Source organism: Papaver somniferum, chromosome 3, assembly GCF_003573695.1.
Source record: "Papaver somniferum cultivar HN1 chromosome 3, ASM357369v1, whole genome shotgun sequence".
NCBI classification, from domain to species: Eukaryota; Viridiplantae; Streptophyta; class Magnoliopsida; order Ranunculales; family Papaveraceae; genus Papaver; species Papaver somniferum.
The window spans coordinates 3430521-3574699 of record NC_039360.1 but is presented as its reverse complement, the minus strand read 5'-3'; the positions used below and the strand labels follow the sequence as shown (position 1 = coordinate 3574699).

Below are 144179 nucleotides of genomic sequence, written 5' to 3'. Positions count from 1 at the left end.
AGGTTATTGTCAAAAACATGAACAACAAATAGCAAATTAGGACTTCATCTCAACCCTAGCAAGAGGAATTAGAACATTAAAACAGAAATTGAAAATCAAACAGAGAATTAAAATGACATTGAAATTGAAGTTCAAACAGAAATTAAACTACATAGAACCACTAATTGGTGGTAACTCGGCTAACCCAGGCATACCCTCACACACACAAACCTAATATCTATTTATAGTACAAGAAATCCCCAAATTTTACAAACCCTAAATGAAAATCCCCAAATCAGAAAAATTAGGTTTTCGAAAATAACCACTAAAAAATCAATACTTTCCTGAAATCTGCTCGACCCATACTTGTACTTCTCTTCCTCTTCTGTTATTGTCTTCTCGATCAACTCCTCTTCAACTGTGATGAAACCCTAGTTTCATCTCTCTCTTGATTGTAGCACCTAGTGTGTGTGGGTGCTAATAACGAGAAAGAAAGGCAACTACGGAATGGGTTTATGGGGTTTTGGTTATGGAGGGGGTTTGGAGATGGTGGCGCAGCGGGTGAAGGGATGGAGTTGCAGAATGTTGTCGGGGGAAGAAGAAAGAAATTTGGGGAAGAGAAGATCAATGGGAAGAAGGGAAGGGAGTGTTTGGGTGAAGGGTATAGGTTCCGATGCTAGGGTGTGAAGCGGGGATAGCGAACTTTGATGCACAGCGAGTAAAGAGCGTTGGATGATCCCATATAGATTGAATCGAACGGCTACGATGGAGAGGTATGTAGCGACCGTTGGATTATGAGAAACAACAAAAATGACGGCTTCAGATGGAGTTAGGTACTATGATGTTTGACAGGAGCTTCGAATTTTGATGCACAATGATGAGGCGGTCGTTGGATGATGAGATGGATCCAATCTGACGGCTCTCATGGAAATGGGTATGGATAATGGAAATGGATTTGGGTAAGGGTTTTGGGCCTTGGGTATGCCAAGCCCATATCTTCTTTAAGAACAATTCTTCCTCTTCAAGCCCACTTCTAATTGATCCGGCTCTTGCAAACATCATTCTTCGCTGCCTTTCTGCGGGAGTCTTTGCCGTTTCTTTGCTCTTTTCGCTCCGTGAGTTAACCAGGCTTTATTTAGTACCTAAAAATGCAAAATTAATTATGAAAAATATTTATTCTTGAAAACAACGAAAACACAGAATATGGGATAAAATGGAGCGTTAGTGCACAAATGATGAGTTAAATGACAATAAAAAGGTGCAAATATATACAATATTTGGCACTCATCAAATACTACTCAAGCAAATAGAAATATGCGAGTCTAATTGAATACAAGAGAAACTACTTGAACAGTACCAAAGACCAATGTTCAAGGATCAATCAATTACAATCAACAACCAAAGGTTGGATTTCCCAATTGATCGATTCAACGCACAACTTGTGATATTTCAATTACATAACAAAACATAATGTGGAAAAGAAATAACACAGTCACCAGAAGTTTTGTTAACGAGGAAACCGCAAATGCAGAAAAACGTCGGGACCTAGTCCAGATTGAACACGCACTGTATTAAGCTGCTACAGACACTAGCCTACTACAAACTAACTGTGGTCTGGACTGTAGTTGAACCCAAATCAATCTCACACTGATCCAAGGTACAGTTGTGCTCCTTCAATCTCTGATCCCACCAGGATACTACGCACTTGATTCCCTTAGTTGATCTCACCCACAACTAAGAGTTGCTACGACCCAAAGTCGAAGACTTTAATAAACAAATCAGTATCACACGGAAAAGTCTACGGTAATAGATAAATCTGTCTCCTACAGAAATACCTACGAGTTTTTGTTCTGTCTTTTGATAAATCAAGGTGAACATGAACCAATTCATAACCCGAACTTATATTCCCGAAGAACAACCTAGAATTATCAATCACCTCACAATAATATTAATCGACTAGCAAAAGAAGATATCGCGGAATCAAAAACGATGAGACAAAGGTGTTTGTGACTTCTTTTATATCTTGCTTATCATAGAAATCAATCTCAATCCAATATTACGATTGTACTCAAATACGATAGAAACAGCAAGATCAGATCACACAACTACAGAGAAAATAGTTGGGTCTGGCTTCACAATCCCAATGAAGTCTTTAAGTCGTTAACCTACAGGGTCTCGAGAAGAAACCTAAGGTTAAAGGAGAATCGACTCTAGCTAATACAACTAGTATCACACAGAAGGTGTGGGGATTAGGTTTCCCAGTTGTTAGAGTTCTCCTTTATATAGACTTTCAAATCAGGGTTTGCAATCAATGTTAGCTTAGTAACAAAGAATTCAATAATCACCGTTAGATGAAAACCTGATTAGATTCAAGCTAATATCTTTCAACCGTTAGATCGAACGTAGCTTGTTACACACAAACGAAATGCACGTATATTTAGGTTTGTGTAACCGTACCCAAACATGTATACTTAGTTGGTTCAACAGTAGTTAACCAAATGGTTAGTCATATGAGCACTTCCATATCAACCATATTCTTCTTTACCACAACTAGTTCAAATGACTCAAATGAACTAGTTAAAGAGTTGTTCAATTGCTTATATCTTATAGAAGTATACAAGACACAATCGAAGCAAAAACGATTTGATTCACTCGAATCTATTCATGAACTTTATAGCCACGGTTTGCAATTATGCATTCCTTAGTTTATATATAAGTTTAAGTTCACGAATAATAGTTTTTAGAAATAACCAACCTAAGTACGCGGACTTAAGTACCCGGAATGAGTTTTTTCTCAGTTCACAAACTCTGGCAGATTTTCACGGGACGTGAACTTCCGATGGTGCACACACTGGCAGGCGGACTTTAGTTCTGGTTTTCCTGAGCAGCAAAGTACGCATACTTTGGTTCAAGGAATAATGACTTACACACATATGTGTTACCACATAATTTTTATATCCTTCGAAGGTTATATATTCTAAACTCTCATTTCAATCATTGAAACATTCTTAGAGGACGTTAATGCTATATGATTCTAATTCACAAACCATTTTTTGTCAAAGCCATTTTAAAGTGATTGAAACTTAATATGACTTTCGTCATTAGTAAAGATGAACTTGGCCAAAGCGAAAGCTTACCAACACATATTTCGAGAAATAGATACGCGAGATAAACTCGGCTTGAAATAGCAAATGTGTATAATCAAGGTCTATATAGCAATACGACTTTTGTATCAAGATACGAGATAGAATAGATATACTTTTGAGTGATAGATAAGTTCAAGTCTCCACATACCTTTTAGTCGATGAAGTTCCTCAAGTTCCTTCAGTAGTCTTTCGTCTTTGTATGATGATCACCATGGAGTCTTGAGCACAACTACACTTTTTATCCTAGTCCGAGACTTAGCTATAAGTAGACTAGAAATCAAGACTTATAGTTTTGATCACTAACATTGACAAACATGCTTGAGATAGCAACGCATGCGAGTTCGACCGAGCAGTGGTCTAACAATTTTACGTAGGAGGGAGAAAAAGTATACCTTTACCAAATATGGGAAAGCTTTTGTAATACGATCTATTAACTCTCCTATGGGAGCAAGCTTGATTACAGTCACTCAGGTTAAGGAGTTGGTGAATGCTAGTACAAAATTCATTCTCCTTGTGATCCGTTGTCTTGACGATAAGCCGAGTATAGTTAGTTTGGAATACATTACCAAACAACAAGAAGAAGATCTAAGAATGTTAAATATGTTTGAACCACCATTACTATATGATGATGGAGATGGCAAGATACATGTGGAATACTTATGGTTTGATAGAGAAGAATCACTCGAAGAAGATTGCATTATGGAACGAAGAGTGACAAAGACACGCCAGGAAAGGAATGAGACTTTCCTAAGTAGATGTCAACGTAAAGTTCTCAGCAAGGAGAGATGATTCAGCAGGGTGAAAGGAACTCACGAGTTCCCTAACCTACAAATATAACTTTCACAGGAGTTCAAGTTCTTGGGGGGGGGGGGTCGCATGATACATGTGTATCTTCCTTTCCATGGGAACCAGTGATCCTCAAGACGAATTGAGGATAAAATCCTATATTAGGAAGGATTCCTTGTTTAGGATAATTCCTAGTTTAGGAAGGGGTATTTTTTTGAGCAGTATTCTTAGTTTAGGTAATATACCTAGAAAAGGAATTAGTCTTACAAAAGGAAATAGATTCCTAAAAGGTTTCGGAAACCAAACCAAGCCTATAAATAGGGATGCTTAGCTCATAACTAAACACATCCAGTTAGTGTTTCTTGATATTGACACACCTAGACACAAAATACTAGGCACAGAAAAACCTAGAGAAAGCTTGGAGCAATACTTGTGCAAGCTTAGCAAACAGTTTAAGGTTAATCCACTGTTTAGAGAAGATTGTGAGCGTAACAAAGAGAGAATTTTAATCATTTTCTTGTTAAAAATCTAGAGAATATATTTTCTTCGATTACTTGTGTTATGTTTACTAAGTTTCTCGTCTATTATTATTCTGAATTCCGTCTTTATAGTAATAGCTACCAAGGTACATAGATCAATACGTCTCAATAATAGAGTAAGTTGCCTAATTGCTCTTAAAATGCCTTCCTGAACCATTTGAGAAATCTTTCTGCTGAGTAAATCTTCAATTAACACAAATAGCAGAGGAGATAATGGATCTCCCTACCTAAGCCCTCTCCCCATTGAGAAATACCCTACATGTCATCCATTCACCAAAACTGACAATTTTGCAGATTTTAAAAGAGTATGTATCCAGTGAATTTCTGTGTCTGAAAATCCAAATTTATGCATTACTTGAAATAAGAATCTCCATCTCAGTGAATCATAAGCTTGTGCTATGTCTAGTGTTAGGCAAAATTACCTGCCCTCCTCTAAGTTTCCATTTCATTTATCATCTAAGAAGCTAGTACAATTTGTTCTTGTATTGTTCTGCCTTTAATAAAAGCTCCTTATTGGGTTGATACCACTTTGTGAATAACTCTTCCCAGTTTTGTTGCCATAATTTTTGTGAAGACCTTGAAACTAAAATTCATCAATCCAATAGGTCTGAACTTCTTTGCTAGTTTAGCATTTTTAACTTTAGGAATCAGTTTCAAAAATTTTGCATTCAACCCATTTGGAATAAAACATATCTCTCAACATTACTTCACTGCATCAATAAAGTCTTTCCCTATTATCTCCCATGAGTATCTATAGAACCACCCATCCATGCCATCTGATCTTGGAGCACTATCAGAATTTAGATCATAGACTTCTTATTTTATTTCTTCATATGATGGGACCTCTTCAAACATTTTATTATCTTCATCGCTTACAACTCTAGGAATATCATCAAAGAAATCATCTTCATAATTCACTTCCTTAAATTTAAATTTGTTCACAAAGTGTGAGTCTAAGACATCAGAGATACGTTGTTGGTCAACAACTAATTCACCCTGTGAATTTTCAATTTCTACCATCAGGTTCTGAGATTCTCTTATCTTCATATTAACATGGAAAAATTTAGAACTTGAGGATCCTTCTTTAATCCACATTACTCTTGATTTTTGTTGAGTAATTTCCTTCTTTTGTTGAACAAGTATTTCTTGTTTTCCTCTTGCAGTAATCAGATTGTTAAGGAGAACAGTATTACTTGGACTAATATCATAAGCTAAAGAACGTTTACGGACCTTCTTTTCAGCTAGCTTAAGTTTATTGTTCACATCCCCAAAGATTGATCAATTCCATTCTTTTATTGCTATTTTAAGTCTTTTAAGCTTACTCATAAAAACATAGATATGATTACCTTCCAAGTTGGTGTTCCAAGAATCAACAATTAGTTGAATGGATTCTGGATGAGTCCTCCAAACTTTTAAAGCTCTAAATGACACATTGCTGGGTTTAGTAAAGATTGCATTTGCTACATATAAAGTACCATGATCTGGAATACCTCTAACACCCACTTTGTATCCCCAACTTGGAAATTTTTCTACCCATTTATCATTATATATGACTCTATACAGATTACAAACAATTCTTTTCGCTCCTGCTCTACTGTTACACCAAGAGATTCCAATCCTGTCTTGGGAGCTTGTATCAAACCACAACTATGAATACAATCATTAAATTACAGCATTGAAAATCCTCAGAGGTCTAATTCCACCCACCTTCTCATCTTCAGTAAGAATAGTATTAAAATCACCCATCACTAGCCATGGCATATTTAATGTACTCAATTCAACTAATTCATTCCTCAATTCTCTTCTGTGTACAGTCAATGATGCAGCCAGTTACAAGAGATCCCCAAGCTTCCACTGAAATAGATTGTTCTGTTGCAGATATTACTCTTGGATGATTTATAGAAGAGCTCCAGAGTATCCATATATTTCCTTTTTTTTTGTGGAAGTATGAATAGCTTCAAAATGAATTCCAGGATGTCTTAGTTTCTTACAAAAATCAGTAGAAAATCTTACTTTAGGTTCAGATAGAATAATGACGCATTTATACCTCTTCCATTGCAGTCTTACTCAATGGTTGTCCTGGTAGTTATTTTAAACCTACTAGAGGTCTAAGGAAAGGGGATCCCTGATCCCCTTACCTGTTTATAATTTGCATGGGGATCTTTTCCAGATTACTTCTATCTGGTGAAACAGTGAAGTTGATTAATGGAATCAAAATATCTCCTAAAAACAACCCTATCTCTCATCTTCTTTTTTTTTTGCTGATGATTGCCTAATCTTTATTAGAGCTGACCTTAAAGAATGTCATAACATTCTGGCTTTAATTGACTCTTTCAGCAAAGCCTCGGGTCAACTAATAAATTTTAAAAAATCAGGTGTTTTCTTTAGCAAAAAATTTCAACCGAAACACCAAAGAATGATAAGTAAGTTATTGAAAAAAAAAAAATTTAAATACTCTTATTTAGGTACCCCTCTTTTCATAAATAAAGCAAAAATAAAACTTTTTGAAGGAATTATTGAAAAAATGGAACATAAAGTTAAAGGTTGGATAGGAAAACTTCTTGCTCAAGCTAGTAAAATGGTTCTTAATAAAGCAACTTTGGCTAGTATGGCTATCAAATGAGATGCTTTATCTTACCTAAGAAAATAAAAAAAAAGTAGATGCATCACAAAGAGATTTCTGGCGGGGAAAGGAAACTAACTACAGAGGTTGTTGCCCAAAATCTTACTCTTGTCTTTGTAAACCCATGAGTAAGGGAGGATTAGGATTTAGAAATGCACATAAGTTCAACCTAGCAATGATTAACAAAATTAGCTTGGAGATTGCTAACTAAACCAGAGGCCCTATGGGTAAAACACCTTAAACCTAGATATTTCAGAAAAACTTCAGTTTTCTTAGCTAAAACCCCTTCAACAAGTTCCTGGATATGGAAGTGTATAAGTAAGGGTATTCAACTTGTAGTGCAAAACAGTTTTTGGTAATTAGGAATGGTAATAGTATCAATATTTGGGAGGATAGATGGATACCAAATATGGAAGTTAAGCTCAGTACCTTTAGAATTACAAATAACTCTCACTTAACACTTGTGAAGGACCTTATTGATCCAATCACTAAGAAGTGGAACTCTACCCTAATTGGTGAAATGTTCCCAAAACATATTGCCAGGAAAATTAACAATATCAGAATGGCTGTAAACAAAAAAGATACCCGCAGATGGCTTCTTACCAACTCAGGCATCTTCACTTTCAAATCTATATATAACAAGATTAATAAAAGCGCAATAAACCATTTCAACTTAGGACAACCTGATTCTTTTTGGAAAAACTTATGGAGCCTTAATATGTCTCAAAGAATCAAATATTTGCTTGGAAGTGTTTACAAAATGCTATTTTCCACAAATCTGAAATTATCTAAATTCATGACAGACATCCATCCTAACTGTTCCTTTGGTTGTCAAGAGTATGAATCTATAGAACATTTAATGTTTTTTTGTCCTTATGCCAAGACTGTTTGGGCAGCTGAACCATACCCAGTTAAGCTAAACTTTGACAGTAATACTACCTTCTTAAATATTTTCAAGTAATGGTTAGGAAAAACTTATAATTTATGGTTTTCTTTTGTGAATGAAAAACTTATTAGTCCCATACCGTGGAGTTTATACTTTTTGTTGTTTTAAGAAACTGTATAAGCTTTTAGTCCCACATCGAGGAGTCCATCTTTTTAAGTTGTAATATTCCATTATATAAAGACATTCACTAATTTTGTAAAATCTATGGGAAATGGGATTCTCTATTTTCTAGAGAGACCCCCAAGGGAAAATATTTTATAGTGATTTCTTTGAAGTTCGCGATTTTCCTTAAGGGTTCTTTCGGAGTTGCCAAGCTCAAGTTGAGCATCTACTACATATGCTAGTAGTAGGTGTAGTAGGGTGTTTTATCCTGGAGATATCTGTCCTGTGAGGGATATAGCATCACTCTTGAGTGTAGCAGGACGCTAATGTCTTATGGGAAGCGTGTTGAACATGTGGCTCACTCTGTTTTTCCAAAGTTTTTCCTTGTTGATGTTACGGAGATTTGGGGAGCTCGCCCGTTTTATCGAATTGATCACTTCCATTATAAAGGATCTAAGTATCAATAACTTTTGCTTATTTGATTTTTCCTTATTTCGATTATTGCATCCAACATTCTTAAGACATTAGAATTTGTAATAATCATGGATGTTAATTGTGAAGTGAAAAACAAAAAAACGAATTTTTGGTCAGCTGTAGAGTTTCGAATTTATCTCTTAACCTAGAAGGAATTTCGATGAACCCTTTTGACTAATGTAGTAGACATCCTGATAGTTACCCACAACAAATTTCAGAATTTTTGGAGTTATAAAAGTATTTTCTTTGACATTTTACAAAACATAGAAATGTTCCTGAAAAATTCTGACGAGCAGAAATTTGTTGTTGACTAAATTAGTTTTTATGGGGTAAGCATGAGTTTTTTGAAATGGTGATTCAAACGAAGTTTGTAGATATATATGTTATCTTCAAAACTCATATTTTATTTTCCGATTCGGAACTAAGGTTTGTGAGATGTGGTGTATCAGGTGATTGGGAAATTACCGTGTCTGTGGTCAGAGTATAAACGAAGTTTGTGGCATGAAATTGAAAAGGGACGTGGCTACCAGGCGCATATGGATGAAGACAAGTCTTCCAAATATGACAAAGGAAATAACATCGAACGCAACTCTAAGCGTAGTTTTCATAAGAAAGCTATGTTTCGTAAAAATGAATCCGACATTACTTTAATTAAGGGTGATTGTTATGTTTGTAAAATTTTCTGGCCACATGGAAGTAAAGTGTAGACAACATAAAAACCTTAATAAATGGGAAGTTAATGTTAATTTAGTTGAAACAAACTAGAACGAGTTCAGTGGAATAATGTTGGAAGTTATTTTAATAACCAATGTGAGAGACTGGGGTGGAATCTGGAGCCACTAAGTATGTTTGTTGAAACAGAGACTTGTTCACCTCTTATCAGAGGATAAGGGATGTCGAGAAACTCTTTATGAGTAACTCATCTGCGACAGAGGTTGCATAAAAGGAAAAGGTCGAGCAGAAGCTCATATATGTAATATTCTCACATTGAATGAATTTTTCATGTTCCGAGCATATGCAAGAATCTTGAATCTGGCAAGTATATTTACAAGTAACTTGTTATGGATGCATGTGTGGTTGTATGTTGATGATATGCTTATACTTGATACAAACATAGATATGATTAATTCCACTAAAAACATGCACTGAATGAGGACGCTGACTTGAAAGACTTAGGCCCTTTTGATGTAATCTTAGGGATGGGGATTAAAAGATAATCAAACAATTATAGTGTTAGTCATTCTCATTATGTTGAATTTGTGCTTATGAGATACAATCAGCTTGATTGTAAGCATGCGTGTACTCCATACGATTCTTCTTGTAGACTCGAGAAAAAATAAGGGTAATGGAGTATCTGAATACTCAAGAGTTATAGGATGTTTGATGAATTTAATGAATTGTAAGAGTCCATACATTGCCTATATTGTGAGTAAGTTAAGTAGATATACTTGTAGTCCAGAGCAAGAGCATTTGTGTGCACTTAGTAGAGTATTATGGTACCTAGAATACTCTATTACCTTTTGTTTGATTTATGAAAGGTATCTTGTTGTCCTTGAGGGACTTTGTGATGGAAAAACTCTAGGGTTTCACGAGAGGAAGCTCCAGTTTTTTCTCCCTCTCTTTTCTCTTTTGCGTTCTTTAGGTTTTCTTTTGATTTTGCGCTCTAATGGCGCAAAATCAAGATAATAATCCGCCTGTTTTAAGCAATCATCAAGATAATCAACCTAAAAGGATATGGAATCAATCTCGAACAAAAAGTATTTATATCCCAAGGACTAACGCTGCAAACCCTAATGCTATGAACCCTAATTCGACCGAGTTTGGGAAGCAGCATGAAGATGGCAATCCTAACGCGTTTAGGAATCTACATGAAGACGGCAATCCTAACGCGTTTAGGAATCTGCATGAAGATGGAAATCAAGGCGTGCATAAGGAAGGCTCTTATGCGGCTATATTAAAGAAGATAACACATGTTTTGTCAAGGATTGATGCTGAAACGCTCTCTCATCCTCCAATTCGTTCTACAACAAACAATGATGTTTTGATTAAAATTCCACGAGAGACTCACACAAGAATTAAGGATGTGTGGAGATTTAGTTTGGTTGGGCGTTTGATATTTTTCAAAACCCTAAAATTCGAAGATGTTAAAAAAGATTTATTGAATCAATGGAAGCTTTCAGGTTCGGTTCAATTTATTCCATGGAAAAAGGGATATTTTGTTATTAAGCTAGACAATGAAGATGATCGAAAACGTGTAAGCTATGATGGTCCGTGGAAGATTAAATCTGAAACAGGGTTCCAACAGCTTAAAATTCATCCATGGACGGCTATGTTTGATCCTGGGAAGGATAAGATTACTAGAGCTGCAGTTTGGGTTTGTTTCACGGCTTTGCCAATGGAGTTTTGGGATGAAGAGACGATTTTTCAAATGGCAAGAGGGATTGGTAAGCCGGTTTCTGTTGATCCGCGTACTTTGCGTCATGAATATGGTTACTTTGCTGCTACTTTGATCGACATAGATTTCTCTCAACCTTTAGGAAGGATTTTGATTGATGGTGAAGAGAATGAAGAAATCTTTGTTCAAGATTATGAAATTTTAAACAAGCCAAGTTTTTGTGATTATTGCAAATCTATTGGTCATAAAAAATCTGATTGTAGAACAAAAAAGTTTGATGATTTGAAGGACAAGGCTGATGAAGAAACTGATCCTGAGATCAAAAAATCAATTGAAGTTGATATGGATGATCTTAAGAATTTCTGGCAAAAAGAACGAATTCCTAAAGGTAAGAAGAACGTGCCAGAAGATCCTCCAATCTTGGAGAAAGATCAAATAACAAGCCTGGAGATGATCCCAAAACTATGAAGAATTCAATTCTTGAGATGACTATTGGAAAACACACAATTGTCCCCGAGCATAGTGCTAGTTCTGGTGGAAAACTGGGTGAAGATGGTACTGAATCAGAGATGCATAATGATGGTGCATCATCGTCAGTGCCGCAAAATGATGGTACGTCATTATCTGGGGTTCGAAATGAAAGTGTTGTCCAATCTGTGCAGCACAATGATGGTGTTGTTCATTCCATATAACGCAAAGATGATGCCAACGACGGTGGTGGGGCTTAGCCTGGGATGCACAATGATGATGCAGAATTTGTTTTACACAATGATGATGCTGAATCAGTTTTGCGCAGTGATGGCGCAGAACTTGCGGAAACTGTGCACGATAATTTGTGCAAGGAGGATGATACCAATCTGGAGATGCAAGAGATGGAAGCTTATAATACTTATGAGGCCATGAAAGAGACAGCCCGACAATGTGAGGTTGATGCTGAAGTTGCTAGAATTCAACAAGAGATTGCTAAGACAAGGCTAGAGAATTTGAGGAAGAAGGTTTTGGATTTGCAGCATTCCCCAGTTACTAGTCCGACTCCTTTGGATGATCATGATGAAGATAGTTTTAGTGAAGCCACTAAAACTTCAATAAGATCTACTCCGGCTAAATCTTTAGAGAACTTAACGCTTTCTAATAGATTTGAAACTGGGACCGAAGAAATTGATAAGGTAGTTATTGAAACTGATGACGAAGTTGCAGATGCGGTGGACACAGTAGTAACAAATACTTCCAAGGTAGTTGAAGAGGATGCAAGAAATTTGGAGTTACTTGCTAACAAAGATCTGAATGAGCGTGAGAAGAAGGAATTGGTTGACAAAAAGAAAAAACCAAAATTTACTAAAAAGAAGATTATTACTGTGGCAAATGTTAGTCAAGTTCAAACACGAGGTGGTAAATCTTTCAGACAGGGTTCGGCAAGCCCTTCGAAGAAGGGAGTTAATTAATGCGTGTCTTTTATTGGAATGCTCAAGGCTTGGCTAAAGATGGTGCAAGGGCCAAGTTGAGTGAGATTTATCGCTTGCACAATCCTGATGTAATTTGTATTGCGGAGCCGCAGGTTCGTTGCACTACACGTTTTGTTAGGAATTTAAATTTGCTTGATTTTTGTGAAGATGTTATCACTAATGAGGTGAATGGTCAGAGAGGTAACATTTGGGTCTTTTGGAGGAATTTTCTGGCAAGGACAAATGTTCTATCTTCTTCAAAACAGGTTATGACTTTGGATTTTTCTGGTAATTATATCACGGCTGTGCATGCTTCTTCTGATGCGGTGGCAAGTAGGTCTCTTTGGCGTCAACTGGGGTTGGGATTTATTTCTATTCCGTGGTTGGTGTTTGGTGATTTTAATTGTGTTTTGCATTTAGATGAAAAGAAGGGTGGAAGGCCGATCAAATAAATATTTATGAATGAATTTCGAAGTTGGATCTCTGACAATGGTTTGGTGGAAGCAGATGCTATTGGGAAGAAATTTACTTGGTCTAATTGTCGGAGTGGCATTCATAGAATCGTTTCTAAACATGATAGGGTTTTTATTAACGATGCTTGGCATGATAAGTATGCTAAATGGAGGTGCAAAGATATGCCAAGAATTTGCTCTGATCATTCCCCTCTTTTTGGTTTTGCTTTTGATAGTCCAAGGCCAAATAGGGCTCCTTTCAGAATTCAGAAAATGTGGCTTTCTCACCCATCTTTTTTGGATTTTGTAAAGGAAAATTGGAGTGCCAGGATGGATGGTGCGCCTCTTTTTGTTTTCACGTCTAAGTTGAAGAGACTGAAGGATGCATTGAAGATTTGGAATAGAACTGTGTTTGGGGATGTTCAGTTTCGCTTAAAACAAGCATAATTGAATCTTGATAAGGAGAATGATATTCTGGATCAAAATGTTAGGTGTGAGATGCAATTTTTGAAGGTTGTCGATGCTAGGAAAGCTGTTGATGAGGTGCGGACTGAATTGGCAGTTATGCTTAAGCAAAAATCGAGAACTAGTTGGTTGGAAGATGGTGATCAAAATACTCGGTTTTTCCACAACACCGTTCGTATGAGGAGAAGCCAAAACACAATCTATGAATTGAAGATTTCTACTAACTCTACTTTATTTTTGTAGGATGGAATAAAAGATTAGATTGTTGATCACTACAGTGCAAAATTCAATGGTGGAGCTGTGCATATTATGGATGCTATTCCGTCTTTGGATGAAGTTAAGGAAGCTGTTTTTGATCTGGGCGCTGATTCTGCTCCTGGCCCTGATGGTTTTACAGGTTCTTTCTTTAGAGTCTATTGGAACATTATTTCTAGAGATCTTTTTAATGCTATTGCAAACTGTTGGGCGATGCGGAAAATTCCTAATGGCATTAACTCTAGTTTTATTGTTCTAATCCCCAAAAATAATAAATATGATGCTATTAAGGACTATAGGCCAATTGGTTTAAGCAACTTCTTCTTCAAAATCATTACAAAGATTATGTCTACCAGACTTGGTACAGTGCTGAATAAATTGATTTCTGAGGAGCAAGTGGCATTTATGAAGGGAAGAAACATTCATGAAAACATAGCTTTTGCGTCGGAACTGATCAATGAGATTAGTGTGGAAAGGAAGCATGGTAATGTAGGCCTCAAACTGGATATAGCCCAAGCTTTTGATACGGTTAGTTGGGAATTTTTTGTTGAGGTTTTTCGTCAATATGGTTTTTATGATGCATGGTGTTCGTGGCTTCTTAATATTCTTAACTCTGCTCGGATTTCTATTATGATTAATGGTAGTCCTGAAGGTTTTTTCAGTATCACTAGAGGTCTGCGTCAAGGTGATCCTCTTTCACCTTTGATTTTTGTTCTTATTGAAGATGTCTTGAGCCGCAATCTCTCTAAGTTGTTTGCAGCGAAATGTATGCACCATATGGTGAGCAAGAAAGGTGTGGCGCCAATTCACCTACTCTTAGCAGATGATATTCTTATTTTCTGTAAAGGTAATCTTCACAGTTTGCAGCATTTGAAGGAGATGCTTGGTATGTATCAACTTTCTTCTGGTCAATACGTTAGTTATGCCAAAAGCAAATTCTATTATGGTGGCGACAGACATTCTCGTGTTGTTGCTATTTCAAATTTTATGGGCATGGAAAGGGCGTTATTACCAGATAAATATTTGGGAATCCAATTAAAACCTGGTATTGTGCGTCATATTCATGTTCGACAAGTAATGGAGAAGATTATGGATAAACTGGTAGGTTGGAAGGGTAAGCTCTTGTCTTTTCAGGCTCGGCTAGTTTTGATTAAATCAATGATTTCTAGTTATTTGCTTCATTCCATGGATGTGTATAAATGGCCATGCACGGCTATCAAATCAGTTGAGAGGGTCATTCGAAATTTCTTGTGGTCTGGAGATGCTGAGAAGCGTAAATACTTTACGGTTCTTTATGATGATTTATGCCGTTCTAGGAATAAAGGTGGGCTTGGACTTAAGAAATTGATTGATTTTAATAGGGCCATGTTTATGAAGTTGTGGGTTTCGATTCGTGACTCTGATAAGACTTGGGACAGATTCTTGCGAAGTATTTCAAGATAAATGGCAACTTGATCGATTATAAGTTGGGTTCTTCGGTTTTTCCAGGAATCAGATTGGTGCATAATTTTGTGCAAAGGCATACACGCTCAATTATAGGTAATGGTGCTAATACTTCCTTATTTTTTGATAATTGGTGTGCTGATTTTCAATTGCGCAAAGACTTGGCATCACTAAAAAGGGTCCTAATGATTTTAAGGACAAAGTTAGTGATATTATTGTTGATGGCTCTTGGGTTATTCCTACAAAGACTAAGGAATTGATGTTACGATGCAATATTGATGTTGATAATTTGCCTCTTATTGGTGGGGGTGATGACTACAAAATTTGGGACTTGGACAGCAAGGGTGTGTTCTCTGTCAAGTTGGCTAAGGCTGCCATCAGGGCACCTGTAGAAATTTCTCCATCTGCAGCTCTATTCTCGAGAAGTGTTGTGCATCCTACTTTAAGTGTTCAATACTGGAAGTTATTTAATAAGCAATGTTGCGCTACTGATGATAATATCATGAAGAAGACAGGTAGCGAGATGCCTTCTATGTGCCGCTTGTGCAGGGAGGATTGTGAACATGTCAGTCATATTACTTGGCATTGCAAAATTTCTAAGAAGATTTGGAATTGAGTAGCTGATATTTTTATTCTGAAACTGAATGAAGATCTTGTGGCCTCTTACAAGGTTGCAAAAGGTCGGAGTAGGATGATAAAGGATCTGTGGATTGTTGCAAATCTTGCAATAGTTACGGAATTATGGAAGTTGCGTAATAAGGCTTATTATGAGAACATGCGAGTTCGATGTCTTGAATTTAAGGGACGGGTTCATCAGGTAATTCGTGATAACTCAATTAGAATGAAGGGCCACATGTATAATGCCTTAGATGATTTGCGAATTTTGAATTTCTTTAGAGTGAAGCATAGATCTTGCAAGCACTCTGTTCCAATTGAAGTTACTTGGACGCCGCCTAATCCAGGTGAGCTTATGATCTGTTGTGATGGTGCATCACTTGGAAACCCGGGCCAAGATGGTTCTGGTGTAGTTTTTCGTGATTCTAACTCGGCAGTTTTGGGAGTTTTGTGCGTTGGACTGGGATGGCAGACCAACTTCTATGCTGAAGTTTGTGCGGTTATTTATGGTGCAGTTGTTGCTCAAAGATGGAATGTCAAAAATCTATGTGTCGGATCGGATTCGATGAGTTGCATTTTTGCTCTCCAAAAAGGAGAGTTGCCGTGGCAGCTAATGTAGAAGTGGAGAATGGCGAAGAGTTTTTACAATAATATTAGTTATGTTCATAGCTACAGAGAGGCTAATTTTTCAGCTGATGCATCGGCCAAACAAGCTTGTTTGTTGGCTGAGGAAAATTATGAATTTTATGAGGGTAGGCCAGGTTTTATTCATTCTGTTGAATGGCCTGGAGAGGTTTATTTTCGTTTTAAATAGGTTTTATTGGCGTGCATCCTTTTGGCTTAGCGCTAATTTAGCCTAGTCCCTGTAATGTTTCGCTTTTTTATTCTATTTTTGTTGACCGAGTAAAAAAAAGAGGGACTTTGTGATGCAAACAAGATAGTTGACTCAGAGGAGTCTAAGTCTACGAGTGGATATGTTTTAACTCTAGCAGGAGGGTTTATTTTTGGAAGATTTCCAAACATACTTATATTGCTCAATTCATTATGGAATCTGAGAGTATTGCGTTAGATAAAGCACGAGAGGGGACCAAGTTCCTAAGATGATTTTTAGAAGACATTCCTTTCTGGCATAGGCATGTGCCACCTATATCTATACATTTTTTTATCCAAGATATAATAGCCAAAGCTAAAAATAACTAATCTCAATTGGCGTTATTTCCATTGATTGGATAAAGTCCCAGGAGAATATCGCACAACCTTTGATGAAAGGTTTGTACAAAGAGATAGTTAAAAATGCATCAAGGGGGATGGGGCTTAAGCTCATAAATTAAACTTTCCATGAAGGATACTCAACCTTGCTGACTAGAGATCCCAAAATCAAGGTTTCGAATGAGACAACTAATTTGTGGTGGGTAAAGGTAAACACTATCAGAGAATTTCATTCTCTATCCTTCCCTATGGTGTAGACGTGATAATGGGACTGCATGTGAAGGGTGACTTTTAAGAAGTCTTAATGAGTTCTATATTTTCAATCTAAGATTGAAGTGGGGTGTAGCAGTACACTCTTTATGGAAACTCACATATCTGAATGAGGAAGTGGGGCCGCTTCCTATGAGAATATGAGCTTTGATTCTCTAGAGAATTCTGAGAAACAGGATCTGTCCAGGGCCAAATTGGACAAAACGTCACGAGCTTGGCAGCAACCTTGGAGATATCATCGGTGGTCGTTATCGCGAATTACATCAAACGCTAGCAGTTCAAGACATAGTTCACTGTCTCTAGCAAGTAATTTCGGTAATATCTCACTAAGCAAAGGTTCAAGACCTCATGGACACCTCTGCCTAAAATGGTATTTCTTGCATTTTTTATGTGATTTTCGTTTTGATGGTTTTGGTATTACTGGAACTTAGGACTTAAGGGTCACTAAGGGTTCACTAGTTCATGCTTTTTCACTTTGGTGAAAGGAACCTTTAGTCTCACTTGTGTGGAAATAAAGATGAAAGCTCTCTATACTATATGATTTTTGCAATCCATAGTATGATCCTGGGGTCAATATATTGTTGTGTGAGAGAGATGACGTTGGAATGGCTAGTATGACTTCAACATGCACGATTTTTCTGTCTGTTCAGTCAGTTCGGGTCGTGAGATTGGGTTGTTGACTTACCAAGATCTATCTGTGTTTTCGTTTTTTACTGAGTTTTCATTCATGTGGAGGATTGTCGGAAAATGATTAATAAAATACGATTTTTAAAGTTTTAATAAAATTTAAAATTTATTGTTTTCTTTTGTGAATGAAAAACTTATTAGTCCTACACCGTGGAGTTTCCACTTTTTAGTTGTTTTAAGAGACTATATAAGCTTTTAGTCCCACATCGGGGAGTTCATCTTTTTAAGTTGTATTATTCCATTATATAAAGAAATTCACTACTTTTGATCGGCAAGGGGATTCTCTATTTTTTAGAGAGACCCCCAAGGGAAAATATTTTATAATTCGCGATTTTCCTTAAGGGTTTTTTCGGAGTTGCCAAGCTCAAGTTGAGCATCTACTACGTATGCTAGTAGTAGGTGTAGTAAGGTGTTTTACCCTGGAGATATCCGTCCTGTGAGGGTTATAGCATCACTTTTGAGTGTATCCGGGCTCTAATGTCTTAAGGGAAGCGTGTTGAACACATGACTCACTCTGTTTTTCCAAAGTTTTTCCTTGTTGCTGTTACAGATATTTGGGGAGCTTGTCCGTTTTATCGAATCGATCACTTCCATTATAAAGGAGCTAAATATCAATAACTTTTGCTTATTTGATTTTTCCTTATTTTGATTATTGCACCCAACACAATAAACCATTTCAACTTATGACAACCTGATTCTTATTGGAAAAACTTATGGAGCCTTAATGTGTCTCAAAGAATCAAAATATTTGCTCGGAAGTGTTTACAAAATGCTATCTCCACCATGACAGATATCCATCCTAATTGTTCCTTTGGTTGTCAAGAGCATGCATCTATAAAACATTTAATGCTTTTTTGTCCTTATGCCAAGACTGTTTGGGCAGCTGAACCATACCCAGTTGAGCTGAACTTTGACAGTAATACTACCTTCTTAGATATTTGCAAGGACTTGTTAGGAAAAAAGAACCCTATTATACCCATAGAAATCATATTAACCAAAGCTTGGTTCATCTTGAAAGAACGATGCAATAAAGCATTTGAATCACAACAACAAACTAGTTCTCACTTAGCCTTAGAAATACAAAGATTTCTAGACTTCTGGTACAAGGATAACTCTTCTCTCAGAATACTTTCATCTGATAAAATTGAAGTTCCAAAGTGGATGCCTCCTAAAAAGATACAAAAGAAACTTAACATTGATGCTGCTTGGATTTCTAAAGATTCGCCTGCGGGTTTTTCACTAATCTTTAGGAACGATGCAGGCAAGTTTGAACAAGGAAGAGCAGGTCCAATCACAGCTTCTTCCCCGGAAGAAGCGGAAGCTCTAAGAATGCTACAAGGAACTAATTGGGCGTCAGAAAGAAGTCTTGCAAATTTCAGCATGGAATGTGATTGCAAGAATTTATTTGGTTACTTAAATGGAAGGCCATCCTAAATTTCCTGGCAGAATCAAGTTGTTATGGACGAAGCTTAAAAGAATTTTTTCAAGTTGTCAAAATTTTTTGGGTTTTTTTTAACATTCCTATAACGGCTAACAATGTGTTAGACACTCTTGCAAAAGAGGCTAAAACTTTTCTTAACTCTGTTGATTGGGTCATTGATCCACCTATTTGTATTTTGCAAAATTTAAAAGTAGATATATCTAATGCAAGGGATAGACAGTTTAATCCAGCATTAGAAAGCTCTACTAACAGTGATGTAAGAGTTACTAGCTCCCTAAGTTAGTCTTTTCAATGAATTTGAACTTACGGGAAAGAAAAAAACAAAATAAAAAAGAAATAACAATAGTGATGTAAGAGTTACTAGCTCCCTAAGTCTTTTGAATGAATTTGAACTTACGGGAAAAAAAACAAAAAAAAGAATAACAATAGTAGGACTATAAGAATTCAACACCTTGGGTATTTTTTTTTTATCATTTTATCGTGATCAGAAAAATTTACTACTCCCTCCATTTTAAAATAATAGTCTGGTCCATGTCATCCTTCATTAGTACCAAAAGAAGAAGAGCAAATTTAGACTTGAACCTAACAGTGTGTGCCTTCAGTCTTCTCTTCTGTCTATGATTTCAGTCATTGCTCTGCTTAGGCGGTTTCTTTTCTGTAAGCTTGTAACCTCTCCAACTTTTTACCCTCTTCAAAATTTGCTTTCGCTTCACAGCTTTCTATGTAATAAAAGAGAATACATATGTGAGCTTCTCAATTAAGAACCTGGTAATGGACAATGGAAAGCAAAAATTGAAAGCAAAAACTCACTTCTTGACGGAAACAACGGTCGAGTTTAATCTTCAGATCTGTACACTCACCAAAGAATTTTGCATAAGGATGTTCTATGTGACATTTTTGGAATTCTTTGATTATCTGCACAAAAGCATGCCAGTATTATCATGATCATCGTCTTTTCACCATTTTTTTTTCCTTTTGGAGCAAAACAACTAACTCAGATTTCCAGGACCATAATGGATTACAAAAATTCAGGAACTGTTTTTGCTTTCAGATAGAATGCTAAAGGAGGAAAACATAAATTATTGCGGGAAAAATCAAGCATAGAATTGAAGGTAAGATGCACAAGTGAAGTTAAATACCTTCGCGCACATGGGGTGCCTATGCAAGCTCAAAGGAGGATGCATACTTTTTCCTAAAAACAAATAAAAAACATGAAAACATGAAAACAAATAAAAATTGTTATTTACCCATCTTAATTACTTCCCTAGTAAAACTGCAAAACATACTGTAAATCCTAGATATTAGAAACTGAATACCCTTAAAGAGAAGATAGGTGTAACCAATGTGTCATGATTCAGAAGCAGTTGAAACGAAAAATAAGAGCAGTTTTGACGGGCAAGAGGAATTAGTGATTCACAAGTAAAATAGAACTGGGAAGCAGTTGGTCAAAGGAGGATGCATACTTTTTCTTGAAAACAATTAAAACTTGTTACACTTGTTAACCCAGAAAGCATAATCTAAGTTTTTGCCAAGTGATAGTGTAAAACTTGTTAACCCAGAAAGCATGATATGTGACTTGTATGCATGAAAGAATAAGGGGAACGAACCTTAGCTTCACCTCTGGCAACGGATCAGAGTTATAATCTGAATGTAGTAGATCAGCCATCTCATCCCACGCAACCCGCCAACGAAGAAGTTAGAAAATGCTTACATTCTCAAGCCTTTCGGCACAGAGCGTGAATATGTTGTTCATAGATGTCATTGCAAGGAAACATAGGTCGCCAGGGTGTATTAGAATACCATGCTTGTACAAATAAATGTGGGATACAAAATCTCCAACCCGACCTTCTAAATTAAGCCAGTGAATGAGCTATAACCAATAAGCTTAAGGCTCAGAAAATATGTTAACTTATGGTACATCAAACACTCAACACTCAATTCAGTTATGCTGTTATCAGAGATGTTCTGCAGCAAAATTTGGCCCTACAATATGTTAGATGTTTTGCGGTAATTTCGTTCCCACCACATACCGTGTATTATTAATAAGGTATGTATAAGTATGAAAACAACCTCACATAAAAGAAGCACCCCTTCCCCAGAAGACGGAGAGCATAATTGCACTGTTTGAGAACATATCAGCAAATTAAACCCCTTTACATTAACCTGATGACGGGCCTTCTGGAAGAACAATGCATAATCCTGTTTAAAGGCAGAAGAAAGAATCTGGAATAGTTTTTTATTATACATTTTAGGACGGCCTTATCATTTGACCCATTAATGGTTAGTCAACATGGTTTAGCTAAGATATTGCAACAAAAGACCATTTTCTTTCTCTATTAATTTATTTTGGAACCAAAATAATATCAGTTGAAATCTGAACAGGAAAACCGTAAGAATTACTTAGTGATAGAATTCCAGCCCAGCAAGTAAACAGAAAGTTATGTTTGGCATAAGTTCGAAGAATTGCAAACTTGGAATTTGTGGACAACAAGTGCGGTTCGCATTTACAAAGAAGAAAACGGTTACCTATATCCAAACATCACGTTTGGTTCCCATCATGCTCAGTTTAGGTACCATGTTATGAACTTGTGATACCAATGCTCAAGATGCGGTCAGGTCAGGATCAGTTTAACGAGGGATTGTTGGATCCCATGTCTAAGACCAAAAATGAACATCCACGGGTAGACTAACATTGCAGTTTTACACTCCCTCCATCCAAAGAAAATGGAAACTTTCACCTTTCCAATTTGGCCTATTTTTAGGCAAAAATTTAAAAGTTGAAGTATCATTTTTCCGAGGATCGAGGTATTATCAAACATGCAGTTGTACTGCTATCACTCAGCAGTCTATATTACAGTCTTATCATTGTGTGCTAGTTCTACTTATCAATGCTCATATAACAAAGATGAGTTTAGGCTAGTTCAATTCATAGATAAGAAAAGTAGACAACTACCTCTTGTAAACAGTTAAAAGGGTGTAAATTTTATGCGGGAAGTGCAGAACTCATCTTCCAGCGAACCAACCAAAATCATCAAAACCCTATATCCAACCCCAAAACATGACAGAATCATTAAAACAAAGAAAAAGGAACAATCGAGATTTGACACAATTTCAAATGGAAAGATCCCTGCTAAAGACTGTCAATCTCTAAAAAAGAAATGAGGAAGAAGAGAAAACCGGAGAGAAGTAGTGGAATTAGTTTTGATCAGAGATTTCTTATTTGTATGGGACAGAAATGGGGGATTAGTTTTGATTATCATCTCCGTAAAGTGGGAAGTGGATCGAGTAAGTGGGGGTTAATTTTGTTGGAAGCCAGATAAGTTGAAGGTGTAACTGTTGCGTGGGGCGAGAATCAATGAGAGAGCTCTATTTTCCAATACTCTCACCAGAATTGTCCACATCAGCCTTTTATGAGGCCAGAATGAAGGAGATCGTACTTGGTTTCAATTATCATATTTGAAACCAAATACTCAATCCTCCATCATTCAAGCCCCACCAAAATCTGATGTGGACAACTAGGGCGAGAGTATTGAAAAATAGAGTTCTCTCATTGGTTGTCGTCCCACACCAGTAAATAATAATTAGAAGTTTACACTTTATTTACACCTCCATACCTGCCGAAAACCCACTAGACAACTACCCCAACCCACATACTGCCTTTTGATTCCACTATGTTAGCAAAAAACCTACCCCCACTTCTTCTCTATTCTACAAAGACCAAAAGAGATACAGGGGAGATAGTTCAAAGTATCTAGGACCGAGGTAGTATCAAACATGCAGTGCTACTGCTTATCACGCTACCAAAACTACCAAGTGGAGATATATTTACTCCCAAGAATTAAGAACGAGATACCACATACGAATTTGATCCACATTGTAGACTAGACACTCTTGTGCAGCAGCTACCTGTATATTGTAATAAAATAAAGATGAACAGAGGTTATTCAATTTTTGTTTTATGCACCAATACATATCAAGTTTTCGTATTATTTCACCAACTTATTGGGAATTAATATTAACAAAATCAAAATGCTTAAAATGGACCATGGTACCTTTCCGTCTCGGTGCTTCTTCGACTTCCCAAGTGGCACTACAACATCATCATCAAGTGCCTGAAACTCTGATGGATCTGGCGCTGTTGAACCAACCCCTTTTTGTGCTGCAACATATATTTCAGATAAAATTATTAGTAAGTCACGGTACCAGCTTGAACCTTAACAGGCCAAGATCACTGTATCCGCAATTATTCATTGTTTATTCCAAATCGCAATTGTAAACACATTATATTTTATAATGAAAGGATTGAATTCCGCAGGTTTCAACTTCCAACATTCACACAGATCAACAAGATACAACTATTAAAAAAACATCAAACACAAAAAACTCCGAAGTTGGAACTTCTCAAACTTAATCTCATGAAAAACACTTCTAAGCTGAGACGAAAAGTGCGAGAAAGGTGCCTTTTGGCACGTAAGCACAATCTTATAATATCAGTGATAGTAGTTAATAATATGCTAAGTGCTTGATAACAATAAAAGAGCACAAAAACTTTTAACTATAACTATCTCATACTGCAACTGTGGCATTATCACATAGCTTGCTTAGCTGTTAGTTGTTAAGATCGCATAAAAATGGTGTTCCCAATAAACCAACTGTGGCACCAGTGTTGTACCACGATGGTGACATTTGAAGTTGTCAGATCCAACACATCTAACATCGCAACTGGTTCTATGGTGTAGTGGTTTGCACTCAGGACTTTGAATCCTGCGACCTGGGTTCTACTCCTGGTAGGAACTTTTCCTTATTTAGTTAATTTTATCCTGTTTTGCCTTCTATCTATAGTTCTTATAGCCTAGCCAAAGTGAGAGATTACTTCCTCTTCTAGCTTCCCATTTGTTGTTATTCTGACAAGAAAACACAAAACCAATCAACAAGCACAGCAGCTGCTTTTCTCCATTCTAGTTCTTCTCTACACACGAAAAATCCCCGCTCCCTCATCGTTCAACCAATCTCACCCATTCCATTTACTACAGTTGTATCGCTCAAAGCTCCATTACTACCATCACCTGATCCTGCTTCTACTACTCGTCTAAGTTCTTACACAAACTTCCACTAAGATCCTCCAAATACGATTCTACAGCTCCAGATCCAACACTGGCAGTCACATATCATTCCATTCCTCATACAACTCGGGATCTGATGACAGGGCGAAGAAGTTTCAAACAAGAAGAACATAACAAGACATTGACAAGACCCATTCCGCTAAAAACATGACATCATCACATGGGTTACTGGACTACGCCATTTAAATGCTCAGATATCATGCTATAAGAATGGTTTCCCTTCAAATGCAACTGTGACAAACATGTACATGTCATACATTTTCTGTTAACCACACCAAGTAAGTCGTCTATTCGTTCTTTTTAAGGTTACTAATTGTGTTAACTATATGTTCTCGTTGGAACTATTTACTACTAAGTACTAGCACACATCACCAATTTACAAAAAAAACATTACTGGCCCATAAACAAGAATAGGATTTCGCACGTTTCAGCTTCCCACATTTAAACACATCAGCAGGATACAATTACTAAAAAGACATCAAACAAGAAAAACTTCACAGTTGGAAGTTCTCAAACTTTTGGCACGTAAGCATAATCTATTAGTTAAGTTCTATTAGTTATTAACATGCTGAATGTTGATAACAATAAAAGAGCACAAACTATTTCATCCATAACAGCGACATCGTAACATAGCTTGCTTGAAGCTGTTAGTTGTTAAGATTAATATCAAGGTGTCGTGAAAATGGTGTTCCCAATAAATCAACTGTGGTACCACAATGGTTGAAATTCTCAGAATCTAAAACACCTAAAGTCACAACTGGTTCTATGGTGTAGTGGTGCACTCAGGACTTTGAATCCTGCGACGGTAGGACCTCTTTCTTGTTTTTGATTATGTTTCTGCTTTTAACCTTTGTGTCCTATCTATAGTTCTACACTCGTCTTCTTCCTAGTTTCCATTTTGTTGTTATTTTTGTAATAGGACACAAACAATCAACAATGGCAGCAGCTGCTGTTCTTTTTTCCCGTTCTTCACTACACACCATAATTCCTCTCTCCCTCATTCTCCAATCCATCTCTCCCATTTCCTCCACTCAATTAAAGCTCCCATTACAACAATTACCTGGTGCTGCTACTACTCGTCTAATTTCTTACACAAACCTCTGCTCACACCCTCTCCAAACATTACATCTCCAAATCCAACACTAACACAGTCCTATATCGTTCCCTTCCTAAGAATCCAATGATGACGCGGATGTTTCAAACAAGAACAACAACAAGAAGAAGACACTGGCAAGCAAACTTCCACCACCTTATGACCCATTCAGCAAAAAACATAACATCAACACACGGGTTGTTCGATGCTGTTAATTGTTCAGATTGATTCACCATTCTATAAAAAAGGGTTTTCCCTCAAAAGTGTTCATATCATATATTTCCTATTAACCGCACTAATCATAATTCCAAGTCATCTATTCGTTCTTTGTAAGGTTAATAATTGGGTTATCTCTATGTTCTCCTTAAACTAATTACCAACACGCATACAAGGATTCATCTTCTGAAGTTTCAACCTCCTACTTTCAAGCAAATTAACAGGATATAACTATTAAAAGCATCAAACACAAAAAACTCCCCAACTTAGAAGTTCTGTCACTTATTCTCAGGGAACACCCTTTTAATCTGAGATAATAAGTGCGACAAAGGTGCCTTTTGACACGTATTAATGACATGCCAAGTGCTGACAACATTAAAAGCGCACAACATACTGCAATAGTGACATCATTATGTAGCTTGTGGGGAGTAGTTAGTTGTTAAGATAGATATAAAGATCCCATAGAAATGGTTTTCCAATTAAACCATATATTTCCATTAGTCTTAAAGTTTCTATTTCAGTTACTTCTAAACGTGTTGTAGTCGTACATTCCCATGCGGGATAAGACATATACTTCAGTTCTAATGACATGAATATTGAATACTATGATAAAACCACAGATATACTTCCCACCATAACTATCTAATACTCCAAATAATGACACCATCACGTAGTTTATTCAAGGCTGTTAGTTGTTAATATGAACACTAATATCACCACACCATGTAAATATCTTTCCCTAAAAAATCAACTATACCATAAATTTCTCACTAACATCATCAGAACTTCCATCTTAATCACCTTTTGATTCTTGTTCAACCTAATTACTACTACTAACTCACACCACATAACTAGCAGAATTTACGAAACAAACCTGCTTGTAACTTCAATTTAAGTTTCTGCTTCGTTCTTATCAAGGTTACTAACAGTAATGGTATTGACCCTATGTTCTCATACAACCCCTAATTGCTACTAACACGTGTCATCAATCTCCTAAAATTTATCCCCTCACTGTAAACAATGATTGAAACTACTCAGGTTTCAACTTCCAGGTATAATTACCAACCAAAGACGCCATTAAAACACCACGAATTTCAGCTACAATCTATCTAATACTACATGTTCATAGTTCAAACACAAAATAACTCCCAAAAAAATAAATAAATTCATCCAAAAAACCTTAAAAAATCAGATCATGTAACACGTATAGAGATGAAATCATCATAAAAGTAAACAAAATCTCATCAGATATAACCTAAACCCTAAATTACCAAAAAAAAAAAAAAAAGAAAAAAAATTATTGCTAAAACTAAAAAGACTGTATAAGAAAAACATACCGATCGGAAGAGGATAGAGATCCACGAAAAAACAGTTTTGGTGGGGAATGAGGGAAGAGCTTTCTTCTTCGAGACAGAAAGAAAAGGATAAGAGAAAATAGAAAAGAAGAATAGTTTAGTTTAGTGTATTTTGTTTTGTTTTTATATTAATTTAACTTTCCCGGTTGAAACTTGAAAGAAGAAAATAGAAAAAGAAGAATGTTTGGCCGGAGTTCAGGTGGAGTGGATGTCTGGTAAGGACATTTTAGTCCACACTTTTTTTTTTTTTGAGATATTCAAAATTTACCATTTTCTTAAACAAAACTAGTCATAAAAACCCAAGGTGACCAAACTTGTGGTACAAAAACACTACTCAAATGTTGGGATCCATTAAAACTCCATCGTAAACAAAATTGATACAAAAATCCCAAATTTTTAAAAATTGATACAAAAACCCCAAATTTAAATGTTGGTTTCATCAAATTTTATTTTGGTTTCATCATAAAATTTGATGAAACCAAAATAAAATTTGATGAAACCAACATTTAAATTTGGGGTTTTTGTGTTAATTTTGTTTTGATGGGGTTTTTGTGTTACTTTTGTTTCGATGGGTTTTTTGTGGAAGGATGGTGACACCTATGGGATTATAACTCGCGGACCGTTTCTTAAATGTAATTATCCGGCACTCAAAACTCACCATTACCACGGCCTAGGCCGCCACCACCATGTCCTCCAGATGAACTTGCGTTTCGTGAAAAATTCAAACAAACCTAACAGTCTTCTCTTCTGTCTATGATTTCAGTCATTCCTCTGCTTAGGCGGTTTCTTTTCTGTAAGCTTGCAACCTCTCCTTCAACTTTTTATTCTCTTCAATATCTGCTTGTGAAGCTTTCTATGTATAAGAAAGGAGATTACAGATGTATAAGAAGATAAGGTTCCAACGGCCCTCAGGAATGGGTCCCACACTCCAACCCTATAAATACCCCCTCTCCACCAAGAGTGAGGGGATCGAAAGAACCAGGGAGATAAGGAGAGAGAGAAGGATTGTGAGTGTAAGTTTGTCCTTTACAATACACAGACCTATGTAAACTCCAAAGTCACTCGACTATCTCTGTAATCATCAAGTACATAGTGAAACAACAACCCCGTGGATGTAAGCCTTAGTGCTGAACCACGTAAATCCCAGTCTCATTTACATTTCAGCACTTTATATTCGTCTAACGCTCCATGAGTTTTACTTTTATACTTTATTTTCTTTATCTTCCCCTGCGTAAATGCCTCTCACGATATTATTAGATGAGGCTATGATAAACCCGAAGGTTTTGAGCCAAGGAATCAATGTAATTGTATCATCAGTGCGAGTATGTACCTAAGTGCGAACATTGTTTGTGAACATATAAATGCCTTCGTGATTTACGTGTTCACACAGCTTTCTATGCATAAGAAAGGAGATTACAGATGTGAGCTTCTCTTTTGAGAACCTGGTAATGGACAATGGAAAACAAAAATTGAAAGCAGAAACTCACTTCTTGATGGAAACAACGGTCGAGTTTAATCTTCAGATCTGTACACTCACCAAAGCATGAGTATTATTATGTTCTTCACCTTTTCACCATTTTTTTTTCTCCTTTTAAAACAAAAACAATGAACTCGGATCTCCAGGACCATCACAAAAACTCAGGAGCTGTTTTTCCTTCAGATAGAATACGAAAAGGAGGGAAACATATATAATCGCGGGAGACATCAAGTGTGTGCACATATTTCATCATCAAACACGTGTACATAGGAAGATACGTGGAGGGCATGCGAACAAGGTCATCAAAGTATGATGACACACGCTCATAACCAAGAACCCCATCCCATCAACATCGGATCTCTGCCCGAACAATCCAAGGATAGAAGTTAAAGGATGTACCGGTAACACGCTGTACTGCGGAGCACCAAATAACTCCCAAAGAGTTACTTTATCTCATCCCCAAAAGAAGCCAAGATCAACGATGGAGAGAAGGCATACTGACATGGACGTGACAGAGGCAGAAGACACTTGCCTGACACGAGCAGGCGCCTCAACTACCCGCATTAAACGCTCTGAGCAGCATACGTGTCGATCAACCCGTGGAACGAACGAGGATGACTCTGCGTGATGTACACAAAACACAAGAAGATAAGATTCCAACGGCCCTCAGAAATGGGTCCCACACTCTAACCCTATAAATACCCCCTCTCCACCAAGAGTAAGGGGAGGAGAAAAAATTCAGGAAAGAGAAGGAGAGAGAGAAACTACGAGTGTAAGTTAGCTCTCTAGAATTCATATACCTATGTAAACCCCAAAGTCACTCGACTACCCTTGTAACCATTAAATACATAGTGAAACAACAACCCCGTGGATGTAGGCCTTAGTGCTGAACCACGTAAATCCCGATCTTATTTATGTTTCAGCACTTTATTTTCTGCTTAACGCTCCATGAGTTTTACTTTTATGCTTCGTTTTCTTTACCTTCCCCTGTGTAAACGCCGCTCGCAAGGTTCTCAGAGGAAGCTATGATAAACCCGAAGGTTTTGAGCCGAGGAATCAATACCATCGTAATATCAGCGCGAGACTTACCTGGGGTGAGAACATTGATTGTGAATATTTATACCCCTTCGTGATTTATGTGTTCACATCAAGCATCGAATTTAAAGTAAGATGCACAAAGTTGTTCTCAACTAATAAGAGAAGGATGAAGTTAAACACCTCCGCGCACATTGGGTGCCTATGCAAGGTCAAAGGAGGATGCATAATTTTCCTTGGAGAAAACTGGTTACACGGGAAAACATGAAAGCAAATAAAAATGGGCATTTACCTATTTTTATTACTTCACTAGTAAAAACTGCAAAACATACTGTAACTCCTATTTTTAATATTTGCACCACCAACCGCTTTAAGATGTCATGCTTCAGGGGGAGTAAACTCGTAGAATCATTGACTGGACTTAAACGCGCTGTACTATTTTTCCTTCGCCAAGATTTTGTCCCGATGGGTTTTCCCTGCCAAGGTTTTAACGAGGCAGCATATGCGTGTTCAGCACCATTATCGGGCGACGTCCGTTGTACTCTTTTCCTCTAGTCTGGTTTTGTCCAACGGGGTTTTTCAGAAGAGGTTTTTAACGAGGAAACCTTTGCATTGACGTCAATATTATTATGAGTTTTTGGCGTTCAGGTTTTGTCCCAAGTGGTTTTCCTGACGCAGCATTTAGGTTTTATCCCGAGTGGTTTTCCTAATGCAATTTTGACGAAGGAAGTATTTCATAACGGTAACCAATCTCATTATGAGCTCAGGTTTTGTCCCAAGTGGTTTTCCTGATGCAGTTTCAACAACGAGAGAAAATTCGCGAAGATCATCATCACTTTAAAACTCCAAGAGTTGTATTCTTTTTCAGTTTTTATCCTAGTTGGATTTTTCTGACAAGATTTTAACGAGGCAACGGATTTACTCGGATTTTGTCCCATCGGATTTTACCGGCAAAACTTTAACAAGACAGTGTTTTTTGAATGGTGGTCCAAGGAAGAGTGTTACGTAAATTTGAGTTAGAGGGTGGCCCACCATTTTATCTTTGAGTTAGAGGGTGGCCCACCATTTTATCTTTAAGGATTACTCGAGTACATTCGATCACCTTCCCACCTCATTTGACAAGTCCAACGGATTAACATGTTTAAGTTACTTACTCTTTAAGGATTATCACTATTGATACACACGTATCCTATGACGTGTCTTTATGTAACATTCTTATTTCGGCTATATATATATAGCCCCTTTGGACCCTCTTGGTACCGAGAAATAGAGACTTGAGAAATGAAAACTGAGAACTCTCCCTTACTTATTTCACTTGTCTATATGTTATCTATTTAATTTAGTAATTAATTAAGTTAAGTTGCTGTGAGATAATATGAAATGTAAATGAGTCGAGCGACACCGTTTCACAACACGTTATCAGCACGAAATGCTCTGCGCCGACGACCGATTCATTACGATCGGAGAGAAGCTATCTGTTGGAGACAGGAGAAGGGATAACTATGCCAAACAGTCGATGATTCGATTATCAAAAAATCTTACTTTGCTCTGTGATTTAAAGTTTTAATTAATATACTGATACGTGGATAGTCTGAAACTAACTTTGTTGCTTTGAATGATCAGGACAACATATGATTTTGGTCACAACAAGACGTCAGTTTTTCACAAATTTATAAGTTCTAAAACTACGATAAAAGGCTTGGCAGCCTTGACTTATCCAAGGTTGGCCAGTGGAGGTAATGTTTGGAAAGTGTATGGAAACGTATAACAAGGACAACATATGATTTTGATCACAACAAGACTCAGTTTTTCAAAAATTGATAAGTTCTAAAACTACGATAAAAGGCTTGGCAGCCTTGGCTTATCCAAGGTTGGCCAGTGGAGGTAATGTTTGGAAAGTGTATGGAAACGTATAACAAGGTGAGTACATATATGAGAATAAATATCTCAATATTAACTCGCACATAGTTTGCGTTTTAATTTCTTACTCTTTACAATTTTATTTTGGTACTAATTGTTTAATACCGGTGGAAGGAAAATTATTGCATCCCTGAAGAACGGTGTAGATTTAATTTTTTTTGCTCTAATAATCTCTAGAAATTTTAAAATAATTCCACCAAAAGTTGGAATATGTGCATCATAATATGGATGCAAAAGTGCGTTCCGCTAGCTGGCTGGTCCCAGACGTGACCCGTTACAAAGTGCTAGCCGGTTTTTATCGGCGGTCCCTGAAGCGACCTGCGACTGATATCGAGGCAATTTCTTCCAGAAAGACTGTATCCATGTGCATACTTGGAAATTGATATTTCGTCGACCCCAAAGGTGACGAAAATGGAGATTTTTTGTTTCTATTAGTACCATATATGTCTGTGTTTCCTTTATTTTTAAGTTCTGTTTATTTTACTTGTTATGTAAACAATGGAGAAGCAATCCATAAGATATTGATGACTCCAGAAGCAGTCCAACACGTAATTTTTGGTTTCCTGTAGTAATCCGTATTAGACTCCAGAAGTGGTCTATGGGTTCCAGGAATAAGCCATAAAATTTTGAGTTCCCGAAGTAGCCCATAATTACCAAATGTTTCTGTTGATGGCTCTGCTATCTTTCTCTCGTCTACCTGTACTAACGGATATGGATTTATGAAGTAATTTGTCCATATTTAATAGACGATGGAGATATTTGTCTCAAAGACAAGGGAACAACAAACACAAATTTTCGAACTATTTTTGTAACCTTGTAGAGGTTTTGCGAAATGTAAAATATCATTTCAGGTTCGAATAGTATGATAGACGTCTGCACAAGGCGTATATCATTTTATCTGGTGGTGTAGTATTTTCCTTATATTTTATCAGGCTCCAGAAGAACCCGTTGAGTCTTAGAATATTTGGTATTACCACCTTGAAACGATAAATTAACCTTTTATTGGAGTATTTTGTTACTTCATTTATTTTTTGTACCAGAAGCACGTTGTAAAGAAACGTAAGGCTTTCTATTATGGGGTGTGCCATAGGAGAATTCGAACAGTCGAATTCCACGTTGTCATTAGCCAGAAGTTTAATGACCCTTGAATTATTCATGCTTGGGCATGTGTGATTTGGACACCCAAGTTCTGCCAAAATGAGTAGAACGATACGAAATGCTCATAGAAATCCTCTATAGAACCAAAAGATAAGGATGTAAATTGTGTTGTTTGTTCCCTGAGACATTTGGCTATTAAGTGGCATTAACAGAAGCATTATGGTAATTCGTTGAATCACCAACAATCCTGTATAGGATTTATGGTGGCGTTGTAGGACTTATTCACCCTACACTATGGACAAGTTTCAATACTTTGTGGTATTGAAAGACACATCCGTTGGATGGTATCTTGTTATATTAACACGTAATGTTAGATTTTGCCAAACTGTTTGTGCAAATCTTGTGGTTGCGTATCCATTTTTGGACTTTCCAGTTAAGTCCATTTATTTTTGTGGTAAATTTATAGGCTTTTGATGCTTTGCCTTCAGTTGGTATTATATCGAGTTATAACTAGCACATGTGCGTACTCGACATGGTTTAGTTGAGTTCTTTTGTTTAAGCATCTTTAGTTGATTGCTCGACCAACTATTTACCATCAATATTGTTTTGGGAAGAAACCCTACATCTTAAATTTACGTGTTTGGTCCATAGTGTCACCTAACTATATATGTTGGTTTCGATTCATAAGACATTTAAAACCATGAGCTGGTAATGTCTTATTGCAGATGAGACTGTATTACCGCCGTTAGGGGAGGAAGTAAGTCGTTAAAAGGAACAGCGTGAAATGTCTCATCTTCTGTCGAGCTTGCAACTGTTTTTGGGTACTTTTTGTGCAGTTAAATTAAACCCCAAAAACTATCATGAGCAGATTTGCCTTCGAAAATCAGGAAATTTTGGAACCAGAAGTGTCCAGAAATGAGATAATAATATTTCCGCCATGATCAGGAAGACTAAGATGCCACCAGAAGTTTGCATGACAACCTGCCACTAGAAGTTGGCGTGAGTAAGGTTGATAACTTTTAAGGTTCTCCCGTTTTAATCAGGGGGAGAAATGTCACCACAAGAAGTTGGTGAGAATTATGTTGATAACCTAAAAAGGTTCTTCCTTAACCAGGGGGAGAAAGACTGCCATCTGAACATGGCACATATTATGTCAACAAATTTAAAGGCTTCCCTTTGAAGTCATGGATATGACAGGCATCACCTAAAGGTTGTAGTAAGAGATGTCGACAATCAAATAGGTTATCTGATTAAGCTTTATCCTGATCAAAGAAAGTTTGGCTGCCACTAGAATTGGCGTGAAACATCTACTTTATTTCTCACACCAAGATATTGGATGTAATTGAGGTGTTGGAGATTACTCATGATTAAAACAAATAACTGCAGTAGCTCTGGGAAAATATTGTTGGTCACTTGCTTGAGGATGCAGACACGGGAAGTTTTCTCAACAGGTTAAATCATGCATCTCGCAATGACCAAGTCGTGTGTTAAAACACGCTCGAGGCCTGAATAACTGCCTCATATATGCCTCTTAAAAGAGAGTCCAATCACTTTTCTAATATGTAGTGCTCTTGAAGAAAGACTACAGATTGTGCTCGTGGAGACTATTAGAATTCGATCCATATTCTCTAATATTGAAACTCCTTATTGAAGATGAGGAGATGATAATGCCCCTGAAGTGGCGCTGGTACCAGTCTATAAAATTTTCATAAATGTGCATGCACTAGAGAATGTGTTAGATTGTATATGATTGTCGATTACTATTTACAATAGTGGTTATGTACCTCTCTTCAAAGGAACATCGACATTGTGATTGGTAGACATATAATTTGATCCCCTCAAACTGAGGAAGAGGATGAAATCTCTCGAAAAAGCGCAATGTTCGGATCCGGCTCACACTGTAAAATCATGAGGCCTGAGTATTACAGGTTGGTGTTTGAGATGAAGCGCAGAGAGAGTAATTAATCGCTCAAGGTGCGATTTACGGGTTTTCCTGCTGAACCCCCAGGATTGGTTCTGTAAAACTAAAGGTGTTCTTCTAATATAGATGCACTTTAGCGTGGTAGTCCATGAAGAACTCATATTGCATCTTGTTGGTGATTGTAATGAATCCCTGAAGGATTCGAGGTTCTGACTTAGGCAGCCACCTGAATTTGTGAACTATGTCAGGCTTGAAATAAGTCATTATCACCGCATAGGAGAAATTCGTTAGCAATTCTTATATGTGTATTTTACGTTCTTGGTATGAGGTTAAAATCCGTATGAATTGATGATATCATCTCCGGCTTCTTAAAAAGCCTTTTACAGCGCTAAAATCCACGCTTGAATTAAATTTTGAGATCTCGCTGAAATTGAAATATTTGCTCGACCCGAAGTTCGAGGACATGCTAGCATGATAAAACTTGTCTGTATATACCAGAGTATTTAGTTTTGATATTCTTAAAACTTATTGTGCTACTAAATTAGCACTATTACTGTGTAATTCCCAAAAATGGGAAGTGATCGATCTATCTGATACGTACGTAGAAATAATACTTTATGGTCCAGATGTACCATGTACGAATATAATGCATGCATTATCTTGTTATGTTCTAACTTTTGTTTTGCAGGTTACACTTTTAGAGGCTGAAATTAATTCTACGGTATTTATGAGTTTACAAAAGGCCTTTCATTGTTATGCCTGAAGTTAAAGCGGAAAACTAAATTCGGTGTGCAATAGGTGGAGGATCTAAATGCGAGGTGTACATTGTTAGTGGTACACCCGGCGCAAGACCTGCAGTCAATCCTCCATAAACTGCAAATGGTAAAGCAGTTTTCTAAAGGTTATATAATATTTGCACCACCAACCGCTTTAAGATGTCATGCTTCAGGGGGAGTAAACTCGTAGAATCATTGGCTGGACTTAAACGCGTTGTACTCTTTTTCCATCGCCAAGATTTTGTCCCGATGGGTTTTCCTTGTCAAGGTTTTAACGAGGCAGCATATGCGTGTCCAGCACCATTATCTGGCGACGTCCGTGGTACTCTTTTCCTCTAGTCTGGTTTTGTCCCACGGGGTTTTTCAGAAGATGTTTTTAACGAGGCAACCTTTGCATTGACGTCAATATTATTATGAGTTTTTGGCGTTCAGGTTTTGTCCCAAGTGGTTTTCCTGACGCACGCATTTAGGTTTTGTCCCAAGTGGTTTTCCTGATGCAGTTTCAACAACGGGAGAAAATTCGCGAAGACCATCGTCACTTTAAAACTCCAAGAGTTGTATTCTTTTTCAGTTTTTATCCTAGTCGGATTTTTCTGACAAGGTTTTAACGAGACAACGGATTTGCTCGGGTTTTGTCCCATCGGATTTTACCGGCAAAACTTTAACAAGACAGTGTTTTTTGAATGGTGGTCCAAGGGGGAGTGTTACGTAATTTTGAATTAGAGGGTGACCCACCATTTTATCTTTGAGTTAGAGGGTGGCCCACCATTTTATCTTTAAGGATTACTCGAGTACATTCGATCACCTTCCCACCTCATTTGACAAGTCCAACGGATTAACATGTTTAAGTTACTTACTCTTTAAGGATTATCACTATTGATACACACGTATCCTATGACGTGTCTTTATGTAACATTCTTATTTCGGCTATATATATATAGCCCCTTTGGACCCTCTTGGTACCGAGAAATAGAGACTTGAGAAATGAAAACTGAGAACTCTCCCTTACTTATTTCACTTGTCTATATGTTATCTATTTAGTTTAGTAATTAATTAAGTTAAGTTGTTGTGAGCTAATATGAAATGTAAATGAGTCGAGCGACACCGTTTCATAACACTTTTAAAAATTTAAAACATTTTACTTCTTCTAAATAATGACAAATATGATGTAGTAACTCAGAATACATTCTAGGGAATAGAAAAAACTAAGAAAATTGATAGAAAAAAAGAGTAATAACTTTCCGTTCTAGGTAATTAGAAAACATCTTCCATCCATATCAAAGGCAGCCTTAAACTGATTCAGGACCAAATCAAAAACCTTCATAACATATGGACTCTTCACACACTCCACTGTCGCCACCCTTGAATACCCCATAGACGCACAAAAAACTGAACTATCAAAAATTAAAAAGCCTCCGAGATCCTACTAGTAATTCTTTACATCGTTATTTTGGGGGAATGAAAGAACAAACCTTACTAACTGTACCATCATGAGAAGTGAGAGGTTTCTTAATTACAGATGAGTTTTGGATAGACTCGGGTTTCTTTACCGTCTCCCGTAGTTAAAATTAACATGAATGAGATACCGCATTCGAATCTGATCCACATTGTAGACTATATACTCATTGTACAACAAGCTACCCTGCATTGCAGATTAAGGATTATTCAGTTTTGTTTCATGCACCTAAAAATACGATGTTTTTGTGTGATTTCTCTTGTACATATTAGTATAAAATCTTTAAATTGAGAGCATGGTACCTTCCGGTCCCGTTGCTCCTTTGGCTTCCCAAGTGGCACTACAACACCATCATCAAGTGCCTGAAACTCTGATGGATCTGGCGCTGTTGAACCAACCCCTTTTGTGCTGCAACAGATATTTCACATAAAAGTATTAGTAGTCACAATGACAGCTCGAACCTTAAAAGGCCAAGATCACTCTCTACGTTCAATTGTTTATTCCAAAGCACAATTTTAGACACATTTTTCACATATTGAAAGGGCATAGTTTAAGGAACGGACCTTAGCTTCCCGGGTGGCAACTTATCAGCGTTATAATCTGACTGTAGTAGCTCAGCCATCTCACCCAATGCAACCTATCGATAAGAAAGTTAGAAAATGCTTAAGTTCTCAAGCCTTTTGGCACAAAGTGCGAATACATCATAGCAACATGTCCCTGAGAGGAAACTTAGGTCGACAGCGCGTATTTATATAAATGAAAATGGGATATACTAATATACAATATCTTCAACCTAACCCTTCTAAGTTAGGCCAATGAAATGAGTTATAACCTTTAAGTTTAATTTTAAAGCATGGTAAATCAAACACTCCAGTTATGCAGTTATCAGCAATGTTCTGCAGCAACAATTGGTGGCCCTACAGACTGCAGTATGTCAGATGTTTTTTGGTTTTGGCTCCCACCACAGATCAAGTACTAGTAAGGTACAAGTAAGAAAACAACAAGTAAGAAAACAACCTCACATAAAAGAAGCACCCCCGCCGTAGACGACGAAGATGAGAAGCAATAATTTGCACTTTTTGAGAACATATCAGCAAAATAAACCCCTTTACCGAACATGTAACCTGTTGATGGGGCTTCTGGAGGAGCAATGCGTAATCCTGTTTCAAGACGGAAGAAAGAATGTGGAAGAGTATTTTAGTACACTTTCTAGGGGTTACCATTTGACCTCGATAAGAACCGTCAATGGTTAGTTAACTTGGTTTAGCTCAACTATTGCAACAAAAAGAATATTTCCTTCATTTATTTATTTTGAAACGAAAATAATATCCGTTGAAATCTGGAACAAGAAAAAGCTTAAGAATTACCTTGTGACAGAATTCCAGTCCAGTTAGTAAGTCGAGAACCATGCCACAAAAGCATTCTGTTTTTGGTGTTAGAGAACTGCACAGAGAGATATGATGTGCCAGCAGATGAGCTTCTACGAGCAATCACAAAAACATTTCAGAAGTTCTCTTGGAAAGAATGACACATACCTTTCTGAAACGCTCATCTTCACACTTCCTGGATACCCTAAATAACTGAACTATATCAACAGTATAACTTGAATGTGTTTTTGCATGAGTGTTCTTCATATACTTCTCTATCTACACCCAAAAATTCCAGGTTCCAATTAGAGAATAAATACTACCTGCAGAGCTTACACAAAGCTGAAATGGAACCATTTAAAAGCTAAATGAAAAGATAGAACCTATTGACGTTATTTTAATATTGTTTTTGACAAAACCTAACCATGTTATTCAATTTTAATCAGATAGAGTTTTACCACAGAGTATTCCTTTGAACCAGCATCAATCGCTTGCAATTCGCACTGGAGACGATTGTAATGAGAGTATAGTGGATCTTCCTGTTCAATGGATAAAAAGCACAAAAACAGATTATTGCATATGAATCGTTGGTGACTGAATGTCTATTCATTCTGATCCAAGGGGCTGCGTGTATATCGTAATTAACCAGTAAATCAGGAATGGGAAAACATCGACAAGAAAGATACCTGCATGTCATCATCATCCTTTAACAACTTAGTCGCAAGCTCAATTTCACCTAGGGCTTCAACCTTTAGGAACACAAAGGCGATTGTTACTTCAAAGTGGTAGTCAGGTAGTCAATTTGTAGAACTTAAGATGTTCAAAGCATATATAAAAAAAATCAATACCATTTCTATCTTGTTTTTCAGTTTCTGCGGTGTGTCAATAATGAACTCCCCTGCCATTATATATATTCAGTTATAAATAACTATGATGTTTACGGAATACAAAAACAATAAATGACCAACAGCAAGAGAGACCATGTCCAGTAAAAGTGTCGCGCAACATTATATAAAATGATTACAGGAATCTTGGAATATAAAAGTGTCAAAATCTGGTTTGAGAGATAGGAATAATAGGTTACAGGTGAAAGGAAAATGCAATTCTAGCCAAAAAGAAACTTACTCATGTTTTTAAAACCGAAGTCATGAGGGATAACAGTGTAGAAGGCTCTGCAAAGAGACAACCAGAGAATAATGAAAAGTAAAATAATAACAATTACTGAAACTATTGTTATAAAATTCAACGTTATTTCAAAAAATGCACATTACAGAACCTTGAAAGAAAGTCGAATGCTTACCCAGTCAATTGCTCAAGTGTATTCCTATTTGGGTTAGCAGTCATGGCCTCAGAAATGCTCTTCAAGACATCATATCCCTGCACGAGTTAAGATAGAGATATTTAAACAAGCAAAAGGCAGAGATGTGAGATCAGAATTCGATTTATGCAACTTCTTCTATGTATTGCTAAGTAATTAATCAAATGGCATACCTTCAAAATGGTTGATTTGCTTAGCTTACCAAGAGGCAACTTTTCAGCATTGTATCCTGGAAAGTTACAAAAGTTTGCTCAAATATGCACAGGAAAACAAAAGACTTAGCACAAACAAGGTGGACAAGCAGAACATAAGGTTTGTATCATAATATGACAGTATGATAGGGTTACGAGTTGGTTCTTTAGAGGTAAACGTTACAAACCTATTTCAATCATCTGTTGCTTCATCATGCTGACATTACAAATAAGAGAGATAAACTTAGCAATGCGAGATTCCAGTTTCGTCCCTCGTGGTTGAATTGATGAGTCCTTGGGCTTCTCTGGAACCTGAAAAAAGCAGAAGGGAGTACCCGAGATATTTGAACTTGGAAATCTAATGAATGATACTGGTTTAATTCAAGAGCAACAATGAAAGTATATACTAAATGGCATAAATAAACTCACAACTGATTCATTTTCTGGTTCTTTGTAATCCATTTCCAACCAAGTGTAGAGTTTCTCGTGACAAAAAAAATTCTTGCGATCAGACCACAGATTTTTTGTCTTGGCGTAAAATCTTTGTTCGAACTCATGAATAGCTTCATCTCTGGAGGTGAATCCCTGTAACTTGTTCTGGCCTTTAACTCCAACTCGACCCCATCTAGTGAAAACCATGAAACCTCCACCTCCACCAACATCTGATTCTGCATTAGTATATAACAGCAGAAATAAAGTTATAAAAAAAATTATAACACATACAGGAGACATGATTCTGCCCAGTACACAAAAAATAGACGTTTGAAAGATGGCAGCCAGAATAAGGAACTATACAGAATAAGGATGGAGTAGAATAAGGAACTATACCAAGAGCTTGAATCACGTAGAACTTGTTATTATTATCTGAGACATTTGTTTGGTTCAACATTGCATCATAGATTTCACCTCCCTGTATAAATTTGAAGCAAAACAATTTTGAAGCCATAAGTAAATAAGAACCAACAGTACAAATTTACCATAAGTAAAACGTATCAAACAATGACTTCCAACAATAAAGAACTATAACTGAATTACTTACATGCTCCAATACATGGTAGTTTGTCTTATATTGGTCAGGGAGATACTGATCCAAAACTGCAGCACCTTTCTTGGTGGCTTTAACCAACTTTTCCTCTTTCACCTCACTCACTTCTCCTTTATCTACAACCACCACCATATAAATGATTTAAATTAAGAAATCCCCAAATTCACATTGATTTTGAGTCAATTCAATGTATGACAAACACAACATTGTTGAATCAAATTGCAAACCATCTTTCTATACCTAAGCAAACACAGCCCTCAATTTCATCTCCACAAAGAAATCAACAAACATCGAATTAAAATTTAAGCAATACCTTGAGTAATCGAACCCGAATCCTTCTGTAAATCAGCACAAAGTCTCTCAAATAGTTCTTTCTTAGTCCCTTTAGCCAAAACCCCACGAATTGAAGCTTGTTCTCGCAACTCACGAACCCCCATTCCACGAAGCGTCTCAATATCAACAATAGCACCATCTTCTTCTTCTTCTTTGATCTTTCCATCAGTCGAAGCAGTAACAAGATCATCGCCATCATCTTGAGAATCCCTAGATCTTTTTCTACTATTTCTCTTATTACCAACTGAATCATCAGCTTTAGATGATTGTGTTTTCGATTCTTCAAGCAGTACTGCGGCTATCCTCTCAACCTTACAAAAACAAAAGAGAAAAAAATTCAAAAAAAATCCAAAAAATCCAAAAAAATCCATGAAAATCCTTTTGCATACCAGTTTAGGTTTAGTGCCGGAAGCATCTAAGCCTCGTTTGGTAAGTTCAGCTCTGAGTTCATCTACTTTGAGATTGCTCGCCATGGCTCACTCTTCTTCTCTTCTCTTCCCTTCTCTTCTGTGTGTCTGTGTTCTATGGAGAGAGAATGACGGAGAAGGGTTTTCAAGTTCTCAAAAAGCGTGTCGAGGAAGAGAGGGAAACGTTGTTTGTAGTGCTAGACACGATTTGACGGGGGAGGGTTGTTGACCCTTGACTCTCTTCGACCACTGATGTGTGATATTTATAGCTTGTTTGGAGTCTTTGGACGTGTACTCCAAGGTTACTTTTCGATTTTTAAAAGTCCGTTCGAGTATTGAATTTCAAAATGACTTCTTTGCTTTTGACTTCTCTTTTTGGTATCCAAATGCGCTACTAGGCTGAGTCTAGTGGAGAAGTAAAATAGGATGATATAGACATAAAACCGTGGGTAAAAATTTCGTCTCTTTTCTCCTTGCGCGAAGGCAGGAAACGTTGGAGCGAATTTAGACGGGGGCGAGAAAACAATCCCCGCCAGAAAAAATGAAAAGCGAGATTCTCTTTTTATAAAAAAACAAATATCTAATAGAATATATAGAAACTAGATTTCACGCCCACCTTTAGCATTATATATATATATAGCTCATCACTATTTTCCCTCTCACCACTGCTCAACTTACCATTTCCCTCCGCCACTAGACTCAGTCTTAGACTACGTTTGGCAGAAGAAGGATGGAAAATATGGATAGAATTTAAGTTCTCGAGAAGGGGGAATGTAGGTGTGGCCGGAAAGCAGAGGACATCGGAGCAAGTTTTATGGTGAAAGAATTTCATTTTCCAAGTTTCGACATATCAACACTCAGAATAGATCATGGAAGTTCAGGTCTAATGATGAAATCCAACATAACATCAATTCAAACGACGTCATCCAGACGACAATCAAACTTGTGCTCCTTGTTTTTTGTATCGAATACAAATCTAAACACTTCACCATTTTTAGGGATTAGCAACAGAGTATGGCCGTTGCTGACTGGGGTCGCAACGGCGGATTGACGTCTCAAAAGACGGTGTTGCATTTTTTCGCAACGGCGTAAGCTCTGTTGCGATTCTTGGTCAGCAACGAATATTCGCAACGTACTTGCTGTTGCGACCCTGTTTATTCGCAACCAAGGTCTGTCGTTGCTAAGCTGTTTCTAGTTACAGGAATACCCCTACCCGGAATTAAAATGTTATTGGTTCTGGTTCTAATTTACTGGTTCTGGTTCTAACTTAGTAACAGGTTATAGACGTTGCTAATATTTTGCAACATTAAAAAAAAGGTCAAGTCTTCATTGACCTGGTCAAAATCATTTCCCCCACGCAGTTACCCAGCTCCCCATATTCATCATTTCCACAGATTTACAAACTACAATGTCATTCATTCATTCAACATTCATTCAACAGACGTACAAAACTGTATTAATTATAAAAAAGGGATTCTTCAATTGAAGTTGAACAAAAAGTTTTGATACAAATGTATGCCAAGTATAACAACAAACTAGTGTACATATAGAAACTCACGAAATGTATTCTTCTGAAAACAGGTCCACTGAGTTACAAACTTTGCAGCGCATATGTATGGTCCCTATTTTACAGCACATAGCAAAACCCACGAATGAGAATCATATTTACAGAGAGCATACATGTATAAGAGAGAATATCCATAATAGTTTTACCTATATTTCTTCCTTAACTCCAGGTAAAGGTCACGTACATGCTGAAGTGTTATATTGTAAAACCGGATAACCAAGACTGCAACAGAAATCAGAAGTACAAGATCAGCAACTTCAACACCTGGTAGTTGATTAACCAGTTCAAAAATTAGTCAAAATCACGTTGTTCAGAAGTTCAGGTCCCTAGTTGGTGATCATAGTTAATTTGTAATCTCAAGCAGACAAGCTACTAACAGGTTTCAATTCTGAGGTCCTTATTGTGTGAAATTTGTTCCAACCTCATTTGTTATAACCTTGGAAATTATAGTTTTACTACAACAAGGAGGAATTTACGAATGTTGATAAGTTCAACGACATCAACATTAGTAACTCAATACCAATGACAATTCAAGCATTGACGGACTTACCCATCTTCTTCCATGGTTATCCTCCTTTGTCCAGGTATCAAGTTCTTCAGTCAATTCCAATGCAAACATGTAAAGCCTGCAAGATCCTTCCGTACTGCAGCTCTTCTATCTGCTCTTACTTTTGAATTCCCACATTCCCAAGGAACTTTCCTATTCAGAAGAATAAAACAAAACAACAAGAGTGAGAAGACATAATCTAGAAGAAATAATCTTCGATTCATTGTACACAAAAAAATCGAGCTTTAAGTTGGTGATTGGGAAAAATGAACATAAATCACTTCTCATAATTGATTTATATCTTTATTATAGTAACTATGGGAGAGTATGAACAAAATAGCTCGTCCATCGTCAAGCCTAAGAAAAGTAATGAATTTCCCCAAATCATTCCGCCTTCTTTAGTCATAATTGATAATATTTTACAATGAAAACTTTTTTTCCTTCTTTCCCAAATAGGCAGGGCGTAGGATTGCTACTAGTATTATGATCAAGAAAAGGAGCTTACATTTAGTATTCCTTTAACTCTAGCTTCCTCCAAGGCTTCATGACATGCGGCTTCGCCTATAGTGTCATCATCCTCCCATCCACCCTGAGACCAAATTATGAAAGAAGGTCAAATAACACTCCAGATACAGCAAGTGCTGCTATCCTTGGCACGGTCTCAATAATTAAAAAAAATGAAAATAACATAGAGAAATGAAGATAACATAGAGAAAAAGGGAAAGTACATACTCTTCTCGATCAGGAGATGACACCATAAGAAGTTCCAACCTACTCTTGCAATCAACCGTGTCACCCTCGCCATCTTTCTTGATTCCGTGGAATACACCTGTCTGTGTTTTATGATAAGAGAATCAGCAAGGATTCCCCATAATGTGGTCGAACATAGATGCAGTAGTAACCAGAGACAGAGCAATAATTAACACAAGATGACTAGGTAGGAAATTAGACATGAATACATCATCACCGAAAGATTCATGTTTGTCGATAAAGAAAAGATAACTTAAAAAAAAGGATTCAGATGAAAGTCAACTACATTATTTAGAAAATAAGGAAGTATTTTCCTCTTTTTTATCCTATCCCTTGTTGTTTATTGCAACTAATTAGTACAAACAGATTTACAAAGAACAGTTGAACAAATTGCGTTGGATATCACATGTTTGATATTGGTATCCTAACCTCTCAAGAAGCAAAAGAAAATACATCATCCACTCAGTCGTGGCCTAGAAATTTTATCCCTTTGTGGATGTCTACTCCCGTATAATTTCACCAAAAGATCTGAACTTCCATTAACAAATTTTTTCATATTTAAAGTAGAATTAGCTACAACCAGTGTTACTTATATGGACGGCAATTACAAACATACACCTCAAGATAATACATCAAAAATGTTTATATACTTTAAACTTTCAGATTCCATATATCTCATTCGGAGTGAGATGAGGTTCAATAACTTTGCCACGTTCCCATTTAATACCTTGAGTGGTTTAAATTTTAAAGTAATGCAATTTGCAATAAACACAAATTGACAGGATTGAAAAATATTCAAATTTGGTGTTTACTTCTCATACGAAAAAAATACTTACTAAACCATAGAGGCAGTGACGAGTATTTGGATTGAAACCAGGAAGGTTTCTTTGCAGACGAACATAAAGCATAATTTTGTGTTCCCCTTCACAAGGAACATTAGCATCAGAAAGGATAACCTACAAGAAGAAATACGTCATGAAAAAATAATTTTATCTTGACTAATCAGTATTGGAAATTCCAAAAACTAAAGTTTGGTATTCCTGTTGAAGAATCTAATCACAACCCAGGAAGTTTCATAACTGATTAAATCCCAGAAACAAGAAAACCTCAGGTTTTGACATATCCTAATCTCAAATCCCAGAAACAAGAAAACCCTAATTCCAAACAATTGAAGAACCTCTGAAATCAAATTAATAAGAAGTAAACTAATCAATATTGCCAACTACAGCAACCATAAAACCCTAACTTTGGGTACAACCACGATCTCAAAATCCAAATTTCAGATTTTAACATTTCTATCAGAGAATCTAATTACAACCCAGGAAGCTCCATGAATGTGATTAAAACAATTGGAAACCCTGATTCCTAACAATTAGAGAACCCCCCAAATCAAATCAAATTAGAATCTCAAAACCCTAGATTAAAAATCCTAATACGAAGAGAAAATTTGTTAAGAACATCTTCCCTAAAATTCAAATTACCACCAACATCAACTAAAACAGAAACAAAACTAGGGTACCAACATCATGCAAGAGAAGATATGTAATCTGACTATTATTGATGATCCTCATCGACTGTTCTTCATTGATTCAGAACAAATCTTCAAGAAATGATGTTGTTGATGAATCTTCGTACGCTGATGTTTTTGATGGATTTCGTTGATGAATCTCTGCTTTTTTAATGTATAAGAGAAGCAGTAGAAGAAGAAGAAGCAGCGGCGGATTGAGAGAGGGAGAAGACCAGATAGAGAGAGGGTAAGTTAATACTGAATCTAGGGTTTTAAAGGATCTTACACAAGTATCGCACACACGTTAAGTCAAGTCAACATGTCAAACTAAGGTGTTACCAGCACACGGCCTAACTGCACGCGTAAACTATCAGTAGTTGCAATTCGCAACCGATTCTATCCGTTGCGAAAAATTAGCAACGAGGATTAACAACAGCTATTTCGCACGGACCTTATGTCGTTGCAAATATGGGTTGCAAATCCCTTAAAATGGTGTAGTGAAATGACGCTTGAATTGTCAACGATCAAACGAAAATCGGAATAGTGCAAATCGCCAATCCGATTCGCGTATTCATCATTTTTTAAACAGAAAGCTCATCAAGTTTCTACCTCAAAATTCGGAACTCGCATAAACACATACACTCTCAGGTTTATCTCTTCTAAAAGAAAAGAAAAAAGCACCTAGTTTCCTCTTTTAATTTCTAACCATCATGGATAAATATAGTCTGATTGCCTCAATTGGTTTGTCTGTAAGTTGATAAATGTTAGAGCAGCGTCCGGTCGAACTCGAAATTTTTGTTATCTCAAGCTTGTTCTAAATATTAGGTGTACAAAACTATATCTTGATTGTTAGTTTACTAAAGTAAAGTCACATACTAAGTATATAGTATGGTACGTAGTTGAGTATCAGGCGTCACTGAACAATCCCCGAAGATTTAAGACTGGAGAACATATGAAGAAATTTGCGAGAACTTTATCGACAAATAGGTATGTGCCGACTGATCCATATATCCTATTTACTCATGCCATTTACCATTCTATCTTATGAGACTATATCGTATGATTTTAGTATTTAATATTATAAAGAATAAATTTCGAGTTCAATCTTTTCTTGGTTAAACTCTCGAAATATGATTCAAGAAATGGATGTTCATAGATCCTTAGCAATCTTAGTTAGAACAATTTATTGTTTACAAACTTTTTTTTTTGCCAAGCAACAGTCCATATACTTTCTATGGGTAATGGGAATGTCTCAAGTTGAATTACGTGAGATTTAGAGTTGCTTCATGCAAAGTACACTTACTTGTATGCATTACTTAAGTCAGTCTGAATTCCACGGACAGTAGGGGTTTGCAAACCCGGTTTGCGAATCCTTTACATCCGAGTTAGGGAATGAGTAAGTTTGCGAACCCTTACCATCTGACTTTGCAAGCCGGAATATGTTTGCAAACCCCTATGGCATGATTTCACGAACTGCCATAGGTTTACAAACCTATATAATTCCACTTTATCAGAAGGTCACGAAGCATTCTGCATAACTATGTTCGCTTTTGCTACAACTCTCATAGATACTTCTAAGACAACTTTATTCACAAAATCACTTTGGTTTGTGGATTATTGTTTAGTCTTAAGTGTTATTGAACATCACTAAGTGCTTGTAAGTTCAGAGGCATAATTGCCGCTATGAACTATCATTGTGCACGGTTTCAGAATCCTGGACCATAACACATATTCTTATGTGTAATTTCAAGGCACACATCTCACATGCATGCATCAATTCCGAATAAGAATTTCATCAAAACTAACAAAGTATTTGCTTGAATTCCAAGCAGCTATAGCATGAATTTAAATCTACATAGAGCATGGAAAATCTATAAAATAAAGAAACTTTTGCAACAAGATTTTTTAATCCCTGGAAATCTTGTGTCCTAGTTGAAAAGCTAGAATCTTTTTCGATAACTGAAAAGGTGAGGGTACCCAAATATACCTCAAGCTAAAACTTTTCCTACCTATAAGTCCTTTCTCCGAAAGTGATTGTCTATGGACTGAGTCGAGACAATGCAACTAATCGGTTCACACTTCGTGCGATCGTCTATGGATACGAGATCGAGACAATACAACAACGAAGTATGTTTACTTGATACAAAGGTTCGGACTTAACCAAACACAATAGGATTGCTTATCAAGTAAATATGAATTAACGTTTGTGTGATTTACTTTAATTATAATGCGGAAAATAAAAGTAAATGACACAGCAAGATTTTGTTAACGAGAAAACCGCAAATGCAGAAAAACCCCGGAACCAAGTCCAGAATTGAATACTCTCAGGATTAAGCCACTATACAAAATCACATCTAACTTCGTATAGTTGAGACCAAGTAACTAACCCTATAGTTCACTTAGTTCCGTCTGTATTCCCACGCCTCTGACTTGTGAATAAGTCACGTACTTGGAATAATTCCTTTGGTTCGTATTCCAAACAGTAAAGGAACAACAAATCTGTTTGGTATTAACTCTATTCAACCAAGTGATATGAGTCAGACAAAGGCTCTTCAGTTTATCTTAACATAAACTCCTTCGTCGGGTCCTTAGATCTATCTTATGTTCAATCACTCTAAGGTAATCGCTTAAGATTAAGCCAATCAATACCTTTAATCACAAGGAAACGTATTGATGCCGATCTACTCAATTAATCAATCAAATCTACCAAAAGGATAAACCGATTATTAATTGGATCCTCTTTTACCAAAACAAGTATTGTGCACACCAAAGATTATCAAACCCAAGTCAGATCTTCAATATCTCCTCTGTCTTCAAATCTTCTTAAATCTTCAATAAAAACCTGCACACAATCACTTGAATCTCTTGTGATCAATCACGCACAGAACGGAGTCTGTTAAAAATGGATCATCACAAGATCGTCTTTAGAACTAACAACAATCTAAAGATCCCTGTCGAAACTCTGAACTAGTTTGAGTGAATCTTATATCAGAAGAGAAGATTCTCAAGAATAAACAAACTAGGTGCAATCATATTTAAGTCAAGATTGATCATGTGAAAATTATATTGAACGTCTTACATGATTTGTATGAGACAATCATTTGATGTTAACTTAGGATGTTTCATATTGATCAAATAATCACTTGAAAATTACTTGAATCTAGTGGTGTGTGTAAGATTACCATTGTCGTCTTCTAAGGATGTTTCAAATCAATTAACGAGAGTTTTAGAATTACTACCAATGTCTGGATATAACACAATATGCGCACCCAATGTGCGAACTGTGAAGTACTAGTTCGGGTCCAGAACTCTTGTTTGCGAATGAGTTTATCTGTGATGGGTCCGGAACTGTGGTTTGCGAACAATGTTTGTGAACGACAAAACTAGGCAAGGTCCGAACGGCAGTTTTCGAACTCAGTGGTTAAGTTATAAAATCGGTAAGTATTACAACTTGTTCACATACTCTGTATGCTAACTATTGTCTACACTCATGAACTCAGCTTCATTTGCGAACTAAAGTCCATGGATTCTTAATGCTTTAAGGTATGCGAACTCGGTTTGTGAACCGTGGCATTATATTCATGAATTAGTTCTTGTATACGTACCTTGTACACTTACAAACCAAGCCGAATATGTTTCAAATGCTTCATGAATATTTCTATGAGATAAAGTGAACATTTGAACAACTCTATTAAAATACCTTTAGATACATTTGAAAGGTTCAAACATAGGCTGTACTTCATCACTGTTAGGACTAGCAACTAAAGCCTATTTTTGTTTCAAGGCCAAATCCAAGCAAAACCTAGTCTGTGTAAGGCAAAGGGTCTTTGGAAAATGATGTTGTGCAAGGGTGTGCATCATTGACGTTTCCTTCGTAATGCATCATGGTGGTGCATTCTGAGTTTAACAACGCAATAATGATGATGCCTAAACATCATGAATATCTCTCGAGTATGCAACTCGCTATAAAGATACTTTCGCATAATATGTGCTTCACCGGCTACTAAGATTTGAAGCTTATTGGTGCACATTTTCTTGATGCACCTTCAACCAACACTCCTTCCCTTTTGAAGTGGAAAAAATAGAGAGGATGGACATGCATCAAGTCCACCTGCTTTGCGACAAAGAGTTTCGAAAATAGCAATATATTGGTGCATAACCAGTTCTGGCCCAATACCCAACTTAAAAATTGCACCGTAATGGTGCAATATCGCTCTTGGATAGCAGCTCCTACTGTCGTGGTGCACTATTGTGGTGTTATTCCTACTTAGCCACCCCCTACTAGCGCGATGGACCATTGTGGTATAACATCACACTTAGTCATCTTCCCACCATTGAGGTACAACTTCTGTTTTGGTCCAGTATGTCCTAAACGCGCAACATAAGCTTGAGATGAAGCTTCATCTCATCCAGATGACGCATCTTTAAGCATGCTTCACGGGAAAAGTACGAGAGTTGCAAAATAAACCTTCCAAGATACCTTGTTATAGTTGTGACCCTATGTCTCTTGATTCTCACAAGAAACTATGCACTTGATTCTCCTAATTAATGTCCTTTACATGTCTAGGAGTTGTTCCACAATCCTTCGTAAAGACTACACCGTTATCCTATCTCAAACAGGATATTTATGATTCAAGATCTAGGAGACAGAAATTCATTCTCCGATTTAGAACGAATATAAGTCGACATAACTAAGGTTTATTTTGTTCAAAAGTGGTGACGTCGAAGGTACCTACGAGTTTTCTCCATTTTCTTTAAAATCGCAAATAGTAGCCATTTTCACACCCCTAATTTTCCCTTGCTATTGAAAGTCCCAGGTCTTACGGGCTCTTATCATTCTCGGTTTTCTCCATCAAAATCATGTCACATAACATCTTCTTTTCTCCACCGTTTACTTATATTTTTATTTGGTTCTTAATCTTGTTACTAGTGGTGGTTTATTGGGGTTTTGTTGGTGGTGGTGGTTATGTGGTCTATGAAGGCGATGGTGCATAACGAAAAACGACGATGATTTCGGTTCTTGAGATGGATATCTAATTGAAAAATAATGTTAAAATCACGTCCATCTTGGTTCCTTCCTTTTCTTGATTTGATAGATCTGATCCAATATCTTCTCGATCTGATTCTTCTTTTTCTTTCTGATTTTGATTTTCTAATTCAAGATTCGAGGTGGTGAAGATGGTGGTGGTTACTTGGCAGCGGTGACAACAACCATCATTTTAGGGGGTCCTTCTTATTTATGAAATGAGATATATCTAGAGTTTATAATTATTTCACTGTTTCGTGGGTTTTTGTCTTTGGGGTTGTATATGGGGCTTATCACAGTTGTGTTGTGGTAAGTATTTCTTTATTTGGGCAACTAACTTTTGGTTAGAATTTTAAAATGTTAAGGTTTCTTAAATTTGGTTAGGATTTCAAAATGTTTAGGGTCTTTTAAAATATTATGTGGATGTTAACATGTAATGCGGACGTACGATTCTAATAAAATCTATTTTGAGGCATACAAAATACTTACCCTAACTACTGTATGTTGATAAGGGGTGCCTAAAACTAGTTAAATTACTTAAATAACCTTGATTAGTTTATACATTTACTTATTTATCCGTTACTTTTTTTTGTCTTTTTTTCCTGTTTATTTTTTATTATTGTTAGTTTTTCAAAAAAAATTTACTTTAATTTTTTTTCTTTTTTTCTCTCTTCTTCTTTGCTCCAACCGACGCCAACCTGACTACAATTTTCATCGTCTTCGATTAAATGTAGAGGCTCTAATCGTTTTCTCATATGCAAATCAGTGGAAAAAAAAAAGAAACAGTTGAAGTAGAAATCAAATTGAATGAAGTTGGAGAGCAAGAATTAAACCAGATCCCCACTGCTAGGAAATATACAATAAAAAGCCACAAACCGATATCTTATTCTCTTGTGTTCGATTGATAGATTAGGTTTAAGTCGAAAAGCCTAAGGTTTATGGCAGTTAGAAAGTGAAGTTCGGCTTACAATTGAAAGGAATTATCATCCGTACTACTCATCATTCTACATTCTGAAAGTGCTGATGAACAGTTCGGCTGATAATAAAATATGAAAAATATTAGTCGAACTTCACTTTATGAAGACCAATGCTAAGTTCGGATGTCCTATTTTTTGCTTGAGTCAGCTGAACTTAGGTATGTTTTAAAAAAAAATTAGGTTCGGCTGATAACTAGGTTTTGTAAATGCAAAAAGAATTAAAAAGAAGTTAACTTTCTTTCAAAAAATATATAAAGTTGAAAAAGAAATTTGAAAAAAGATAACTTAAAAAATATAAATGAAAAGGACATTACTGTCATTATTAAAATATGGTGATAATGGTTATTGAATTTACTACCTGGTAATTCTATTTTGTCCTTATTTTGTATGCCTCAAAACACATGGATACACCGCCTCAAAACACGATTCATTCTAATTTTATAGCCCCTCAGTAAGAATTCAATTTCCATCCCATACAACTATTTCTAGGCTGGACTTCGAATCCTATTTCCATCGCTCGATGGAACGTACATTATGCAGAATGCAGTGTAAAAATGTATAACTACCCGGACGATCACTAAAAGGAGTCCAAACTCCAAACATCTAGCCAACTAAATTACCATTGTAATCGGGGGAACATAGATCTCAGTCATTTGAGATTTTGAGATCAAATTTTCCAGACGCACTGGCATTTACGTACAGACCATCAGGTTTTGCCATAAGAGTTGTACATTTTGTTGCATTACTACTATACTATGCCTACGCTATTGAGATGAGCAAAAGAATAGTACAAAGGAAGAGACAAACACTGAAAAAAATAAAGAGAACCTAAATGATGGGATTGGGGTCCCATATATTGCAGAGACGCAAATCACTGCCATCACCACAAGGCAACCTTTTCTTGTAGCAAAGTCAAATACACAAATCGAGTGCTATACATTGAAAGAAAAAGAACACTCGATTTGTGATGAATTTTAGAGACATTTGATGAGTTTTCCTAATCAAGAACTCGTATTATCATCACAAACCATGTAGAGAGATTAAATTTTTCCCAACTTAGCCAAGCATATTTATGTGCACACTCTTGAAATCTTTCTCTTGTGATTTCGATCTTGATAATGATGGTGGTGTGTGTGTTTATTGATGAAAATGAACCAACAATAATCCCTTACACGCCAAGTCCTGACTTGAGTATCGCATTTACATCATCACCAAAATCTATCGTCACCCACACAATGGCAGCCATTAAATTTTTTCTGTCTCTAAAACTTTTGAAGAAGAGAGTGAGGTCATCAGAGAATCTATGTTCTTTTTTTTTTCTTCAAAACAAAGACAAACATGTAGTGACAGAAAAAATCGTGCTCACAGAAACTATATATATACATACCTGTACACACATACATATATTTATACACTTTATATAGGGGGTACCAAGTACCTTACAGTATACTCTATAAATCTATGTGCACACGTTTGTGTCTTCTTCAATGTTGGGCAATTTCCAATTTCAGTATGCTTCTCTAACATCTCTTTCGTTTTGTTGGTGAAATCGAGAGTTAGTGTTAAGATTTTGGTGACATGTTCTTCGTATAAAACTCTACATTCCTATCAAAAATGAGAGTATTTCGAAATAAGAAAATTCACCATCCACAAATTTTAATTTCAACCATTAATCTTCAACGGTTCATATTCAAAATGGTAGATGGTGGTCTTATACATCTTGGAATGCTCTCATTTTTGGTTGGAGTGTAGAGACTTATAAGAAGAACATGTCATAAAAAATTTAGCTTCAAATTCACTGACGATTGAATTCGATAAAAAAAATGGCACTAAAATGTCAAGATTATGTCATCCTAACCATGTCAACAGATCCTACCCCATTACCAAATCCATATAAAATAAAACAATTATCACCATTGGTAACTTTTTATAAAATTTGGTAATCCCCTATCACAGTCATATACTTTTTAAAGTTGATATTTAGTCAACTTTCAAAGACTACATTTGACCGAACTTTGTGTTCAGTATTGATATTGCAAGGGAAGTTCAGATGGGCGACTTTGCACCAAGCCAAATGGGTCTTTGATGGTCAACAGTCGGTCCAAGTACCAACTCTTAATAACTGGGGGACCAAAGTCTGGTGTTAGACGAAAACAAATAAACCCGGTTGCTCAGAGACAGTAGACACATAATCCTTCCAGTCTCCTAGTACTTGCATGTATCTTCAAGTTCAACTAGCAGCAGAGCTAGGAATTCTATGGATATTTTTAGGCGACTAGACTTTTCGATCATGCTATAGCTACCTCCGCGTCATTGGCATAGTTAATTAGCTTATTGATAGAAGAAGTTCAGTTTGCATGAAATTCTAAGCTTACTATATCTCAACTTGCAGACACCAAAGAAAACTCATTGCAGTTTAGTGAATCCTATAGTAAATAGTAAAAATAGTTGAAAACAGTACTATATAATTAAATAACCAACCAATCGAGTGAGGTTAAAGTGGTGTGCAACAGTAAAAGAATTTGGGAAAGTAACTCTAACTCCATCTAAATTTAGAGGAGTGGGATTGTAGTTAAAGTAAAAGTGGAGATAGATGTATAGATAGATAGATAGATAGATAGATAGGAGAAGAATCATATCTACCTAGGGAGATACGTCTTACATGCATGATCACACTGCATGCTGCACCAATGCGCCTTTACGAAGAATGAAGAATCCTCCTCCTAGCTATTACTACATCTTTTGAAACACACACACATACACTTTTGTGGAGTCTAACACGCAACCCCCAACGTGCAACTTTGCTTCTACTACTGCGCACTCTAGTCACTCCACGACCATGCCTCATATTAAGGATGCTGCTGTATATTATTAACACTTAAGACCGACAAGGCTGTTGTTACCTTCCCAAGGCTTTACAAAATCTAAGCTAAAGATGGAGTGATGACAGACACTACTTACATATAAAAAAGCAAGCAAAGAGAGGAAACACTCATGAGGAGTTGAGTACTAGTAGTAATATTTATTGCTGATTATCATCATTATTATTCATTGTCTTTAAAGAAAGAAAAACCACTTCTAGACTCCATCGCTCTGTGACTTCTCTTTCCTTACCTTTAATTTTCACTCTCTCTCCCTTTCTAACACTACATATTTCTTCTCCCTTACTCTTAACTTTCTACTTGTATAAATGGAGAGTGGAGTGAGTAGTTTTTACACTTGCAATTCAGCTCTCCTCAATATATCTCTCTCTTTCTATGTCTCTGAATTGCAGCTAGAGTTAGTAGCAGCTGATCATCATCGATCAAGTGAAGGTTCTAAGTTCTGCTCCATGCAATATTGGTGTGCATCCCTGGTTGGAGAAGCAGGGCACGTGCAAATACACACTGATTAAAACACTGTTAGTTTAATTAGTTCATCTTTTGCACGTGCTTTACTACTCCAACATGGGTTCCACACCTTGATCTCTTCTTCTCCTTCTCCATGGATTATAGTCAGTTAAGTGCATGTGTTTATAATATTGTGTCTTCTTCTCCTTCTCCATGGATTATAGTCAGTTAAGTGCATGTGTTTATAATATTGTGTCTCCTGCAAAATTGAGCTCAAATGGTGTATGTGCGTATAAACGTAAGAATTAAACTCTATGTAAGTGCATGTGTTCATAATTTTGTGTCTCCTGCAAAATTGAGCTCAAATATGGAGTATGTATGTGCGGTAAGAATATTTAAATTCTACTTCTAGCTCTTGAACTTACCCCCTCATCTTTTTCATTCTGTTTACTGTTTCAGACATGGCAGTGGTAGCTAGCGAAAATCTCTTTCTGACAAGTTTTCAGTACACTCAGAGGTCATATACTAGATCTGTTTACCCCACACATGCGCGTGTAACGTATATATGTGTCGCTGACGGCTGATCACTCATGCATGCTGAGCGTATAGGCCAATTCTTGATTTCTAGTCTCTTCCACTAAAATGATACGTCTGTTATTGTTTTCTTAGAAGTTCTTTGAACTTAAATGGAGACTGGAGAGGAGGCACTTCATTAGGCTTGCAGAGGGCTGGCGAGGCTATTAATTGCTAGATATTGTTTGTAATTAACGTATCATTTTGAATCAGTTATTTGTAAAAGACATTTAATTAATTCCCCATACTAAATTTGAGTGATGAAGTATGAGATAGACAGAGAGAGAACGTACGATCCATGTCCCCTGCTGCTATATGTGCATAATTATAAGAAACTGCACCCATATTTACTCACCTCATCACTGGTTGTAGCGTGCATGAGGCGGTGATGATGCATATGGGGGGTTTTGGACTTGTGACACAAATATTTGAAGATTATTGCGTTATATATTTGATGATATGATATAGAGTATGGCTAGACTATATATAGTGACTTGATTTAGCAGTCAAAAGATCACCAGTACTGTGCATACAGTACTAGTAGCTTGTTGGTGTTTGCGTGTATGCGCCGCCCTATGAAAGTGGGGGATTTTTCTTTTCTCCCGGGGTTTAGGGGTTAACCTACTAGCTAGTTACTGTCCCTGAGCTAATTCTAAGGGGGGTTTTGGGGAACCGTGAGAAAAAAAAGTGCTTAGTTTTGGCTGGTGGCAGGGGAGCAAAGCTTAAAGTTCGCTATAAAGGAAAGAAACTAAGACACTCAAACCATCTATTCAGTCAGACACTGGCCATCAATCTCATCTCATCTCCCATTAAACACTGCTGATCTCATTCACCTTCAAAGGTGGGGGATTTTTCCCTTATCAGTTTTTCTTTTCTATCTTTAGGGTTCATCAGTGATATTAAAAACTGTGTCGTGTGGGTGGCATTGGAAATTGAACTGCTATGAAAGAGGTTTATGGGGTCTGGGAATCGTGTGAACAGAATCAGACCCCAAAATGCATATGCCCCAGGTGAGTTGTCAGTAGTTGATGGTAAGCTAATTTTTGTTATACTTGTACTCACAACTGAGCTCAAAAGTGCAGGATTGCTAACAGGGGTACTAAATTGCTGGGAGTGTACCAAAATATACGTAAGCCAAAAATCAATTAGCAGCCACGAAAGTAATGCTCGTATTTCTAATGATTAACAAACTAACAAGCCTCATTTAAAATAAAGAACAGAAACCAAAATAACACACAACGCTCAAGCAACAATCCCCCAACTATTACAAAACAAACTATAAACAGAAGTCCTTACCTCTATCATCACCTCGTTCTGTTTTTTACTTTGGTCCTTGTGTATTGCCAGTAATGAACTAATCTATTGCTGAAAACAACCAAACTCAGAAAACCATTCTGCAGTTGGCACTCCCAGGAAACAAGATAGTAACAAAACCCTTGAATTCGCAGTAGTAGGAGATATTAGCAATCAAAGATAAAGCGAACCAGGATATTCAGGTAAATAATCCAACAAAAGAGAGTGTACTTATGAAACTGAATACTTCTCGAAATGGTATACGTATACCCTCCTGTGTGTAATGTCGTGTATCAGTAACACCAGCTTGGGTGAATCTTCGAAAGATAATTGTTATGAGCACCAACTCGTCTGCCGATGTAAAGACATCACCAGCCAAGATTTCTCAGAAAGTTCAGGTTATACTTTCACCAGCCAAGACTTCTCAAAGATTTACTTTTACTTTTAAAAGGTAAATCTTGACAGTGAAAATAGGTCATAGGAGGTTGGTGGATTTCATTAACCACTAAAACAAAACTTCAATTCTTAACACCTTGGTTATCCTATTGGCTGATACTGAACAACTAAATAAAAGTATGAAGCTAGACCTTATTATCCAATCTTTCTTTCTTCCATGACAAAGTTTATCAATGTTATTCTATTCTTCATATTAACCCATGCAACGCAGTTGCAAACATCTGTCTTGATAGTTACACTAGGTCCGAAGCAGCACAGTCATATAAGGACATTCCTAAAACTGAGTATAGCTTTTCAGGTACCCGTATGAACTAAATAACCATAATTACATGAGACTGCAAGGTTATCTGGTGCAGGGCATAAAGCAATAAACAAGCAGAATCACATTTTTCCTATGCAGCTCAGTAACATTTACTTCAATAGTCTAAATAATGAATTCATACATGTAAATAACTTAGCTAATACCTAAAAGCACCATTTTTCTATGCCCCAGGAATATATAGCATGGAGAAAATATCCTAATTTTTTTGTTGTTAATACCTAACTTATGTTCCAAGATTCTCCAATCTATGATCAGGTGAATAAGGTTTAGCGCCTCCAAATGGCATGCAGTAGCAAAAGCACACTCAAGAAATATATCTATAGTTTCAGTTAGCTAATTATGTCAAACTACAGATGTCAACTGAGACAATTTGCCCCAACTCTAGCCTTTGTGAGCAAACAGACTGAGTTTGTGTGCAATCCGTCCTTTACTATCACATAGATACTTATATACGGACTTGACAAAGGTCAGATCTACTTGCGTAGACCATAGAGTTCAGCAGTAGTACTTTCAAGGTAACTATGTTATAGCATATAAAGGCCAGCTATTGAGCTTACCGGTCCATCGCTGAAATTTCAAAAGATATTAATTATGAATTCTGAAGTAATGTCTAAAGAACAAAGATTTGAAAATTGTATATGCAACATTATAATTGATTATGACTGCAAGTCTACTCTTAAACAAACACGCCTGGATTAAACAATCAGCCGACGTCAAGAAGCTACTAGCCGCTTGCGTAACAGTTGGAGCCACGATACAAAAATCTCTAGTTCGGATCCTTTCTTTATGAGTCATGAGGTAAACATTAACCAATAGATAATTGCTAAAGAGAGAGGACCTAGCTCGAGTTGATAAAGAAAATATATGTGATGCTTGGTTTGTACATTTACTCGCATAAGAAAAAATCCCAGACGCCAAAAGATAATTGCTTAATGAGAGACGATCTTACTCGAGTTGCTAAAAGAAAATATATGCATTGCTTGGTTTGTAAATGCACATAAGAAAGTTCCAAACTCTAATACAAAATACTTAAGGAAAGCAGACCTGACTAAAAGTTGATAAAGAAAAACATATATGATTCTTGGTTTATACATTCATGCGCATGCAAAAATTTCAAACACTAAAAAAGCAAAGTGCATAGAAATTACTTAGTTAGGAATTTACCCAAAATGCCATTTTATCACTTCACGCGCTTGAACTCAGATTGGTTCAATAGATAATCCACTGCTACATCTAGCAAACCATCTCCTGCAATGAACCATTTCTGCTTCCACTTCTTTGTTAGGAATTTACCCAAAGTGCCATTTTATCACCACCACACGCTTGAACTCAGATTGGTTCAATAGATAATCCACTGCTACATCTAGCAAACCATCTCCTGCAATGAACCATTTCTGCTTCCACTTCTTTGGCTTAAAAACAGAAAAAAGATTGACACCATCCCTTTCTACCATATCTTCCTCCCTACTTATCTACTCCCTTAATTTCTTGGCTCATAATTGCAGATCAGCAGCATTCATTAGTATCTATTTCGTCTCTTTCTCGTTATACATCTCTGAAACTCTTTTTTCTACTGCCCAACATAAGTACCCGAGTTAAGTACTACTAAGGTCTCAATATAAGTCTCCACTTCAGATTCTTTAGGGAACCCATGTATGTTCCTAACTCTAACTCCTTCAAGCTTAGGGTCATATGAGATCGATCGAGGTCCCTGTTCCACCCTTGGTCCACCTTCAATAAGGATCTCACCATTCTGTAAAGTCTGAAGTGGCCTTCCATAGAACAAGTCTGTTACTTGTGCGGTGATGTTCAAAAGCTTACTCCACTTGTCATCCATCATCTTCCAGACATCAACGTGCACGCGATTCCTATGAAGAATGCAAAATTTCCCTTCCCAAATGCCCAAACATGAATCGTGAGGGTCAGCATCCTCATTTGAAATTTTATCAGGAAACCGCACATCATGGAATGTCTCATCAGAAATATCAAAACAACCAATAACATTAGAATTGATTCCAGTAGCCCTCCAATGAAGCACACCATCATGAAGAAGCCCCTTATTTACATCGAAATAAAAATCATTCACGAAAGCGTAAGGAATAGAACCAAGTTTCTTCCATGAATTTAAAGCCAATGAGTAAAGGCTAGTTTCAGAAACTTCACCATCTATTTCAAAACCCACAATTCTTAATACCTTATAGTCATCAGTCTTGCAATCAAAACCAATGCCATATGCACTATAACAAATAGCGTCTAGGTCGTCTGGAGGTTCTGGTACTAGTTTATATTCTCTGGTATCCGGGTTCCAAATGCAGATACTACCAAGAAATGGTGGAAAACTAGCCCATTACAAGAACCTAGAATTAGAGGCACATCTTCTCGGGACATAAGTGGATAATCAATTTTAAGATCATGAACTTGAAATGGTGACGATAGAAGATTATTATCTATAGAAGAGATATAAGGTTCTGCAGGCATATCATAATTGCTAACCAAGATTTTGAAATTGTTGACGAGATTAGCATGTTTGAGATGATTTTTGATGAAATAAGGGTTTCGAAATTGATGATACCAGTACTTGGAGACACACCTGAATCTTGAAATTGACTTTACAGGCAACCTTGTGAATATTCTCTCTACGATGCCATCCGGTAACAAGCTTGACATTGTTGTTGTTCCTCTTCTTCTCTCTTCTTCTTCCTCTCTCTTTCCTGTAACAGTGAGTGGGGGGTCTAAATTCTAGGTCATTTATATTTTACGAGTAAACTGTTTTTTTTAGATTACCCAAAATAACCTTACAGCTTGATAACCTAGACGGCGCTTCGTTTGAGAACAGCATCCAAGGAATTTTGAAGTGCGCTCTTGGTTGTTAGCTCTACGTTAAAACTTCTTTAAAATAATAGTTTTGGGACCGAAAATAATTATTATTTTAGTGAGAAGAAATTTAACATGTGCAAGTCTAATTGAGACTAGAGAATTTTATTGTTTTAGAAAAATTATTATTTTAACGAGTATTATTTTAAGAAAGTTTTACTGTATATGCAAAATCCGAAACCAATCGAGCATGTGAGCATCTTTCAGCCATTTAGAATTCAACTATTCTACGCCCACTCAAAACAATACACCGTGATTTCCATCGAAGGGGAATCGAACGAACGGACACAGGGAATCATTTTATGCATTGGGATAGGGGTGGGGTAGAAGTGGGTCCACCCCCTCTCACGCGGTGCTGCTTCGGTAGATAAAGCATTTTTGTTTAGAATTTTCATCTTTAACCACAAACAAAGGACAATTTGCTATCTCCAGTAATTCCCACCTTCATATGGACCATGTCATACTGAAGAATGGGGCGGTACTTCATTTAGTTGAAGTGTTTTTTTTTTTATGAGAAGACTTTTATTTATTTATAAGAGGAAGTTTACATTACATAATATAAGATCTAATCTGAGATTAGCCCTTTCTAGGAAGTTAATTTCTTCATGTCTGTTCTTCTCCGTTGAGTAGGAGATGATTTTCCTAGTTCTTACTTCCTTTGCAAGTCTATCTTCAAAGTTTACAAACTTCCTAGCTTTATACAAAACAGTAGCCGAATTACAAGTATTTAAAGAAAATTTGCATCTATTGTTGTTGTTTTGAGATCTCCAAGACTGGTCTTCCGGGCTTAATTCTCTATTTATCGTCTTCACCAAAGTTTGACAGTCGTTGATAAAGCAAATATTGCTCAGATTTAAATCATTTGTCCATCTGAGAGCCTCAACTCCTCTTTTGCTTCTGCTTCTAAGGGGCAGGAAGCCTAGCTGTTGGCTGCTCTGCAGTATTTCCTGTTTCCTGTATTATCCATTATAGAAATTGCATAGCCCATTGTAAAGTCAGCTTCCATATATGATACATCAAAGTAAATAAACCAGTCATAAGATTTGTTGTTCACAATGCTATTGATCTTGCTCGGTGTAATGTTCTTCTTCCTTGAGCTGCTAAGAGGATTGTTTATAGTGCTAACATATTTCTGATATGTAGTAGTAATAGATTCAAACAGATTTTGAGGCACTGGCATAACATTGTCATAGTTAACGCTATTTCTGAATTTCCAAATTGACCAGATAATGAAAGAAAATTTATCATGACTGTTTTTAAAATCTTTGTTGTTCATCCAAAAATTAAACCAAGATTGAATATCCTTATGGGATCTCGAGTTGTAAATGTTGTTAAAACCAAAAAGATCCCAAATTTTTCTAGTAAAAAAACAATTCACAAATAAATGCATTTCATCTTCCATAATACTATTGTCACAAAGCAAGCAGAAGGGGTTAGAATCTTTCACATAAGTCGACATCTTCTGACCTAGAGAGAGTGCACCTGCGAGAATTTTCCAACAGAACATGTTAACCTTTGACATGGTGTTAAGATTCCAAATCTGTTTCCCGAAAGAGGCTTCATTCTTATTAGTATTAAACTTGGTGATATAGTTGTAAGCAGATTTCATAGTAAGCTCCCCTGTTTTAGTAGAGTTCCACTTGGTTCTGTTCAGGCTTGTTAGTGTCAACAGTAATAGAGTTAATAGCATTGTGAAAGGATGGATTTATGTATTTAGTGATGGTATTCATATTCTAACTTCCATCTTTTTTTATTAGATTACTAACTGAGATAGGTATATTATTATCTATAGTGATAGGATTTAGAGGAGCAGATTGATTAGGAAGCCAGAGATCAGTCCAAATGATATGCTTGTTAGTTGAAGTGTTTCAGAGGTAGACGAGTTGCACAATAACATCTAGTATCAATTGACTGCAAAAGCTGTGGAATGTAATAATTGTACCAAAATGATGTAGTATATTATGATTAAAAACCAAATAGATGCATATCATCAGCAGGACGGAACCAAAAGCAATTTGTTTTTAGGATGAATAATCAGGCATGAAAAGGGTTCTGAAACCCAAATTTTCAAAATATTAAGTTTAGAAGTCAGTCCAGTAGAATGGGTAACTGCCAACTCTGACCATGAGCGGGCTCCTGTGCGTCAGTGGCCAAGGTATTTATATCGTGAACTGCGACTTGATTCGTGTTTTATATTAAAAGACCAAATCGCATATAAATCATAAATTTAAGATTCGTAATTGTTGGGAGTTTTTCTTTTTTAAGTAATGAAGTATAGGTACAATCAAAACCTTTGAAATCCTAAGTCATATAAGCCTCCACGTCGCTCGATGAGCGTGACCCTCTACGCCATACGTTAGGAGTTAACTCCACCTCCCCTCTCCAAATTAATTCTATCTCTTCTAATTTTGCGCCACGTCATTCCTTTTTTCTTCTCACTAAATTATCTAATTTATGCATATGGTATCCAATAAAAAAATCGAGAGAATAAAAAAGAATCAGACAAATAAACTTCCGAGAGAGAGGAAAAAAAACCCTAAAACCAACCATTAATGGTTACAGAAGCATAGTTATTCAGAGAAAAAAAACTCTCTTTTCATCAACCCTGCATCTTATTCTGATTCATGTTATTTTGTGATGTTGACGTACATAAAAAGCAAGGGTGTTGTTGACGTTGTACACGGTGATAATAATCTAATAGCCCATTCTGCTGAAGGTATTGATTTTTCTTCGTTTTCTTTTCACATGTTTAGTTAAGTATTTGATTTTTATTTCAATATCGTTTTCTTCGACCATCAACTCCATACTCGAAGGGTATTCTTTATATTTTTTGTTTTTGTTTTTATATAGGTGAAAACACATTATGGTTCTAATATTTTTTTTCTTCTGTCCATTGAAATTAATTTTTATCATAAGTTTTTATTAACGTTGATTTTGATATCTATTTTCAAATCCATGGACTATTAGTGAAAAATAGGGGTCTAACAACCACACCCAATATTTCGTTCGGCAATCTGGATGGACTAACTCCAATATACTTTCAATAGAATCAACTAGACAGTCAGACTCAATCTTTAGAAAAGTATATCAAAGAGTTATATCTCAATTCCTCAATTCAATCCACAATCAGACAAATAAAAATTTGCGAGCCCGATTGAATAAGAGAAATAACTTGGAGGTATCACAAACCAATATCCAAGTTTCAATCAATTCAATCAACAACCCAAAGGTCGGATTCAAGAACTGATTGAACTTAGCGCACAACCTGTGATATTTCTATTATATAAACAAATATAATGCGGAAAAGAAACAACACAGACACCAGAAATTTTGTTAACGAGGAAACCGCAAATGCAGAAAAACCTCGGGACCTAGTCCACCTTTGAACACCACACTGTATTAAGCCGCTACAGACACTAGCCTACTACCAATGAACTTCGGACTTGAATGTAGTTGAGCCCTTACCAATCTCACACTGATCATGGTACAGTTGCGCTCCTTACGTCTCTGAACCCCAACAGGATTTTACGCACTTGATTCCCTTAGCTGATCTCACCCACAACTAAGAGTTGCTACGACCCAAAGTCGAAGACTTGATAAACAAATCTGTCTCACACAGAAAAGTCTATTGATATAGATAAATCTGTCTCCCACGGAAATATCTATGAGTTTTGTTCCGTCTTTTGATAAATCAAGGTGCACATGAACCAATTGATACACCGGACTTATATTCCCGAAGAACAGCCTAGTAATATCAATCACCTCATAATAATCTTAATTGTATGGAAGCGAAACAAGATATTGTGGAATCACAAACGATGAGACGAAGATGTTTGTGACTTATTTTAATCTTACCTGTCAGAGATAAATCTCAAGAAAATCTTAGAAAAGATAGTAATCAATCACGATAGTATAAATAAGATCAGAACACACAACTAAAAATAAAATAGTTGGGTCTGGCTTCTCAATCCCAATGAAGTCGTTAAGTCGTTAACCTACAAGGTTTTGGAATAAACCTAAGGTTATAAGAGAATCGACTCTAGTCGCAACTACCATCACGCAGGAGGTGTGGGGATTAGGTTATCAAAAATGAAACTTTATAGGGCAGGTATGTGGTGACGTACATATTCTGATTCCTTCACCTGGATATTCAAGTAAATACACAATGTATACAATCAGTATACATAAGGTATATATGTAATCCGATTATGGTGCCAAAATGTTACAGGAACATGAGGACACAAATCGGATTACATGGTGCTAAATATAAACTGATTGTGGACTTATTAAATTTTCCATCAAGTCCTTAATCAGTTCATATGAAAACAGATTCCTTGCAATCAGTTTACTCGACTGTGTCACGTAAACCGATTCTGAATCCTTAATTTGTTGACATATGTTGTAGATGGTTGAAGTGTTCAACTCTGCCCACTATTACACCGATTTGGGATGGGAAGATAGGAACGTTGCAAATCAATGGTTTGTGGACAAGGGCATAAAGATTAAGCATTGGTCCCAGAATCGGTTTACGTGTGCACTAGCTTAAACCGATTGTGGTTAATGTTCATCACATCAAACCAGAATTGTTTTATGTAAGTGTACAATAAAAACCGATACCTTTAAACACAACCCAGAATCGGTTCATGTTAATGCACACATGAACATATTATGGTTTGATTTTCAGAATATTTGACGAGTAAATTTCAGAGATTTAGAATTAAATCATTGTTGAGTTTTTCTAGGATTGAAGGGATTTAACACAATCACTTAAATTATTTATCGGCGAATGTTCATCAAAACCCAAAAAAAATGAGAATTCAATTGTAATTTGTGATTAGTTTTTAGTTTTTGATTTTGATGGAAGTTGAAAAAAAAATTGTGTTTTGATTTAAGAAATTTGTATATTTGTTAATAGAAATGATAATGATAATGGTTTTGTATTTTTGATTTAAAATTATTAAGGAATCTTTAAAGGATAATTTAGTATTTTGTTATTTTTTAGACACCCCATATCACCTCCTCTAGGTTGGTTGATGAAAATGGTAGGCCTCAAATAAAGATAGGAGGCCTCAAATTAGGGAACTGAAATGAGGTCAAAAGTGTTGCTCCAATTTCTAATGATTAACAAATAACAAACCTCATTACAAAAAAAAAACGGAAACCGAAATGGTATCTTACATTATTTTATATGGTATATCAGGTATTTGGCTGCAAAAATTGAGGAAATATGATTATATACCAAAATGGATCGTATATAAATAAGAACCAAATTGATGTATATGATGTCTTTATAGCATTAGCAGGGAGGAACCAGAAACCTGGCTATGGGGAGGTACTTTTTTCCTTTTAAGATGGATAATTAGGTATAAGTGTGTTTTGTGTTATAAACGGAAATTTATTTGGTAGATACCCATTTTAGTGGGACCCCATTATTTGAGCACCAAGTATGTAAACTCTATAAATAGAGTCCAAAATCTTTGTAAACACACATATATGAATAAGAATTTCTCTCTCTCTTTCCCTGTACTTTGTGTCTTCTTCTCCTCTTATTCTATAACACAATACGTAATCAACACGCTCCCAACTGAGCACTCACGTCGGAAGAAAATGCAAATCAACGTTTATACCATAAACAAACGGAAGTGTTCACGCCATGAACAAATTTTTTTTTCTTTTGAACGATTTTATGTTTATACCTTTCGTCTTTTAACTTTCCAGTTAGCTTAAATTATTATTATATGATACACTAACTTTGTTTATACTACCTCTGTCCTTAATTAGATGATCTAATTAAAATTTGCTAGTAAATTTAGAAATGATTTATCTCTCAAACTATATAACGGATTTTCGTAAACTTTGTATCATCGGAAAGCATTTTAAAACACCTATCTAATGAATATAAATATGGCTATCAAATTTTATATATTTCTTATAATAATACTAATCTATCACTCCACTTATTCATGATATAGGTCATCTAATTAGGAACGGAGGGAGTATTTGGTTTTTGTATCTGCATGTTCATCTGTTGTTTGTGGTGCTGTGAATTATTATACATTGGTTGGATGAGGAAGGCCAATACCATATTCCAGCATCCCATATCATTACGGAATCCCACATGCATATTTAACTTACTTTTCTATACATGGTCAGATTATTTTTATTCTCTTTTTTTCTATGTACGGAAAGTACTAGCTTTATTTGGTTTGTATGCGTATGGAATAATCAACTTTGTAAACAAGGTTGATTATTGTTTTTTCTTTCTTCTCTAATTTTTTTGAAAAAGAAAAAAAAATTCATCAAAAGATGGTTTGCAGTTTTTATTCCTTTAATGAAACTGTAATCACCAAAAATTGGTGTCATCGCGATTTAGTTACCTTTATGGTATTTAATCACATGCATGGTTGAAAAACCTACGGCCAATTAAATTTGGTATCCTTGTCTTCTATACAACATGTGATTTATCTATATGGTTTTTGTTTTTCTTTTTACAAGAAACCATTTGTTAACCACAAAGTGGATTTTTCCAATGCGATGGATAAAACGACAATATTTTTTATATTTTGTCAATTGAATTTTGGTAAATTATACAAACCAATTGATATTGGTTTTTCCCCATTTTTTTTCAATAAGGGATGTAAAAATTGGCATTCTAAAAACTTTTATCCAATTTTGGTTTTGATTTCTATTCCTCCAGAGAAATCTCCATCAACCAAATACCAATAAAACGAGGAATTGTTGCATTTTTGTAGGATATTTTTGCAATTTTAATTTCCCTCATGATAATTATCTCCAAATTTTGGGACTGTTCCACTTGAATTTGGAATATAGTTGGACACTTAAGATTAATTTGGGTGCACGCACCCAGCTTGTTAGCCTATCTTATTAGTCTTGGTAATGACTAAAATTGATCTTCAGATAATTTTCTTAAGAAATTAAGTGTCCGTAATTTTATTCCAAGGTGTAAGATTATTTTATTGCCCCTATTGGTCAAAAATTATTTGGTGATTCATTTGCATATTTTATATGCTTTTGGCTATAATTATCCAATAAAATCCATGGTTGATGTTAATTTTGTATGTCAAGAAGACTATTATTTTTTTTGGGACAATTTTTATGGCTCTAGAAGTCATTATCTATAGTCCAACTGGTATTGCTAAAATCCAGAAATTATTAGAGTATATGTCGTCGATTTAATCGGATAATACTTTAAGAAATTTGTTTTTGGTTTTATACGATGAAAATATTTCCGCCATAATCAGGGGGAGACTATACACTACCAGCAAAAGTAGGTGTTAATTAACTTGAATGTTATATCAGTTTCTCTCCCATCATGATTAAATTGGAAAAAGTTGCGATTGACTAGGCGTGAAATATCTCGTTTTTCTTTTATATAAGCGTTTGCATGTTGAAAGGCAAATCCAATCACATATAGCAACAAGTAGCGTTTTAGAAGAGGGTACAGATAATACTCCAATGAGTTTATCAGTACATGATCCACATTCATATACTTCATATGTCCTCAATGGAAGATGGGGAGATTATAATGCTCGTGGGCGTTGGTACCGGTAATTTTGTATTTTTCAAAGTATGCCTACACTGGAAATTGTGTGAGATCGTATAGACAAATAAGTGTCGAATATTCATTTAAAGTAGCTACTAGAACTAAATGGTGGTCTTGAACCCCTCTGCAGAGGAATATCGACTGTGTGATTGGTTGGCATACAATCCAAATTAAGTTGAATTAGTTTTTCAATTAACACAATTTTTTTGGATCCAAAACTTAACACCTTAAATATGCCAAGCCTATAAATTACAGGTTGGTGTAGTCGTATAAAAACGATTTAAGGGTTTTATTTTTCCTCGAACCCTAGGATTGGTTTAATAATTGTTCTCTTTATATGATGCATTTGGCGTGGTAGTCTTTAAATGACTCGTATGTATCCAGAGAACATATTCGTATTTGTAATCCTTGTAGGATTCAAATTATATTCTGGCAGCCACCTGACTTGATTATGTCAGGTTTAAACTCTATGTGTTTTTAGAAGTTCGATACATAACCAAAAATCCGGATTAATTAGTTGATGATTTCAACATTATAGGTCTCTTGAGGAGTCCTTAAAAATACTAAAATCCACGCTTTGGCAGCATAAATTCTATTATTTTTCTTTCTTAATCTGCAGTTTAAACTCGTCTTTGAGATAGACTAGAGTTATTATTTTATGTCAAAAGTTGTACTCTTTTCCCTTCGTTTCAGGTTTTGTCCCATGTGGTTTTCCTGACAAGGTTTTAATGAGGCAATATCTCATTGACGTTTAATTTTCTTTAAAAATGTTGATATTTATGCTCTTTTTTCTTCACCCAAATTTTTTCCCATCGGGTTTTACTGGAAAGGTTTTAGTGGGGCAATTTAATTCAACATGATGGTCATCCAAAGGGGAGTTGTATCAATTTTGGTTGTTTAGTGGATGCCCACATTTGACTAAACCAAATCAACTTAACCATCTCCTAAGACTTTGGATTTTCCTTCTCACAAATACGATTTTTGTTCACGTATGATAAGGTATTCATATCTTGGCACTTTGTTGAAGAAACTACATCAACTATTTCTGCAAATCATCTCCAAGAAATTAGCAATCCAAGACACAAGTACTTAATGTATTGAAAGAAACATGAAGACTCGAGAACACAACTATCAGAAGACTAACGCAAAAGAAGACTTCATCAACTGGCAGATTTCTCATGAAAACATTGCTGTCTCCAGCATTCAAGAAATTTGTTTATCGAAATTGGGAAGTGTTGACTCGAAGATTTGCAAGCCAAGACTTAAATGAAGTACTTACCAAGGGAGCATCATAGTAAAAGGTATTTTACTGGACAATCACGGTGTACTCTTTTTTCTTTGTCAAGGTTTTGTCCCACTGGGGTTTCCTTGTGAAGGTTTTAACGAGGCAATATATGCATGTCCAACTCTGTCCTAAGTTTTCTCATAATTGTACTCTTTTCCCTTCAGTCAGGTTTTGTCCCTTCGGATTTTCCTGATAAGATTTTAATGAGGCAATTAGCTTAGATACAGTGGTCATCTAGGGGGAGTGTTATAAACAGAAGTCTATTTGCTAGATGCCCACTTCAGTGGGACCCCATTACTTGGGCACCAAGTATGTAAACTCTATCAATAGAGTCTCAAACCTTTGTAAACACACACATATGAATAAAAATTTCTTTCTCTCTCTTTCCCTCTACTTTGTGTCTTCTTCTCCTCTTATTCTATATACTTTGAAGTCAAAATATCCAAAATTACTAGGCTAAGAATTCCAACCTAGTAAGATGGGCAACTGCCAACTCTAACAATGGGTTGACTACGCTCCCGAGCACCAGTGACCAATGTATTCTCCACTCCACGTATTTAAATTGTTAACCGTGAGTCGATTAATTTTTCATGTTAAAACATCAAATTGTATGTAAACTCGTGACTTTAAGATTCATAGTTGTCGAGGGAAATTTTATTTTATAACGTAATGAAATATACATACAATTTATGCATTATTAACGAAAGTAAAACAACTTAGTTTAGTATCAACTCTCATGAAAGAATGATTCTAGGTTGACCGAGATTTTTCCCCAAGAATGCGCCGTGAGAGGATCAAACAGATACACGCGTGCGTCCTCAACATTGTGATAGAGAAGGGCAGGAATGGGCCCCACCACCTCTATTACACGGTGCATTCTTCGGGACAAAATCCCGGTGTGTGTTAATTATTTTCGGCCGTGAAAGCCATAATCCAGCTGCGAGTCAAAGTTCCATCACAAAATTCATTATAGATTTGATTTGTAACACCAAGTGTCTGAATTTTCAAAATTACGTATTCTAAAAGGTGTACCTATTTACTGGGGAAGGTACAATTGTTGGAAAAAGATTAATAAAAAATGATTTTTTTGTATTTTAATAAAAATTATAATTTATTATTTTCTTTTGTGAATGAAAAACTTATTAGTCCCACATTGTGGAGTTTCCACTTTTTAGTTGTTTTAAGAGACTGTATAAGCTTTTTAGTCCCACATCGGGGAGTTCCTCTTCTTAAGTTGTATTATTCCGTTATATAAACAAATTTCTTTACTTTTGTAAAATCTATGGGAAAGGGGTTTCTCTGTATTTTATAGAGACCCTCAAGGGAAAATATTCTATATTGTTTTCTTTAGTGTTCGCGATTTTCCTTGATGGTTTTTCGGAGTTTCCAAGCTCAAGTTGAGCATCTACTACATATGCTAGTAGTAGGTGTAGTAGGGTGTTTTATCATGTACTACATATGCTAGTAGTAGGTGTAGTATGGTGTTTTATCCTGGAGATACCCATCCTGAGAGGGCTATAACATCACTCTTGAGTGTAGCCGGGTGCTAATGTCTTAAGGACAGCGTGTTGAACACGTGACTCACTCTGTTTTTCCAAATTTTTGCCTTGTTGTTGTTGCGAGATCTGGGAAGCTCGTCCGTTTCGCTCAAATCGATCACTTCCATTGTAAAGGAGCTAAGTATCAATAACTTTTGCTTATTTGATTTTTCCTTTTTTTTTTTATTATTGCACCCAACAATCTTAAGACATTAAAGTTTGTAATAATCATGGATGTTAATTGTAGAGTGAAAAAAAAACGAATTTTTGGTCATCTGTAGAGTTTCGAATTTATCTCTTAACCTAGAAGGAATTTCGATGAACCCTTTTAAACTAATGTAGTAGACATCCTTATAGTTATCCTCACAAAATTTCAGAATTTTTGGAGTTGTAAAAGTATTTGTTTTGATATTTTACAAAACAGAGAAACGTTCCTGAAATTTTTTGACGAACAGAATTTTGTTGTTAACTAAATTGGTTTTTATGGGGTAACCATGAGTTTTTTGAAATGGTGATTCAAACGAAGTTTGTAGATCTAGATGTTAACTTCAAAACTCATATTTTATTTTCCGATTCGGAACTAAGGTTTGTGAGATGTGGTGTATGAGGTGATTGGCTTAGTCTGAGTATAAACGAAGTTTGTGACATGAAACTGGAAAGGGTTATGGATAACAAACGCATGTGGATGAACACAAGTCTTCCAAAGCTGACAAAGGCGAGAACATCAAACATGACTCTAAGCGTAGTCTTCATAAAAAAGGTATGTTTCGTAAACATGAATTTGGCATTACTTTAATTAAGGGTGATTGTTATGTTTGTAAAATTCCTGGAAATACGGTAGTAAAGTGTAGACAACGTAAAAACCTTAATAAGTAGAAGGTTAATGTTAATTTAGTTGAAACAAACTAGAATGAGTTCAGTGGCATGATGTTAGAAGTTATTTTAATAACCAATGTGAGAGACTGGGGTGGACTCTGGAGCCACTAAGCATGTTTGTTGAAACAAAGAACTGTTCACCTCTTATCAGAGGATAAGGGATGTAGACAAACTCTATATGAGTAACTCATCTGCGACAGAGGTTGCATAAAAGGGAAAGGTCGAGCAGAAGCCCATATCTTTAATGTTCTCACATTGAATGAAGTTTTCATGTTCCGAGCATATGCAAGAATCTTGTATCCTGTTCTGTTGTAGATGGTAAAATAATCAAGATATTAATTGAATCTAGAAAACTTGTCTTAACTAAGGGCAGTGATTTTTTTTTTGCAACGGTTATAAGACTTAGGGTTTATATATGCTTAACGGAAAAAAATATGAAGTGAACAAAATTGATTCTTTTGTTTTCTTTTGTGTGATTGTATGTTTTGCATGGTAAACTGGGAACCGTAAACTTAAAAGTCAATGCATAAGCTGGCTAGCGTAGGCTGCGTACCCAAATTTAGTTTGGACATTGAACACAAAAGTTAAATCTTTGCAGAATCATAATATGCTATAAAACCTTTTAGCAAAATTGTTTATAGTAATTCTAAGCCCTTAGAATCAATTCAGTTAGACCTAGTTGACATGAAATCAACCCAAACTAAGGTGGTAAAAGGTGGTTTATAACTTTCATAGATGATTGTACGAGGTATTATCTTGTATACTTGCTTAGGGGTAAGGATGATGCCTTAGAAGCCTTAAGAGTATAAACTTGAAACTGAAAGCGAAGTATATGTTACCACTAAAAGGGTAGGTATGAACGTGATAGTGAGTACGAAATTCATATAGGAAATTGCACCTCCTTATTTAACATAGTCTAATGGTACAGTTGACCGTAAGAACATAACCATTAAGGAGATGATATATTCCATGTTGATTAAAGGATAACCGCAAACTTGTGGGGGGAGGTCGTCCTCTAATTTTATTATATCCTGTATAGAGTAACCTTTATATGATCAGATAAAACTCCATATGAGTATGGAAAGATAGACAACCTTTTTATGTATACGTCAAAGTGTGCGGTGTTTAGATAAGGTTTCATGAGTACCCTACTGCATATAGTTTTTTGGTTGCGAATTTTGTTTTTTTCTGACTTTGGTGTGAATACTTTTATGGAGTCTAGGGATGTTGAGTTCTTTGAACATGTTTATTTTGAAACCTGTCTCTTCTTAAGGATGTGTTGTTGACCCCCTAGATGTCTTTTCAACTAGTCAAAATTTACCTTTAAAGGAATATGGAGTAGAGTTGATCATAGGAGAAGTAAAAGGATTAGAACTGAGACTTCTTATGGAACTGACTTCATAATATTCCTAGCTTAGTCTGAGTTCTAGGCTCATAAAGAAGCCATAACATCTACTGAAACCCCATTCTGGTAAGAAGCTTCATTTAGTGAAATGGACTCAGTCCGTCATAACCAGACTTGAAATCTTGCTAGTTTACTTCTAGGGAGTAAGACCATATGATGTAAATGAGTCTTTAAGAGGAAACATAAGGTAGATGGAACTGTGGAAAAAAATGAGGCTAGGTTGGTAGCTAAAGGCTATAAACTAAAAGAAGGTGTATATTTCCTTGATTATTATTCGCCTGTGACGGGAATTACTTCCATTGAGAAACTAATTGCTATTGTTGCCTTACACAACTTAGAGATATATCAGATGGATGTTAAGATAACTTTCCTAAACCGTGAATTAGATAAAGAAATATACTTAGACCAACCTGTGGACTTTATGGTGAAAGGTTATGAAGACAAAATTTGTAAACTTAACAAATTTTTGTATGGTTTGAAATAAGCACATAAACAGTGACATGGAAAATTTAATCATGTGATAATGAGTAATGGATTTAAGTTAATGAATCTGACAAGTGTATTTATAGTAAACTTGTTAAGGATGCATGTGTGATTGTATGCTTGTATGTTGATGATATGCTTATACTTGATACAAACATAGATGTGATTAATTCCACTAAAAACATGTGTTGAATGAGAACGTTGACTTGAAATACTTAGACCCTGTTGATGTCGGGATGAGGATTAGAAGATAATCTAACATTTATAGTCTTAGTTATTCTAACTATGTTGAATTTGTGCTTAAGAGATACAGTAAGTATGATTGTAAGTCTGCTTGTACTCCACGATTCTTCTTTTAGACTCAAGAAAAATAAGGGTAATGAAGTATCTTAACTTGAATATTCAAGAGTTATAGGATGTCTGATGAATTTATTGAACTGTAAGAGTCCAGACATTGCCTATATTGTGAGTAAGTTAAGTAGATTTACTCGTAGTCCAGAGCAAGAGCATTGGGATGCACTTAGTAGAGTATTATGGTGTCTAAAATACTCTATTACCTTTTGTTTGATTTATGAAAGGTATCTTGTTGTCCTTGAGGGACTTTGTGATGCAAACTGGACAGTTGATTTAAAGGAGTCTAAGTCTACGAGTGGATATGTTTTCACTCTAGCAGGAAGGTTTGTTTTTGGAAGATTTCCAAACAGACATATATTGCTCATTCATTATGGACTGAGAGTATTGTGTTAGATAAAGTACGAGAGGGGGCCGAGTGCCTAATATGCTTTTTAGAAGACATTCCTCTCTGGCATAGTCATGTGCTAGCTATATCTATACATTGAGTTAGCCAAGTTATAATAGATAAAGCTAAAAATAACTAATATCAATCGGCGTTATTTCCATTGATTGATAAAGTCCAAGGAGAATATCGTGCAACCTTTGACGAAAGGTTTATCCAAAGATATAGTTAAAATGCATTGAGGGGGATGGGGCTTAAGCTCACAAATTAAACTTGCCATGCAGGATACTCACCTTGCTGACTGGAGATTCCAAGATCAAGGTTTCGAATGAGACAACTAATTTGTGGTGGGTAAAGGTAAACACTATCATAGAATTTACTCTCTGTCCCTTCCTTATGGTGTAGACGTGATAGTGTGACGGCATGTGAAGGATGACTTTTAAGAAGTCTTAATGAGTTGTATAGTTTCAATTTAAGATTGAAGTGGGGTGTGGCAGTAACACTCTTTATGGAAACTTACCTATCTGAATGAGGAAGTGGGGCCGCTTCCTATGAGAATATAAGATTTGATTCTCTAGAGCATTCTGAAAAACATGATATGTCCAGGGTCAAATTGGACAAAACGGCACGATCTTGGCAGTAACCTTGGAGATATCATTTGTGGCTGTTATCGCGAATTACATCAAACGCTAGCAGTTCAAGACATCACATCCACTGTCTCTAGCAAGCAATTACGGTAATATCTCACTAAGCAAAGGTTCAAGACCTCATGGAAACCTCTGGATAAAATGGTATTTCCTGTGTTTTTATGTGATTTTCGTTTTGATGGTTTTGGTATTACTGGAACTTAGGACCTAAGGGTCACTAAGGGTTCGCTAGTTCATGCATTTTCACTTTAGTGAAGGAACCTTTAGTCTCATTTGTGAGGAACTAAATATGAAATCTATCCATACTATATGACTTTTGCAATCCATAGTATGACATTGGAGTCAACACAATTTAGTGTGAGAGAGGACGTTGGAATGACTAGTATGACTTCTACATGCACGGTCCGTCTGTCTGTGCATTCAGTTCTTATTGAGTTTTCATTCATGTGGGGGATTGTTGGAAAACGATTAATAAAAAATGATTTTTAAAGTTTTAATAAAAATTATAATTTATTATTTTCTTTTGTGAATGAAAAAACTTATTAGTCTCACATCGTGGAGTTTCCACTTTTTAGTTGTTTTAAGAGACTATATAAGCTTTTTAGTCCCACATCGGGGAGTTCCTCTTCTTAAGTTGTATTATTCCATTATATAAACAAATTTCTCTACTTTTGTAAAATCTATGCGAAAGGGGTTTCTCTATATTTTTGAGAGACCCCCAAGGAAAAATATTTTATATTGTTTTCTTTAGCGTTCACGATTTTCCTTGAGTGTTTTTAGGAGTTGCCAAGCCCAAGTTGAGCATCTACTACATATCCGTCCTGTGAGGGCTATAGCATCACTCTTGAGCGTAGCCGGGCGCTAATATCTTAAGGACAACGTGTTGAGCACGTGACCCACTCTGTTTTCCTTATTTTTTTTATTATTGCACCCAACAACAATATCCCATATAAAACACTACTTTTCACTTTGTCTTATATGTGTGTAGCGTATATCCTCCCCACTTAACCCGTACCTCCTATTAGTATAATCTCGCTCGAAAATTATGGGATGACCCAGCTTTTACCTTCCAACTCCTGGAAGTAGCCACGGGTCCCTCACCATCAATCCAAAATTATTGATCGGTGATTACAAAAATTATTACTTCAGAATGAGAATAAATATTTGGGCAAATTAATAAACTAACCAGCTTCAAACCATATAATTAATAAACCTGTCAGAATTTTAAAGTCTTTTATAATCTGGCCATTCCGTTAGATTTCACGCCTGGACCCACCAGATCGGTCGTCGGCGTTTAATAAGTCTAACTCGGTGCGCAGAATTACCAACACACCCCTTAAGAAGGCTAAGAAGAAATGATTTCAGATCTGTTTTTTTTTTTTTGGTTTTTTTTTTTGTGTTTAAGAAGACAGTGTTTGTGTTTAAGAAAGCTAAGTAGACAATATTTCTTTCTTTTGTAGACTTGAATGAATGATGAATGAAAAGTGGCAGGTTGTTTATTAGTACATTTGCAGGTTACATTTTCAGATTGTTGAGTTCCTTACATATGGCATTAAGTTGTAAACTTGAATTCATAATATATTTTTTTTGCAGCAATGAAGACTTCATCTGAGACCCACTTGAAACCATCACAATCTATACAAGTGAGGCATGCTATGTTCTTGTTGTGTTCATGCTTGCAAAATTTCATCTCCACTTTGATTTGCAGTGATCTTTGTTGCAGGTTTGATTTTGAAGTGGGTAGTTTTTGAAGCAGTGACCAAATTCTCCGCAAGCGTAACAACCATTCTCTACTGGTAATTTCACCATCTTGCATTTGACAGGATCCGTGGCATCGTCAAACCATTCAAAGTACCGACAGGTTGGAATTGAACACTTCAAAACATTTTTCCATTTGTTTCTTTTGTTTTTGAACACAATAGTTGCCTTATACCATTACATGGTATATATTTGCACCTCGAATAAATCCAAGGACATACCTTTGGATCATGACTTCCCTGTTCACAGATAGAACATGAAATCAGGGTTTTTTTGAATCTAACTTTGTTACTGATGCTGCTGCTACTGCTGCCTGGAGAGTTTACTTCACTTTGGCTCATATCTTAATTTTTTTTGTTTGTTTTTGATCTGTTCAGTTGGCGAAACACTAGGGTTTTTCTCTGCAATAAGGCCTAATTTATATGAAGGAAGCTGAAGCCGACCGTTACAGAGAAAACACATTTTCTTCACGTGCAATGAGTCACCGAGTTGACTCGATCCCTGTTTGATTACGAACTCAGATAAGGATTAAGTTGTCTTTTACCTAGCAGGTTAACTGCCACGTAGACATTTAACCACCTAAAAACGTTTTTTGAGATGGAAAATGTCGATATCGGCCATTTTATATAAAGATTCAAAAAATCGTCCAGATTCTTAAATATAATTCAAAAAGATGGTTATTTTATTAAAAAACCCTAAATACTTCAAAAGTTGCAAAAGAGAAAAAAAAGAAAAAAAACTAATTTGCAACTTGGACAGTCCACTAGCCAGAGTGTCAGGTCAGTAATGCGGAGAGTTAAACACAGTAGTAAATGCGATAGCACTTTGATTTGAAACTGTAGTACGTTAAACACGACACGCATGTATATCTCGAGGCATCAATAAAGGCTCCCATCTGGTCTACCCGTGCTATGTATGCATTATCATATAACGGTCCGGGCCATACAGTATGACAGGCCAAGGACCACCGACACACACGACGTGGCCAGGGAACATAAGGACATAGCTAATTACTTAGCCAGTGAATTTAATGTTTCACAGAGAGTTTCCCTAAGCAATAATGACGAACTGAATCCTAGTTTTGATCTTGGGATATCAAACTGTAAAAGATTCTCTTCCAACTGATGCCCGCCGATAACGACAGAAGCCCTGGCAAACTCGCTTCCGTCGACGAACCCCAGACAGATAACACTGTCACTAATTTGCACCATTGAGTTTGCTCCATGGATCCTCCAAATGACCTTTTCCGGCAAGACGAGGTTGATGGTTGGCACAAGTGGTCCTGCTCGTGTCTTCAGAATATTTGTTGAGTCGTAACATGCGCCGAAAGGCGCAACAGATGCAACTCTAGACATATTCATAGCTTTAGCTTTTTTAGCAAAAGCACTAGTGAAGGCCTTGTAAATTGATGGCTCCAGAGCAGTATAAGGGTTCATTGTGCTGATCTTTGTTCCTCCATGTCCGCTTACTTTATTAATAGACAGCAGCTTTTTGTTGAACCTGACGCCTTTTCCGCCGATGTTGATCGATTTTACTGCAATGAAATACTCACCTGAAGGCCGAGGCGTTGTAGAAATTCCTGCTTTATCGACTGGGTTAACAAACAGAGGAGTGTGATCAAGTGAAGTTGTGATGTCGATTCCTGGTTCCATTTTGTAAGGTCCGTCGCCGAAAAACAGGACACCCTTATCAGATGACAAACAAAGAGAAAATTTGCGAGGCACGCGAAAACCAACAGCAAACTGCGCAGGTAATGCAGCTGAAGCACGTCCAAGACCGGCCATTCCGTTAGCACCCTTGGCAAGTCCTTTTAACAGAGAAGACGGTCCACAAGCGAATATAAACCGATGACTGCTAACATTTGAGACCACATTAGTATACCCGTCTGTCGAGTGTACACTTACAGCATCTGAAGCAACCTCGGCACCTGCGGCAATGCCAAGAGCGCCGGGCAAAGTATAGCAGATGTTGTCTTCTCCACAGCTTAGTCCACCATTATGCGTGGATTTCGTACAACTTGAGATTTTGACTCGTGCACACTGGTCCGAGTCGCAAGATACATGCTTGTACGTCTTGGATGAGGCAAAACCTTGTTGGCAGTTGACCCATGGTAACTCACCACCGAGATCGACGACAAGGTCTGCAGGAACTTGAGGGGTTCCTAAATGGAGTTGGGTTATATATTGATTGGTTAATGCATCTTTCCTGATTGGAAAGAACAGTGCATGAGGTCTGTAAGACGAATATGCGAAGATGGCGTTACAGAAAGAAAGTAAGAAGAAGGAAATGAAAAGAAAATGCTGAATAACAGAAGAAGAAGTCATGAATGAGAGGAACTGGTGATAGCTATTGGTGATGAAGAAGAAGAAGAAGAAGAAGAACAAAATGGTTTCTTATAGACAAATTTAACTTGATGCAGAGATTTTTAATTAATGGGCAATAAACCTCGGTAATTGAACACTACTGGGTACTGACTAGTTGACTATGAGATTAGTATCCAATTAAGTACACTATTATTTATGAGTCCATTAATGGACTTGTGGACTTTGAGATTTATATCTTTAACTATGTTCAGATACCGTGTTTTGGAGATCTAAAGCTGAGGCATTTCGAATCTGTTTAGATTGCTGAGCATTGCCTGCTGTATGTCGACTGTTTAAGAATGTGATCGTCCTTCTGCTGCAGAGAGATTTCAAGAGAGTTAGTACGGAGCTATTTTACATTCGCCTTCGTTTCAGGAAAAGTGATATTTTAAGTTTTCCATTTTCGCAAAAATAGGCCACATGAAAAAGTGAAAGTATCACTTTTCCTGAAATGAAGGTAATACTATTATTAGTTTGATCCTTCACAGTAAAGAAAGTTAAATCAAATATTTTTTTTTGTAATTCATCTGAATACACCCAACTCCGATCAGCCACTTCAGTTACACCTTGCATCTACGGAATTCAGTATGGTGACCAAGAGATGCAAGGTGTAGAAGAGAAAAAATCACTTTATCACCAAGAGATGCATCTTGAAAATTTTGCTAGTTTAGTAGAAGAGAAAGAAAAAAGCAAAGCTGATAAAACGTAGTCTGGTTGACAAATCCCATCAAGGCATTATCAGTTCTCCGCCATAGGGTTTCCTTACTTGCATTGTCTACCATCTGGAATTGCAATGAGAACTACAGGCTTGGAGAGTCTAATAAATGGAACATCACACTGGAAATATCCCTTCCTCTCCAGTTGGATTACCACTCCTTGCTTCAGATTAGGAATGTTGAGATCCCCAATCGCCAGAATCTCATTCAAAGGTACTTTTCGATTGCCCTGTGATCTAACTAATCCATAGTTTTGGTCAGCTATAAGTAGATGAGTTCATGGGATAGATTGGCCAGAGATCAACAAGTATCAGCAATGAATCGAACAGCAAGTAAAGAAGCTGTTATGACGAATTTCAAAAAATGCCCAGAATTGCAAGCAGGTCATAAAATAAAGCCTATTGGTTGCAAAGGCTAGCTAACTGGTGCAGTATTTTGTCTGCCCTTTAATAGCAGTCTGTGTGAATAAATAGTAGAAACGTATTGTTTTTCTCGCTTTAAAAGCTAAATAACAGTTGTAATTGCAGCTTTCAAAACAGTTACCACGTATCAGTTCGCAGTCTACTCCAGCAAAACTGGAAACTGTTCTAACTTACTTCAATGTATGATAGATATCTTTATCTAAAATATAAGATTGAACCTGTTCTCAAAAAAGAATCTAAACACACAACCCGCTAAGGATCTTGGAAAACTTGGTAAGTACATACCTCAGTTCCAGCAATGCCCATAGTGATACCAATATCAGCCAGTTTCAAACCAGGTGCATCGTTCACCCCATCTCCAGTCATCGCAACCACCTCTCCATAATCTTTAAGTAACCTCACCATATCTTGTTTATGCTTTGGTTCAGCTCTAGAAAAAGAGAAGCCCATCAGTTTGTCTTATATGCTTTTTCTGATTAGGGTGCTTCGGCAGTGCTTTGTTATCTCCTGTTATAACCATGACACGGATGCCTGCAGCTCTACATTCCTCAATTGCTTGGTGTACCTCCTTCCTTGGAGGGAGGGTCCTAGAGTTCAAAACTGAAACATATGATGTTAGTTCGCTGACATCTAGCTAAGGTCATTCAAAATAACCGATGACATCCAGGAAGATGTAACCTTCTTTAAACATGGAATGATGCAGTGCACTAAGTCACCCTCAGTCCAACTAAGCTGACAAAAAAGAGATTACTCTCCATTGATGAATAATTTGATGGGTGAAGTAAAGATCATGAGCTGGATGGTCTTCATCACTTTTATACACTGCAAATTCCGCAAGCTCGTCCTTGCAGGCAAAACCCAAACAACGTAGCGCAGTTGATGACATCTCATGAAGAGATTATAAAATAAGTGTCCGTGAACTGTGATCCAATTTTACAACAGAACCATTGAGAAGCTGATTGTAGTTACGTTTTTCCAATATATTCCCTACTGCACCCTGCCAGAAAGGAACGTGATTTATGTAGGTGCAAAATACAGATGAGCCAAAAGAATTTAAGATCGTTGAGAAACAGTTCACCAAAAATCTAAGAAAAGGAACTTAAGCAAGAGAATCCAGCAACCAGAAAATTTTTTTGGATGCACAGGCAACCTACACCAAGAAGAGCATGAGTCTGATGAGTCTAAATACAGGGAACAAAACAACATACCTTTACTAGTGATCAAACTCAAGGGTTGGAATACGAACGTTCAGCAACTCCCCAACACCTGCAACCTTGAATTATGGTAAAAGTTCGAAAGCAGATTGAGTTACCATACAACAAGAGAGATGTATTTCCGTATGAAAATGACATACCAGTTCACTTACATGCCAGACGACGAGCGACCAAGCCCGATTTTCTCAACTAGAACCTGAAACAGAGGAACAGGCAGAGGTCAACAACAATGTTAAGCAACCGAATTGAATGTACTAGGCAACACCACGTTATATTACGCAAATACTATAACCAAAATATTATTAACTTTTCACTGATTTCTACATTCACTACTGAACAATATCATCTGCCTCTATTTTATGGTTCTCAAACAGGATTGTTAAGACATCAACTTAAATTAAAAGAAATAACCGTGATCAAACTATAGAACACGCAGGAACCAAGACTAAATAAAAAAAAAAAATTACCTTGAGGGCTGCCTCAGTAGGCATTTCATTGGCAATGTATTGTGACCCTAATATGATTTTGCACACCCTAATTGCTTTGACAAAACCCAATCTGTTCATCATTCACCATAACCAGCAAACTCGAATCCACCACAGACTCATCTTCTATTTCTCCTCTATCCCATCTCTTAACACAAACCAATCTTCATTGTCAACAGCAACACTTGTTTCTCCACCGAGTTACCAGCTGAAATACAACCCAAAATGTGACCTAGAACACCATTCTTTATTTCTCTCACTGTCAAATTCTCAGCCATTTCGAATTCGAACACAAACCAAACCTGTACACTCGAACAACCAGCTTCCTTGTTCAGCTCGAGCTCTCAATTGCTCAATAACAACCACCATAACTCATAGATTCAGTTATCTCAAATCCCCTTTCTGCAACTGATCTGAGAATAACATAACACTCATCAATCTCTAAAATCTCTCTCAATCTCCATCTGTTGAGCAACCACAAAACTCAATTCTCTATTCCCGGGATTCAGAAGAAAATGATTTTCATCTGAATTATTATACGGTCTGGTAATATATTCAGGCTTAGTTTGGTATTGCAGCAGCTTTGGTAAATTTTTTTGATGTGCGTTCATGTGTTATGGTGTAAGAAAAAAAAATGGTTATAACTTTTGATAAAATATTAATTAAAATTAGAGCTGATTAAAAAAGCAATTAAAGTGTGTTTGGTAAAATTTCAAATTCAACCATCGTTGTTGTAACAAGTGACAAAAACAAACATATCTGTGATAATAGTTTTATTCAATTTTATTGGATTTAAAAATAATTAATTTTTTTACTATATAATATTAATGTTCATACTAATTATCACTATTATTCTCCATTAAATCTCTTCTAATTTTTATTTTATTCACCTCAAAACATTCAATATTTGATTAAAACTCTTTTTTTATTTTATTTAACCACTTATATATATATATATATGTAATTTTCAAACAAATAATGAAACTAAAATTAAGTAATTACTTAATATTTGTTTTATTTTTACTGTTGACAAATTAAATGAAATGTATATAAAATAGTTTGAAAATAAAAAAATAATAATATTTAAAGAATGCAATATAAGAAATAGTAAAAAATTGATTGTATATAAATTTAAGGGTAATTTTTGTTATTTATAAAATAAAATATGGATAAAAAAGATAACTCAAGCATTAAATTTAGATGGGACCACAATTTATGCTTTTGTAGCTTTTAAAAGCTCCTCCTCCCCGGCTTTTAAAAGTTTGAGGAACTTGAGAAATGCTTTCGATAAAAAGCACTTTAATTTTTTTTTTACCAAACACCAATTTCAAAAACTATCGACATATATAGGTTTTGAAAGTGCTTTTGGCAAATAAAAAGCTTTACCAAACCCAGCCTTAGATTTTATCTACGCGCCCTTGGCAAGTCCTTTTAAGAGGGGAACATTATTTAAATACCCCTCAAAATTCGCCCCTTAAAATATACCTTATTCAATTTTTAAAAATATCTCTACCTTCTGAAAAGTGGAAGCAACTAGTACAAGTTGCTTTTAGAAGTGGATGCAACTAGCACAAGTTGCTTCCATAGGTGGACGCAACTTATACAAGTTGCTTCCAAAAAGTGGAAGTAACTTTCTCAAGTTGACTCCAAAAAAATTATTTTTTACCCCTCAGGAGTATTTGTGAAAGTCAACAAAAATGGAGGGTATTTATAACATTCCCACTTTTAAGAGACTTATAAGAGTGTGTTTGTTTTTTTGCTGACTCGCCCGAGTCAGATGTCAGAATATTTGTTTTTTTTATTTTCAGTCAGATCTGACTCGCGATCTAATTCGGACCATTTGAGTCAGAGAATAAAATGCCTTTGACTCATGGGGCCAAGCCACCGACTCACATTTGACTTAAAAAACAACGTATTCAGTCAGATCCAGATGAGTCAGGTGATATCAGTCAGATTCAGACGACTCAGATGAGTCAGAAAAAAACAAATAAGGTGTCAGGCTGGTTCCTATGAAGAGGCAAAGCCTCAGGTTTGCCATCTTTGCACCCACTATGGGCACGACAAAGTGACAAACAGGCGTGGCTAAGTGGTAAATTTACCACTTAGCCAGGCGAGGTCGAGTTTCTAGGAGCGGTGGAGTCTCGACCGCTCGGTTGAAACTAAGTTCGCCAGCGGTAGAGACTCGACCGTCGGTGCATTCTAGATCGCCCAGTAATTCTGATCCAACGACCATAATTCTCACATATACACCCAATTCTAGTTTCATTTCAACTCACACATTTTCCTATTTTCTTAACTCTTCCAATTTTTCAAAATATAAACATGACTCAGTTCATATAAGAGCAACATGCTTCCGAAAATCAAAGAGCTGAACAACGAGCCAATGTCCAAAATGAAATAAGAAGCATAAAAGCTAATCAAATAAGAGCACATCAACGCAATTTTAGTACTGCAGAAGATGAATGCATCTGCATGAATTATGTTTTGTTTACTAATCATCCCATCGTTGATACCGCAATACAGGCCAAGCGGTTATGGGGACACGTTTTCAGAAATTTGAAGAAGAAACAATGAACCTAAACGATCGTTATCCACTGGTGTTCTGTGGTCGTTTTGTTATAATTTCTAAGAATATGATATGATAAAGGAAACGACTCGAAACATGAAAAGTGTGAAACCTTGATGGACATTGAACAAAGGTATCGTGCAGAGTGGCTCTGATAACAACGGATAAGAGTTCTGATATGGAAATTGTTATAAAATTTTAAGAGTGTTGCACAAATTTAATCCAGTTTATGGGTTTTAATTTCTTAATTGTCAATTTAAGCATGAATGTAAAAGTAGATTTTCATTTATATAAAAAAAAATACAATTACATTAAAAGATCATCCAATAAAAGTGCGATTATACTAAAAGGAATTACATCTATCAAACTAACGATTTCCCTGATCTCCAGAGATATATTCCCCTAAGACCGTTTAATCCTCCGAAAACTCGCTATTTTGAGTCTGGGATGGTGGTTGTAGTATCAGGCGATTGATAACCTTGATAGGGTACCAGAGATGGTTGAATTGGATGAGCAGGCGCTTGAAATGGGAGAAATGTTGAACTGGTTGTTGGGGTATACGTTGTAGATTTCCTAAATGCATCCAGATTTTCCCACCACCAGGAGTTAGTACGGGACCTTGAGGCATGAAACCATTAGGAGTCTGGAACTGGAAATCTGTCATCTCCACGTCTTCTACGGATGCTGCTACCTGAGTCTCTTCCACGAAATTTGGAGTAGAATGACAGACTTATACGACTTCCACGAATTCTTTGGATTCTACTACCAGGGGACATGCCATCACGACCTAAAACCATTTGAGAATTTATTCCTACCAGAATCTTGAGCATTTCATAAGTCAAATTCTCCTTCCACATATGCATTTCTCTCAAGTGAAAATTATAGAATCCATCGAGAAGAAACGTTAAAGTGTTCAACCGGTTCTGATACTCTTTTGGTGATGGCACCACAATGCAATATGGATACCTTTGTTGTAGACCTTCAATACTAACTGGAACAATAACAATATCTCCAACGAGAGATAAAGTCTGGACTTTTCGAGATATTTGAGGAATATTTTGACGAACCCATTTGACTGCTAGGATATGTATATGCTTCGCTCTTCGGTGGTGGAGGTTGGGATGGAAGATCCGTAAGTGCCAAGTCACCTATTGCTGGAAAATCAACACTACCTACGTTTTGTGGTTGCACAATAATATTTAGATTTCATGTCTTCTGGAACCAACTATATTAATCAAAGGTTATCATCTAGGGTTTGGATCAAATATTCAGCTTCTTCCCAAGATTGTCCATTATTTATCAATGCTATCCAATCATCCTGTGAAATTATTGAAGCTGGAAATTGTTTTATTGCTTTTACCTTTCTGTTTTATAGATGAAACATATGTATTTCTCCATAGTACGAAATACCATGACCCGTAGTACAATCGTAAAACACAACTCGCTTGAGGCTTAACTCTAGCATTATTAGTACTATTGGTTCATGGTACTCTTTTATAGAAGTATACGACATCACACTCATGTTTATACTTGTTCTGCATAGTTGTTGCATCCTCTGAACAACAACGACATTTTTACCATTATATATTTGACCAATCCAATTATCGTCTTTCGTGAAGATCAGGTTCACAGACCCTGAAGTAAGTATACCACCAATACTGAAAATAACATTGATGGACATTATTATGTTATTACATTCACCAGTTTAATAACTCGATAATGAATCAAATAATAGAAAAAGAATATGGTTCTTACTTCCAATACGACCCAAAATACTTTCAACCTATATTTATTCACATACGAGCATTCACCGAGATTTACGTATATCTCAGCTAGAATTGCAGATCCCCAATCATAATTTGATGCTTTAGTTGAATCTTCTAAAGAGTCTAGAAAACCAATTAATGCCATTGAGTTAGTATTTGAGAACATAACTTGGCCTAGCACCCATAAAACAAAAATATGTTCATGATAATATTTTTTTGATTGTTGTTGTAGTAATGAGGTTCAAACTCTCGGACTTGTGAAGATTAAATTTAAAGATTTAATAAAATTATATACAAAAATATTAACAAAATGGGAGAGAGGTATGAGAAAACAACCAAGACACTGATTCCACTATTACACATGAATTAATGATGGTAAATAATCCAAAACTCTAATTATCTTTTAAGTCCTTTATATCTTAACTCACTAATAATCAAGCAAATTCTCAAACATCAATTGTATCCCTTAAGCATAGATTATCTAAACAAAGCATAACCTATCTAATTGAATCACAACTGATTAGGAAAATTACGCAAACAATTTAAAACTCTGCAAAAGCAGTGATTGAGTGAATTATAATTAAATATTAGAGAAAATAAAATAGTTACCAATTATTCATGCGTAAATAGCTTCCTCATTGCCTTGGTTGTGGGAGAATTAGCCGCTCATCATGTTGGAAACACGCTCAAAAATCATTATTATTGCTCAAAGGGTGTTTACAAATGATGAAAAGGGAGAAATAATTCAAAACTGGGTTTGTAACAATTATATTTATTACAAACCAGAGAACTACGACCCTCGGAAAATAAGACTGTCCTGCGACAGTAACAAATAAGAATGTCACTGTAACAAATAAGACTGTCAAACGACAGTCGCTGAAACTGTAGCAAAATAAGACTTCCCTTTGTGGGTCTTATGTTCTTCGTGTTCTTCAGCAGCAGTAGAAAAATGGCAGCTCTGTAACTTGATTTTTTCTTCTTCTCTGGCTCTCCTCAGCCCCCCAAACTCTCGACACCCCTTCTATGATATCTTGTGAACATATTTATATGTGATTGCGACATTGAATCTCCTCCATTAACTCCAAATAATCTTCATTTACTCGGGATATTTTATTTCTTTTTTTTTATCAATGATTTTGATTTTTAAGCATCTTCAGCTGGATTAAATTCCTTATAAATCTTCTTCACGTTTCAAAGTGTTGATTAAGGCTTCCAAACACGTGCAGTACACGTTTAGATTCACCACAACTCGTGTAAGCTCATGTTTTTCCTCCAACTCCCTATTTTCATTAAACCAAGTTATCCAGACAAATTTGATCGAAACAAACACCCATACTAACTTTGTTAGGACATATCACAACTACCCATTAAGTTTCATCCCTTTAGTCTACCCAGAACTCCTTCAAGAATCGATCGAAAGTTACACAGTTGAGCATAAAATTTTCCCGCCAGAACGAATCCTTGAAATGTTAAAGATGGTGTCCCCCTAACCAAACTGGGGGTGCGAACAGCAAGTGCCCAACTGAGGTGCCCCTTATCCAAATTGAGGGTGCCTTTAGTACTTTTCTCCGGGAGTCCAAATAACACTTTTTGAGCAACTTTTTCCACACAAGTGTATTTCTCCAAAAACACCTACAAACACACAAAGCATCAAAATTAGTACAAAAATCGAGCACTAACAATAGAGACATTGAGTACAATTTAGACACAAAAATGTGTCTATCAGTTCAAGATCGGGATAATCTTCAACACTGCTAATTTCCATTTTTGCAGCATAACACTTCAAAAATGCCATCAACCCAGACACTCTTAGGCCATATGAATTTAATATTCTGGATTCTGGCTTTCCTCCAGTATCATTTGAGTACATGGGAAGTAGTTATTTCCATCTTCCTTCTAATGTCCACTTTAATTGGTTAAATTGAAGTAAATCACCGTAACATTTTATTCCCGTTAACATATACAAATCTAATGGTGTAAACCCTAGAAACGATATGGTCATAATTAAAGTATGTATCTAAAACTAAAATTGAATATTAATGAAACTAACAATTGAATTGAAAAAATGAAACTTACCACACTCGAAATCCTTGAAAAATAGTATTTACAGTGTTCCACTTACATTTTACTATAACTCGTACAACTTGAGTCCTGTGGTTTTTTCCTTTCATAAAATATAAAAACTGCCAAGGATATCTTCGCACAGAGTGTTGAACAGCTTAAGGGAGGATCTCAAACACTTCGGTTATCTCAGACCACCTCTTGATGGATATATATATGCGTAGATCATACACCAGGACAAACTAGTTACCCAACATTTGAAAATTCTTTTTCTTTATCCTGGACCCAAATGCTATCACATATTGCCGTAGTCATTTTTTCTTTGTCTTTATGTTTCCTTTTCCTTGTCCAGTTGTTTGGGTACTCATTTATAAAGAAACTAAGCAAAAGAGCGTTATGTTTTTCTCTCTATAAAGAAGAGAGGAAGAGTTATGTGTGAATGAAAACTAAAGAGAACAGTACTATTTATAAACGATAGAGCATCAGCCGTGCACAATCGAGACTACATCGCTAGCAATCGAGTGTGAATAAAAATTAAAAAGAATGGTACTATTTATAAAAAAAATAGAGCACCGTCCGTGCACGATTGAGACTACTATTTTTGTAGTCTCGACCGTTCGATAGAGATTCAATCACTTAACTATATTCCCATAGTGACACGACCAGTTTGCCAGGCCAGTTGACATGGCATATGAGTGGGTTAGCCACCCTCACAGGAACCAGCCTTATGTTTAAAAAAAAACGAATTTGACCATCTTTTTTTGTTAACAGTAACATCCTTGGAAAGGGTGCTAACGAAATGGATGGTCTTGGACTTTTAATAGAAAACTTGAACTGTTGAGAAAACTTGGTCCACAAGGGTCCTAGTGAATATTAATTAATTGAATTTTATTACCAATAAATCTACATTTACCGAAAAGAAAATCCCTTCCACACGCAGAAATACATTGTTGGTCCCCACTTTTCAAACACCAATCCCAATGCTGAGAACGCGGGTAGAGTATGTTCGAATTTTTTCCAGGAGATTTTTCGGTGGAATTTCTATGTGTCTAGAACCACTTATTTATTACTGGATAAATTCTCATATATTTATTACTGTAGCGAATGAGAGTGACCGATTCATAACATCATACAAAATACGTTTATTAGTTTGTTGCATCACTCCATAAAGGAAAGCTGGTATATTAGTATCCCCTTGGAAAATCCCTAAACAAATAGTTTCAATAGATTTCATCAAGAAATTTGCTTTATAATCTAGAATAACATAATCGGTCTGTTCAATGAAGTGTTATGGAAGGATAATTAGTAATATCAAATCTTCCTCGTAGACGGAAACAAACATCAAAATGTCCATGGGAACCAATATATTCTATTCCGAGATCATTAAAATGTGCCTTTACCAGATCGACAACTCTATCAAAATGATCTTTGTACATGATAGATATTGGAGCACCAAAATCTATGATAATATCGTCATTTCCTTGACTATTTAGCTCAAAAGTACCTTTAGGAAATCCCATTCTTTTGTTACCTACACTAATATCTTCTAGGTTTAAGTAATATAGCGGTGTCTTAAACTTGGGAATAACAATGGGAGTTGTATGTACCTTTTTACCTGCGCCTCCAATTATCGCATCTGCACCAACCTTAAATATGTATCTGATCCCTCAATATTTTCATTAAACGTCTCGAAACAGTAAGAAAATTTACCTTGTCCAATAACACCTAATTGATTTAGAAACGATCGTGGTCCTAATCCCAAACCGAGTATTACTGCAATAAGATCTGGTTTTCCAAGTAAATGATTATTACATATAAACTTTTCAAAATTCTGCTGAAGAAAACCACAACCCATGTGTAATTCAATACTTTCAATACCATCAGTGTCGGAGCCTAGGGTGAATTTTTCTTTAGCAATAATACCATATGTAATTGACCCACTCATATATTCAGCTACATAAGTGCATTGGCCATCGGCATTGCACTTATCTCCCTTGCAAAGAGGATGCGTATTACAAGGAACTGGATGATATGTAGTTGAAGATTTCCAAGGATAAAGTGGGCACATCTTGAGTGAAAGCCTTAGTGGCACCTTCGCATTGAAGCCATGTCTGATCACTACCTGAATCAATCATAAAATAATAATTCATAAATGATTGTCTTCTACCAGGAAACGTACCTAAACCAACCATTGCAACATAAAACAATCTTTGTTCGTAAACTACAGGCAAGCGTGCAACATTAGGTTTCATGAAAAGTGTTGCATTTCTAAGGAGTAATATTTATGACTCTATATAACTTGCTTGATATTTAGATTGTTCGACGAGTCTTTGAAGCCTTTCATCTCGTGTTAAATGGACATCTTAATACAAAGGTGATTCTTTGGGAGTCTCTATGAATCATCTTCATACTAAACCCTTTCTTTGGATTCACTGTGATGACTGAGTTGAACAGTAGTGATATATGGGTTATTATCATTAGAAAAATGAAAAGAGTATTACCCATTTTTGAGGTAAAACGAATTTTGACAGACACAATGGACAATTGTGTGCAATTTTGAATTTTAATTTATAGTACTGTGTAAAGAAAATAAAATCTTATTATTTTCTTCTTCATATTTTAAAATTTAAAGAAAATCTTTTCTAATTAATACGTATTAAGGATCCTACACATATTAAAGCCATGGTATTACTAAAATCTTTTCTAATTAATGTGCATTAAATCCATGTAAGTAGCCTAAACTATCCAAGCAACAACATTACTAGTGTTTCCATATCTGTTAATATGGAGTGTTTAAAGATAATTTTGTCATCAATTTTACAGTTTACCATATGCATATGAAATTAGTATAATATAGCAAATAGTAATACAATCATGATTTTTTTTTCCAGTTAAAGATACTGTTAGAGCACTTGTCGGTCTAACTTGCAAGCGTTGCTATCTCAAGCTTGTTTGTCAAGTTTAGTTGTCAAAACTATAAGTCTTGATTTCTAGTCTACTTATATCTATGTCTCATATTAGGATAGAATGTGTAGTTGATCTTTAGACTTCACGACGTTCATCGATTGAAGACGAAGAACTACTAAGGGGAGCTTGTGGAACTTCATCAACAAAAGGTATGTGGAGACTTGAACTCATCTATCACTTAGAAGTCTATTCTATTCTATCTCCTAGTGAGACAAAAGTCGTATAGCTATATAGACTTTACATTATATACATTTGATATTTCGAGCTGAGTTTAACTCGCTTATATCTTTCTCGAAATATATGTTGGTAAGCTTTTTGCCTTAACCACGTTCATCATTATTCTTGACGAAAGTCAAAAGATGATCATGTGAAAATCACCTGGTAACATCTTACATGATTTGTGTGAGACAGTTATTTGATGTCGGCTTGGAATGTTTCGTATTGATCATTCGATCACTTGAAAATTGCTTATAAGCGAATAGTTTGTGTGAGACAGCTATTGTCGTCTTCTAAGAATGTTTCAATGATTGAAATGGGAGTTAAGAGCTAAAACCCACGTCTGGATACATTATGGTTTATGTACTTAGTGCACGAACTGTTTTGACGGAATTCAGGACCGGAAGTTTGCATACCCGTTCTCAAACTTATTCAACTGTTTAAGTCAGGGTACTTAAGTTTGCATACCCGTTCGCAAACTGATTTAACTGTTGAAGTCCTGGAACCAAGTTTGCGTACCCGTTCGCAAGCGGTTTCAACTGAATTAGGTCGAGAGCTAAAGTTTTCGTACCCGTTTGGAAACTGTCGGCTTGTGACCAATGTCCGGAACTTAACTTCGCGTACCCGTTTGCAAACTTAAATGGTTCAAGTTCTTAAACGGTTAAGTATGATTTCATACTCATGAACAAATACATTTATAAATTAAAGAATGCAATCTTTGCAAATCGTGGTTAAAATGTTCATGAACTGATTCTTTTGAATCAATCCGATTTTTCTTTAATTGTGTCTTGTATATTTATATGAGAATATAAACAATTAAACAACTGTATGAGTAACACAATTAGATTCATTTGATTATCAATTGATCTAGAAGTGTTAAGATGAACAAGGTTAAGAGAAAAATGTTCATATGTCTAACTTCGGTTAATTGTTATTGAGCCAACTCAATATACACGTTTAGGTACGGTTTCTCATATCTAAATGAAGGTATATTTCATTTGTGTGTAACAACCTTAAGACCATCTAACGGTGGAAAGATATTAGCTTGAATCTTAAATCAGGTTTCATCTAACGGTGAATATTGAATGCTTTGTTAACAAGGTAACATTGATTACAAACCCTGATTTGAAGACTATATAAGAGAAAATTCTAGTAACTGGGAAACCTAATCCCCACACCTTATGTGTGATACTAGTTGCGACTAGAGTCGATTCTCCTTTAACCTAGGTTTTTCCTAAAACCATTATAGGTTAACGACTTAAAGATTTCATTGGGATTCTGAAGCCAGACCCAACTATTTTCTCTGTAGTTGCGTGTTCTGACCTTACTTCGTTCTATCGTATTGAGTATTATCTTCTCTAAGATAAGCTCGAGATTTATCTCCGATAGGTAAGATATACAAAGTAATCACAAAGTTCTTTGTCTTATTCTTTGTGATTCCACAATAACTTGTTCTACTATCATATAGTTAAGTTATTGTGAGGTGATTGATATTTCTAGGCTGTTCTTCGGGAATATAAGACCGGATTATCAATTGGTTCCTGTTCACCTTGATTTTATCAAAAGACGGAACAAAAACTTTGTAGGTATTTCTGTGGGAGACAGATTTATCTATTCTAAATAGACTTCTCTCAGATTTGTTTATCAAGTCTACAACTTTGGGTCGTAGAAACTCTTAGTTATGGGTGAGATCAGCTAAGGGAATCAAGTGCGTAGAGTCCTGATGGGATTCATAGGCATAAGGAACACAACTGTACCTTAATCAGTGTGATATTGGTTAGGGATCAACCACATTCCAGTCCGAAGTTAACTTGTAGTAGGCTAGAGTCTGTAGCGGCTTAATATAGCGTGGTGTTCAAATATGGACTAGGTCCCCGGGTTTTTATGCATTTGCGGTTTCCTCGTTAACAAAACTTTTGGTGTCTGTGTTACTTCTTTTCCGCATTATATTTTACATATAATTGAAATATCACAGGTTGTGCGTAGTTCAATCAATTGGTAAATCCAACCTTTGGTTGTTGATTGAAATTGATTGACGCTTGGATATTGGTCTTTGGTACCATCCAAGTTGTTTTTCATATTGATCCGGCTCACATATTCCTATCTGTTCGATTGCAGATTGGTTTGAGAAATTGAGATTTAACTCTTGGATATATTTTGCTTGATTGAGTCTGACTGTCTAGTTGATTCTCTTGGTATTATATTGGAGTTAGTCCATACAGATTGCCTAAACGAAATATTGGGTGTGGTTGTTGTACCCTCACTTTTTCAATTGGTATCAGAGCATGCTAACACGTTAAAGACCTTATAAGTCTATGTTCGTAGCAATCTGATTATTATGGACGAGTCTATCTCTAATAACGTACCAGTTCAGAAATTACCAGATGTTTTTCAAAGATTGTATTCACCTGAGAGAACTTTCATATCTAAGTCAATATCTAAAGATTCTCTTGATGTAAAAACTGTTGATTGGGAAATACTCCTAGAAAAACAGTTGGATGAACTTTCTGATGAAGGTGATTCAGATATTGATAGAGATGTTGATGAGGAAGTCTCAGAGTATGTTAAGGTTTTTAATTTGTTTGAAAATAAGAAGATGACAACTTCTCATGTCACACCTCTTCTGACTCCTCTCTATCGAGAAAACGAGAAATTGAAAAGGATTTACGGAGGTCTTTATGTTTCGAATCGCTCTTGCGAATCGATCCTCAAAGATTCTGAGGAAAATCTGAGTAGAAAGTCACTTGAATGTCATAATATTTATCAAAAATACTTCTTGTTGGAAGAGAAACTTGCAGAAACTGAAGCAAGCATTAACTCCCAGCGAGCAAGTTTTGATGACAGAGAAAGTGCTTATCTCGCCCGAGAAAAACTCCTTGAGGATGATTTAGCTGCTTCTCTTGATAAAATCAAGATGTTGGAAGATGACTTTAAAAAGTTCGATACTAGTTCAAACAAATTAACAACAATGCTAGGAGCAAGTAAAAATCATCGTGATACACGAGGATTGGGCTATAAGGGAATAGATTCTCCAAGTACTAGCAAAGAGGTAAAATTTTCAAGGCTAGTGATTCTTCTCAACAAAAGGTTTCCACTAATATCAAAAGTGAAATACCTTCAACGGCAGTTAAGATTCGAAAGAGCAAAGTATATCAACCTCCAAAGTAAGCACACACGAATCGAGGTAAGAACATTCCTTATGTTTGCCACTATTACGGAAAGAAAGGTCACCTAGAAAGGAGATGTCGTTTTCGTATAAGGAATGAGAAACTTCATGATGTTCTTGTTTGGGCATCACAAGAAGTTGTGAAACCAAGATCATATGTTAAGGATAATCCCCTTAACGTTACAGGTTGTAACGGTCCAACCTTTAGGCAAAGGAATCTGTGCTGTGATAAACCTATTTGCCTATAAACGTCATACAAAGTCTTTTCACAATTGTAATGATTATCAAAAGGATGAATTTTTAAAGACGAAGACAAGATCCGATGCTCCCAATTGGAGAAACACTAACTTTCAAAAGAGTAGTCAATCCAATTATCTTCCTAAAAATATAGAAGAGAGTAATGGGAAGAAGGTTCTGATTGTTCCCAAACGCACTCAGAAGTGGGTACCAAAGAGAGTCAATGATGCTTTGAGTGTGAAAAGGAATGATCTCCCAAAAAATTCCATGACTATGGAGAAGGCAGTATCCATGATGTTGGAACTTAAAAAGTTATTTCAAAAAATGGATTCGGATGTGAAAGGTTCTAAAAGCGATCTCTTTCAGGATAATCCAAAAGTAAAACAGAATAAGCCAAAAACTATAGATGGTGAAAAATCCATAGTTGCGGAAAAGTCTATTTCAGTCACTTGTGGTGAGCAAGACATTGTTCACCTCAACACGACTTTATTGTGTTGGAAGCGCATCCTCACCAAGAAATGCCCTGCTATGTATACAGTGAGGGAAGCACGAGAATTGAGGCCCACATATTGTGTAAGGTATGATTTTGAATTTTTGGTAAGGCCATAGAATTCTATTGGATTCCTCTAAAAAGGTATGTCTATAAACTTGAGAAAAATTTATTTTCTTTTATTATTTGCTTAAAGTACTTATAATGATCCATGTACCTTGTGCATGGTTCATGTCTACCTAACTTGATTTTTGTTTAAGGTTCTTAAATGTTTAGGCTTGAAAATAGTAGTTCGGGATGTTTGGCCTTCATGGTACACATACCAGGTATGCATACCATCATTTAAAATTAAAATCCAGGGAATTCAGTTCGCATACCAGTTTGAAAACTGCTCCAGTTCACGAAATCCCGTTTGCAAACTGGTATGCAATTTTTTTTCTGTCTTCGGTATTTGATAAAAAGCTTGTTTTGGCCGTAACTTCTTCATCCGAACTCGGAATGACCTCATTCTTCTTGCATTCTTTTCCTCTTTGAATTGTCTTAAAAATGGTGATGAGAATTACCGAATTTGGATGCGTTAAGATTTGTCTTTATCCCGTCTCTTGTTTTTGAGTGTTTTGCTCCGTTTCGTCACACTTGTTCTATTTCTCTTGGACTTGGTCACTTGGATTCTTGGAGTAGATTCTCTTCTAAGATCATTTTTAGCTTTTATAAGAATGATGGTGGTGAATCACAAAGAAGGAAGTTCAAGAATGGGCAGTACTACGCATTGCTATGGGATTCTTGAATGTTCACAATCATCTGATGTGAACAATGATGCATGGTCTTTAATGACTTATATGTTTTTCTTTGTTAAGAAAATATTTTTAAACGCCTTTGGTAGCTATTCTTGGTGCAAATCCGTGCGAAAAAGATTGATTCTACCCTCTAAGGACAAATCATCTTGTATGTGCATTACGAGTTTGTCTTGATGTCTAGGAAACTTCTTATGAGAATTTATTCTTGTATTTTAAGAAGGATAACTAGGGTTTGTAATAGCATATATTGTGATTAATCATATCTATTGCGAACGATTTTCATCTTGCAATGTTTTTAGATTTATTTATTTAAATTCTAAGTTATTTGGAAGATGATTTTGCAGTATTAATCTTTATTGGTTTTATATATTGCAAACAATGTTATGGGATATGTGTGTTTACGTCGTGAACTATGATTGTCCCATATATGTCAAAAGTTAAGTCTATTGTGTCATTATGCAAATATTGACGGAAAATAAAATGAACTTTTGAATTATATGTCAAAGATTAAGTCTATGGTATCATTATGAAAATATTGATGAAAAATAGAATGAATCTTTGAATGTTCCGCAGTATTGATCTTTCCATGATCCACTTCTATATGAATATCTTGTGCGGCTCCGTAAGTTTTCTTATGTTGAGCATTTCAGATTAAATTAATCAGTAAGGTTCCTTTGTGGTTAATTTAATTAAGTTTTCTGGATAAAAATTCATGTTTCATGTGATTTGTTAATTTCCAAAGAAATCCTTATTTTCTTGTGAAAGTAAGGTCTCTCTTTTTGTTCTTTCGGGAATGACATTTTATGGGTGGGTGGGGGGGGGGGGGGGGGAGTTCTTAATTGAACTTGTGCTTAATTGTCATATCTTTGTGGGGAGTGCGACTATGGAATATTATAGGAGTTATCTTGTATCTTTATAAACTCCTTGATAAATACACTAAGTTTCGACTATGTGAAATCATCGAAACAAAGTTGATATGTTCTCTTTTAGTCATGAAGTATCTCTTTGAGAATTTCATTATGATCCCGCTAGTTTTCGTACCTTTTCCAATTTGTATTGACAAAAAAGGGGATAGTTATTTTGTAGTTCAAACTACATATACATATGGTTTACGGAACATTATATAAGGGGGAGTGGTTTTCATTGTGAGATGAAGTATTGACTAAGGGGGAGTGATACATATCACAGTATTATTGTTAAAGTTGTGATACAATTGAATTTTGATGCTGTGTAATAATACTATGACACTGTATAACAATTGAGAACAATTTTTTTCTTATTGTTATGGCTACGGATCTTCAACAACTATGATGTTGAGTTGAACATGTTCAGAATCACTGAAGTACTTGGAGTGACGAGGAATTCAAGGAATGTTGAAGAACCAAGGAAATCAAGCATTTGGATGAGAAGCTACAAAGTTTATTTATTTTGTAATCCATATGTATTGATAGTTTTGACATTAAATTGAAAAAGGGGGAGATTGTTAGAGCACTGCTCGGTCGAACTCGCAAGCGTTGCTGTATCAAGCTTGTTTGTCAAAACTATAAGTCTTGATTTATAGTCTACTTATATCTATGTCTCGGGTTAGGATAGAATGTTTAGTTGAGATTTAGACTTCACGGCGTTCATCAATTGAAGACGAAGAACTACTAAGGGGAGTTTGTAGAACTTCATCAACAAAAGGTATGTGGAGACTTGAACTCATCTATCACTCATAAGTTTATTCTACTCTATTCTATTCTATCTCCTATTGAGACAAAAGTCGTATAGCTATATAGACTTTACATTATACACATTTGATATTTCGATCTGAGTTTAACTCGCTTATATCTTTCTCGAATCATGTGTTGGTAAGCTTTTTGCTTTAACCACGTTCATCATTATTCTTGACGAAAGTCAAAAGATGATCATGTGAAAATCACCTGGTAACATCTTACATGATTTGTGTGAGGCAGTCATTTGATATAGGCTTGGAATGTTTCGTATTGATCATTCGATCACTTGAAAATTGCTTATAAGCTAATAGTTTGTGTGAGACAGCTATTGTCTTCTTTTAAGAACGTTTTCAATGATTAAAATGGGAGTTAAGAGCTAAAACCCATGTCTGGATATATTAAGGTTTGTGTGCTTAGTGTACGAATTGTTTTGACGGAATTCAGGACCGGAAATTTGCATACACGTTCGCAAACTTATTCAACTGTTTAAGTCAGGGTACTTAAGTTTGCATACCCGTTCGCAAACTGATTTAACTGTTGAAGTCCGGGAACCAAGTTTGCGTACCCGTTCGCAAATGGTTTCAACTTAATTAGGTCCGGAGTTGAAGTTTGCGTACCCGTTTTCAAACAGTCGGCTGGTGACCAATATCTGGAACTTAAGTTCGCGTACCCATTTGCAAACTTAAGTGGTTCAAGTTCTTAAATTAGTTAAGTATGATTTCATACTCATGAACAAATACATTTATAAATAAGGAATGCAATCTTTACAAACCATGGCTAAAATGTTCATGAACTAATTCTTTTGAATCAATCCGATTTTGCTTCAATTGTGTCTTGTATACTTCTATGAGAATATAAACAATTGAACAACTGTATGAGTAACACAATTAGATTCATTTGATTATCAATTGATGACCAAGGTTAAGAGAAAAGTGTTCATATGGCTAACTTCGGTTAACTGTTATTGAGCCAACTCAATATACACGTTTATGTACGGTTACCCATATCTAAATGAAGGTATATTTCATTTGTGCGTAACAAGCTAAAGACCATCTAACGGTGGAAAGATATTAGCTTGAATCTTAAATCAGGTTTCATCTAATGGTGAATATTGAATGCTTTGTTACCAAGGTAACATTGATTGCAAACCCTGATTTGTAGACCATATAAGGGAGAACTCTACCAACTGGGAAACCTAATCCCCACACCTCATGTGTTATACTAGTTACGACTATAGTCGATTCTCTTTAACTTAGGTTTTTCCTAAAACCATTATAGGTTAACGACTTAAAGACTTCATTGAGATTCTGAAGCCAGACCCGACTATTTCCTCTGTAGTTGCGTGTTCTGATCTTACTTTGTTCCATCGTATTGAGTATTATCTTCTCTAAAATTTGCTCCAGATTTATCTCCGATAGGTAAGATATAAAAAGTAATCACAAAAGCTCTTCGTCTCATTCTTTGTGATTCCACAATAACTTGTTCTACTACCATATAGTTAAGTTATTGTGAGGTGATTGATATTTCTAGGTTGTTCTTCGGGAATATAAGACTGGATTATCAATTGGTCTCTGTTCACCCTGGTTTATCAAAAGACGGAACAAAAACTCCGTAGATATTTCTGTGGGAGACAGATTTATCTATTCTAAATAGACTTTTTTGTGTGAGACAGATTTGTGTATCAAGTCTTTGTAGCAACACTTAGTTGTGGGTGAGATCAGCTAAGGTATCAAATGCGTAGAGTCCTGCTGGGATTCAGAGGCGTAAGAAACACGACTGTACCTTAATCAGTGTGAGATCGGTTAGGGCTCAACTACATTCCATTTGAAGTTAACTTGTAGTGGAATAGAGTCTGTAGAGGCTTAATACATTGTGGCGTTCAAATATGGACTAGGTCGCGCGGTTTTTCTGCATTTGCGGTTTCCTCGTTAACAAAACTTTTGGTGTCTATGTTATTTCTTTTTCGCATTATATTTTCCATATAATTGAAATATCAAAGGTTGTGCGTAGTTCAATCAATTGGTAAATCCAACCTTTGGTTGTTGATTGAAATTGATTGACGCTTGGATATTGGTCTTTGGTACCATCCAAGTTATTTCTTATATTGATCCGGCTCACAGATTCCATCTGTTCGATTACAGATGGATTTGAGAAATTGAGATATAACTCTTGGATATATTTTCCTTGATCGAGTCTGACTGTCAAGTTGATTCTCTTGGAATTATAATGGAGTTAGTCCATACAGATTGCCTGAACGAAATATTGGGTGCGGTTGTTGTACCCCCGCTTTTTCAGATACTATAAAAACGTTATTGCTTTTTTACAAGGACATCCCCACATTGTGTGCGATTTATCACATTATGTTTCGTCAATGCAACATCTATTGCACCGCTCATTGGAATACAAATGTTTCATATTATATAACATGTAAAATCATATTGCACCGCTTATAATACAAATATTTCATACTATTTTAAAAGACTATCAACAGTGAAGGGTTTGAGTGGATTTTAGATGGCCAAGAGATTTGTCATAGAGTGGCCTGATAGTAGGGGTTTAAAAAGACGAGAGTACCCAATACGCCACAATCTTTTTTGGATCAACATATTCAGACATACCTTGTATAATGTTTTTGATTTAATGAATATTAAAGACTATCTTAAATTAGGTGATTAGTTGTACAAGTGAAAATAATTTTATTATAATAGAAAGATAATTACAATGCGGATATTAAGTAAAAAACAAACTAGAATTTTCTCAGTGAGGAGAACTATAATCTTGTAGAAAAACCTCGGGACCTAGTTCAGTACTTTTGGATACTCATGAATTAAGACGTTATAAAAAGTAAACCTGCAACTTCGTGTAGAAGAGACCAAGCAATCAAAAATTCTAGTTACTCGGCTTCAGCAGTATTCTTGTTTTGATAACATCTAGCAGAACCGAAGTTCTCAATAGACGTCAGAATACTAGATATCCCAGCAAAATAGATGTTCTTTTTTGGACTTGATCTAGTAGATATTCTTAATGGTTCACAATAACTTATCCTACAAATATTTTAACTGGTAAGACAAGATTCCTTTGGATAGTATTCCAAACATTTAAAGGACCAAGACTGTTTGGTAACCAAACTCATTTTCCGATCATAATACTAAAATATATGATAACATCCGAATTTAAGATCTTTCATTTAAGATTTGTTACCAGATCCAAAACTCCTTAGTTAAGAGATCAATCAAGACAATGACTACCGGAATAATCAATCTTGAGTACAAGGTTTATGATAAATTCACAAAAAAACTTGTATATCCCAAATGACTTGTGTTTATCAAAATAAACTGCTTTCCAATCGAGTCACAGAAAGTCACACCAATATCAAAACAAAAAATAAATCCTTCAAATCTTCAAAGTCTTCAGTCTTCAATTTAATCTTCAAAGTAACAACCTACAAAACAACTTGATTCCTTTATTGATTTGTTACATAGAACAAAGTATGTTAACAACAGCAAATCAATAGATTTATATTACAATATAGAATCACTTAGATTTGTAGTAGTCAAATCTTCAAAGTTCTTGAGTGGCCTTATATCAGAAGACAAGGACCATGTAAATAAGAGCTTGCCTAGAATTTAAATGACTCTTTAGTTCACAATCAAATCAAAGAAAACTAAAATAACAATGCAATTCTAGTTTCCCGCTAATGGTACTCATAAATGCTTATTGATCCCAAAGAAGCCTTTAAAGTGAAGCGGACATAAGAGATTTCACCTAATTAGATTACTGTCCTCCCGAATCAAGTATTTAAAGAATACTTAGTATTATAAGATGAAGTGCTTTCCTCGGGATCAAGTTTCCTAGTTGAGAAAACTTCTCTATTTATAGACCAAGGTAGTTTGGATACCAAGTAATTACCAATTTTCGAAAATTCTCAAAGATATACAATAATAAATATTTTCGGTTTATCAAGATTACAACTAATATTCAACTAACATACCTTAGGTATCAAGGAATATAATTGAACAATATAATTTGTGCACATGTTCAAATTAATTACACACAATGTCAACATCTTGAATTTTCCTATTATGCAAACCCAATTGCCAAAATCATACAAACCCTAAAGTGTACATGACATTAAAAATCGGTTTTTCTTAAGGGGATCGGCTCGACTTTACAAAGATAGATAGGTAGGAATCGGTTGTACCTTAGTTCCCAAAATAGATTGGTATCGGTTTTACCTTATAATAATAGGTATGTAGGGATTGGTTCTAACTTATAAAAATAAAATTGGCAGATATCGGTCATGCCTTGTATCTTCAATAAACACCGGACCACCAATCCTCTTGATTTCTTTCAACTACGTAACAAGTTCGTTAATCTACTTTCTTAAACACATGTAATCAAACATAGTTTTATAGGCATGACATCAATCCTAACTTCGCAGTTACGAAGTTCAAAGGATAAGTGTTATACTTCGTAATTTAATATACCAAAGTTGTAAAAAAACTTGTATATTCTTCCTTTACACTTTGATCATAATAATATTATCAAATCTCTAATACTAGATTTCTATATATATAACTTCGCACGTTATGTTTTTAACGAATAAAGACTTGAAAGAAACAATATAGAAATGGAAAAAGTCATGTCTGTAGTTACTAACCTCAAGCTGATAGATAATGTCTTCGTTTTCTTCAATCCATCTTTACATCTTCATGAGTAACTAGAGCAAGTTTTAATATTTCTATCGTTCGTAGTCTAACCTAACGAAGTTGACTCTAGTTTACTTCTTAAGCGACTCGAGTTTTGGAACTATGTATGACAACTAAACTTGACATACCAATGCTTGGTGGTTTCGACTAACCTTTCATGAACTATAAATGGTTAAGTTTATAGTTCTTCTGACTAGTTTCAGCTAACCTTTCATGAACAAGTCATTGTACACGGTTCATTTATGGTTCTGTTAGAGCATTGCTCGGTCGAACTCACATGCGTTGCTATCTCAAGCTTGTTGTCAAATTTAGTTGTTCAAAACTATATCTTGATTTCTAGTCTACTAATAGCTATGTCTCGGATTAGGATAGAAGTGTGTAGTTAAATGTTAATAGTGGAATATGAGTTTAGTCATACACGTCCTAGTCACAATAATGACAACACCTTCGAGAGAGAGAGAGAGAGCTCCCTTTCCATTGTACTATGTCATTCCTTTTATAGAATTTCCCAAAAACCCTCCTTCTCATGACATCATGCCACATGTCATGGAAGTTCTCTCTATTTACAACTATTGTCATTCCTCCTAATGTGACCTTATACTTTTCTATAATCCCTTCCCTATCCTTCCTAGTTTATGGATATATTCTATTGGGCTTGGGCTTTAGTCACAAAGACCCCTATGCTTCATGATGGGTTTATCCTCCCTTTAAGGACACCCTATCCCTGTTAAGGGGTAATTATTTTCATGTATCAACGTTAGTGCCCTGATTATTGGGTTAATTGTCAAATAACCCAATAGTCAACTGACCTTCCTCCGTGCGCCCTATTGAAACAGGAAAGAAGAAGAAGGTTCCACATCACGCCCACTTCGGCGGCTGATCTTCCCGCGACGTGTCAGGAACCCTTTCAGTTATTTCACCTTTTTGTAACTGCGACGTTCTCTTTCTAAAAACCACCTATATATACGCATGTCGTGTTATTTCTTTCACTTTTCATTTGTTCAGCCGTTTCTTTTTTTTCCTTGTTTTGAATTTACCGCATACACACCATGTCAAGCAGTTCTTCTAGTAGCAGTTCATCTGAAGGAGAAAAGTCTGAGGAAGGGATGAGTACGGAGGCGGAGGAAGTCGAATCCGGAGAGCAAATCGAGCACGGATGTCAAGGGGAGCTATAACTACCTCCTCTTGCCAATGATGAGTCTTACACAATTGAGATAATCTCACAGACCGATGATTTGAAGCGTGTATTAAAATTGAGGGTCATCCACAATGGCCGACGCATTCCTCCCACGGACGATATCCTCATTCATCGTCTTCTTAATTCTTCTGTATTGCCTTACCCCACCCCCACCCCCGTACCTGGGTGGCTCATGTATCCTGAACCGGCAGAGCCGACTACCTTTTCATCTAAGAAGGTCCCGCACATGGCCATTTACCGTGGTGATTACAGTCTCCACTGCAGTGACGCCTCCCTTATGGCCACACTGGGTATCTTTAATCCGTTCTAATCCCGACTATGTAGCTTGGTGTGGTTTTAAAAGAACCTACAACTTAGACCTGCAAGTATACATGGTCAGTTGTAGTGAGTGAGGTAATAAGGGGTTTGTCCTCAGGGACTTGGTGTGTCTAGTTGAATCTAGGCTTTTGCTTAACTGATTTCAGAGAATTTTGGGCAGTGATTGAAAGCAAAAAGCACAACAGTGCAAAGCAGTGTGTAAAGGAGCAAAGATAAGACAGTGGAAGCAATGTGCAATGTTTAATAAACAAGAGCATGAATGAACTAAGGGTGTAAACAGTGAGAATGAGGGAACTAAGGTTGTCGAATCCACCATTAACTCATACTATGTATTCAATTGATTATGATACTCTTGTCCTTTTAACAGATAAGGTAGAGGTGTCAAGTCTATTACTTACCTAAGGTGTTTCACCAATGGATGATTCAATCACAACTAAAATATCAATCCTAAGCACTAACTGTCTAACTAAAGCACAACTAGTCAGAGGATTCATAACAGTCTCTAAGGCATGAGTTGTGGTATAATCACATAGTTTTATCCTAACTAAAATGCATACATGGCATGCACTGTGAGAGAAAAATGTGACAAACCAAGATTGAAATTTTTCTAGAACAATTTGAGCATTCAAGAATCACACAAACAACATAAATAACATAGTACAAAGCTATGGTTTCATCTCAACCTTAGCTTAGTGAACCAAAACATGATCAAATTATACTACTGGATGAAACAAATGAAATGGTAGAATTACAGAACACTAAGAGATTGGTGCTCCGGTTAGCCCGGGCATACCCACACACACACAATACCATCTTCTATTTATAGTTTTACATAAAATCCCTAATTTCTAAACCCTAATTTTGAAAGAACCCAAATTTTGAAAATCGAGAATTCACTCACTGATTCTCTGAATTTGTCTCCTCTGCTCTCTTGATCGTCCTTCCTTTCCTCTTCTGCTACGAACCCATGCCTTCTTGGTCTTCTCTGCACTCCTGGTTAACCCTAGCTTCTCACTGCCTAATTCATAGCATCTAGTAATGATGCTAGGAATGAGAGAGAGGGAAACTAGGGAGATGGGTTTCTGTCGGGGGAAGGTAGTGGTGGTGACGCTCGAGGTCTGGGGTGAGATGGAGATGGTGGCAGTGATGTAATGGTGGTGGTGATGGAGTTGCAGGCGGTTCTGCATTTTTGTGAAGAAGGGGAATTTGGGGGAAAGAAAATTTGGGGAGAAGATGATTTGGTTAAGGTCGATGGGCATGGGTGATAGGGTGTGAGGCAGAGGTATCGAGGTTTGATGTCAGCGGCTGAAAGGCGATGGATCATCAACCTAGATGGAATCAGACGGCGCCCAGGACACATGATTAAGCGACCGTTGGATTGTGAGATACAACGAAGCTAACGGCTCAAGATGGAGTTAGGTGCTGTGGTATGAAGCGGTTGTAGCAAATTTGATGTATCGGCGATGAAGCGACCGTTGGATTCAGCTGAGGATCCAATCTGACGGCTACAGGAGAAGTGGGCTATGGATTTGGGTTTTGGGTTTAGGATATGGGTTTGGGTTTAGGAAATGGATTTGGGATTAGGTAATCTTGATCCCACTTCTTCTTTAAGAACAATTTATTCCTTGTTAAGCCAATTTTCATCCTTGAGTCTTCCATACCGCATTCTTCACTTCTTTTTCGCTAGAGTTTCCTTCGGATTTTTCCCGTGTCTTTGCTCTTTTCACTCCGTGAGTTAACCAGGCTTTATTTAGTACCTAAAAATGCAAAATTAATTGAGAAAAGTATTTATTCTTGAAAACAACGAAAACACAGAATATGGGATAAAATGGAGCGTTAGTGCACAAATGATGAGTTAAATGCCAATAAAAAGGTGCAAATATACACAATATTTGGCACTCATCATAGCTACTCTCCGTTCGGTGAGTATCGAGGAATCTATAAATCCATCATGTCATCGAGAAGTGGTTAGGTGCAAGCGGGGCGTGATATAGCTTTGTCGTCATAGGGCGCCTCCCACACGCACTCTGTTCTTTGCATGGGGGAAGGTTACTATCGTTATGGAGGACGTAGTCGCGCTCACAAGGCTACCCGTTTATGAGACTCATCTTTATGACAAGGCGGTCGTCTTTGCAGCTTTGAACGATGAGGACAAAGAGATGTGGGCTTATTTGCTAGATTGCAAGGATGATTTTTGCAACGAGGGGGTGAGGAAAGATCATCTGCCAACAAAGCCAAGAAAGGGGGGCAAGTCTAAATTCATTAATCATAAGGGAAAAGAAACCCCTGGGGCCAAAGGTAAAACCAAGGTTATGGAAGGTAAGAAACTCCCATCACCGCGCCCATCAGGTGAGCGCCTTATTTCCAGTTCTATTCGTGCCCATGAGGCGCTTCACGGTCCAGATGGTCCAACCGTCGCTCCTGAGTTTGTCACTAAACATCACAAACGCGCCACTTTCCCTCTTTGGCTTAAATATTGGGCTCTGAGGCTGGTTAACAAAAAGGTCGAGCCTCCTCTTAGGAAAGAGACGAAGCCTCACGCCTATCGAGTTGTCAACCTTTATGTTATTTTTGTTGTGTTATGGCATCTTTGAATACAGTCTCCGGGATACCATTAAGAGCGAGCTTAAGCCCATTTTCATCCTTGAGTCTTCCATACCGCATTCTTCACTTCTTTTTCGCTAGAGTTTCATTCGGATTTTTCCCGTGTCTTTGCTCTTTTCACTCCGTGAGTTAACCAGGCTTTATTTAGTACCTAAAAATGCAAAATTAATTGAGAAAAGTATTTATTCTTGAAAACAACGAAAACACAGAATATGGGATAAAATGGAGCGTTAGTGCACAAATGATGAGTTAAATGCCAATAAAAAGGTGCAAATATATACAATATTTGGCACTCATCAAATACCCCCAAACCTGAATTTTACTTGTCCTCAAGTAAAAAAAAACTAAGGAAATCCTACCTATACCACTGTCGCTGGTCTCTCGATTGCATTTAGCGAATGCAATAAGCCTTTTAAACCACTAAGTGTCCCTAGTGGACGAGTTGAAGTTGCGTGAAGGTTTGCTTATAACGTACTGGTGTGGAAATGGGGTTGCACACAAAACTTGCAAGTATACAAGGCCAAGTTTTATAGTATAGGGATGAGTAGGGGTTAGTCCACAGGGAGTGGGAGCATACAAGAAATTTTTCTAAGCTATCAATGGGTGCAAAGCACTATGGCAGTGAGCAAAGCAAGGTAATGTGGCAGATGCAAGGAACTAAAACAGTTAACAAAGCAAAGCAGTTAACACAAGATGACAGCACAGCAAAGATTAAATGGCAGAGGATATAAAATAACAATAGCAGGGAACCAAGGCTGTAAGCCAAGGGCAGGGGGAGTTTGTGCACTGATTTCAGTGCACAACAACTTCAAAATGCAAGAAAAACAGTGAAGGAAGGTAAATTTAGCAGGGAACAAAATAGAACTGAAATTATAAGTGATTTCAAAGGATTTGTGGTTAAGCCAAGGCTTAGGATCCACCTTTGTGTCCTACCCAAGCAGTGTGATCCTAGGTTGAGTTGAAAATCCTATGCATACATCTAGAATGGGAGGAAAACTAATTTTCTCACTAGTTTGCCCCTAGCATTGACTGTCTTTTGACAGAACAATCAATCACAGGCACTATGAGCATTAATCTCTTCCCATTTCTCAATCAAAACATACATCAGGATAACTATCCTAGCAATTCACCATTTGACAATGCACTAGGCTTCATCTGAGCCTCAGCCTAATGCAGTTTAGCTCATGCTAAACATGAGTATAACAACAGCATTCATCAAATAAGTTAAATTAAGATACAACATGAACACAGATTGCACACCATCAACTGTAGCTAAAATGGAATTTGGAAAATGAAAATTGATTGCAAATATTGTTCACTGGCTAGCCCAGAGATGATTTCTACAACACCCATAACATCAATTTATAGTTTTTACAAAACCCTAAATTTCTACAAACCCTAAATTGAAAATCCCCAAATCAGCAGGATTAGGGTTTCGATAAAATTAACTCACCCTCTGATGCAAATAGACTCGACCCATGCTTGTACTTCTCCTCCTCTGCTAATCCTCTACTCGAATTTCTCCCAAATTTTGTCTTCTCTTCACTGTGGTGAATCCCTGGTTATGTTTGTCTTCTTGGTAGCATCAAAAATCAATGCTAAGAACAAGACAGACACGACTAGGGAAGAGGTAGGCGATGGTGGTGGTGTCCTTGTGGTCGTGGTGGAGATGGAGACGGCGGAGCATACATGGCAGTGTCTGCCATGGTCGGGGGAAGAGGAGAAATTTGGGGGAAGTGTATTTGGGGAAGAAGAGAGTGGGTGTTTGTTTTGGGTCGATGGGTTTGATGCTTAGGTGTTGAGCGGGCGCATCCATTTTGATGATTTGCGAAGCTCAGCGGTAGGATGATGAGATGGTAGGTGGATCCAACGGCGATACGGAGGTAAGCGTGGAGCGACCGTCGGATGAAGGGATGTAGCAAAACGGACGACCCAAGATGGAGATGGGCGTTGCGATGTAAAGCGGGGGCTTCGGAGTTTGATGTGCGATCATGGAGCGACTGTAGGATGCTGAAATGCTTCGATCTGACGGCTGAAATCCGAGACGGGCTTGGATAATGGAAATGTGTTTGAGTAAGGGTTTTGGGCCTTGGGCATGCCAAGCCCATATCTTCTTTAAGGACAATTCTTCTTCTTCAAGACCATTCCTAGCCTCTTGGTTTTGTGCACAACGTTCTTCGCGGCTTCCTTGCGTAATTTCTTCCGGCTTTTCACCACTCTTCAGCTCTTTTCCGCTCCGCAAGTCATCCAGACTTTATTTATTACCTAAAAATGCAAAATTAAGTAAGAAAAATATTTATTCTTGAAAACAATGAAAATACAGAATATGGGATAAAATGTAGAATTAATGCACAAAAGATGAGTTAAATGCCAAGAAAAATATATAGAAATATGCACTTTTTAGCACTCATCAAATACCCCCAAACCTGAATTTTACTTGTCCTCAAGTAAAACAAAACTAAGGAAATCCTACCTATACCACTGTCGCTGGTCTCTCGAATGCATTTAGCATATGCACTAAGCCTTTTAAACCACTAAGTGTCCCTAGTGGACGAGTTGAAGTCTCGTGAAGGTTTGCTTAGAACGTACCTACAAAGTTCTAGGTCAAAATATAAGCTCAGATTCCATCAAATTGACATGTGCAAGTCAGTTTAAGCTCACAGCAAAGCAAAATGGAGATGTCAATCTAGCTATCAAGGCACAATCCTAGCACTGATAACAAATAAAGACATGTGATAAGAGTGTAAAGTGTATCTACACATGTGTAAAGAAATATCGGATGTTATTACTACTAAGAACCAAGGTCGAAATCTAGCTAGCTGTCCGGACTTTACGAGAATTGTGAATGAGTTGGAGGTATTTCACAATTACTCGCGTTGTACATCAATGGCATACACCCTCCTTGCTTATTACAATGAAACAACAAAATGACTATTTACATGACTCTTATTTACATTGACTACTCTCTTTTATTTTTGGAACAAGAGATGATGGAATTGATAAATACTTGATTTTTTTTTTTTTTTTTTTTTGATTTTTTTTTTCTGAATATATACATCGTTTTTTTTTTTTTTTTTGACAAGAACTTGAAATTGATTTTTACATATGGTAGCTCTTTTGATACATAACAAAAAGAAACAAAAAATTACATGACACTTTGCAAGAGGTAGCCCTTTTTGATGCACCCAGTTAAATTCGATGGTTGTCTTTCTTAATGTAACCTCCACCTTCTATCCCAACCAACCAAAGAACAAGCTAGTCAAGTTTCGTTCAGTATTCTAAAGTGATTGGCAATCGTGACTTCCTATCAAACACCTTGAAGATCGAGGCATATACATGTATTGGTAGATCGTGCGCGTGCAAATTTCTTATCACTATGTGAATTGTGCTAGAATCAGGGTGCCTAAATATCTAGACTAAGACTCCTAAAATTACATATTTGCACAAGAGTCAACATTTCAAGGTAAATGAGCTCCATTTTTATGATTTTTTAATTTTTTGATTTTTCAATTTTTTTGGAATTTTTCAATTTTTTCAAAAAGATGGAGTTTTGTTTTCAATTATGGCATATTATCGTGGTATCTACTCTATACCCCCAAACCTAAACTAAACATTGTCCTCAATGTTTCAAAATAAAATTATAACAACATATGAAGAGGAACATGCTAGTAGAGTAAAAAGGAGAGAATACCCGATTTCGGCGAAAGCAGATTAAAACTCCTCTCCAAGGCAAAACTCCAACATAGGAGTCACAATGGATGAGCACAAAATATATACAAAAGGAAATTTAACTAACACATTATCTACAAGAAAATTTGGTTTTTAATGGGATTGGACTTTTTGGGAAAAATTTGGTTTTGTCGGGAGACATTTGGTTTTGATGGGAAAAAGAAAATTTTGGTTTTTAGGGAAACATTTGGAAAACTTTGGTTTTTATGGGAGAAAAACATTTGGTTTTGATGGGAAAAAGAAAAATTTTGGTTTTTAGGGAAACATTTGGAAAACTTTTTGGTTATTTAGGGAAAGAGTGGACCAGTTTAGTCCACATAGACCGGGTCCTCCAGGTTGGTTGTTTCAATGTCGGGTGGGAATGGTTCAAGGAATGGCTTCAATCTCTGCCCGTTGACTTTGAAAATGTTCTTGTTGGAGACATCTTCGCTCACACAGCTCCATGAGGGTAAACTGTGCGTACTAGGAACGGACCCTTCCATCTGGAACGCAGTTTTCCCGGAAAAAGATGTAACCGGGAGTCATACAGCAAAACTTTCTGACCAGGAGTGAAGGATTTGCGCAGAATACGCTTATCATGAAACATCTTCATCTTCTGCTTATATAACTTGGCACTCATAAGCCTCATTTCTCAATTCTTCCAACTCGTTGAGTTGAAGTTTCCTTTGAATTCCAGCTTCGTCCAGAGAGAAGTTCAGCTCTTTGATTGCCCAGTAGGCACGATGTTCTAATTCCACAGGTAGATGGCACGGCTTTCCATACACTAGACGATAGGGGGACATGCCAATTGGTGTCTTATAAGCTGTTCTATAGGCCCACAAAGCATCATTCAATCTTAATGACCAATCTTTCCTAGACGGGTTAACTGTCTTCTCGAGAATGTGCTTAATTTCCCTATTAGAAACTTCTACTTGTCCACTCGTCTGAGGGTGGTACGGAGTAGCAACCTTGTGAGTTATGCCATACTTGCGTACTAAAGACTCAAAGTACTTGTTACGAAAATGTGAACCGCCGTCACTGATGATAGCTCTAGGGGTACCAAAACGTGCAAATATGTTTTCCTTTAGAAATGAAAGTACCACCTTGTGGTCATTTGTTCTGGTTGCTATGGCTTCTACCCACTTAGAAACGTAATCAACTGCGACTAGGATGTACAATCTACCGTCAGAAATAGGGAATGGACCCATGAAGTCGATCCCCCAAACATCAAAAATCTCCACAATCAAAATGGGGTTCAATGGCATCATGTTTCTCCTCGAAATGCTTCCTAGCTTTTGACAGCGTTCACAAGCAACACAATAATCATGGCAATCCTTGAACAATGATGGCCAATAGAATCCACACTGCAAGATCTTTGCAGCGGTTTTCTTGGCACTGAAATGGCCTCCACATGCTTGGTCATGACAGAAAGATATCACATCTTTCTGTTCAGTGTTGGGGACACATCTCCTAATGATTTGGTCCGGGCAGTACTTAAACAAATATGGGTCATCCCAAAGGAAATGTTTAACTTCAGCCAAGAACTTATAGCGGTCTTGTCTCGACCAATGTGAGGGCATCCTACCTGCAGCAAGGTAGTTAACGATGTCGGCAAACCAAGGAGGTCTGATACAGACATCAATTGCTCATCAGGAAATGATTCTCTGATTAGCATGGACTCATCAATAGACTCAATGGTTAATCTAGACAAATGATCAGCAACCACATTCTCACAACCTTTCTTATCACGGATTTCGAGATCGAATTCCTGTAATAAGAGTATCCATCGAATAAGGCGAGCTTTAGCATCCTTCTTGGAAAGAAGATACTTCAAAGCCGCATGGTCAGTGTATATGATGATCTTAGATCCTATGAGATAAGATCTAAACTTGTCTAATGCGAAAACGACAGCAAGCAATTCCTTCTCGGTAGTTGTGTAATTGAGTTGAGTATCATTAAGGGTTTTGCTAGCGTAGTATATCACGTATGGTAGTCTATCAACACGCTGTCCTAAAACAGCACCAACAGCATAATCAGAGGCATCACACATGAGTTCAAACGGTAGTTCCCAGTTGGGTGGTCGGACTATAGGAGCGGCGGTGAGAAGAGTTTTTAATTCCTCCCAAGCTTTCACACAAGCATCATCGAAATTGAAGGTAACATCTTTGGCGAGTAGACTACACAGAGGTCTTGAGATTTTGCTAAAGTCTTTGATGAATCGCCGGTAAAAACCAGCATGACCTAAAAATGATCGAATTTCCCTCACAGAGCGGGGTTTTGGTAAATGTCGGATGAGGTCTACTTTAGCTTTATCTACTTCAATGCCTTTTTCCGAGATGATGTGTCCTAGAACTATTCCTGAATTCACCATAAAATGGCACTTTTCCCAATTTAGAACAAGGTTCCTTTTCTTACATCTGGACAGCACAAGGGTAAGATGTCTTAAACATTTATCAAACGAAGAACCGAACACGGAGAAATCATCCATGAAGATCTCGAGAAAACTATCTATCATGTCAGAAAAAATGCTCATCATGCATCGCTGAAAAGTAGCAGGTGCATTACACAACCCAAAGGGCATGCGTCTATAAGCAAATGTCCCAAAGGGACACGTGAACGTAGTTTTTTCCTGATCTTCTGGTGCAATGTGAATTTGGTTATAACCGGAAAAGCCATCTAGAAAACAGTAGTGACTGTGTCCAGACACACGTTCTAGCATTTGGTCTATGAAAGGGAGCGGGAAGTGATCCTTCCTAGTTACTGTGTTCAACTTTCTGTAGTCGATACATACTCGCCATCCTGTGGTTGTACGTGAAGGGACTAACTCATTCTTGTCGTTCTGAACTACAGTAATGCCTGACTTCTTAGGCACAACTTGAATGGGACTAACCCATTTACTATCTGGTATTGGGTATATGATACCCGCATCAAGTAGTTTCAGGATTTCTCCTTTGACTACATCTCTCATGTTAGGATTAAGTCTCCTTTGCATTTCCCTAGATGGTTTGGCATTCTCTTCGAGATTAATGTGGTGCATGCAAATGGTGGGGCTTATTCCTTTGAGGTCTGAGATGGTCCATCCTAAGGCCTCTTTGTGTTCCTTAAGTACTTCTAAAGCTTACTTTCCTGTTCCGTGTCTAAACATGATGAAATAATGACAGGTAAAGTATCAGAAGAACCTAGGAATGCGTACTTCAACGTACTAGGCAATGTTTTCAATTCAAGCTTGGGTGGCTCAACAATGGATGGAATGAGCTTGGAATCAGAGAGTAAGGGTGGTTCCACTTCATATTTCTTTTAGTGACGTCCATTTGAGGTACAGATTCGAGCAGAGATAGGACGTCACTACAGTATGCATCATAGGAATCTGAGTTAAAGTTCTCCATACATGCTTGAAAGGGGTCGACGGATAGAATGTTAGTCAACGAATCTTGTATTAATCCTTCAATCATATTAACTTCATGCACATCATCATCATCAAGATTCACAGGTTGTTGACTAATATCGAACACATTCAATTCTACCGTCATGTTGCCAAAAGACAGTTTCAACACTCCATTACGACAATTAATGATTGCGTTGGACGTAGCCAAGAAAGGACGTCCTAAGATGACAGGAATGTGACAGTCTGGGTTTTGTACAGGTTGAGTGTCTAAGACAATGAAGTCTACGGGAAAATAGAATTTGTCAACCTTGATCAAAACGTCTTCGACCACTCCACGAGGAATCTTGACAGATCGGTCTGCCAGTTGTAGAGTGATAGATGTTGGCTTCAACTCCCCAAGACCTAACTGCTCATAAACAGAATATGGCAGAAGGTTAACACTTGCACCTAGGTCTAATAACGCTTTATCGACCGTGTGTTCTCCTATAGTGCAAGAAATTGTTGGACATCCTGGATCCCTAAACTTGGGTGGAGTTTTGTTCAGAATGATGGAACTCACCTGTTCAGCTAAGAAAGCACGTTTGTGCACATTAAGCTTGCGCTTTTGAGTACACAAGTCTTTGAGGAATTTGCATATGCAGGGATTTGCTATTGCTTCAAGAAAAGGAATGTTGATGTTGACTCTCTTGAACAGATCTAACATCTCATTATAATGGGTACTTTTCTGTTGATAGATCAATCTTTGAGGAAATGGGGCAACAGGAGAATGAGTTGGCAAAGGGACATTCACAGCAGTAGAATTGTCAGGCTTTCCAACTTGCTCAGATTCTTTGGTTTTCTGGGGTTGTGGAGACAGCGTGGAATTTGTATCAGATTCATTAGGTTCGCCCACGTTGTTCTCGATGACTTTACCACTTCGGAGGGTGGTAATGGCATGGACTTGATCGGGTGAGGTTTCAGTGCAGGATGTTGTGCCTGTTTGAAATATCCTCTTTGGATTTTGTTGGGGTTGGCTAGGAAGTGTACCCTTTTCTCTCTCATGGAATCGCACATTTGACCCTTTTGATCAAGATTTTCTGACCTTGCACCAGACTCTGGACCATCTCCTCTAGGGGATAATCTCTTGTCGGTATTGTGTTGAGGATATGATTGTTGTTGAGAGTTTGATTGTTGTTGAGGGTTCCTAGGATATTGATAACCTTGATTGTTCTGAGATCCCTGATTGTTTTGATAGCTCTGATTGGGTTGAGATGGTCCTCCCTGAGTGGGTCCTTTGGACCATGAAAAGTTAGGGTGGTTTCTCCATCCTGGATTGTAGGTCTGTGAATAGGGGTTATGCTCTTGTTTTTGAAACATGGCATGTGCCTGTTCAAGCCTAGATTCCTGGACTGCAAGCAAATCGGGGCAATTTTGGAATTGATGGTTGGGATCGTTACAAGCGGCACATACAGACGAAGCGACATGTTCTCGGAGAGTAGTGGTGGAAGGTTTTGAATTTTTATGTAGTTCTAACTCTTCTAATCTCCTAACTATTGATGCCATGTTTGCTCTTCCCTCGAAATCTGCTTCAATCCTAAAAGCCTTAGCTTCGGATGTAGTCTTTCTGGGTTCACGGATGGATTCCCACTGTTGCGTCTTTTCAGCTACTTCAATCAAGAAGTCCCAAGACGCATCAGCAGTTTTGTCTACGAATAGACCATTACACATTGACTCAACCGTTGTTCGGGTGGACACATCTAGACCTTCATACAAAATTTGCACAAGTCTCCATTTTTCAAAACCATGATGGGGACATTGGAGCAATAATTCATTGAATCTCTCCAGGTATCTAGCTAAGGTCTCACCCTCTAATTGCACAAAGCTATTCAGACTTTGACGAATTGTCGCAGTCTTGTGATTCGGGAAAAACTTTTTGAAAAACTCCTTTATGAGGTCATCCCATGTCATGATGGATTGAGGCTGTAAAGCATAAAGCCAGGCCTTTGCCTTATCTTTCAGGGAGAAAGGAAAGAGCCTTAACTTTAGGGTTTCGTCGGACATTTGAGTGAAACGCAGAGTTCCACAAATTTCCTCGAATTCTCTCACGTGGTGGTACGGGTTTTCATTCTCAACACCTCTAAAAATAGGAAGCATCTGTATTGTGCTTGATTTCAGCTCATAATGGCCATTATCCTCGGGTAGCACAATACAAGAAGGTTGACTGGCTCTAGTTGGGTACATATAATCCTTGAGGGTACGGGGTTCTCCCATTGTTTCGGTTTGATCTGGGCTGTCTACCTCAGAACTCAGAATTTCGATAGGTTCTTCTTGATTAATTCTAACAAGTCTGTTTGTTTGGTCTCTATAGGTCACAATCATGTCCTTGTAGGTACCTCAACTAACATGTTGGTCAGACAGAGCAATCGGAAACAATTTGGCCCACAAGGGTTACGAAGATTTGGTTTTGAATGGGTGTTGGACTAACAAGGGATTTTGTTTTTTTTTTGGTTTAAAATTGGGCATTTTTTGAACTAAACCTAGCATAAATTAGCACAACCCATAAAAGAAAATAAAAACAATAATAATAATTAAGACAAGCCCATAAAAGAAAATGAAAAAGAAAAAGAAAAAATAAAAGAAAAATAAAGACAAGAAAAATAATTACAGTCCCAAAGAAAAAGAAAAAGAAAATAAAGGAAAAATAAAAATTATTACAATCCCAACTAAATAATTAAATTAATTATTACAAGCCCGAATTTGAATTTAAATGAGGCCCAAGTGGGTTAACTCATGGGTTAGGCTTACTTGATTTTTGGAGGGAAGCCCAAAAATAGGCTTTTGGTCCCCTTTTAGTTGCACAACCCAGTTGGGCTTTAGGATCGTCCTTAGCAGCTTCGCGCTCAAGCCCAACAACAACAGGTGGAACAGAGACCAGCAGCAGCAGCAACGAAGCCCAGCAACAGCAGCAACGAAGCCCAGCTCACAGAAGACGACGAGCCCAACAACAAAAGAAGACAGAGCCCAGCAGCACTTGGCAAGCCCAGTTCAGTTGAAGTTGGTGAAGCCCAGTTCAGAGAAGTACAAGCCCACCAGTAGAAGGCAGAGCCCAGCAGCAGCAGGTGGCTAAACCCAGTTGCTTTGGCTTGGCAGCATCAGGCTTGGTTCACCAGCTCTAGCAACAGCAGGAGCAGCAGCAACTCAGTACAGCAACAGCAACAACAAAAATACAACACAACTCCAGCAACAGAAGCAGCACTAGCAGCAGTTCAGTTCAGCAGCAGAGCAACAGGAACAACTTCAGCAATAGCAGCCCAGCAGCTCCAGCAAGGGCAGCTGCAACAACAGCAGGGGCAACAACTTCAGCAACAGCAGCTGCACCAGGGTCAGGCAGCTTTTCCTAGCACCATCTCCAACAGCACCTGCAAGTGAACAAGATTGCAATGATCTCAGACAACTCTGCAATGATCTTGTGCAATGATTGCAGGGCAGGACAGCAAAGGAAATCAGCAGATGGCAGCACCACTCCCCGGCAGCGGCGCCAAAAACTTGGTGTGGAAATGGGGTTGCACACAAAACTTGCAAGTATACAAGGCCAAGTTTTATAGTATAGGGATGAGTAGGGGTTAGTCCACAGGGAGTGGGAGCATACAAGAAATTTTCCTAAGCTATCAATGGGTGCAAAGCACTATGGCAGTGAGCAAAGCAAGGTAATGTGGCAGATGCAAGGAACCAAAACAGTTAACAAAGCAAAGCAGTTAACACAAGATGGCAGCACAGCAAAGATTAAATGGCAGAGGATATAAAATAACAATAGCAGGGAACCAAGGCTGTAAGCCAAGGGCAGGGGGAGTTTGTGCACTGATTTCAGTGCACAACAACTTCAAAATGCAAGAAAAACAGTGAAAGAAGGTAAATTTAGCAGGGAACAAAATAGAACTGAAATTATAAGTGATTGCAAAGGATTTGTGGTTAAGCGAAGGATTAGGATCCACCTTTGTGTCCTAGCCAAGCAGTGTGATCCTAGGTTGAGTTGAAAATCCTATGCATACATCTAGAATGGGAGGAAAACTAATTTGCTCACTAGTTTGCCCCTAGCATTGACTGTCTTTTGACAGAACAATCAATCACAGGCACTATGAGCATTAATCTCTTCCCATTGCTCAATCAAAACATACATCAGGATAACTATCCTAGCAATTCACCATTTGACAATGCACTAGGCTTCATCTGAGCCTCAGCCTAATGCAGTTTAGCTCATGCTAAACATGAGTATAACAACAGCATTCATCAAATAAGTTAAATTAAGATACAACATGAACACAGATTGCACACCATCAACTGTAGCTAAAATGGAATTTGGAAAATGAAAATTGATTGCAAATATTGTTCACTGGCTAGCCCAGAGATGATTTCTACAACACCCATAACATCAATTTATAGTTTTTACAAAACCCTAAATTTCTACAAACCCTAAATTGAAAATCCCCAAATCAGCAGGATTAGGGTTTCGATAAAATTAACTCACCCTCTGATGCAAATAGACTCGACCCATGCTTGTACTTCTCCTCCTCTGCTAATCCTCTACTCGAATTTCTCCCAAATTTTGTCTTCTCTTCACTGTGGTGAATCCCTAGTTATGTTTGTCTTCTTGGTAGCATCAAAAATCAATGCTAAGAACAAGACAAACACGACTAGGGAAGAGGTAGGCGATGGTGGTGGTGTCCTTGTGGTCGTGGTGGAGATGGAGACGGCAGAGCAGACATGGCAGTGTCTGCCATGGTCGGGGGAAGAGGAGAAATTTGGGGGAAGTGTATTTGGGGAAGAAGAGAGTGGGTGTTTGTTTTGGGTCGATGGGTTTGATGCTTAGGTGTTGAGCGGGCGCATCCATTTTGATGATTTGCGAAGCTCAGCGGTAGGATGATGAGATGGTAGGTGGATCCAACGGCGATACGGAGGTAAGCGTGGAGCGACCGTCGGATGAAGGGATGTAGCAAAACGGACGACCCAAGATGGAGATGGGCGTTGCGATGTAAAGCGGGGGCTTCGGAGTTTGATGTGCAATGATGGAGCGACCGTAGGATGCTGAAATGCTTCGATCTGACGGCTGAAATCCGAGACGGGCTTGGATAGTGGAAATGTGTTTGAGTAAGGGTTTTGGGCCTTGGGTATGCCAAGCCCATATCTTCTTTAAGGACAATTCTTCTTCTTCAAGACCATTCCTAGCCTCTTGGTTTTGTGCACAACGTTCTTCGCGGCTTCCTTGCGTAATTTCTTCCGGCTTTTCACCACTCTTCAACTCTTTTCCGCTCCACAAGTCATCCAGACTTTATTTATTACCTAAAAATGCAAAATTAAGTAAGAAAAATATTTATTCTTGAAAACAATGAAAATACAGAATATGGGATAAAATGTAGAATTAATGCACAAAAGATGAGTTAAATGCCAAGAAAAATATATAGAAATATGCACTTTTTAGCACTCATCACGTACCTACAAAGTTCTAGGACAAAATATAAGCTCAGATTCCATGAAATGTGACATGTGCAAGACAGTAGAAGCTCACAGCAAAATGGAGATGTCAATCTAGCTATCAAAGGCACAATCCTAGCACTGATAACAAATAAAGACATGTGATAAGAGTGTAAAGTGTATCTACACATGTGTAAAGAAAGATCAGACGTTATGACTACTAATCACCAAGAGATAGTTTCTCAGGCTAAGAACCGAGGTCGAAATCTAGCTAGCTGTCCGGACTTTACGAGAATTGTGAATGAGTTGGAGGTATTTCACAATTACTCGCGTTGTACATCAATGGCATACACCCTTCCTTTCTTATTACACTAAAACACAAAATATGACTCTTTACATGACTCTTATTTACATTGACTACTCTCTTTTATTTTTGGAACAAGAGAGGATGGAATTGATAAATACTTGATTTTTTTTTTGATCAAAATATTTACAACATGGTAACTCTTTTGATACATAAGCAAAAAGAAACAAAAAAAATTTACATGACACTTTGCAAGAGGTAGCCCTTTTTGATGCACCCAGTTAAATTCGATGGTTGTCTTTCTTAATGTAACCTCCACCTTCTATCCCAACCAACCAAAGAACAAGCTACTCAAGTTTCGTTCAGTATTCTAAAGTGATTGGCAATTGTGACTTCCGATAGAACACCTCAAGGATGAGGCTATACATGTATTGGTAGATCGTGCGCGTGCAAGTTTCTTATCACTATGTGAATTGTGCTAGAATCAGGGTGCCTAAATATCTAGACTAAGAATCCTTATGTTTACATACATGCACAAGAGTCAACATTTCAAGGTAAATGAGCTCCATTTTTATGTTTTTTTTCAAATTTTTTAATTTTGATTTTTTTAATTTTTTTTTTCAAAAAGAAAGAGTTCTGTTTTCAATTATAGCATGTTAACAGGATATCTACTTTTCACCCCCAAACATAAACTAAACATTGTCCTCAATGTTTCAAAAGATAAACAAAATTAAAACAACATACCATGAGAACGATGCTAAGTAGAGAAAAGGAAAGAGATTACCGGATATTGGCGAAAGCAAGTTTTGAACTCCATTATTCAATGGCTAGGATCCAACATTTTTCAACTAAGAGGATATTGGATTAGCACAATATAAACAATAAAACATAAAAGATTCATTAAACATTACCTACTAGATTATATACAAAAAATTCACTATATACATACAGTCTAAAGAGTTGAGGATCAACCCAAAAGACAAAGTGTTGAAACATAGACAGTTTCAAACAACTAAAATTGGACTGAAATGAGAGCGAGAGTGAAAAACCGGATGAATCACCCCCAAACCTGTAATTTTCAGCAGGTTTACTTTTAAGAACAAAATCTTTCCATTTTAGGGGTGCAGGATTCACAAGGTCTAACTCAAAATGGACTTTGTTTGGGATGGTCAGAGAAATTAATTCCAACTGTGGTTCTTTAAAGATGTTATATTTAGCAGAAAAATAGTCCAAGAGGACTTGGGAAGCACACAGTTCCAATCCTAGATTAGGGACTCTCAGATTAGTTGGTTTAAAAATTTTGTGACAAACCAAATCTAGGTTGGGTGGAAAAATCTCAATCTATGATTTAGCAAGAAAGCAGGCACTTCTAATTGATTTTCATGATCAATAGTACTAGTACATACTTTCCCTAAATCAGAAACAGGTAAATCATGCTCATATTCATCGAACAAAACATCAAGACCTAGCTCGGTATCATGATTGTCCGTAGTATTCAAATCAACATCGGAAGAAACAACATATTGGTACTTAGGCAGGGAATCAGACACATCAAATTCGTTTTCATGTATAATAACATTAATGTCTACAAAAGATTCAACCTTTCCTATGTCATGCTCATCTTCACAGCACAATTGTACAAGCCTCATATCAGTATCCAAATTATCTGAATTGCAATGAATATGAATATTAGGAGAAACATCATTCATGGAAGTTTCTTCACTATGGTATGGAATTTGGAGTCACAAGACTCCGAAATTGACTCTTCAAGAAGAACTAGCTCTTCTAACATCATATCATCATCCGAGTAGTATGCATACTCGTCCCTATTAATAGCTCTGGTGTTCTCGGTCAACTCATTTTCCTCTAAATGAGGCTTATATTCAACATCGTTTGTACGAGTTGGACTGAAAATACCATTTTCAAAATTTGATTCATCATCCTCATCATGATAGGGATTTTGCAATTTAGGATAATTTTCAATCCTAAGGTCGGAGCTATCACAAGAATAAGACTCTAATTCATGGGGGTGACTCATACCATGTGGCGTTGTCCCTGTTTCCCTAACAGATTCCCATTGATGGGTTTTCTCTGCAATCTCAGCTAAAATTTTTCATGCATCATCCACAGATTTATCAAGAAATTTACCATTACACATAGACTCAACCATGTTTCGAGATTTAAAGTCTAGTCCCTCATAGAGGATGACGACAAGTCTCCACTTCTCAAATCCATGGTGCGGACATTCGCTCAACAAATCATTAAAACGTTCAAAATAGTGAAAAACAGTTTCCTCATCCAATTGGACAAAACAATTGATAATTTGACGAATAACGATGGTCCTATGATGTGGAAAGAATTTTCTGAAAAATAGATCTGTGAGTTGGTCCCAAGTGTTGATTGATTGTGGTCTCAAACCGTAAAACCATGTTTTGGCCCTTTCCTTTAGAGAAAATGTAAACAAACGCAATTTCAGAGAGTCTTCGGACATATGATCAGGTTGCATAGTCCGACAAATTTGTTCAAACTCTCTTACATGAGTATAGGGGTTCTCAGAATCGAACCCTCGAAATATAGGAAGTATTTGTATCATGCTTGCATTTATTTTAAAAGGGTTATTGGTTTGAGGTAAGACAATACATGATAATGGAATTTTTATTGTGGGATACATGTATTCATGGAGAGCACGAGGTTGGCCCATATTGAAAAGACACAAAGCCCACTATTTGGTTTTAATGGGTTTTCAAAAATTTGGTTTTTTATGGGAAAATTTTGGTTTTGATGGGAATGAAAAACATTTGGTTTTTGATGGGAAACATTTGGTTTTTATGGGTTTTGAAAACTCCTTTTGGTTTTAATGGGATGAGGCCCAGCTAAATGGTTCAAATTTTCTGTGGGACAAGCCCATCGAACGGCCTAGAGATTTGAGTACACGACCCAACTAACGAGTTCAGTGAACTAAGCCCAGAAATGCACGAGGCCCAGCCGGGTATTTGATTTTTGGGCTCTCAGTTAGCCAAAATACGAGGCCCACTTGGGCTTAAAAACGTTTTACAAATTCTGAGTTGGGTTCAAGCCCAGAGTTCAGAAACAAAGTGCACTTGGGTTCAAGAGTTTCAGAATCAATTTACAAGGCCCAGAATTTCAGTTTTTAAAGCAAGCGCACACAGTTATTGGGTTTAGGCTTACTCTTTTTAGCACAGCCCAGCTGCTCTGTTGTTCTAGTTGCACAGCCCAGTTGGGCTTTGGTTCACAACATCAACATCACCAGCAGCAGCAGCAGCAGCAACACAGCAACAGCAGCAGCACAACCAAGAGCAGCAGTAGCAACACCAGCTCCACAGCACCACAGCAGCAGCAAAATTTGCAAGTTCAGTGAAATGCAATGAGATGCACAACAAGAAGGCAGAGATTATGTGAATGCAGGAGGAAGTAAGATTAATTGAAAGATGCAAGTTATGATGCAGAACAGTATGCAAAGATAAATGCAAGAACAATATGCAGTGAAGATGCAAAATGCAAATGCTACTAGAGCAGAGAAGATGCAGATGTAGTGATGATGCAAATGAAAAGCAAGAGAAAAAGCTAAAAGATAAATGCAAGTACAGCTAAGAAAGTGCAAGAATAACTAAGATACAAGCCAAGAAACTTCAACACACAACGCCAAGTCCCCGGCAGCGGCGCCAAAAACTTGGTGTGGTTTCAAAAGAACCTACAACTTAGACCTGCAAGTATACAGGGTCAGTTGTAGTGAGTGAGGTAATAAGGGGTTTGTCCTCAGGGACTTGGTGTGTGTAGTTGAATCTAGGCTTTTGCTTAACTGATTTCAGAGAATTTTGGGCAGTGATTGAAAGCAAAAAGCACAGCAGTGCAAAGCAGTGTGTAAAGGAGCAAAGATAAGACAGTGGAAGCAACGTGCAATGTTTAATAAACAAGAGCATGAATGAACTAAGGGTGTAAACAGTGAGAATGAGGGAACTAAGGTTGTCGAATCCACCATTAACTAATACTATGTATTCAATTGATTATGACACTCTTGTCCTTTTAACAGATAAGGTAGAGGTGTCAAGTCTATTACTTACCTAAGATGTTTTACCAATGGATGATTCAATCACAACTAAAATATCAATCCTAAGCACTAACTGTCTAACTAAAGCACAACTAGTCAGAGGATTCATAACAGTCTCTAAGGAATGAGTTGTGGTATAATCACATAGTTTTATCCTAACTACAATGCATACATGGCATGCACTGTGAGAGCAAAATGTGACAAACCAAGATTGAAATTTTTCTAGAACAATTTGAGCATTCAAGAATCACACAAACAACATAAATAACATAGTACAAAGCTATGGTTTCATCTCAACCTTAGATTAGTGAACTAAAACATGATCAAATTATACTACTAGATGAAACAGATGAAATAGTAGAATTACAGAACATTAAGAGCTTGGTGCTCCGGCATCCCGGGCATACCCACACACACACAATACCATCTTCTATTTATAGTTTTACATAAAATCCCTAATTTCTAAACCCTAATTTTGAAAGAACCCAAATTTTGAAAATCGAGAATTCACTCACTGATTCTCTGAATTTGTCTCCTCTACTCTCTTGATCGTCCTTCCTTTCTTCTTCTGCTACGAACCCATGCCTTCTTGGTCTTCTCTGCGCTCCTGGTTAACCCTAGCTTCTCACTCCCTAATTCATAGCATCTAGTAATGATGCTAGGAATGAGAGAGAGGGAAACTAGGGAGATGGGTTTCTGTCGGGGGAAGGTAATGGTGGTGACGCTCGAGGTCTGGGGTGAGATGGAGATGGTGGCAGTGATGTAATGGTGGTGGTGATGGAGTTGCAGGCGGTTCTGCATTTTTGTGAAGAAGGGGAATTTGGGGGAAAGAAAATTTGGGGAGAAGATGATTTGGTTAAGGTCGATGGGTATGGGTGATAGGGTGTGAGGCAGAGGTATCGAGGTTTGATGTCAGCGGCTGAAAGGCGATGGATCATCAACCTAGATGGAATCAGACGACGCCCAGGACACATGATTAAGCGACCGTTGAATTGTGAGATACAACGAAGCTAACGGCTCAAGATGGAGTTAGGTGTTGTGGTATGAAGCGGTTGTAGCAAATTTGATGTATCGGCGATGAAGCGACCGTTGGATTCAGCTGAGGATCCAATCTGACGGCTACAGGAGAAGTGGGCTATGGATTTGGGTTTTGGATATGGGTTTGGGTTTAGGAAATGGATTTGGGCTTAGGTAATCTTGAGCCCACTTCTTCTTTAAGAACAATTTATTCCTTGTTAAGCCCATTTTCATCCTTGAGTCTTCCATACCGCATTCTTCACTTCTTTTTCGCTAGAGTTTCCTTCGGATTTTTCCCGTGTCTTTGCTCTTTTCACTCCGTGAGTTAACCAGGCTTTATTTAGTACCTAAAATGCAAAATTAATTGAGAAAAGTATTTATTCTTGAAAACAACGAAAACACAGAATATGGGATAAAATGGAGCGTTAGTGCACAAATGATGAGTTAAATGCCAATAAAAAGGTGCAAATATACACAATATTTGGCACTCATCATAGCTACTCTCCGTTCGGCGAGTATCGAGGAATCTATAAATCCATCATGTCATCGAGAAGTGGTTAGGTGCAAGCGGGGCGTGATATAGCTTTGTCGTCATAGGGCGCCTCCCACACGCACTCTGTTCTTTGCATGGGGGAAGGTTACTATCGTTATGAAGGACGTAGTCGCGCTCACAAGGCTACCCGTTTATGAGACTCATCTTTATGACAAGGCGGTCGTCTTTGCAGCTTTGAACGATGAGGACAAAGAGATGTGGGCTTATTTGCTAGATTGCAAGGATGATTTTTGCAACGAGGGGGTGAGGAAAGATCATCTGCCAACAAAGCCGAGAAAGGGGGGCAAGTCTAAATTCATTAATCATAAGGGAAAAGAAACCCCTGGGGCCAAAGGTAAAACCAAGGTTATGGAAGGTAAGAAACTCCCATCACCGCGCCCATCAGGTGAGCGCCTTATTTCCAGTTCTATTCGTGCCCATGAGGCGCTTCACGGTCCAGATGGTCCAACCGTCGCTCCTGAGTTTGTCACTAAACATCACAAACGCGCCACTTTCCCTCTTTGGCTTAAATATTGGGCTCTGAGGCTGGTTAACAAAAAGGTCGAGCCTCCTCTTAGGAAAGAGACGAAGCCTCACGCCTATCGAGTTGTCAACCTTTATGTTATTTTTGTTGTGTTATGGCATCTTTGAATACAGTCTCCGGGATACCATTAAGAGCGAGCTTATGCCCATAGTGAAAAAGCGGGGGTCTAACAACACCACGCAATATTTCTCTTAGCAATATGTATGGACTAACTCCGAAATACTTTGCTAGAGAATCAACTAGACAGTCAGACTCAATCTATATAAAAGTATCTCAAGGAGTTAATATCTCTCTCTTGATTTGATTTTTACTCAAACTAAAAACAATAGCGAGTCTTTATCAAATATAAGGAATACTTGGACGGTACCAAAGACCAATGTCCAAGGATCAATCAACAACCAAAGGTTGGATTTCCAATTGATGATCACGAACGCACAACCTGTATTATTTCAATTATATAAAATATAATTCGGAAAATAAATAACACAGACACCAGAAATTTTGTTAACGAGGAAACCGCAAATGCAGAAAAACCCCGGGACCTAGTCCAGATTGAATACACACTGTATTAAGCCGCTACAGACACTAGCCTACTGCAAACTAACTTCGGACTGGACTATAGTTGAACCCCAATCAGTCTCCCACCGATCCAAGGTACAGTTGTACTCCTACGCCTCTGATCCCAGCAGGATACTGCGCACTTGATTCCCTTAGTTGATCTCACCCACAACCAAGAGTTGCTGCAACCCAAAATCGCAGACTTGATAATAAACAGATCTGTCTCACACAGAAAAGTCTATCAAAGGATAAATCTGTCTCCCACAGATAAACCCTAGATTTTGTTCCGTATTTTTATATAAAATCAAGGTTAACAGGAACCAATTGATAATCCGGTCTTATATTCCCGAAGAACAGCCTAGATTAATCAATCACCTCTCTACAATCCTTCCTGACTACACAAGCGGATTGTCGAGGAATCACAAACAGTGAGACGAAGATGTTTGTGACTTATTTATCTTGCCTATCGGAGAATTCTCACGATCTCAAGCCAATCAATCGATTGTACTCGTACGATAGAAGATGCAAGATCAGATCACACAACTACGATAAAGTAGTATCGGTCTGGCTTCACAATCCCAATGAAGACTTTAAGTCGTTAACCTGATTTTAGAGAAGAAATATTAAAGGTTAATGGAGATCGACTCTAGCGGGCGCACTAGTAGCACACAGACGTGCGGGGATTAGTTTTGCACAATGCTAGATGTCTCCTTTATATAGCCTTCAAATCAGGGTTTTGCCTTAGTTACAAAGCAATCCTTATTCACCGTTAGATGAAAACCTGATTTAGATTCAAGATAATATTTCTCAACCGTTAGATCGAAAACTTAGCTTGTCACACACACTTGGGTAGACGTTTACTAGGTTCGTGAAAACCATGCCCAAACGTGTACGTGTATGTTGGTTCAACATAGTAACCCAAAAGATTAACCATATGAGCATTTCATATTAACCTTGTTCTTCTTCACCATAACTAGTTCAATTGACTCAAATGAACTAGTTAAAGAGTTGTTCAATTGCTATGAGATCTTATGTAACTACACAAGACACAATTGAAACAACGATGATTCAATTCGATTGAATTGGCTCATGAACATTATAGCCATGGTTTGCATAAAGCATTCCTTAGTAATTTAATGTTTCATGTTCAGAGCACATCTTTAGATCATAACCTCTTAAGTTCACAAACAAGTTCGCGGACTTAAGTTAATCGGTTGAGTTTTCCAAACTCAGCAGAAATTCTCGGAAAGAGAACTTCCACCAGTTCGCGGACTTAGGACACAAACAAGTTTTGGAAAATCCAGCAGAAATTCTCGGTCGAGAACTTCCGACAGTTTGTGGACCGAGTTCGCGGACTTGGCAAGCCAATTCCACAATCCTCCCGATTTCTCTTGATCTACAAAGTTCAAAAACTTTGGTTCAAGGAATACATGGTTATGTAATCTAAACTCTCATTTCAATCATTGAGACATTCTAAGAGGACGCTATGTATCCACGTCAGAGCAATTCTCAAAGTGATTGAAACTTTTCATGACTTTCGTCACTAGATGGAGATAAACTTGATCAAAGCGAAACGCTTTACCAACACACGATTTCGAGATAAAAGATAAGCAATGAATGCTTAACTCGAAATGTCAAATGTATATGATCTAGTCTATATATCATACGAATTTTGTCTCATAAGAAGTAGGAGATAGAAGAGATAAACTTTTGAGTGATAGATAAGTTCAAGTCTCCACATACCTTTTTGTTGATGAAGTTCCACGGTTCCTTGTATAGATCTTCGTCATTGTATGATGAATCTCCATGAAGTCCTTGAGATCAACTACACTTTTCTATCCTAGTCCGAGACAGCTATGTAGGCTAGAAACCAAGACTTATAGTTTTGATCACTAACATTGACAAACATGCTTGAGATAGCAACGCATGCGAGGTTGACCGAGCTATGATCTAACACATAGTCGTATTGATGTCGCGTGGCGTCTCTTTTCCTATGGCTCCAATGTTCCTAGGGGGCCTATATCGTTATTTGGATTTGATTTTCCATGATATCTATAGGGTCGACGAGATTCATGAGGTCGAGACTTTTGTACCTACTTCTTTTGTGCAGGCATGGTCCTTTGAGAATCTTCCTGAGTATGCTCCCTAGCATAATACATTAGTGATTCATCGTGAAGAGAATGTTCACGTGCGGACGGTACTCTTGGCATGGACATCTCTATTTATGGTTATACAAGGATGGCTCTTTGGCGTAATAGAGTAAAGACGATTAAGGGTGACATAGCGAAGTTCATGGATGTGTCTAAAGACTTCACTCATTTTCCTTACCACGATGGCCGTTCCGGTCCGTTGCATTATGAATTTACATCTCCTCTGGATGGTTCTAATTTGGATTCGTCTCAAGCTTTTTCAATGTCAGATTTCGATTCAGTAGCCGCGGTGTTGCATGGTTATCTCCCTGGTTTTCTTGCCGGTAAATTCATGGCGAGTCTTATAATCCTGATCGCGCGACTCGGCAAGTGGGGTTTGATCAAGGGGTCCACGTCTTTTTCCGCGTTTTACTGACTCTAGTGCTTTGGCAATTCGTGCTAGTTTCAATCGTTTCATCTTCAAGGGACCAACTCGTCTCAGTGATTATGAGATTATCTTTTCTTTTCAACAACCTATGCTTGAGTGCCTTCTAGTTGTGATCGAGCCAGCACATGAGTGTCAAGATCATATTCGATGTCGCGCGCTGAAATTTTATCTTGCGTGAACCAGCACCTCCTCCTGATCTGATTTTTGAAGATCTCAAATTACTGTACGCGTCTGGCCGGGTCAAGCTGAGTGATGAAGTGGCTGAAGAGCATGGTTTCAAGTCGGGTATTAAAGGCCGTCCTTTGGAGCAATTGGTGACTTCCTGGGATCCGTTTGAGGGGCACGAGCCTATAAGGAGAAAGAAGGGGGTGGGGTGGGGGTGGGGGGTGGGGGGGTTTGGGTTGGGTGGAGGGGGGGCTTCCCTCTACCAAAAAGCCCGACATGCTTCATATTCCAAGACCCATCGATGGTTCTCCTATACAAGTGTGTTTTCTATTCAACGTTGTTATTTATGTATGTATATATATGTTTTCGTTTATTTATTTATTTTTTTAAGGGGATTGCGGGTGTTACATCCTCAGGAAGCCCCTCTATCCAATCCCGTAGGGTGGAAGCCACCTTCTTATTTGATGAAGGAGTACCTCAACATGCCTCAGTGTGATTGGTCTTCGAAGAGCCTTGCTAAAAAATCTAGACGAGACGTAGCTATTTCATCTAGTACCCGCGCTCGTTCTTTTGTTGATGTCCTGCCTCTGTTTCTTGTACAGGCCCGTTGTTCACAATCTCAATAGGATGCTGGTGGTAGTCCGACTACTTTGTTCATGGATCGCATACAGAGTCTTGGTGTCAAACTGTCGAAGGGCGCGGGATGGGTATCTCCGCGTTTGCATGTATCATCAGTTAAACCTTTACGTGCAGAAACCGCATTTGTATCAGGGGGAAAGCTTTGGAGTCCCCTAATGATGTGCTACATTCACTAAGTCCTACCGGGTCGACTCGCTCGGTGTTGGGTGGGTCCTCTGCTCAGGTGGCACCTCAACCGAATTTTCCTGAAGGTAACTCCCCATTTTCGGTATTTAACTCGTGGTGTCCTTTGATTTTGTTCTATTTATATGTCTAAGTTTTCTCTTCAGGATGCTATATTTTTTTTAATTTTTTGCAGGTTCCTTAAGTGACTCCGCGTCCTCTTCTGGTTCTTCAGCTTCTCGCTCAAAGCCTCGTGATCCTTGTCCCGATCCTCCTATTTCCGAGGTTAGTCCTTCCCATATTTTTCCTTTTTTTTATTGTGTTGTTGATTTGATTGCACTGTTGTTTCTAATATATCGTGCCTTTTTTAGAAAATGGGTAATAAGCGTAAAGATGCCGTCAAGCAGGATTCTGTTACGCAAGATGGTTCTAGCGGCGTGGGCGGTGGGAATCGTTCTAATCTTGATGGTGATGGTTCTGTAAAACGCGCTAGGCTTGATGGGGACGGAGTTGTGATGGTTGGGCGCTTGGAGAGGCGTTCTGATACTTAAAATCCGGTATTCGTCCCTGAGGATACTAAATTCCGCTTCTCAAAAGTGGTCTACGCTGTTGAGGCTGTTGATCCGTTAACTTACAGGCGGATGCATGGTTTCTTCCTTGGCTGTTACTTATAAGGATATCGTGGAGCGTTGTGGCGGTCATATGGTGAAAGAAGGCATCCTTGACATAAGGACTCTGTGCTGTATGAACAAGAATCTCCTTGAGGTAGCTGATCAGCTTTCGTGGGTGCAAGATGGTCCCATTGACACAGGTATCCAGTTGGCGCTTGGTCTCGGATTTTCTGTGGAGTGGTTGGAGCAGCTGTTGGCTAGAGTGAAAGATCGGAATGATCCGCGTGTGCATCTCTTAGGCTAGATCGCCCAGCTGGAGAAAGAATTGGCTAATCCATTAAAAATTTGTTTCAGAGAAGCCAATTCAGCAATCTTGGTCTAGGGTGCGACGCAGCAACTGCAACATGTTACTCGCAAGTAGAAACTTCTCATTTCAGTATTAGAGAATGAATATATGAGAAAAGAAAATTCATTTCAGTTGATCTTCTTTTACTAACTAAATCAAGTGCACATAGAGCTCAGGCACTCAGCCGAATCATTTTTGAAGGAGGCGGCAGGAACTAATGGACAAGTGCTTTAGTCAATGATGAAGCGGGTTTGGCGACGTGCGTATGATGTAGTATTACTTGCTCAACCAAGTACTTACTCTGGTATAATTTCCCAGTTTATTCTACACTGCCAGAAATCGTAAAACAAGCATGACCACATAACCAAAGCTTAATTACTGAAAGTCTAATCTATTAAAAAAAATTGTGTCAAGTCTCAACAAATGGCTAGACTTAACATATTTGCAGATTCGTAATTAGAACATACTCAAGAAAAATATGTTGTCTAGTAGCAAGCTCAGAACTTCTGCATACATACTGCTTGTTTGTTTCACTGTAGTTGTTCTAGTTTCAGTGAAGTCACCTGCAACGTTAAGGACTATAATCTCAACGTCAGCATTTCAAGTGCACATAGGCACTCGGCCGAATCATTTTTTAAGGAGGCGGCAGGAACTAATAGACAAGTGATTTAGTCAATGATAAAGCTTTCTGTAGCTCAGGCACTCAGCCAAAAACTAATAAAACTCCATCAGCACATTTCCCGTCACAAGACTCGCAAGGTTTCACTTACTTGCGTTGTCTACCATCTCGAATTGCAATGAGAACTACAGGCTTGGAGGGTGTAATAAAAGGAACATCACATCTGAAATACCCCTTCCTCTCCGGTTGGATTATCTCTCCTTGCTTCAGATTACGAATGTTGGAATCCCCAATGGCCCTAATCTCCTTCTTTGTGCAAGGAATTAATACTTTCAAAAAATCTTCATCTTCTCCCAGCTGCAATAACCATAATAAATTAAAGAGTATACTGGTTAGCACCACATAGCAAAATATAAAAAACACATAACGTACATGCATATATGTATTATGTATACCTTCTTCTTTGCGATGAGATAGTCCAGCTCGACCAACGACAGATTCATAATCTTGTTTACAAACTTCAAATTGAATAATTGATTACGATCTTTCCAAAATCAGATCGATCAAAGTTAAATTCAATACTACCACTGTGACATAGATAGGAAGTCCTCTTTCCAACTCTTTAGTCTTTACTCTTCGAGACTTCTGCCAAGCAAAAGAAAAAGGAGAATATCTTAACTTTACTGGCTTCGATTAGTGGTGTAGGATCTCACACGTATCAATTTTTGGTTGTCCATATTTAGTGCCGGGCTAAATATATAAAAAGAGGCTAATCTGGATGGTATACAGTATACCTTAGAAATTAGTTTTCAAATCTGGGGAGGGGCTATAGCCCGGGTTAGCCCAGCACTAGGCCCGTCCCTGTCGAAGAGTAAAGACTAAAGAGTTGGAAAGAGGACTTCCTATCTATGTCACAGTGGTAGTATTCAATTTAACTTTGATCGATCTGATTTTGGGAAGATCGTAATCAATTATTCAATTTGAAGTTTGTAAACAAGATTGCAGGATGCTCGATTAAAATTTCAAGGTATTTATAGTGTGTAGTTTTCGTTTTTTTTTTACCTTGTCAATCCAGGGTTTTGTATTGTTAATCAGGTTGGATAATGGAGCTATGGTGATATTTCTTAATAAATATCAGTAGTTCTAGTTTCGTTATCTTAGATCAATGATTTAGTATAATGAAATCGCAAGGATTCTCTTGCTATGTTAATAATTAGTTTTTTTTTTTGTTTTTTTTTTGTTTTGCTGATTTTTTTTTGGTTTGCTGAATAATTAGGATTCACTTAAATATGGGTGTTCTTAGTTTGATTCCACTGTTAATTATAGTTCATACCTGATTGGAAAGCTTTTCCACTGTTATACCTCATCCAAATTGGAGTTAAGTTTTAAATTCAATAGTTCTGTAATTACTCCTTGTTTTTGCTTCAATACTTTGATAGTTTGATATGATTATTTACAATTTCAGGTATATACTAATCCTATTCGACAATGTCACTCGACCATTTTCGTCCACCGGCTAAGAAGTTAAAAACGATAGAGTCATTTTTCAAGCCTAAAAGGGGTGATAAATCAAGTGAGATGTTTCCTTCTACTGACAATGTTGGCATGCCTACATCATCACACCATAAACATGGTACTTCTCAGCAGCAAAAGAAGCCATCATATGCTCAACCAACTATATCTAGTAAAGCCAAAGAAGTTGCAGTTCAAAGAAATGGAGGTACTTATGAGCGTGCTATGTCAAGCTCTGCAAAAGAAAACACAAGACATTGTTAATGCCATGAATCTGGTCAAGTCCACAAAAGTGCTTCTTCAAGAATTGAGAGACAAAAATTGGGTTACTTTTTTTGGAAATGTTAAAAGTTTTTGTGATGAACATGACATTGTCCTTCCTGAATTTTCAGATCGATATATGATGGGTACGGGTCGTTCTTGTCAGCAGAAAGACCATATGACTATTGAACATCATTACCGCGTTTATATATTTAATGCTGTCATTGATTTTCACCTATTGGAGCTAAGCAATCGATTCACAGAGGAATCAATGGAGCTACTTGTGCTTTGTTCAGCTTTCAGTCCGGATGAAAATTATAAAGCTTTTGACATTGATTCCCTTTGCAGTCTCGCAGAAAGGTTTTACCCTGATGATTTCACGGGGCAAGAGGTATGTGTTTTAAGAAGCCAACTACAACATTACAAGTTAGACATTGCCGACAATCCAGATTTTGGAAACATGACTACTGTGGCTGAATTATGTCAGCGATTGGTTGAAACTGGTAAGTCAAATTCCTATGATTTGATAGATAGATTAATTCGCCTTGTCTTGACTCTTCCCGTTTCAACAGCTAGTGCAAAAAGGGTATTTTCATGTATGAATATTGTGAAAACGGTACCTCGTAACAAGATGGGTAATGAGTTTCTTGGAGATTGTATGATAGTCCATGCTGAAGAGAAATTGTTGAAAAAGTGTCATGTGACTCTATCATAGATGACTTTGTTTCATTGAGACCACGAAAGGTCCAATTCAGTTAGTATATACGGGTTGCATATATTTTGTTATAGCTAGTTATGCATATATATATAGATCGTCGGATCAAATGTTATACTTGTACTTAGCTTAGCCACTTATAAATCCTAATGTATAACAACTTTTTTGTTATGAAATATGTAACTTTTTGTACTTAAACGCTTATGAAATCTTAATGGGATATAACTTTTTGCTATAAAGTGAAGGGTTCTTGGTTGTTGAAAGTTTTTGTTAATTTTATGGAGCTAACCACTTGGTGAATATTGTAAGGTTTTTGGCGATTTATGTTGCAGCGTTGCAGGTGAGATGATATATAGTCCATGGATTGTTATAAAGCTTATGAAATGATCGGGATTTGGTTGTTGGACAAGCGACATATGCATCAATAAAAAGGTACTACTTTATAATTTCTTTGGTAGAACTTTGATTATCTTGTTGAACAAAAAAAATTATTTTTTGCATATGTTTAGCCCTATCCAACACTATTTCCTGGGTCCGTCCCTGAACTATGCTCCCCTCTTTTTTTTTTTTCCTGTAAAACTCTAAAGTCCAACTGGTCCTGCCCAAGCGTAACCCCCAAAGAGCTGTGTCCGGGATTCCGCATTTTTCTAGTTCACTAAATTCGTTATTATCTTTTCACATTTTCCATTGAAGTATCTACTGCGCCCTAAACCCTTTGAGGCTTTCACTGAAGAAATCAAGTGCTGTAGTTTGGGACTTCGTGCACATGTCAGTCACAGTATTTGGGGATTGGAAGAACTTATTTTAAATGGCTAGCACTCCTAGCAGCTGTATAATGTTGGAGATACTTAAAAAGGATGTTGGTAACATACATTTGGATCATATATGGAATCTATATAATCCAGTGGCATTAACACATATATTCATACTTAAGTGTGCCGCCATATATGTCTTGTATTTCACTGATCGCTTATGAATTTTGTTTCTTATATCTACTGTATAGTTTGAGGTTGTTTTTGCGGATAACTATGAATAACTGGGTAGTCTGATTTTTATGGATTAATGCTTCCGGATTGTTGAGCTTTTGCAGTTTTTTTAGGTTCTATTTCTTTCTGTACTGCTTGAGACTATTTTATCTTCTTCCAATAGGCTAAATAGGCTAAATTGAAAAAGTGAAAGTATCACTTATCCTGAAACGGAAGAAGTACATCGTTTTATTAGTTGCAACGGAAATTTAGTTGATGCATAAACTAAAATATGGCTGCATAATGTGTTATGCATTTTTTGTGGTGGTTTGCATAATAGTTATGTATTCAATTTTCAAAAATTATGAAAAGGATAAACACTTCCGAATTTTTCGTAAAAACTTTAAATTTGATATTATTGTTTTTACTCAGTCTGTAGATCTCTTTTAAAAGCTTTCCAATGAGATAAAATTTGTAAAATTCTAAGGAATGAATTTTTAGATATGTTATATAATTCTAGTTTACTAGCCAATTATACCCCTGAAAAAATAGGATAAATAAAGAGTTATAGTAATTGGACCAAAAGGGAGGGACAATTGTGTCAAGTGAAAAAGTAACCATGGACACCAAAAATTTCCAATCTTTTTATCAAATTGCACATTTGCGTGAGACTTCATTTTACAAAAAAAAGTGACCATAAAAGGAACTCATTCCCTTCGGGCTCTCCGTACGGTCGGCCGAACAAGAGAAGGACATCATAAAATAGAGCGATTTAAAGATTAATCTTTATCCAAAAACGAATTTAGAAAGAAAATGAGATTTCAATTCTGAGATAATTCTTTGGAATCTTTATTTCTCGGTATCTTAGGATCTTTGTAACTTGGAGTCTTTGGTCTTGGTGTCTCGGAGTCTTCGAATCTCAGAGTTTAGGTTTGATCTAATGTTTAAGGATCTAGGGATACTTACTCATTTTTGGGTGAATGAAATGGAACCATTAGTCCCACATTATTTTGGTGAGTTTTTCTTTAGGAAACAATTTCCAAAATTATTTTCTTTAAATGTTTTATTTATGGGAGAATTTTTTTTCCGGTTTTTGATTGTTTTTACAAGAAACAAATACTTGTTTTATATATGGAAACCTAAACCTAACTTGATTTGCAAGAAATCATCCCCTATAAATACACAAGAAGCGGCTTATTTTCTGTCTTCTTTTCTTCATCTTCTCGTTTTGTGTGGCGTGCTTACTTCCAATTCATGTTCTAAGTTCAAGAGTGGGTAGCTTGCGTTGTGCTAACTCAAGTTATATCGGGCAGTCCTGGGCACATCTTCGCTGAGAGGGGTTTAGCATTATTCATCTCGAGTATACCCGCGAACTAATGTGTTAAGGACAACTTGTTGAACCTGTGATTCTACCCTTATCAAGTTGTTTCGGCAGAGTTGTTTTGATTAAGTTCTTTGCATATTGTTTTTGATACATCTAACGTGTTGTTCGTTTTTGCAAGATTCCAACACTACATATACCCACAATATGTACATATGAATTTGATTTCTTTTCTCGTCTCACATTTAACCACTGAAGGTGCCCATGCATAATAGATCATTTATCTCCAATGCTCGAAAATAGAGTACTTTGGGTATGTGTGATAAATACCTATTAAATACAGATGAACACATCAATACATCATATTGTGTGTATTGTTTATTTTGATGGCTAACTAAATGTTAATTTTGATATTGTTTTACAAGGAATGTTGCTAACTTTCCTGATCTCTATTTTTACATTTCCTTGAGTAACCATTTTCTTTCTTTATCTTTATCTTTTTTCTTTCAAAATCTACCTCGATGCTTCTAACTAATTTATCACATCTTCATGTTTTACTACCAACCACAACATTATCAGATGCATCAATTTTTTTCCTTTTCGTCGCACTTTAACAAAGCACTAGGTGATCCAATTTTTTTTTCTTTGACGCTTTAGTAGAGTCACCAGATGAGTCTTACTTATTAAGTGACTCTTCATTTGAAGAGGATTCTTCTATTGGCTTAGGTGGTTCCTAAGAAGCATGGCTTTGTACTTTTTTCTGTCATTTGTATCTGCAATTTTCTCAATTTCCACTTTGATTTGAGGAACCATTTCCTTTAACACTTGAAACCATACTACTATATATATCAAAAAACAGAGTCACAAATGAAGGTAACGGAAGAAGGAAAAAAATATCAACTAAAGTATGCAAATATGATTTGTTTAAAATACAATGTGTTAAACATGTATTTGATATAAAAATATAAGATTTTTCAAAAATAGAGTAAAAGAGTTGTATAAAATTATAGTATAAATTTGTGCTCCCCCAAAAAATACCAGGATGTATATTCCTCACCTTGTCATTGGTTGTTTATTCGACTAATATTTAACATTTTATATTTTCTTTTGTTACAGTGAATTCCAAAGATGAGAAATAGTATAATAATGACACAATGCTTTTCAAAAGAGAGATAAAAATCTAATCAAATAAAAAAAACCAATAGAAAGTGCACCACGAAGTTTTTAAAAAAGTAGTCCTCTCAATTACCATTTCTTTTTGTTGTTTTTTTGAATAGATTTCACACCAATAAACTAATATTTTCACTTTTCTCCAAATATATCAGACATGGAAATTTGATATCTCCTAGTAATTTTCATCTTGTGCATGAAAGCTTTTATCCCATGTTTTGTTTGAAGCTGAAACTATTGTCCATTTCCAAGTGCAGAATACGAGAGTGAAGGGTTTGAGGGCAATCTTTATTGTCGGTAGTGTATTGTTTCTCCTTTAAACCTGGTATATGATTTGAAAAATCCAAATCTGTCGACATCATAAATATTTGTTTGATTCTTCATCATAATCATGTTTTCCATCTGTTCTTCTTTGTTTTCTGACCGATAATTGGTTTTTCTCTCGTATCGGAGGGAAAACAAATTTAGGTTTTCCATTACCATTTTTTTCTCTGCTAAAATTTGTTTGATTAATCATCATAAATATATATTTGATTCTTCATCATAATCATGTATTCCATCTCTTCTTCTTCTTCTGACCGTAAATTGGATTATCATGCAACTACAAATAACATATTGATACAACTTGGTGGTGATCTGCACTGTTCAAAGAAAGGTACAGTTCCTATAAAAATCTATTTCAATCGTTTTAGGTCTTTGTCACATCAACTATCCCAAATTAATCGACCATCTTGCATATTCTTGAGTTTGGATTTTATTACTTCTACTGATCTTCTAGGACTACTTTTAGTTGAGGAAATATGGATTAGATGCTGCTTTTTCTGTGGATTTATATGATGCATCTATTTATCTACTGCATTTTGTAATTTTAGTAAACAACATCAACATATTTATAATTCTACTACATTTTCATCTAATACTTCACCTGGTCATATTGTCGACAAAAAGTATGGATACACAACGTTGGAGTTTTCTGCATTAGTCGCTGGGATCGAAGAGAACAAACCAAAATTGTTTGTTCTTCGAAAATCTGGATACTAGGAGGAGGAGAGTTGGTACTGTGTTGGTCTGGACGTTATTATGCTGCGATTGAAGCTATCAAAATGACGTCATCAATGCCAGAGGCCATTTCCATCGAACTGGCATTCAGAGCGATATTTACAAGCGTTGCATATAGGTACTATTCTGGAAATGTAGTGAGAGGTACTGCCACTTAAGTTTATTTTAGAATTTTGAATCTTTTTGAATTTGAGTATTTTTTTCTTTTAATTTTGAGTACTTTTTGCTTTTTGTTTTTCGCACTGTTGGTTATGACATCTTCGAATGACGAAATCATTTTCAAGGAACATGTTCGTGAAATGGAAGAGCTAATGTCCACCTAAAAGATCAAGTTCGATCAATCCTCCTGCATTATACAAACCACCGTTATTACGATATGTTACTATTTTAGTTAGTAGCTTTATTCTCTATGATACTTTTAAATTTTTAAGTCTATAAAGTTTTGCAGTTGAGGATTCAACTGCCTATGCATATACTCATTTGCAGTTGTAACTACTATTTGAACTAGCCTGTGCTAGGGTTTTCCCTTCCCAACCCGAAGTTTATGTTCCATTTTTTGTGCATCAGTATCAAATGTTTTTGGCGTTGATCTATTTAAGTTGATATTTTTTTAGTTTGAGCGATTTTGACACCATTCTTATAGGTTTGAAGTTATCTCTAGGTTTCCATTTAACTGATTTCTAACGGTTCTTATTTTATTGCAGGGTGATGAAAGTGAGCAAAATGTAAACACTCGGAAGAAGAACTCAAGGATTACTCGAAATTGAACAATGTAATTATCCTCTTACATAAGGGTAATTTTCCACTCACTAATCGGGAATCTTATATATCATACCTGAAAAACATGAGGGAATCCAACCAGAGTATAAACCACTTTGCTGAGTATCTTTCTTCAACCGGAAACACGTTTCTTTTATGACTCTATGATGATAAAAGTTATTGTCTCTTTTTGTAAGACCCCAAGGATAACTTTTGAACTGTTCGAGGTTGCTACTAGGAGGAAACAACCTTTGTTTACGAGCCTATTTACGGTATGCATGTCCCATAATCACACCTAGGGGGATAGGAAACAAACTGATATTTTTTTTTTAATTTTCTTTTATTATATGATTTTTTTATTTTTCTTGGGGCAATGACAATAAAAATTGCCTTTCTATTTCTATTTTCTTTTTGTTTGTTGATTATTGTTTCATTTTTTAAAAGTCTCAACACTTAGGCTTAACATATGAATCTTATTTCAAATAATAAAAAAAAGTTAGCATGTTTACTAATCATTAGTATATACCGGGGTGCATATTTTCCACCTTTTCATTGGTTGTTTTCAACTAATATTTAACATTTTATATTTGCTTTTTTTACAATGAATTCTAAAAATGAGAAATAATATAATAATAACATATTGGTTTATAAAAGAGAGATAAAAATCTAATAATTAAATAGGAAAAACAAATAGAAAATGCGCCTTGAGGTCTTTTAAACAATTATTCTCTCAGTACCACTTTTTTTTTTGTTCTTATAAATAGATCTCGTATTAGTATACTAATATTTTTTCTTTTCTCTAAATTATCAAACATTTGAAAATCCGATATCTCCTAGTAAGTTTTATCTTGTGCATGAAAGCTTTATCTCAAGTTTTATTTCAAGTTGAAACAATATATATCCATTTCCAAGTACAGAATACGAGGGTGAAGGGCCTGAGGGAAATCTTTGTTCTCAGCAATGTATTTATCCTTTAACCTTGGTATGATTTGGAAAATCCAAGCTTGTTGAAATTAAAATAAATAAATAAATTGAATAACATAATTATCCTCTTACATATGGGTAATTCACACTCACTAACTAGAAATCATTATATATCTTACCTGAAAAATATAGGGCAATCCCAACAAGAGTATAAACAACTTAGCAGAGTATCTTTTTTTGTTTAGAAACATGTTTCTTTTCTGACGCTCTGATGAGAGAAGTTATTGTATCTTGTAAGATAACTTTCCTTATGGATTAATGTTGAACTCCTCGAGGTTATCAACTAGGATGAAACAATCTTTGTTGACGAACCTAATTACAGTATGGCCCATAATTACACCTGGGGACGATAGAAAGCAAAATCATATTTCTTTAATTATTACTTTTTATTTTATGGTTCTTTCATTTTTCTCGGGGAGATGACAATTAAAATTGCCCTCCAATTTCCATTTTCTTTTTGTTTGTTTATAATGGTTTCATTTCGTAAAGCCTTAACACTGAGGCTAAACATGTTATTTAGATTTTGTATGCCTTTGCAAATGCTTGCGACCTATTTTTTTTTTTTTTTGTTGATAATTATATCATTTTTAAGTCTCAATGATAAGTCAACTTTCGTACTAAATAAAAACAGTCATCCTAGACAACTTATAGCACTTAAAATAAATCTTTTCAAAATCTTATTTCAAATAATGAGAATAATTTGGAATATTTTTTAATACAAGAGAAATATTTTTAATTTTATCCTTGAGGAATTCTCTACTGGATTAGTTATGTGAAAATCAAGTAAATTATACTTGTGTATGCAGGGCGGAGCTAAGGGATGGAAAACCTTGGCTCTACCTATAAAGCAATCACCATATTCTACGTTAGACCTAACATCCTTGTGTTCAGTCCGCTCAAAAGAACGCTTGTAGTTTAACGTTTCCGATGAGGGCTACCAAATTTTTCGTTTAATTTTTCAAAAACTCTTGAAATTAAAATAAATAAATAAATTTAATAACATAACTATCCTCTTACATATGGGTAATTCAGACTCACTAATTGGAAATCTATGTATATCTTACCTGAAAAACTCGGGGAAATCCTACCAGAGTATAAACAACTTAGCCGAATATCTTTCTTTGTTTGGAAACATGTTTCTTTTTTGACACTCTGATGAGAGAAGTTATTGTATCTTTATAAGACAACTTTACCTATGGATAATTGTTGAACTCCTCGAGGTTGTCAAATAGGATGAAACAACCTTTGTTGACGAGCCTAATTACAGTATGGCCCATAATCACACATGGGGACGATAGAAAACAAAATCATATTTATTTTATTATTATTTTTTATTTTATAGTTCTTTCTGAAAAAGTGGGGGTCTAACAACCACACCCAATATTTCGTTTAGGCAATCTGTATAGACTAACTCCAATATATTTCCAAGAGAATCAACTAGACAGTCAGACTCAATCAAGGAATATACATCCAAGAGTTATATCTTTGTTTCTCAATGTAATCCACAAAGCAAACAGATAGAAATCCGCGAGCTTGATTATTATGAGAAACAACTTGAACCGTACCAAAGACCAATGTTCAAGTGTCAATCAATTTATATCAACAACTAAAGGTTGGAAAATCTAATTGATTGAACTATGCACAACCTGTGATATTTCAATTATATAAACAAATATAATGCGGAAAAAAGAAATAACACAGAAACCAGAAGTTTTGTTAACGACGAAACCTCAAATGCAGGAAAACCCCGAGACCTAGTCCATATTTGAACACCACACTGTATTAAGCCGTTATAGACTCTAGCATACTACAAGTTAACTTCAGACTGAAATGTAGTTGAGTCCAAACCAATCTCACAGTGATTAAGGTACAGTGGCGTTCCTTACGCCTATGAATCCCAGCAGGACTCTATGCACTTGATTCCCTTAGCTGATCTCACCCAGAACTAAGAGTTGCTACGACCCAAAGTCGAAGACTTGATAAACAAATATGTCTCACACAGAAAAGTATATTGAATAGATAAATCTGTCTCCCACAGAAATACATACGAGTTTTTGTTCCGTCTTTTGATAAATCAAGGTGAACATGAACCAATTGATACACCGGACTTTACGTGGTTCAGCTGCCTATATCCACTAGAGTAATCAATTTGAGATCTTACTATTAAGCTTTGAGATTGCAATGCACATCTTTTAATGTAGGTGCAGAAATAAGGAAATACTAAGCAGTACAGGGTTCCTCAGTCTACTTCTAAATTTACACCCCTAGAATGTCCAACCTCTTCTCCAAAAGTCTTGCATGCTATTTATAGAAAATTGACCGGGGTCCGCTGACTATTCATTCGGTCTCTAAGACAGGGTCCCGTAAACTTAGTTATTTAATCTAGCATTACATGCTACTTTCTGTGGGTCCCACGATCCACATACTCGAGACGTCAATCATGTCACAAACAGGGGGATACATACTGGGGTATTGGTCTGGCAGTTTACAGCGTGTAGCGCACAATGCGCCATCACAAGAACGTGTCAGATGGACGGTTAGTGATGATAGGAGAAGTAGGCAAGACTGATCGTGTAACACTAACACACGCAACTCCACTACTCCATCACTCCACTTTCTCCACTTCCCATGACAGACGTGGGTTAGGCTCAATGACTTGTATAAATAGGTTCTCCTCCCTATTTTCAAACAAGACAAGACAAGAAAACAGAAGCAAGTGTTGATACAACCGTATTCAAACACCGGATCTGATAGCTTACATTCTGCAAGCGAGTTCAGCTTTCTGATATAAGTCATACATAGCCAACACCTTCACAATCTCAACACCTTCTTCGCTTCCGTCCCTAAAATCAACCCCATCTCCTTTATTTTGTGACCGAAGCAAGTCTGGAACGGCCATTTCTTGGTTTAGGCCAGAATTGTACAGATTGATTTCTCGAATCACAAAGCACTCCCATGCAGTGCATTTGTTTAGGGTTTAGATTCATTCCTCATCCACACACCCCAAATTACCAAATTCGGCAGGAATAGTTTTCACCCATAAACAGGTTGATGCCGACTACATGGAAGATTACCTGCAATGGTCACATCCTTTTGTCGTCCGCCGGATGACGTCCAAGTTTCACACCGAAAACACCCTCCTGTTCCCACTCCCGCACAGGCACCACCTACGATCGCCCAACTTAATAAGACCGTTGGATTGCTAGTAAGTATTGTTAATTACTTAGTCGTTTAATGTACACATAATCTTATATTAACATATATATACTAATTATTTGTTGTATGTATCAAACTAGCGGCGTCGGCTTGGCAAGTTGAGGAAGCAGTTATGTTGCAAGTACGATGAAGGAGAGGGGCTATCCAATGAAGAAGTGAACGAAGTCGTGGAGAAGCTTGATAAAATTGAAGAAACCGACCCTAGTGCAAGAGATTTGTTCGGGGAAATTAAAAAGAAACCGGCACAAAAGAAGCAAAAGACCAAGTGATTAACTATTTAGTTGTGTTCCTTTTTCTGGATGGCGGTTGTTACGTCTTGAACAATTCCGAACTTGTTTTCGTTTGTACCTCATGGTTAACTCTTTAGTTTTTTGGCTTGCTTTTAGTTTATGTTACCTGGATTAAGAACATTTAATCAGAATCCAGTTGTTTGGTTTATGTTAAACATGTTTAGATTTCTAGTGATTGCTTTATGTTGAACATGTTTAGATTTCTAGTGAAATGTTATTTTTGCAAGATTTATTTACGCCTGTTGCCGGCATGGAAAAGCTAAGGTTCAACAACGCCGGTACTCGTTCCGGCATGCACGGAAATTACAGTTAATTGTCGG

At 36.8% G+C, this 144179-nt stretch overlaps 5 protein-coding genes and 2 long non-coding RNA genes across 24 annotated transcripts; all 7 read right to left on the bottom strand.

Moving 5' to 3' along the window:
• Positions 1-19606: 19606 nt before the first annotated feature.
• LOC113355167 lies at positions 19607-27164 on the bottom strand. 8 transcript variants are annotated; one of them, XR_003362189.1, is made up of 8 exons: positions 27039-27164; positions 23322-23428; positions 23130-23175; positions 22223-22308; positions 20877-21468; positions 20409-20461; positions 20080-20184; positions 19607-19988 (listed from the first exon to the last, which is right to left on the bottom strand). It is a non-coding gene; the product is annotated as an uncharacterized LOC113355167 (long non-coding RNA). The 8 variants fall into 8 exon arrangements; XR_003362185.1 differs by having other exon boundaries at positions 20877-21234; positions 21340-23175; XR_003362186.1 differs by having other exon boundaries at positions 22223-23175.
• Positions 27165-36395: 9231 nt separating this feature from the next.
• On the bottom strand, positions 36396-41619 carry LOC113355166 (poly [ADP-ribose] polymerase 2-A-like). Its single transcript, XM_026597954.1, has 18 exons — positions 41383-41619; positions 40974-41304; positions 40655-40776; positions 40444-40525; positions 40045-40283; positions 39804-39927; positions 39598-39653; positions 39407-39483; positions 39232-39278; positions 38955-39004; positions 38793-38855; positions 38565-38645; positions 38275-38385; positions 38107-38182; positions 37757-37899; positions 37303-37376; positions 37042-37147; positions 36396-36925 (listed from the first exon to the last, which is right to left on the bottom strand). The coding sequence occupies exons 1-18, from the start codon at positions 41464-41466 to the stop codon at positions 36830-36832; spliced, it is 1962 nt and encodes a 653-aa protein (XP_026453739.1). The 5' UTR covers positions 41467-41619; the 3' UTR covers positions 36396-36829.
• Positions 41620-42917: 1298 nt separating this feature from the next.
• LOC113360865 lies at positions 42918-45982 on the bottom strand. Its single transcript, XR_003364836.1, has 7 exons — positions 45788-45982; positions 45101-45220; positions 44247-44347; positions 44020-44103; positions 43518-43667; positions 43114-43189; positions 42918-43022 (listed from the first exon to the last, which is right to left on the bottom strand). It is a non-coding gene; the product is annotated as an uncharacterized LOC113360865 (long non-coding RNA).
• Positions 45983-59317: 13335 nt separating this feature from the next.
• LOC113358929 (F-box protein CPR1-like) lies at positions 59318-60414 on the bottom strand. The gene is made up of 2 exons (XM_026602638.1): positions 60338-60414; positions 59318-60065 (listed from the first exon to the last, which is right to left on the bottom strand). The coding sequence occupies exons 1-2, from the start codon at positions 60412-60414 to the stop codon at positions 59318-59320; spliced, it is 825 nt and encodes a 274-aa protein (XP_026458423.1).
• A 1126-nt stretch (positions 60415-61540) lies between these two features.
• LOC113358926 lies at positions 61541-62311 on the bottom strand. Its single transcript, XM_026602637.1, has one exon. The coding sequence runs from the start codon at positions 62309-62311 to the stop codon at positions 61541-61543; it is 771 nt and encodes a 256-aa protein (XP_026458422.1).
• A 15356-nt stretch (positions 62312-77667) lies between these two features.
• Positions 77668-82708, bottom strand: LOC113355165 (basic 7S globulin 2-like). 11 transcript variants are annotated; one of them, XM_026597951.1, is made up of 7 exons: positions 82096-82708; positions 81781-81824; positions 81623-81687; positions 81093-81411; positions 80700-81014; positions 80043-80232; positions 77668-79592 (listed from the first exon to the last, which is right to left on the bottom strand). In XM_026597951.1, the coding sequence occupies exon 7, from the start codon at positions 79235-79237 to the stop codon at positions 77924-77926; it is 1314 nt and encodes a 437-aa protein (XP_026453736.1). In that variant the 5' UTR covers positions 79238-79592; positions 80043-80232; positions 80700-81014; positions 81093-81411; positions 81623-81687; positions 81781-81824; positions 82096-82708; the 3' UTR covers positions 77668-77923. The 11 variants fall into 11 exon arrangements, with proteins under 11 accessions (XP_026453736.1, XP_026453737.1, XP_026453729.1 ...); XM_026597952.1 differs by having other exon boundaries at positions 80043-80228; XM_026597944.1 differs by lacking the exon at positions 80043-80232 and having other exon boundaries at positions 81769-81824.
• Positions 82709-89783: 7075 nt separating this feature from the next.
• On the bottom strand, positions 89784-90574 carry LOC113358925 (aspartic proteinase nepenthesin-2-like). The gene is made up of 2 exons (XM_026602636.1): positions 90217-90574; positions 89784-90121 (listed from the first exon to the last, which is right to left on the bottom strand). The coding sequence occupies exons 1-2, from the start codon at positions 90572-90574 to the stop codon at positions 89784-89786; spliced, it is 696 nt and encodes a 231-aa protein (XP_026458421.1).
• Positions 90575-144179: the final 53605 nt, after the last annotated feature.

Bases quoted from the DNA above. Each gene is read 5' to 3' on its own strand.
- LOC113355166 (XM_026597954.1), bottom strand. From the start codon at position 41,466: ATGGCGAGCAATCTCAAAGTAGATGAACTCAGAGCTGAACTTACCAAA. The intron at 38,183-38,274 runs GTATGTGTCATT...CTCTCTGTGCAG, and splicing joins AAGATGAGCGTTTCAGAAAG to TTCTCTAACACCAAAAACAG. The intron at 37,900-38,106 runs GTAATTCTTAAG...GTCTTGAAACAG, and splicing joins GACTGGAATTCTGTCACAAG to GATTACGCATTGCTCCTCCA.
- LOC113358929 (XM_026602638.1), bottom strand. From the start codon at position 60,414: ATGTCAAGCTTGTTACCGGATGGCATCGTAGAGAGAATATTCACAAGG. The intron at 60,066-60,337 runs GTGTGTCTCCAA...ATTTCTTGGTAG, and splicing joins AAGTCAATTTCAAGATTCAG to TATCTGCATTTGGAACCCGG.
- LOC113358926 (XM_026602637.1), bottom strand. From the start codon at position 62,311: ATGCTATTAACTCTATTACTGTTGACACTAACAAGCCTGAACAGAACC.
- LOC113355165 (XM_026597944.1), bottom strand. From the start codon at position 79,237: ATGACTTCTTCTTCTGTTATTCAGCATTTTCTTTTCATTTCCTTCTTC.
- LOC113358925 (XM_026602636.1), bottom strand. From the start codon at position 90,574: ATGTGCCCACTTTATCCTTGGAAATCTTCAACTACATATCATCCAGTT. The intron at 90,122-90,216 runs GTAAATTTTCTT...TTGGAGGCGCAG, and splicing joins ATTAGGTGTTATTGGACAAG to GTAAAAAGGTACATACAACT.